The sequence below is a fragment of the Hippocampus bargibanti genome, linkage group LG06 (genome assembly GCF_051943395.1).
Source record: "Hippocampus bargibanti isolate YZ-2025 linkage group LG06, ASM5194339v1, whole genome shotgun sequence".
NCBI classification, from domain to species: Eukaryota; Metazoa; Chordata; class Actinopteri; order Syngnathiformes; family Syngnathidae; genus Hippocampus; species Hippocampus bargibanti.
Genome location: NC_142739.1, coordinates 12,527,226 through 12,649,121, shown reverse-complemented (window position 1 = coordinate 12,649,121; position 121,896 = coordinate 12,527,226). Strand labels below are relative to the sequence as shown.

General features: G+C 41.1%; 7 protein-coding genes and 1 pseudogene across 21 annotated transcripts; 4 read left to right on the top strand and 4 right to left on the bottom strand.

The window, feature by feature from the left end:
• Positions 1 to 15,060: 15,060 nt before the first annotated feature.
• Positions 15,061 to 22,838, top strand: tnxba (tenascin XBa). Of its 2 annotated transcripts, none has more exons than XM_088999536.1 (15): positions 15,061 to 15,149; positions 16,357 to 17,819; positions 17,898 to 18,029; positions 18,127 to 20,175; positions 20,247 to 20,369; positions 20,453 to 20,596; positions 20,676 to 20,795; positions 20,881 to 21,036; positions 21,134 to 21,246; positions 21,325 to 21,457; positions 21,536 to 21,687; positions 21,779 to 21,875; positions 21,980 to 22,141; positions 22,217 to 22,380; positions 22,472 to 22,838. In XM_088999536.1, the coding sequence occupies exons 2-15, from the start codon at positions 16,454 to 16,456 to the stop codon at positions 22,568 to 22,570; spliced, it is 5,010 nt and encodes a 1,669-aa protein (XP_088855662.1). In that variant the 5' UTR covers positions 15,061 to 15,149; positions 16,357 to 16,453; the 3' UTR covers positions 22,571 to 22,838. The 2 variants fall into 2 exon arrangements, with proteins under 2 accessions (XP_088855662.1, XP_088855661.1); XM_088999535.1 differs by having other exon boundaries at positions 18,124 to 20,175.
• Positions 22,839 to 23,002: 164 nt separating this feature from the next.
• On the top strand, positions 23,003 to 30,501 carry cyp21a2 (cytochrome P450 family 21 subfamily A member 2). Its single transcript, XM_088998662.1, has 12 exons — positions 23,003 to 23,206; positions 23,385 to 23,507; positions 23,589 to 23,678; positions 24,135 to 24,289; positions 24,901 to 24,996; positions 25,190 to 25,300; positions 25,387 to 25,473; positions 25,837 to 25,908; positions 26,256 to 26,369; positions 27,826 to 27,992; positions 29,850 to 29,953; positions 30,039 to 30,501. The coding sequence occupies exons 1-12, from the start codon at positions 23,086 to 23,088 to the stop codon at positions 30,284 to 30,286; spliced, it is 1,488 nt and encodes a 495-aa protein (XP_088854788.1). The 5' UTR covers positions 23,003 to 23,085; the 3' UTR covers positions 30,287 to 30,501.
• Positions 30,502 to 33,973: 3,472 nt separating this feature from the next.
• LOC148896527 (allograft inflammatory factor 1-like) lies at positions 33,974 to 35,645 on the top strand (annotated as a pseudogene).
• A 987-nt stretch (positions 35,646 to 36,632) lies between these two features.
• Positions 36,633 to 82,351, bottom strand: LOC148896526 (uncharacterized). Of its 14 annotated transcripts, XM_088999299.1 has the most exons (34): positions 79,016 to 79,165; positions 71,492 to 72,972; positions 71,140 to 71,379; positions 70,938 to 71,042; positions 69,516 to 69,634; positions 65,613 to 65,831; positions 65,433 to 65,520; positions 64,065 to 64,217; positions 63,591 to 63,688; positions 63,132 to 63,304; positions 62,936 to 63,043; positions 62,211 to 62,393; positions 61,941 to 62,075; positions 61,026 to 61,826; positions 60,618 to 60,812; positions 60,316 to 60,534; positions 59,970 to 60,203; positions 59,662 to 59,880; positions 59,395 to 59,574; positions 59,060 to 59,293; positions 58,777 to 58,941; positions 58,445 to 58,642; positions 58,116 to 58,307; positions 57,075 to 57,268; positions 56,798 to 56,863; positions 56,669 to 56,707; positions 56,036 to 56,098; positions 52,868 to 53,041; positions 44,125 to 44,187; positions 43,807 to 44,028; positions 43,280 to 43,399; positions 41,390 to 41,500; positions 41,215 to 41,295; positions 36,633 to 38,476 (listed from the first exon to the last, which is right to left on the bottom strand). In XM_088999299.1, exons 2-34 carry the CDS (start codon positions 72,962 to 72,964, stop codon positions 38,450 to 38,452), a joined length of 6,891 nt encoding a protein of 2,296 aa, XP_088855425.1. In that variant the 5' UTR covers positions 72,965 to 72,972; positions 79,016 to 79,165; the 3' UTR covers positions 36,633 to 38,449. The 14 variants fall into 14 exon arrangements, 13 of the variants coding, with proteins under 13 accessions (XP_088855425.1, XP_088855423.1, XP_088855422.1 ...); XM_088999297.1 differs by lacking the exon at positions 79,016 to 79,165 and adding an exon at positions 82,212 to 82,351 and having other exon boundaries at positions 43,807 to 44,187; XM_088999296.1 differs by having other exon boundaries at positions 43,807 to 44,187.
• A 4,207-nt stretch (positions 82,352 to 86,558) lies between these two features.
• On the top strand, positions 86,559 to 91,462 carry kcnk5b (potassium channel, subfamily K, member 5b). Its single transcript, XM_088999647.1, has 5 exons — positions 86,559 to 86,842; positions 87,671 to 87,782; positions 89,656 to 89,822; positions 89,930 to 90,098; positions 90,176 to 91,462. The coding sequence occupies exons 1-5, from the start codon at positions 86,657 to 86,659 to the stop codon at positions 90,877 to 90,879; spliced, it is 1,338 nt and encodes a 445-aa protein (XP_088855773.1). The 5' UTR covers positions 86,559 to 86,656; the 3' UTR covers positions 90,880 to 91,462.
• Positions 91,463 to 91,481: 19 nt separating this feature from the next.
• LOC148896524 (serum paraoxonase/arylesterase 2-like) lies at positions 91,482 to 94,717 on the bottom strand. Its single transcript, XM_088999649.1, has 9 exons — positions 94,560 to 94,717; positions 94,391 to 94,461; positions 94,218 to 94,273; positions 93,103 to 93,265; positions 92,570 to 92,696; positions 92,266 to 92,469; positions 92,109 to 92,190; positions 91,840 to 91,968; positions 91,482 to 91,676 (listed from the first exon to the last, which is right to left on the bottom strand). The coding sequence occupies exons 1-9, from the start codon at positions 94,634 to 94,636 to the stop codon at positions 91,500 to 91,502; spliced, it is 1,086 nt and encodes a 361-aa protein (XP_088855775.1). The 5' UTR covers positions 94,637 to 94,717; the 3' UTR covers positions 91,482 to 91,499.
• Positions 94,718 to 96,101: 1,384 nt separating this feature from the next.
• Positions 96,102 to 105,890, bottom strand: LOC148896523 (serum paraoxonase/arylesterase 2-like). Its single transcript, XM_088999650.1, has 10 exons — positions 105,789 to 105,890; positions 105,491 to 105,689; positions 105,332 to 105,402; positions 105,194 to 105,249; positions 99,279 to 99,441; positions 98,757 to 98,883; positions 97,762 to 97,965; positions 97,603 to 97,684; positions 97,318 to 97,446; positions 96,102 to 97,196 (listed from the first exon to the last, which is right to left on the bottom strand). Exons 2-10 carry the CDS (start codon positions 105,565 to 105,567, stop codon positions 97,035 to 97,037), a joined length of 1,071 nt encoding a protein of 356 aa, XP_088855776.1. The 5' UTR covers positions 105,568 to 105,689; positions 105,789 to 105,890; the 3' UTR covers positions 96,102 to 97,034.
• A 973-nt stretch (positions 105,891 to 106,863) lies between these two features.
• LOC148896522 (casein kinase II subunit alpha) lies at positions 106,864 to 118,811 on the bottom strand. The gene is made up of 15 exons (XM_088999648.1): positions 118,678 to 118,811; positions 117,843 to 117,934; positions 117,585 to 117,666; positions 117,339 to 117,467; positions 117,158 to 117,269; positions 116,969 to 117,070; positions 110,564 to 110,614; positions 110,423 to 110,482; positions 110,249 to 110,332; positions 110,050 to 110,160; positions 109,855 to 109,956; positions 109,679 to 109,779; positions 108,000 to 108,148; positions 107,784 to 107,873; positions 106,864 to 107,702 (listed from the first exon to the last, which is right to left on the bottom strand). Exons 4-15 carry the CDS (start codon positions 117,437 to 117,439, stop codon positions 107,587 to 107,589), a joined length of 1,179 nt encoding a protein of 392 aa, XP_088855774.1. The 5' UTR covers positions 117,440 to 117,467; positions 117,585 to 117,666; positions 117,843 to 117,934; positions 118,678 to 118,811; the 3' UTR covers positions 106,864 to 107,586.
• Positions 118,812 to 121,896: the final 3,085 nt, after the last annotated feature.

Sequence of the window (121,896 nt, the reverse complement as noted above, 5' to 3'; positions counted from 1 at the left end):
AGGGTGAGACGCACATCAAGGAGATCAAGGAATTGAAAGACAGAAAGGCGCACTTCAAAATCATACACGCGTGTGACGCAACAGGGCTCCCCTCCTGGATCCTAAGTCGGTGAAAGCAATGATGGAAAAAGAAATAAAAACAAAAGTCATTCTGCGACATGGTGAGGCCAGGCAAGATGACGGTCATCGGGCATGGCAGGCGTCGGTGGGGTGGTTGCCGAGGAAGTTTCGTGGTGCCTGAAGTCGTTGTACGGGAGCACGGCAAAGAGTGCTCTACGACTGCCAGTTTGAGTCGATCGATGAGGGATTGTGAGGACGAAGAAGCGTGGGGTTGGTCATGCTGCCAGGCACGGACAGGCCGGTCATCGGCGACGGTGGCGATGATCGCGCTGCCATGGCGCTCTGCAGGACGCTGAGGAAGCACGCTGACGTCGGCGGCCGAGTCGGCCATGAAGCGTCTTCCCGAAGTCCGATCGTGGACATAAGCGATGTCCGACAATGTCCGATCGTGGACATATACGATGTCCGATCGTGGACATAAGCGATGCAGCTAGTTGCAGAGTCGCCAGGCGAATTGGACGATGTTGGCCATCAGGGTGCGGCAGGTTTCACGGTGGGGTCGGGGCGCCCACGGGTAGTGGCGGCCCATCGGGAGCTCGGCTCGAGGGGTCTTGCTGTGAAGATGCCGGGTTCATGGGCGGCTGGGAAATCTGGTACTTTCCATTTGGAGAGTTGATTGGGCTGAGTAGGTGGGAAAAAAATCCTCCTGGATGGCTTGCCAATAAAGAGTTTGATGGTTCTCTTTATTTGTAAGTAGGTTCGTTGTCAGATCACCCAGGCAGGTGACGCGCAGAGCTTGATCGCGGCGTCGAGCAAGTCGTGCCGTGATGTCCGTCTGACGCCCGGCGTGACTCCGAGATGAGTCTGTCAAGCGTATGCTATGCGTCAGGGTGAGACGCACATCAAGGAGATCAAGGAATTGAAAGACATGAAAGGGTTGAAAGGGGCACTTCAATATTCGTACACGCGTGTGACGCAACATATTACCTCAACAGTTATATACAGGTTGTTTGGACGCACAGACTTGCCGTACCTTACGTTTGTAATCTACTGCGCATGTGTGTAAATGTTCACCCTCTCTTCCCCATGTCGGCTGATGCTACAAGTCACGGTCAATACAGTTTACTAATGATAACGCGTGTGTCTGCTTCGTCACATAAAACGCCACAGTTGTGGTGTTACATCTACTGTTGCTTTAACTTGCTCTTCTTGGGTACGGTTGCTCGATTTCACCTTCACATGACATGTTGACTCTGTAGCAAAAATGTAGTTGAAATGTAAATAAATTCTCCTTTTTGTGTAAATATACCTTTAGGCTTAGCCTTTTTAACTGTAAATGTACAGTAGAGTGTCACAAAATACAGGTGTGAATATACTATTTTCAATGTAACTTATAAATCCAAACTTCAATACTTAATAAAACAATTGCAATCAACTAAGTTAATATAGCAAATCACAACGACTTATATAATTATCTCACACACTTGCAATGCAAATATAGACATGAAAACAGTATTTGCAACTTGTGATAATTAAATAAAATTGCTGAATGGTGTTTGCCAGTGCCAATGTAGGGAAACGTCTGCTTCTCTTTTAAGATGGCGGGGTCTTTGCAGGGTTAGAGTTCAGTGGCAGTCCTTGGGCACGCTTGTCGAGACGTTGCTTATTCAACGTGCTCCTTGTTTAGGCTTGCGAAACTGCTCCTCCTTCCCAGCTCAAACGTGTTGAACCCATGGATATCTTCTTTTGCAGGCAAATCCTCTACCTCTAATCCTCTATAGAACTAGGCCAGGTCTTTTCAGCCTTGCTCATTTTTCCCTCGTGGTTACTAATTTAATGTGGTAGTAAGCTTGTTTTACACAGTTACCCTCAGAGAAAACAAACAATGATGGTGTCCAACTACTTGCTGAGCTCATTATCAGGCTGGCTGAACTCCTCAAGGTATATGGGTCAATTATGCTTTGGCGCTGATACAGTATATAAATATATATGATGATATATGCTGCATATGTCTCACTTCTAAGGTAAATGTGCGATGTGTCCATTGATTAAATCACAAGTTTAAGTACCTTCACTATACACTGTATTCTATTCCTCTTTTCCTTTTGGCTTTTCCCCCCTTCAAGGGGTCGCCACAGTGAATCAGTGTCCTCCATCTTCAGAGTTTGATTCGCATGTTTGTTTTGGCCAAGCTTTTACGTCAGATGCCCTTCCTGACACAACCCTCTGTATTTATCCGGGCTTGGGACCGGCACAAGAAGACACTGGCTTATGTCCTCTTGTGGCTCCAGAACAAGCAACTCTATGAACTTAATAAAGATGACGATGCTCAGTAAAAGGCTCACAAACACAAAATGGTCATCGGCACAGCAACATTCAAAAAGCAAAACTGTACTCACCATTTAATGACAATGCTGATCTGATCTTTCTTCTTGTCACATGTTGTTCAAATAATAAATGGAGCATATATGTAAATATATAAATATATATATAAATAAAACAATAAATATTAAAAAAAAATAAACTAAAAGCAGAACATAATTGAGCAACTGACGGTATTCCTACACCATGGTAGAAAAAAAGCAGGAGTGTCAATAACCGAGGAAGCCCTGGAGCTATGTTAACTCATTCACTGCCAGACTTGCAAAAATGTGTCCACTCCAGTGCCAGGGTTTTTGTCATTGTCACTTGAATTCTAGGACCCACAAGATATTGAGTTTTAGGACTGCAGAAACATTCAATGCATGCGTAAGAAACTTTATACTCTCTTCTTTCATCAGAAAAAAAGTTAATTCCTAAATTATATGGGTCTTGACTTATATGAGCTTGAAATGAGGGTTGCTGTCCAAAATACAATGCAATAATAATATTAATAATAATACATTACATTTCAAGCGCCTTTCAAAGCTCTCAAGGACAATTTACAGTCACAGACAAGCATAGGTACTATAATAAACAAAATACAATAACACATAGAATACAATTATAAAATACAATTATAAATAGAAACAAGAGAGAGAGCTCCACATAAAATGCAATTTTAAATAGGTGAGTTTTTAGAGGGGACTTGAAGGTGGGAAGAGAATCGATGTTACGAATGTTGGGAGGAAGTGAGTTCCAGAGTGTGGGGGCAGAGCAGCTGAAGGCTCTGTCACCCATCGTGCTGAGCGGGCAGGAGGGGAGGGAGGGCACACATAAGTGGAGGGACGAGACGGAATAGAAATACATACATGTTGATTTATATCGCCCTTTAACAACAGCTGAAGCTGGAACAAAGCGCTAACATGGAAAAAGGGGAAATGCTTCCACTTTGTTGAAGGTACAAAACATTGCCAGAGGCCATAGCCAGTCCTTTATCAACACACAAACAAGAAAAAAACAAAACTCGAACACATTCTGCAATGGCGCTCTACGTCATATTTTCAATTCCCGAATAAATTCCTGAATGGCAGTGAATGAGTTAAGGTAAATAAATACCTTGTGGTTGATGGCAAATGTGGCCATCTTCATAGCCATGGACATGATATAAACAGTGCTATTGATTAAACTGGGTTCAAGCTCTATGTCCAAATCCACAAACTAATCTTCTGTTGTCGGACTTCTGCTATATTCTATTACGACTAATAATTAGTAATACTACAAACTAAATAGAGTCATAAGATTTAGTAGTGAATGATAGCAATTTTCACACTTTCAAAATAAATATCAATATATTTTATTTTCCCACATGTTTTAAAAGGAAAGTACCCTATCTAACCCTAACCTGAACTCGCGAATTAGCTGACCTGCACATAAAACTAATCTTCACTCGGTGGCGCTGTTTTAAATATTAGTTCTTGAGAGCTCTCTTCCTACTGATTACAACCGAAAGGCTCAGCGTTGCACGAACCTGTAATTAAGGTTTTATGATGGTGAATGTAACCCAGCAGCAGTTTATTTTTGTTACCATAGTGAAAGAATGATGTTCCAATTTAAGAGTTTCACTGGCTGTAAAAGTCAAGAATAGAATGTGGATAGGGAGATCACACTCGCAAGTTTGGTTGTTTGTTTTGAGTTTTCTGATGGGTTTCGAATGAAGAGAATGAGTCACTGTTGCACAAAAAAACTAACGGTGGTCCAAGGCCTTTTGCAGAGACATGCAGATCTCTGAATAGCAGTGCAAACTGTAGTAGCTTTCCTCCTTGCTGCAACCAACGCAAGACTGAGAGCACCGCTCTTTTTCTCTGTGTCGGTATGGAGGGATAATTACATTTTTGATACCTGAAGTCAGATCGAATTCAGATGGGAGGAACGTTGTCTGAGTGTTGTGCCAGTTAACCAGATAATATAGGGCATATAGCGCAAACACTTTTTCTTGTGTGTATTAAAGTATCTGTGAGCAATGGCAATCTCCGAGATCCCACTTCTCGCTGAGTTTGTGACTGAAATGACGGACGTGAAGAGTGAGTGTAGCTCTCCATTCTCAAATAGGAGGAGCCGCTTCAAGTGGAGTCAGTAAAAGCCCTATTCAACTGCAATGTAAACAATGTAAGGAGACGTACGTGATTCCTACGTTGCACCAGGTTACTGAAAACAGGAGGAGTGAACTCCAAGTTAAATACAGCAATCACTTTGAACATTTTACAAATCTGTCACTTTATCTCTATCGAGAGCTCCATGTTGTTTAATTTCACATAGGTGGACGGTTCATGTAACTTGCATTGGGTTAATGAAGTAATACATGGACGTTTAGACAAAAATCAATTGCAAGCTAGGATAACAGACAGGCAAAGTAAACTAGCTTTGACATATATGGGTTCAGCTGAATGGAGAGCACTTAAACAAAAGTAGGATTCAAAAAGCATTGCACTTGGAATTTAAGATCAACAGCAAGAACGAGCTAGGTGTTTAAAATTAAGTCATATGAATATAAACTTCCCAATTGTGAGACAATTAAAGGCATTCTGATTCTGGGCTTTCTGATAAATAAGCCAAATGTAGAAATCCCAATTTTTGCAATACAGGATCCGTTTATGCCATTTCAAATCATAGGATTAAAAAAAGTAAGAAATAAAAGCGACAGTCTCTTCTCCAGGAGTAATTATTATTAGGACATTATTACTTACTGCTGCAGATGTGCAAAATAACACATATTCCCTTGTTACGGATGGAAGACAAGGGCTCGGTAAAATGCAGCCTTTCTTTCGTACCATTTCCCACACATCTGTTTTGGTGCTCTCAAGGAGCAAGAGAATGTCTGCAGTTGACATGAGAATATACGGTAAAATATCAAATATAGTTTCCCTGTTTTGTGGTGAAAAAAACATCCTTTTTGTACTAAAGTCTAGATAAAAGTCAATGCTCAGTATTGTGTAGCAAATCTCAGATGCATTCATGCTACAATGTCCCTCCACGTCAGGTGACTGAGGTTGGTGAGTTGTTTGATTTAGCTTTCCAGGTGCACATATTTATTTTCATTTTTTTCTCCTTCATTCATTGGCCTTGCCATAAAGAAGCTGAGAGAGGTCTCTGTCTTCCACACAGTCATCCTTAAAGTTGTAGACGGCCTGCCTCCATCACATCACAGATGTGATGGAGGAGGGAGAGGAGGTGATTTTCTGGTTGGCACAAAATGTCAGCAAATGTCTACCTTGCTGCTGGTGTAACAGGCAGCAGATTTTGGGTTAAATATTTCTTCTTCAAACCAATGTGATCCAAAATATCATGTTTACCTTTTAAAAATAGTAATGTTGAGAGCGTTCATTTTCACCAAAGACAACAACTAACACAAAGAGCGAGCGAACGATGGAGAAGTGAGGAACAAGCAAAGGCTTATGTGTTGATATTATTCTAATCTCAGGGGCCCAGTCCAATGTAAGCAACATGGGAGGACTTGAGCATCACTTCAATGCGGAGCCATCAATTGCTGCTCTGTTCCATCCTCCGACCATTAGACTTTTCATTACGTTTGAATCTGAAGAGGTTATATGCCAGAACTACGAGCCAAGGCTGAAACATTAGTCATCTGCAAACCAAAGGAGTCAATGGATACCATCTTGGCAAGAAAAAGAGCGAAAGTTTTGTCAAGCTCTCAACGGTCAACAGACGTGAATGTTAAGGTGGTAATTGGATGGATGACGAAGTCTCTTGGATAGGAGGCGAAACGTCCAAAACCTTCACTTTTGTACAGATGACGGCTGAAGAAACCTTCTCATCGACAGTATGGAATGTTAATAATTTTCAAAATCATCGCGCTTCAGCAGACAAAACAAGAAACATTGTTGCAAAAAAACGATTGCATTCATATACAGTACAGTGGGCATGTACATAACACAACAGGGAAACTGCAACGCTTACATCTTACTGTATTATGTATACAATTTAAAAAAGTCATCAATCTTCTTCTGCTTCTCATTTTTACCTTTTAACACAAACACTTCAATCTCGTCTGCTACACACGAGCTAGCGTCTGAAAATGAAAATGGCTCTGCTACACGGGTGCTGGGCACGTACCCAAGTCACCTGACCAAGTCGACCAATGGCGCAACTGATGGCGTGACACGTAACCAAGACACGTGACCAAGTTGACCAATGGCGCGACCGATGGCGTGTCACGTGACAAAGTCACACGGCCAAGTCGACCAATAGCGCGACCGATGGCGGCTCATGTGACCAAGTCGACCAATGGCGCGACCGATGGCGGCTCACGTAACAAGACACGTGACCAAGTTGACCAATGGCGCGACGGATATATCGATATAAACAACAAAAATGGCCGGCGGGGGATGAAAAGGAGCACCGTAATAACCGGATTATCGTAATAACCAGGTATCGTACTAAACGGTACTAATTATACATAAAAAGACTAGAAATGTGCAGGGGAAATGAAAATAGTATCGTAATAAGCGGGTACTATCGATATAACGAGACTTTACTGTATATATATATATATATATATATATATATATATATATATATATATATATATATATATATATATATATATATATATATATATATATATATATATATATATAGTGAGACCTTACGAACCTAATTGGTTCCCAGACAGAGTGTGTAAGGCGAAAAGTATGTATCTCTAAAAAAAAATTCCCATAGGAAACCATTAAAATGGGAATAATCCGTTCCCGGGTTTCCATAAAATATACTTTTCAACTAAATAAGCCTTAAAACTACACACAACATACCTTATTCTATGTATAATAAATGTGCTATTGTATTGTAATGAAAGAAATACACTGCATTGTATCATAAAGTCACTTTATTTACATTTGTGATGGTCATTGATGGCTTGATGGAATGACGTTGGTAGTCCGAGGTCAAAGGGAATTGCTGTTTGGAAAGAGTCACATTCCATAAGGACTGTAATTAAAGAAATAACCTGTGCTGTAAAATAAAGTCGTTTTATTTACCTTTATGGTGGTCATTGATGGCTTGATGGAATAGTGTTGGAGGTCGAAGGTCAAAGGGAATTGCTGTTTGGAAAGAGATGCACATTACATAAGGACTGTAATTAAAGAAATAAACTGTGCTGTAAAATACAGTTTTATTTACCTTTTTGATGGTCGTTGATGACTTATGGAAGGAGAGTCACCTTCCATAAGGACTGTTGGTAACTTAACCTCTGGTGTGGCTTCTCTTCTTTTTTCTTTGGAGACTCCTCATCATTTTTGCTGATTAAAAACCTCTTAATTGACACCTGTTGCTTTCTGACTTGTAAGGTCTTACGAAGCTGAGGCATCACATTATTGTTCATAATGTTGATGATTGTCATAGCCACAGTCTTTTCTGAATGGAACTGTTCGGTAAAAGCCTGCACATCATTCGACTTTGCCAGCATTGCCTTTATGAGCTCACTTGATGCTGCAGCCATCTCCTCCTCAGATGTTCTGTTACTGGCTTTAAAATCCTCAATAAGCGCCGAACTTCCAGGTTGGCGCATGGCGATATTGGCATGAATTAGCCGTGCTTTCTCGCATAAAATAGCTTTACACACACTGTCGCCGGATAGCTGCTTTTCGTTAATCCAAATTAACAGAAGTTATCCAACTTCTTCGATTGCCCGAGACCGTCGCTTTGAGAGCACGGAAACACCTTTTGCAACAGACGCACATTTGATGGCTTCTCTGTTCCGGAGAATGGTAGCAATGGTTGACTTAGCATAGCCGTGCTCGGGCACTAAATAACACAAACGCACACCTCGTTCGTGTTTTTCAATTATCTCCTTCTCAGCGACTTTGTGTCTTCTATGGCTAAACACGAGCCTGTGGTGTTTTTTTCGGTCACATCATAGTAAAATTATCAGCAAAAAGCTCCAAGTAGGCGATCGACATGTGCATTCAATGAGAGGGGGTGTGGAAAGTAGCCCCGGCTGGAGCGCTGTTCGGTCGTGTGCTTCCGCCGAAGATCACTCCGCCAGATCCGTAGGTCGTGTGCTTATTATAAGTTTTTTAAATTTGACTTTCATAAGATGAAAAGTTCGTAAGATAAGGTGTTCGTAAGTTGAGGTATATACTGTATATATATATATATATATATATATATATATACAGTGAGACATATATATACAGTAAAGTCTCGTTATATCGATATCGGATATATCGATAGTCCCGGTTATATCGATACTATTTCTATGCACGCACGGAGAAAATTACATGCAAACAGGGTCGGATATATCGATAGTCCCGGTTATATCGATATTTTTTCGGACTCCCTTGAATATCGATATAACAAGACTTTACTGTATATATATATATATATATATATATATATATATATATAAAATCCGCGTCTCACCCACCATGGGTGGTGTCTGTCCCCCATTTTAGCTCGAGTCAGGAAGCTTATATATATATATATATATATATATATATATATATATATATATATATATATATATATATATATATATATATATATATATATATATATATATATATATATATATATATATATATATATATAGCGGCTGGATAGCTCAGTTGATAAGGCATCGGTTTGGCATATGGGAGACGAGGGTTCGAATCCCACTTGTGGCAGAGAAAATGAGCACAATGACATCATCCAGTGTGGGTCCTTGGGCAAGACCCTTCACGCTAATGCCTACCTCATACAATGATGAGAGACAATAAATGGAATGACATGCCGGCTCAGACGTCGCCCGGCCAAACAAGGTCTGCGTCAGGTGCTGGGGAACCAGAGCACCCTGATGAAAAATGGGCTACTGGAACAAAGCGTAGATGGACGAGATGCGATAACATGGCTCTGTTGGAATGCTACTACTCAAGCAACCCTAGTCAGAGGGGTTACATGCGGAGAATGGGGGCTGAATGGTTACTTCGAAACCCACAGTCACGGTTGACCACGAAACAACTAGTAGCTCAGTTTTCCAATATCCACAAACGGCAATTGCTATCACAACTTGAGATTGATGAGGTACAACACAAATTCCGAGGTGAAGGGCCCCAGGCTGCCACATCACAGGAAGAGGTTCAACCAGAGATTGGGAGGCAAGCCCCAATGAATAATGAGATTGGGAAGCCAGCCCCAATAAATGAAATGCTGAGCGAGGCAGCAAATGACCTGAGAGATAACATCATGGCAAGAATGAAAACTGGGCAACGAAGGCACCGATTACAACGGCTATGTGAAGTACCACCTGAAAGTCTCATGGAAACTGTGAATGCAGCACTGAGAACGATCCCGACCGGAACGATCACGGAAACCAATGAGCTGATATACACCTCAGCATCAGTGATCCTAGACATGCTTGGCTACAAGAGCAACCATGAGAGCCACGAGATTCACTACCCACCATGGAAAAGACGGTTGGAGGCCAAGATCAAGGCGGCTCGGAAAGATGTGAGTCAATTGACGGAGACCCAGAGAGGTGTGAATAAAAGGCCAATACCCAAGAGGTACATGCAGATAACCATACCTGAAGCACTCGAAACTGCCAAACAAAGGCTCCAGGCCTTGGCCAGTCGCCTAAAGAGGTACACGAAAGAGAATGAGGCCAGAAGAATAAACAGGCTGTTCGCAACACAACCTGCGAAAGTGTACGCTCAGTGGCAGGGTTCTAACAGCAGAGCAGACCCTCCAAGGCTGGAAACTGAAAGATACTGGAAAGGCATATGGGAGAAGGAGGTCGCACATAACAGCAGTGCACAATGGCTGGTGACTCTGAAAGAGGAGCACAGCAACCTCCCTGAACAGAACCCAGTTACCATCACAGCGGCAGATATACAAGGAAGAGTCTCAGGTATGAAAAACTGGACGGCACCAGGCCCGGATATGGTCCACACCTACTGGCTAAAGAAACTCACAGCTCTCCACGAGCGCCTAGCAGCACAAATGAACCAGCTGCTGATGGATGGGACTCACCCAGGATGGCTAACCGAAGGGCGAACAATCCTGATCATGAAGGATTCCTCAAAGGGTGCAGTTCCTTCCAACTATCATTCTCTCCACAACATGGAAGCTCATGTCAGGCATCATTGCGGCTAAGATAAGTGGACACATGGATCAATACATGAGCAAAGCACAGAAAGGCATTAGTAGAGATACTAGAGGTGCCAAACATCAGCTGCTGGTTGACAGAACAGTCGCTCAAGACTGCAGGTCCCGACATACCAACCTGTGCACAGCCTGGATTGATTACAAGAAAGCATATGACTCGATGCCACACACATGGATCACTGAATGCTTGGAGTTGTATAAGGTCAACAGGACCCTGAGAGCCTTCGTTGCAAACTCGATGAGGATGTGGAAAACCACACTTGAAGCAAATGGCAAGCCACTAACGCAAGTGTCCATCAAATGTGGCATATACCAAGGTGATGCACTCTCCCCACTGCTGTTCTGCATAGGACTGAACCCCCTCAGCCAGATAATCGCCAAGACAGGCTATGGATACCGCCTCAGAAATGGAGCTACGATCAGTCACCTCCTCGACATGGATGACATCAAGCTGTATGCTAAGAGCGAAAGGGACATAGACTCCCTGATCCACACAACCAGGATCTACAGCAGTGATATCGGAATGTCATTCGGGCTGGAGAAATGTAGTCGGATGGTGACTAAGAGGGGCAAGGTAGTCCACACTGAAGGGGTCTCACTCACTGAAGGAACAATAGCAGACATTGAAAACAGCTACAAGTACCTCGGTATACCACAGGCCAATGGCAACCTCGAATTAGCAACAAGGAAAGCGGCTACGACCAAATACCTCCAGCGGGTGAGGCAAGTCCTCAGAAGCCAGCTCAATGGCAAGAACAAGACCCGGGCAATAAACAGCTATGCCCTGCCAGTGATCAGATTCCCTGCAGGAATAATAAGGTGGCCAAAGGAAGAGATCCAGACCACGGATGTTAAGACCCGAAAACTCCTCACCATGCACGGAGGGTTCCATCCCAAGTCCAGCACCCTGAGACTGTACACAAGCCGTAAGGAAGGAGGCCGGGGACTAGTGAGTGTGAGAGCCACTGTCCAGGATGAAACATCCAAGCTCCATGAATACATCAAAGAGAAGGCTCCAACGGATGATGTACTCAGAGAATGTCTCAGTCAATGGGGAACAGAGGATGAGGTGCTGGAAGAGGGACAATCATGGGAGGAAAAGCCCCTACACGGGATGTACCACCGAACCATAGCAGAAGTGGCTGATCTCAAGAAGTCCTATCAGTGGCTAGAAAGGGCTGGCCTAAAGGACAGCACAGAGGCACTCATCCTGGCTGCCCAAGAGCAGGCCCTGAACACCAGAGCCATAGAGGCAGGGATATACCACACCAGACAAGACCCAAGGTGTAGGTTGTGCAAAGAGGCACCTGAGACAATCCAACACGTAACAGCAGGGTGTAAGATGCTGGCAGGGAAAGCCTACATGGAGCGCCATAACCAGGTGGCTGGCATAGTCTACCGAAACATCTGTGCGGAGTATGGACTGGAAACCCCAAGGTCAAAATGGGAAACACCTCCCAAGGTGGTGGAGAATGACCGAGCAAAAATCCTGTGGGACTTCCAGATACAGACTGACAAGATGGTAATGGCCAACCAACCAGATATCGTGGTCATAGATAAAGGGGAAAGGAAAGCCGTTGTCGTGGATGTAGCGGTCCCGAGTGATGGGAACATCAGAAAGAAGGAACATGAGAAAATCGAGAAATACCAAGGGCTCAGAGAGGAGCTGGAGAGAGCCTGGAAGGTAAAGGTGACAGTCGTGCCTGTGGTGGTCGGAGCACTCGGGGCAGTGACCCCCAAACTCGACGAGTGGTTGCAACAGATCCCGGGAACAACATCGGATATCTCGGTCCAGAAAAGCGCAGTGCTGGGAACAGCACGGATACTGCGCAGAACCCTCAAGCTTCCTGGCCTCTGGTAGAGGACCCGAGCTGAAATGGGGACAGACACCACCCATGGTGGGTGAGATGAGGATTTTTTATTTTTTTTTTAATATATATATATATATACAGTAAAGTCTCGTTATCGATATCGGTTATATCAATAGTACTGCTTATTATGATGAATGCAAGGAGAAAATTTACATGCCGCAGGATCGGATATATCGACAGTCCGGTTATATCGATATTTATATATATATAAATAGCAGTTTGGCATACGGGAGACGAGGCTTCTAATCCCGCTTGGGGCAGAGAAAATGAGCACAAAAACATCATCCAGTGAGTCCTTGGGCAAGACCCTTCACGCTAATGCCTACCTCATACAATGATGAGAGACAATAAATCGAATGGCTACTATATGTATATATACATACTATATGTATATATACATACTGTATGTATATATACATACTGTATGTACATCTGTGTATATGCATATGTGTGTGCGTGCGAGTGTGTGTGTGTGTGTGTGTCTGTGCGTGTGTGTGTGTGTGTGTGTGTGTGTGTGTGTGTGTGTGTGTGTGTGTGTGTGTGTGTGTGTGTGTGTGTGTGTGTGTGTGTGTGTGCTCTGTGGAAATCGAGTCGAAATATATTTTGGAATGTAAAAGGTTCCCTGGGCTAAGACTTTTGGTATCATAGGACACATTACTGTGTCGAAAAAGTTTTGAATTGACTTCTGCTTTAGAATTGGAACAAATGGCAAATGTACAGTCTTGATCACATTTTGAAAATTATACAGGAATAAAAGGTGGGGCACTTTTCCACTCAACTTTATCGAGTTCAGTGATGGTGAGGATGTAAGATATTAATGTGACAGTTTGTGTGAATTCAATCACTCATACAAAAGTTCTTACGGTGCTTCCATGGGGTGTATCCCAGCATCCTTTCGAAATCAAGCATCATTGGAGACTGTAGCCCATTTGTGCGAATGTTATTGTGAGTACATGTACCTGTTGATATGTATCATATGATTGACTGGAAATCAATCTAAGGCAAGCATGTCCTGCTCCAGTCCTGGAGGGCCACTGTCATGCCTTCAAACTTTGTTTTCCAATGCCAAAAAACAAATTCTGGGTTTCATCCAATAAGAATTAAAGTAAATTGGTTCATGTTAGACTCAATAATGACATACGAAATTGGGTGTATTTTCAACACTTCAGACTTATGAAGGAAAGAGCATATTTAAATAGCGTTCAAAAAATTACCAATCTCAATAAATATTTAGTGTGGAGCTAAAACTCCTACTTTACACAAACCTAAAAATCCTACTTTACACAAACGGTTTGCCGCAAGAACTTTAGTGTCAATGACAGTCATTACTTTGTACATTGAGCAACATATGTAATAGTAAATGTGCTTCGGAAGCCAATATGACATGTTTTCTCAGAGCTGTTTATATTTTGTCAGGTGTGAAGTATCGTTGATTAAGGTTGAGCCTTTCCCAAAGGCCAGTGCAGGGTCGGCAGTAAAATGGGGTGCAGCTGTGGTGTGAAGTGGAGTGGTACAGTTTGCAACAAGGAGATTTGAGCAGAAGTGGAAGATGAGGATAAAGAGAGCTCTGTGTATGGAGTATTTCTGACAATCGTGGCCGATGGATACTTGGATAGATAGATTGATTAACTCCGATGAATTTTGAAGCAATATTGACATTCCCTTTTGATGTTGATGCACAGCATTCTTTTTTATGATTAGTTTATACATGTTTTTTTACAAATAGAAGACCACAGGAAACTATTACTTTTCTTTTTTTTTCTTTTGCATGACATAATGTGTTTTCTGTAGGATTTTAAGCATACAATTCACATTTCATGCCCTTTCTTGTGGTTTTTTTGTGATGGGGAAAAATACGTATTAACATTCATTGAACATGCTCTGTGATCAAAATTGTCTTTTTTTATTAATATGCATGCATGTAGCAATGGTTGGAAGTGTTGCCTGAGTTAACTCGTCTTCATGTGGTTTACAAAGGACAGATGGTGGGTGGCCATTTTGGTCTGAGATGCAGGGCGTCCACAGAGCATTCCTTAAAATCTGCTCGATAGTTGGTCTCTTACATAACTGTGGTGTAGTTACCTCTCATCAATTCCAACAGACGTCCAATTCATATAGCAAGAGGCTCCTGTCCCCCCACAGTGGCCACTGAATACCTTCAGTGTTATGTTATGTACAGGTATTGCAGCTGAATCATGATTCTGGCACCAAACATTCATTCAAATATTGGAGATTTATATGCCATGTGTGTTTGTACATGCGTCAGTTATACCTTGTTATGCCTATAGTACAATGTCACTTAACATTAAGTTGACAATTAAAAAAAATCACAATGAACCAAATTTAAAATGAATTGAAGATACATGTAAATTATAATGTATTGAACGTCATTAAACAGTGTGATCTTTAGTGAGATATTGGTAAACAAAAGAAGATCCATGGGAAATCAATGAGCCATAGTCAATGGAAATGTACCCATTTTTTGTCAAGCTCAAATATTTTCAGAGGTGGTTGAGTGAGTGGGATAGCTTAGGGGAGGAGTTAAGGGGGAAGAAAGGATGTGGGGGTCCCTTAAGTAGAAGCAAACTTTATCCCTTGCCACCTTTCTTCTGCTCAACTCACACCCTGCAAGTCTGTGGACAATTTTCCATTCAAATGGAAAGAGGCAAACAGAGATAAGATACAAAACCCATTGATCAGGTAAGTGTCTTTTCTTCCAATGATAAGTTGGGGTGAAGAAATAAATGTAATGGTGTCGATGTCTTTTCACTGTCAAAATATCATGCAAAAAAATAATATGTCTATTGTTTAGATTCTGCATGAAATAGACACATAGTGTATGTAGCGGTAATTAAATACTGCAAACCAAATTTGGGGAGAGTTCCCCTGCAGAGGTTGTTTCAAATATTTGCCAGTACAAATATTTTTGGCTTGCATAACATGTTTATACAGGCCTTTCAATTACTTTGATTCAGCTAATTGATTCAGCTACATGCAAAAGTTAATGAAAATAAACTTGTGATAAGTTACGCCTTCCCTTTTTGAAGTTAAAGTGGTACACTCTTCATTGCCAAACACAAAATGTAGGTCATCGGGTGTTACAATGTGTTGATCCATTGATCACTTAACTTGATATGCTATCAATTACATTCAGCAATACGACACACAGTATTTCTTTAGGTGGGTTTTATTGGCCGTGACTGCAGATGCTTATGTAAGCTTTTACGGGGTGAAAGACAAACAATGTCCCACAGTCCTATACAGTCCCCCACTGTTAGTTCTCCCCTAAGGTTCACCATCAGACTTCTTCCTTCCTGTTAAAAACAATCTAAATGGACCCGGCAAGCAGATGAATGGACTATTAATGGTGTGGGTTGGAACACTGTCACATTATGTCGACTCATACATACCTGTAGTATGGCCCTATTTTGAAACTGCACAGTAAATGCAGGTCTAATTAAATATGAATCAAAGGTCAGCTTTGTTTGTTACAATATGTCCATAAATGTATATTCTTACATGTCTGTTCTGAGTTAATGGAAGAGAGTCGGTATTTACATTTTCACATGAATTTATATATTTTCATTTACTGGTGCAGAAAATCAACAAAAAATGATGGAATGGGTTTTAAGATCATTGCTTGTGGATGACTGCTTAATGAACATTTACCTTTTCAGAACTTCTTATCACTAGGTTTACAAGCGTTCATGACCACACCTTTTTAAATTATTTCAGTTTTTTTTGTAAAAATGTACTGTTTATCAGCATTGCCATGTAACTACTGATCATAAAATTACTTTTGGTTGCCAACACTGACTGAAAGAAAGCCACACATATGATACTCACATTTTTTGAAATTGTTGATTAACTGAAAAGATGCAATTAATAATATTCTTCTCATTTGTAGGTAGAAGCTGGCTAAACTCCACAGAAGAAAAACTTGTTAATTTAAAGAATAATATTCAATTGAGATTCCAAAGTTAATCTCTGGTTACTGCCTCAAAATGCTGTTTATACTTGGAATTCTCCTCCTTCTCACTCCGTTTGCATCACTTCAAACCAGCACCAATCAGAAGAGAGGCTCCGCAGGAAATGCCTTGGCTAAAACAAATATTGCTTTCACTGTTCCAAAACCAAAAACCAGCACCGCTCCTGCCAAACTGACCGGTCGCTCCACCCATAATGTAAATATCAACCAGACAGTTCCACCGACTCTTCTTCCCAATCAAAAACCATCAATACTCAACGTTACGGCAACCACGAGAAGTAAGCCCAAACCGACAGTGAACCGCTCTGCTGAGTCCCCATCAATGAAGGCATCCACAGGTGGTGGAACTGCAGCCAAGAAGGACAAGCTTACAGTATCAGTTAATCAGACAGGTTTAGCTAAATCCACGAGAGCCACCGAAGTGAAGGTTACAAAGGACGGTCATGGACCCACTGGAGTCATTGACGATCAGTCGGCAGCCATAAAGTCAGCAATAGTCAACAACACAAAAACCACTAAAGAAATACTGCAACTTTCTGTCAATCAAACTGCTTTTGATAAATCTCTTTCGGACAGTAATGGGAAGATTGCCAAAGTCATGCCAGGCCCCACAGGAGTTCAAAACGCTCAGTCAGCATCCACAAAGTCAGCCAGTAGCACAAAAACCACCAAAAACAAGCTAATACCCTCTGTCAATCAGACCGTTGTTATGAAATCTCTCGTTACCGGAGGAGTGAAGAACTCGAAAGAAAGTCCTGTCCCCACAGTCCAGACTCCTCTCTTGACTTCAGCAAAACCTTTTTCATCCAGCAGTTCTGCTGATGTCAAGGTGAAGACCATGGGATCTGATAATCACACTACAGGGGTCAAAGATTTAAGGAACTCCAACATTAAACCAACTTCCACAATCCCAATGGCCACACGTGCAAAGGCCACTGCAACTCGTGCCCCAGTAGCAGTAAAACCCCAGACAACAGCCACTGCCGATCCTTCAGTTTTGGCCAAATCTCCCTCTACTGGTGATATCAATAATTTAAAAGACAAACCTGTGATCACAGAACAAAATATAACAGGAGATTCTGGTTCTGTCAAGGGTAAGGCCCAAACCTCTGCACATGAGGCAACTATAAACACAGCTGCCAGTGACACTAAAGTAAAGACTGCCTCTTCACAGCCATTCAAGGTGGTTATTGCTAATGACTGTCAGCCAAGCAACACCAAAGAGCATGAAGTGAGCCTAAAACCTGGTACTCCGCTCGTCATGACACATAAGATCAGTTTGATGCCTAGTGGCTGCACTGGCGGATGTGAGGCAGAGATGGTACAGCTGAAAGCACGCATGGCCAGACTGGAGAGAGAGATATCCTCGCTAAAGGACAAATGTATGCTTCTTAGTTTCCTCCTATATGGCTTGTAGTCTCTGTTTCAATGTAACAAAATTATTTTTGTTTCCCAATCAGTTCCATGTTCTGCAAACTGTCCAAATGAGTGTAGTGATCATGGAGAATGTCAGAAAGGAAAATGCATCTGCCAGGAAGGATTCGCTGGTCCAGACTGCAGTAACTGTGTCCAAAGAGTCCAGTGCAGTAAAAGTAAGTGATATTATCACTGACTCAATAACTAAATGCATGTAACTGGTATGATTCTAAACCCTCTAACAATAATCCCTCTTCTCTGTGATGCCAGAAGAAGCCAAACGGGTGATAATGGCAAGGGCGGACACTGAATCCCAGAAAGAGAATGAAGAAAGAACCACTCTTAAGAAAAAGATAGAGGGCAGAACCAAAGTGTCAGCCCAGGTGCAACTGGAGAAAAAGAACCAGAATAAAGGGACTGAAGCCAAGCTAACTGACATAAACTCAAAGTTTGCCACTACTGCTAAATTAGGTCTTCAAAAAGAACAGATCAAGTTGGATGCTCCTGCAAAGAAAAGTATAATCCATGGTGGTTCCATAAAGACCACAGTCGCAACTGTTGGTCAAATTCTGTTGAAGCATGAAGGACGAAGGCCAGAGGAGGCCCGCAAAGCCAAAACAATGGCCTCAGGCGCTAAAAAAACTCATCTTAAAGTCGTAAAAGAAGGAACCATGTCAAAATCATATTCAAAACCTCATCAACTCAAAGATGAACCCCAGTTTAACATTAACCAGAGTGATGTGATAAATGTAAATAGAACAGCTAAAATGTCAACAATTCTTACAAGGATTGTGGCAACCAACAAAACCTTTGCTGCAAAGGATGCCAAAGAGGAGTCCACACTCCTTGAAAAGAACTCAACTCAAAGTTTAGGATCAAAGCAGATGAAAAAGTTAAAAGTGGATACCGGTGTACAGTCTATTGATGGGAACACTGATAAACAGACACATTTGCCTGCTGTTGAAGACATACACACAGAGCCTACCAAAACCAAACAAGGGACATATTCAGTCACAGTAGCTAAAACTGGACTTATATCTACAACTGATGCTGGCAAGAGCGCAAAGGGTGGTGTAACAGCGCACTCTGTGGACTGCAAGTCCGGAAAGTTGGAAGATACAAAAACGTTGCATTCTGTTGATGGCAAGACTGGACAAGGAAGACATACTACAACTATGCTCTCTCCTGAAAGCAGAAGCCCTGAAGCTAGCAAATCCGGAAGAGGGAGGGAAGCCATAAAATCGGATTCAGTTGGTGCAAAGACTGGACAAGGCAAACATACTGCTGCTGTCCAGGTGGTTGATGACAGAAATGTCGAGGTTAGCCAGAGTGGAAAACGGAAGCCTATTAAATCTTCACACTCAATTGCTGGCAAGATTGAACATGGCAGACACACGCCATCTTTGAACTATGTTGTTCGTAAGGCTGAACAAAACAGACAAACTGTGCACAATATTGACGACAGACACACAGATGCAAGCAAGACAGAAAATGGAAGAGAGTATGTGGCAAAGCATGCTGTTGATGGCAAGACTGGGCAAAACAGAGGGACTGTTACGAGGCACTCCATTGGTGGCAAGATTGGACAAGGCAGCGTCACTGTGCAATCGGCTAACGGTAATACTGCACAAGGCAGCCACATGACAACTGTGCACTCTGTTGACAATAGAAACACAGACAGCCAGGGGAGGAGGACAATAACAGTGCACTCTGAAGATGGCAAAACTGGGAAAAGAAAACCTACTTCAACTGTGCATAGTTCTATTGATTCCACGGATGGAAGCAAGACAGGAAAAGGGAGTGGCACTGCAACAGTTCAAAACATAGTGAATGCCTCTGTTGCAGCCACTTCAGAAAATGCTCGAGTTTCTCAGAGCTTAACAACGACCCATGGTGGCTCCACAAGGACAGGAGGATTAGGTTCTGTGAAAGTTGTAAACATCTCATCCCACAGCTTCATCCTCTCATGGGCAGCACCACATGGAATGTTCAAGAATTTCACAGTGGTCAGAAGGGAACCGCAAAAAGAAGGCGATGAAGATGAGTATGAGGAGTTTGAAGAGGAGGGTTTTGAAGGAGACATTGTTTATTCAGCAAAGAGCAAAATTGAGGTACACGTACATAAAGAGAGCCCTTCCTCTTCAAGTAAAGTTGTTGCAACAAAAAGTAAAACAGAAAGCAAAAGGATCATGCTGGTGGTACCTGGCAGTGTGCGATCAATTGAATTTAGTAACCTTCGTACTAATACGAGGTATGTCCTGCACATATATGGGATGGCGGTGGACCGAAGATCCAAGATTCATAGAGTTATTGCGACCACAGGTAGAACCAAATGCACTACACTGTTCCTTTTGTCAGTGAATGTGTCCAAACTCTAAGTCTTTCTTCTTTAGGTCCAGAGCCTGCCACAGATGTGGTTTTCAGTAACATAACAGAGACATCACTGATGGTTTCCTGGTCTAAACCCAAAACAACTATCACAGGCTACACGATTACCTACACCCACATTGTCACAGGTATGTGTAAACATTTAGAACACTGAAATGCATAATCATAATTACTCCATGAATGTTGCATTAATTATAATTTTTCCTTCAAGGTGAGATACATACTGTGAACTTGGACTCCCAACAGACGTATGTGATTCTTTCCAAGTTATCTTCTGGATCATCCTATATTATCACTGTCACTGCAACACAAGGGAGACGCCATAGCGATGCGCTACTGTCCATCATCACCACAGGTACAACACCTCTGTTCTCTAATTGTGAAAGTTCTTTATATTTACTACAGTGCAATTGTTTTTTTTTTCTCATCCGCAGTGCCTGCCCCACCAAGCCACCTACGAGCCATCAATGTGACAGATACCAGAGCAGTGCTACAATGGACTCCCAGCTTGGGAAAAGTAGACCGCTTCATCATCAGCTACGAGTCATCCAAGAGTGGGTGCTCTAACCATAAACCTCGTGTCTTGATGATACAATATTGGTTATTGCAAAACCAACTAATTAATTGGCCTTTTCACAGCTCCTAATGTGACTGTGACAGTGATGGTATCTGGAAATTCAGTTGAGCACCAGTTGAGAGGCCTTCAGAGAGGGACTATGTACACCATCAAAGTCCTGAGCCAGAAGGACAGTCTTCAGAGCACATCCATTACAACAAGTTTCACCACTGCCAATTGTGAGTAGATGCAAGTTCAGGGTTGAATCAAGCATGTTTGATCAGGGTCTGAAGACAGCGGTACTTACTATTTGGGCATTTATGTATCTTTTATAAGCGGTCAAAGCCAGTGAAGTGGGTGCTCGCTCTGCTCTGATTGTTTGGAGAAGTTCCACTGTGGTTTATCACAGCTACAGACTGACCTACCAAGTGGTTGGAGAGGACTCAATGGTGAGTCCTGGCCCATGGTTATTGTTCCCAAACAATTAAATAAATGTGTATTAATGTGATTATTACTGTTTGTGCTAGGAACTTATCTTAGAGCCCGCCATTACAGAGTATAAACTGACAGGACTGCTACCCATGTCACGCTATAATGTTCTGGTAGAAGGCGAGAGAGATGGACATTACACATCAATTGTAACCAGCGAATTTATTACAGGTAAACCTCGAACCCAATCTCATTATCCACTCCAGTGTTAACACTCATTAACTATTTCCTCTCCAAACTATTTCATAGGTAAGCTGCGTTTCCCCTACCCGACCGAGTGCTCTCAGGAGCTGCTAAATGGAGCTCTTCAGTCAGGAGAGGTAGACATGTACCCCCAGGGAAAGGAGGGACAGGTCTTCCGAGTCTACTGCGACATGGAGACTGATGGAGGCGGTTGGACGGTGAAATGAATGGAATTGTTTGAATGTCTTGTGAAATGACAGAATATGTTCCTCTGGATGGCTCAATTTTTGTTTGTTTATTTTTTTTTAGGTGTTCCAAAGACGAATGAATGGAAAAACAGATTTCTACAGGACCTGGAGTGAATACAAAGACGGCTTTGGAAACCTTAGTGAAGATTTCTGGCTCGGTATAGCAAAAGTTTCTTGAATAGTCACTAAACAAACAACCAAATGTTACTTAATAGTATGATTTGTATGTACATAACATTTTTCCTTCCGCCACAACCAACAGGAAATACAATTTTGCACAACCTGACCAGCATTGGTCCCATGAGCTTGAGGGTAGACCTGCGATCCGGAAATGAAACAGCTCATGCGCACTATGCTAACTTTTCCATTGATTCTGAGGAAAATAATTTTGCCCTCACAGTGTCTGGATACACAGGAACAGCAGGTGACATGTTTTGCTCCATCTTGCAAACTATTAGCAGAACTTCATTGCAATTAATACATTGTCATTCTTGGCCAGGTGACTCAATGAAGTACCACAATGACCGTCCATTCTCAACCCGGGATAAGGACCCTGACTCTATGGGCATCCACTGTTCTCGGGCGTACATGGGAGGCTGGTGGTATAAAAACTGCTACAAAGCCAACCTCAATGGACTTTATGGCATTAATACTAATAATCAGGTACTAAACAGTCAGGAGTTACTGGACTTTCCTTTTCTGTGTTTCTACCCACTTACCAAAGAGAATCAATGTTGTGGTTAATCCAACGCAGGGAGTGGTGTGGATAGACTGGAAAGGTAAAGACTCCTCCGTTCCCTTCACTGAGATGAAGTTCAGACCATCCAGGTTCTCTCCTGCGACACATGGCTAAAGATGATCAAGATAGCAAGAACTCCATATGAAGAAAGGGTCTCGTTGTTGTGTGTCACCATTCAGCTGTTTGTTTTTTGACTGTTCCACTTCAACAGAGCCTAAACTCTGTTGTACCCTGCAGAGATGCTTTCTATTTTGCTGTGTGGCCCATCCAATTCAACAGAGTGTTGTTCACTACAACTGTAAATATGCACTGTCTCGAAATAAATGAGGCTCTGATGTGGCCTGGTTTTACATTAAACACATCCTGTTCGGGTAACATCAAATGTGTCGTCCTTCTTTGCATGAAACAAAAACATTGACAATCAATTTGTCACGTTGCCAAGGGAGTGTAGTCATGTCCTTCGCGTGGACACCAATTTTGACTCAAAAGAAAATATTTAAACATCCTTGATATGAACCGCCAAAGTACCCACACATGCAATCCAGATGAGCGCTGCTTTGGGTTACTATAAATGAGGTGAGAAAATTGATGAAAAACATTTTGAGGATCAGTTTTACAGGAGACATAAGATGCCGACAGAGATGGTGGTATTCACCGTGGCAGCTGCCCTACTAATATTGGTGCTCGCGGTGCTCTTCAAATCTGCACAAAGAAACGACTCTCAGTGTCCCAAAGGAAAAACTCCACCAGGTACAGTATTTAACACTATTTTCCTGATAATGTCCAACAAAAATGATGCATGTCATTATCATTTTTTTTAATGAAAAATACCTGGCAAAATTTCAAGGGATTTCTTTCTTCAATAAAATGACATCTCATTTTTCCATTTTCTTGTTGTTCTTTATTTTATTTATTTTTTAATTCTCAGGCCCTGCAAGCAGTCTCCTGATTGGCAACATGATGGAGTTAACGCACGACCATCTGCCAATTCACTTAACCCAACTAGCACAGCGCTACGGACACATCTACCAACTCCAATGTGGAAACACTTGTAATCACCAGCATTTTTATCGTATTATCTTCCCGTGTACGGTAGACACACACTAAATAAATCTTTCATTCTTTTCTTCAGATATGGTGGTGCTGAATAGCACTGAGGTTATAAGAGAAGCTTTGGTGAAGAAATGGTCTGACTTTGCAGGGAGGCCGTTTTCATTCACAGGTAAATTCTAGAGTGGTTGGCATGTCTGCCTCACAGCCAATAGATCCGAGGTAAAATCTTGCTTGGAGCAATTTTTAAAAATATGCATTCTATTTTGACAGAAGACTCTAAATTGTCCAAAGGTGAAAATGTGAGTAAAAATGGTTGTTTGGATTGGATCAGATTGGAATTACCTTTATTAGTCTCACAGTCGAGAAATGTACATTTCACAGCACCAAAGTTATGAAAGGAAGATAACAGGAATGAAAGAAGTTTTCAAATGAATAAAAGGTGTTTGTCATGATGTTCCCTGCTAGAGAGTGGCAAACTATTGAGGATTTCCCCGTTCCTATTTCTCGAGTCAGTTGGGATTATCACTAGCTCGTCAGGGACTCTCACGAAGGGACGTGCTTTACAAAATAGACAGCTGGATGGTTCAAATTGAATTTGTGACAGCTAACTTACCCTCTTTCCCAGGAGATCTCGTGTCTGGTGGAGGGCGCTCCATTTCTCTGGGAGACTACAACGATGAGTGGCGAGCCCACCGTCGCGTGGTGCACGGCGCTTTGCTGCGATGCTGCCATGATTCTTTGCATGGGGTGATTGAAAAGCAAGCTGTGCATCTCTGCAATGTAGGTCGACACAACATGGTCGGAATTAAAGAGCTTAGAGAAAGTACTTGCTATTCCTGAACGATAAATTTTACAACTATTGAGCTATTTGATAAAGGAAATGAATGCTATAAAACAATACGTCTGTGTGAACTCAAAGTCGTACAGGAGTGATTCATCGATGAAAAGTTTTCTTCAGCCGTCATCTGTACTTCTTTGAAGGTGTCGGACGTTTCGCTTCTTGTCCAAGAAACTTTGTCGGCAAACTAAACTCTTACTGGTAGTTTAGGCCCTATATATATATATCCCTACTGTCCAGACATGGCCAGACTCTGCTATGATAGGTCCCTGCTCTCAGGTTGGGGGGAGCAGATGACTACTCCCTGCGGCTCCACTGATTGTTCCTATTGTTGGGAACAATCAGTGAGAGCAGGGACCTATCATAGGCACCGCCATGTCTGGACAGTAGGGATATATACATAGGGCCTAAACTACCAGTAAGAATTTAGTTTGCTGACGAACTTTCTTGGATAAGAAGCGAAATGTCCGACACCTTCAAAGAAGTACAGATGACAGCTGAAGAAACCTGTTCATCTCTATAAAACAATGTTGATTGTATCTTTCTTTTGCAGGTTCTGAAGGCCTATCAAGGCAGCGCCGTTGATCTCTCTGACGATTTCACAGTGGCAGCCAGTAATGTGATCACCACTTTGAGTTTTGGAAAGGAAGTGAGTTTGTGTCCCATTAAACGGATTAGACAAACTCGAGGGACACACATTTGATTTTTGAAATGAACATTAAAGTCAAGTCACTGATAAATAATGCATACAATTTCAATTAGCATAAATAGATCAATAGTGAGATGAAATGGACATTCCCATTTTGATAATTATTTTTGTTGTTCTTGATCAACTGTTTCAGTATGACAAGAGTTCTGCAGAGCTACAGGAATTAAGCAACTGTCTGAATGAGATTGTCACTCTATGGGGCTCCCGTTGGATTTCCGCCCTGGATTCCTTCCCTTTGCTGAGAGTCAGTTAAATGAATAAAAATTCAAAGGAGGGTAAAGGTTAAGAAGATAAAACATTTAATATAGAATGTAATATATTCTCTCCAAGAAATTACCCAACCCTGTTTTCTCCCATCTCATGCAAGAGGTGACTAAGAGAGACAACATCATATGCAAACACCTCAACGACTACAAGGTCAGTGTTTTGAAAGGGAACATCTTTTGGGGGCAACGAGGGTGAGTCATTTGTCATTTGTCATTTGAGAATTAAAAAAAACAAAAAAAAAAACTTTTTTTTACATCCTTTCTATTTTAGCTCTTATTTTGGGAGATTCTTTCTATAGTTTTGGTGAAAGGCAGGTTTTTGCTTGGCTACTTATACAAAATGAAACAGGGTAAAACCTAAAAACTAAAATCTATCTCAAAGTTTATAATTTTTACTGAGCAGTGTTTACTAAAAGGCAACGTTTGGCTGCGATTATATGGTCACTGCCCTTTGTAGCCCGGGTGGTACACTTAATATCATCTCGTATGATCTCTTGTTTTGTCTCTTGTGCAGTCACAAGACAACAAACCCGAAAGCACCATCACAGGCTACTTCCTCAAGAGACTTGAGACGAAGAATGGAGTGGTAATCACTATTATTTTCAAGCATTCTTACAGTTAAATTCAGAAATTGGTGGAGAGTGTCAGAGACACAATTTCTAGTGTTTGATAACGATCACAAAAAATGCCTTGAGTGTCCTCGTCAGAATAACTCAAACAACACGAAAAATGCAGATATTCGTGATTGGCATGCATGTCAAGTAATGTGCGGAAATATATGAAGTTCACATGGAAATTTGTGATTCTTTGGTGTTTCAAACTCACCCTACAGGGATAAACTATTTCATGTGACAGTTTGATATAAAATCCTTTGTGGTGATGAATGAAATAGACATGGATGTAAGTGTATGTGGTTTCTGTGTTGGCCAACAGCTGCTGACGGACACGCATGTTCACATGGCCATGGTTGATCTGCTCATTGGAGGAACGGAGACCACAGCGGCCTTGCTCAACTGGACGATCGCATTCCTCTTGCACCGACCAGAGGCAGGTCACGCCAACGTTTTCATTCTTCCTTTACTGAATGTACTAACCTTAATTCCACTGAAGTCGGCATGCTGTTCATAAGAATAAATGCTGTTCAGAATATCGTATTTTCCGGTGTATAAGGCGCACCAAAAACCCTTGATTTTCTTCAAAATGGTACCCTGTGCCTTATATGCAGGTGCGCCTTATATGTGAAGTAATATTGAGCCAGAGCAGGTCTTGCAACTACTATCAGCAGCCACCGACTACATTGCCCCTCCCCCCGTAAAAGAAGTCATGCGTAACCCCAGCCTCTACTGTACCACCTTATAATGTGGTGTGCCTTATATTTGTAAAATGTTTTATATATTACATTTCAAAAAAAAATCATTCATTGAAGGTGCGCTTTATAATCCAGTGCGCCTTATATATGGAAAAAGTTTGAAAGTTTGCCTTATACTTCGGAGAATACAGTACTTTCAGGTGTAAATTCATTTTAAGCTACAAGTGAAGGAACTGAAGGGACAAGATATTTAGTCGTTTTTAAACATTATGTTAACTTTCATTTTTTACAAGACTCAATAAACACTTGAGAACCAAGGACACAAATTGCATTAGCTTCTGAGAGCACTCATTTCTGGAGCTTCAAAGGCACAATTCCTTGCCTAGCTTGGTTGATTAAGAATTACAATCAGAATCAGAAAGCCTTTAACAGTCCCTCAATTGGGGCATTTTTACACCTCTAGGAATTTAACGGTCGAGGGGTTTTCATTGTTGTATACCAGTAATTTGTACTTCATAAAAGGCTCCATATTTTCAATGGTTGACAGGTCTGGACTATTAGCGGCACCCGCATACTACTCAGTCTTTTACTAAAAAGAAACACTGATGTCATACAAGTGGCTTGATGAAATAATCAGATGTTGCTTGGATTCATAGATGTGCAAGTTACCTGCAGGGGTACTAACATGTACCATACCATGGCTGATGTTGGGTTTTGAATTTTGCTCAAACAACAATCCAGATGGTCTTTTTGTCTTCAGCCAGGAGGACACAAACTCTATGATTTCAACAAACAATTGGAAATGTGGACTTGTTTGCGTCAGTCCGCTTCATATGAGCTCAGACACAGAGAAGCGAGCGGCATTTTTGGGTGTTCTTGAAATATGGATTAAGCTTTACATGGTCGGGTTTTAACTTGCATTGGTAGATGTAGTTAAAAACTGTGTTGACAGGCAACGGTTTTCTGAAATGCGAAATGAGAATACATCAACAAAAACAACAACGATCATCAGTCTGAAATTTAAATATCTTATCTTTATAGTGTAATAATTGAATACTGCTTGAAAAAACATGTAAATCCTATTATTCTTGATTGATTTAGATTCTACATAACAGCCCAAATTCACTGCAATTGGAATATGACACCGTACCTTTGATATGCATGTCTTACTCACTCCTCTGCTGTGCTCATCAGTTCCAGACTCAAGTGTATGAAGAGCTGTGCAGTGTACCAGAGGGTCACTATCCCAAATATAGTGAGAGACACAAACTTCCTGTCCTAAATGCGCTCATCGATGAAGTGCTCCGACTCAGGCCTGTCGCTCCACTGGCCGTACCACACAGAGCCGTCCGAGACAGCAGGTCAGAAAATTGGAAACATGCAAAGACACAGAAGCGGTTGATGATGACACCATTTTGTCATGATTTTTGTTTTTCAAATTGGATTACTTTTAATTAGGCTTTAGTGTTAGAGTGGGTTTAATTTTAATGTTTTAATTAATTAATTTTTAGTGTATTTTTTAATGTGTACTATTACAGGTTTTATTGCTAATCAATGTTTGTTTTAGTTTTGTAAATGTAATTGTAATATTTTTTAGAATTATATTTTATTTGCAAAACTTTTTTTCTCCAGTTTTAGTTAGTATATTGTATGTTTTTATCTACTATAATAAACCTGCTGGAGCACAATTGTTCTTTTTAGTTCAAGGAATGGCAAATTTAGTGAAAGGAAAAAACATAAAATTAAATAGAATAACAGCATAGCATGAGTCACAAAGCGTCTGTGTCAGCTCTCAGTCGTACAGGAGTGGTCCATCGATGAAAAGGTTGGACGTTTCGTTCCTCATCCAAGAGGCTTCGTCAGCGAACAAAAATTAGCTGGTAGTTTTGGTCATATATATATATATATATATGTCTTCTTCTTTCTTTTCCTTTCGGCTTCTCCCATCAAGCGGTCGCCACAGCAAATCAGTGTCCTCCATCTTTAGAGGTTTGATCCCCATGTTTGTTTTGACCAAGCTTTTACGTCGGATGCCCTTCCTGACACAACCCTCTGTATTTATCCGGGCTTGGGACCGGCACAAGAAGACTTTCTAAATTGTCTTGATTGTCTCGGCACACCTGCACTAAAATTCCAGATCTAAGTTATTTGATAATTTAAAGGACAACCGACGTCTCCGGACAAGTTGTGTCCATAATTTGTAAAATGGCTTCAAATGACTTCTACTGAGCGTATTTTACAAAGATTCCACCGCATATAGCTATAGTTTACGTTTTACGTTTTAAGACTCGCGCTGAATATTCAGGAAGTCTTGTTTTTGAGTTGGTGACGAGTCCGTACGTGACGTCACTAAAGGACCGCCCCTGGCCGTAAAAAAGACGCATACTAGCAGTCCTTCCATCACGTCAATGTATTTTGCTGTACTTGTTTGGTCTGGGGACCTCGTGTTGCACCCAAAAGCCGCCAGAAGGCCAGAAGAGGGCGTCCAAGTGCCATATAAGGAATTTATCAGCCTGTGGAAACGGAGGTGGCCACTGGAGGTCGGCATTTTGTGCTTCTTTTTTGGGTGAGAGATTTTCCCCCAATGTTGCCTCAAAATGGCACAAATAAATTCTTTAATCGATTGCAAACATGTATGCTTTCCTCTTCAGAACTATTTGAATCATATTCATAACTGGATGTGTAACAAGAAAGCATATTCTCCGAATCTGAAGCCATTGTTTTGATTCACAAGCAATGCAAGACGGCTTGGCGTGACGTCACGAACTGGGGGAGAGACTTTCTGAAAATGCTCAATTCGCAGCTCAATTTTTTGCAGATTTTGGACACTCTAAGTCATTTTTATTGGTGTTTTGCATTTGACTAAAAATATCATACTGCGTGTTTTGGGTATTTTTGATTCTGGTGTCAGTTAAAAAAACAAAAACGTGACGTCGGTTGTCCTTTAAGATTATTAAGAGAATTTAGATTGCACAGAGTCCATCTAATTATCACGGGCAGGGCAACTTACACTCGGATATAAAAGAGCATTCACAATAGTGAATGATATAGTCCAGTAATTGTACAGTACATAATTAGTTCAATAAAATAAAGAGGGTCCAGGAGCACGATCTTTTGAGATACGAGCTATTCTGTGACCTTTAATACTGATAAACCAGCTTTGATAAGTTCCTCAACACAAGTTATGTTGACATTAAAGTGAGCCAATTCTTGTGCAGTATTGCAGGTTATTACATCCCTAAGAACACAGTAATCATCCCAAATCTTTTTGGAGCTCATCATGACCCTTCAGTCTGGACTGAGCCATACAGCTTCAAACCAGGTAGAATATACAGTATTAAAAAAAAATGAATCAATTGTTGCATTCTATTTCCTTCTACAACACACGTCACCATTTTGTATTTCAGAGCGTTTCCTGGAGGCAGGAGGACCATCCCCAAGAGCTCTGATTCCCTTTGGAGGGGGGGCTCGTCTCTGTCTAGGGGAGTCAGTTGCCAAAATGGAGCTTTTTCTCTTTACAGCCCATTTGCTGAGAGATTTTCATTTTCTTCCCAGTGGTGACACTCTGCCCGACCTGAGGGGTGTTGCTAGTGTTGTACTCAAGGTCAAGGCATACAAAGTTATTGCATGCCCACACCCTCTTCACGATAATTAAAGTCTTGAACTACAGTGTTTAATTTGTCTAAATTGTGCTATATTTTACATTTTAAGACTCGCGCTGAATATTTCGGAAGTCTTGTTTTTGAGTTGGTGACGAGTCCTCACCCTACGTCACTGAAGGAACGCCCCTGACCGAAAAAAGGACACATTGTAGCAGTCCTTCCATCGCGTCAATGCATTTTGCTGTACTTGTTTGGTCTGAAAACTTCGTGTTGCACAAAAAAGAGGCAGAAGAGGGCGACAAAGCTCAGTGTAAGGAATTAATCAGCCTGTGGAAACGGGCTGATTAATTCCTTACAAGGAGCTTTGTCGCCAACAGTGCCGTGTTGTCACGACGTCACGTTTTTGTTTTTTTAACTGTGTTGTGCAAAACTACACTGTAGTCCCTTTAAAAGAAAAACGGTGGCACGATGTGGGGGAAAGGGAGTACTATATTGTAGTATCGCATTTTCCCCACATAGTGGCACTATTGTTCTCTTTAAAAGTGTAGTTAATACAACAGTGATCTGAGGAACAACCGTATTTGCTTTTGATCCTTATAGTTCCTTTTCATTGGCCATGTCATGACAGTCGCCGAAAAGTGGGGTTCTCATTACGTTCCGCGTTAATACGGAACATTTATGGCTAGCTCATCAGTTAAATAATGCTGACCTGTAGTTCATAATTTCATCAAAAGTTTCTCTCCACATTGTGGCGCTGTTGTTCCTTTTAAAGGTGTTCTCAAAACACGCAAATTATCGGTTCTGTCAGTCGGTCTCTTTGGAGTACATATTAACTACTGTACTTAAATAACATTTTGTTAGTTTTAGTTGTTTTTTATAGGTTTCAAGATTATTTTCTAGTAAAAATTGCAATAAAAGCAAAAGGTCAAATACTTTTGTCATTTTTTGAAAGATTGTATAGCATCAAATATAAGACAACCCCATTCCACTAAAGCAGGGGTCGGGAGCCTTTTTGACGAAGAGAGCCATAAAAGTAAAATATTTAGAAATGTTTTTCAGTGAGAGCCACAATACGCGAGCGCGTGCACACGCGCACAAACACGCACACACACACTGTCATGTTTTGCAAGGTGGTGATGGCGGGTGAGGATCCCAAAAAGCAGGCAGGAGTGAGCAGGAGGTTGTTTGACAAATTGTATTAAAATAAAGGTCAGCAGGAACAAAATGTAAAACATCAAAATCATCTGAACAGAAAAAATACAAAGTATCAAAAGAAGACCAAAAGTAAAAGTCCGCCAAGGTTAAACAAACACATGCACAGCATACAATGCATGCAATTGCAGATAAAGCATGCAACCAACATGCAGCAAACAATGAACCGACACCGGATGGTCGTGCCGGGTGTCCTTTTAAGTGTCAGTGATTAAAACGACCAGCACCTGCGAGGCTGCAGGCAGGGCTGACATCGCTACCCGTTGGTCACCAATCTGATCGAGATGACCAGCACCTGTGCAGGTGCAGGCGGGGCCGACAGCGCCCCCCGTTGGTCGCCAACAAGATCATGACACACGCACGCACACAGACGCACGCGCTCCACTTTTCAACAAAATGTCAGAATTTAATATTTAAAATAACTTTGTGATAGTACTCACCATTAACATGAATGTTTTTCTGTTCCTCATGATTGGTAAAAATCCAGCGGAACAATCGGAATCAAAGTCAACTTGCCGGCTCCATACGCAAAGTTACTGCTAGCTAGCCTGCGCACGGCTCATTAGCTTCCACACTTGCTATGCAACATACTTCTCACAGAAGTATATTGATGCTAACGTTAACATGGGGCTTGTTAAAATGTCACTGACATTCGACTGTTTCATCGATGGTATTGTTTCAATGCAAATTAGAATCAGAACCTTTTCTCTCTGCGAATCCTCGGTGTATTCAAGCTGAAGTGTACTTTGTTTTTACTCCTCGGGCTTATTTAAAGGGGTGTTTACCTGTTTCAACTGACGGTATCAGCAAATCAAAATTACGCTTTCCACCGACCTCGGTCAGTGTCATCCAATCAAAATTGCGCTTTCCGCCAACCTCAGCCCCAACAGAAAATGAACAGAAAAAAGCGAGAATATGTATTTAGATTTATCGTCGAGCAATATACAATCATCAAAAGAGCCATATATGGCTCGCGAGCCATGGGTTCCCGACCCCTGCACTAACAGAAGCCTGCAGCTGAAAAAAAGTATAAAATGTCACCTTCACTCCTCCCCAAGTAGTTTTAATGAACTAAAAACTGACAAAATAAACAAACAAAAATGCTGACCAGGCAGGAATTACAAAATCCACATGTGGACTTTGCGATCACGAGACCCAAGTCACAACAAAAGGAATAGGCCTAAGTAGTTGTGAAAGGAAATGGAGATGGTTTTGAAATTTCAGTCAGAATAACTTTATAAGTTGAAAAAAGATAAAATGAAAATAAACTACTGAGTAATTACCACTATACTCTATACATACATACATACATACATACATACATACATACATACATACATACATACATACATACATACATACATACATACATACATACATACATACATACATACATACATTCATACATACATTTTCCAAACCGCTTTATCCTCATTAGGGTGGAGGATAGTGCTGGAGCTTCTCCCAGCTGTCTTCGGGCAGTAGGCGCGAAACACCCTGAACCTGTTGCTAGCCAAACGCAAGGCGCACAGAAACGAAGATCCATTCACGCTCACACTCACACCTGGGGTCAATTTGGAGGGTTCAATAACCCTGCTATGCATGTTTTTGGAATGTGGGAGGAAACCGGAGGACCTGGAGAAAACCCACACGGAGAACATGCAAATTCCATAAAAGAAGGCCAAAGCTGGAATCCTAGCCAGGACCTCTGCACTGTGATATCGACATGCGAACCACTCACCAACCAGGTCGCCCCACTATACTTTTTTTGTAGTGGTATCGCTCCATGCACCACTCTCTCAAATTATTTGCAAAAAGAAAAAAAAAGCACTTTCACTTATTCTTTGCTGTGTATGTGCTGCCTTTTTCAGATCAATCCTTTTTCCTTCAAGCCTTTTTCAATCTATAAAGTCAGAAAATAAAAAGTAGTTTATTTTTTTCTTCTGGAAAAAGTGCAAATATTCCATGGAGTGTCCACCTATGAAGATACAAAAAGTAACTCAGGGCTCAGACTTGTGAAACACATACACATTTAGAGATTGTAGTATTCTAAATGATGCTAACGTGAATGTACGTACCAGTATATCATTCATTCATGATATGCTAACGCTTTACATTTCATGGTCATAAACAGTAGCAATTGTTTTTATCATTTATTTTACGTGTTGTGAGAAAAAATAAATTGAGGACATCCATTATTCAATTTTCAAAGAATCTTGATCAACACTGTACAGTCTACATACACTGTATTCAAAGGTGTATTACCTCTAATGATATCATTTGAAAAAAGTTATTTTGATAAACATTCTTATACCTTGTGGAAAAAAATGTGATATTCTGATTGCAGCTTTAATACTACGAGATGTTCACTTCCTTTTGGGCCTCATTTTAGGCAAAGCACAAGAGGCTGTGTTTAACTTTCTCTTTTGCATTGTATAAAATGGACAGCAAAATTCAAGGTTTTAATCTATTTTTCTTGTTTGTTTTTTTGCTTGCCATGATTAATTTGTCGAATAATTCAAGCAGTAATGATTTGTTTGTTGGTGGCAGGTGGTAAAGCGTACGCCGTCCCTAAGTCTCACCAAGATGACAAACTCAACGTCATCAATGAGGTAAGACATGATGATGTATTCAAGTCCAGAAACAATGTTGAATTCCTGTCAGAGATATGACAGTCAGACACCGTGGACAGAGACTCGGAACCAGAAAGATTGTCCTCACTGCCGGCAGGAGACGCAGTCATCAAATGACATACGTCTGAATTCTGCGCCCCTCTGTCAAGCTATTTATTGAGAGTATATGTAAATTAAAGTGATACATTATTAAAACATAATTTTCTTGATTATAATGCCACGCCTCTGGGCGTTCTGAGCACCAATAGATGTAAGCAATAAAACATTGTGTTTCCCATGAACTGATAAGTTTGTATCCTGGCTAATGACCTCTTCCTGTGATAAGGAGTTTCCCCAAGTCCCAAATTCTGTCCAAGGCCAGCTCTCGTACATAAAGGTAACAGCCCAACTGGGCTGTGTCTGTTTCACTCTGATTTACTGAGGCCATCTGCGCCTTGACTGTGGGTCTATTGTTTAGTTGTTCAGCAAAGCACAGCACTTTTAAACATGATACATTCTTATTCTCCATCAATTCCTCAGAAAAAAATAAATAAATATAAGTGTTATTTTTTTACCTGATGGGCTTTTCTGTCCGATGACCAGTATAAAGACATGGAAGACCTTTACCTTCAAACTTGACATGTTCAAACGTAACAACTTTTAGACACAGCTACTAATTGCAAATGTTAGTCTCTGTTCGATTTGAAATCAAACATTTCTTTCCTTAACTCCCCAGAGAAAAATACACGGAGTTTGATCTTAACGACAAAGGGGATAGAGGTAATCCTTCCGATAAATTAATTACAATGCCAGAAGCCTTGAGCAATGGCGATGTCATGATTTTGATTTTCTTTGGGGTGGGGATGGGGAGTATTTTAGATATGATGGGCTTAAAGCAGAGAAACTGGGACTGGCCAAGACTCACTTGGGAGTTGAAGAAGATGATGACGGAAGCTGTTGGAGGAGCATCCAAAGAAACAATCAGTTACACTGACTTCCCAGATTTGATGCTGGGAAAAAGGCATGCCATTTTGAAGCTGTTAGTGCATCTTCAGGCCAATTGTTAATCTGAAATTCCCTGCAGAAGGTTGCCATGTGCATTTATGTGATTTCTTTGGTTTCATAATTCTTATGTTTGAAGGGATGAACAAGAATGAGAAGAGATGTGGGGGACCAGCTTCACCCAAAAACTCTGAATTACCCCGAGGGGGTTTTCTTTACGTCTTTCATGATTTTTATATTGAAATATATATGCATAAATGAAACATGCCTCAATTCCTCTTAAAATAAGATATTGAAGAATCAAAGATTCAATATGATGAAATGTCTTACCGTTCAATTGCTACATTTCAACGCAAATCAATCAGCTATTTTTTTGTGTTGAAAAATGACACTAAATTTCAAGCCAATCCTACAAAATGTCTTGCATGGGTAAAGAAACAAATTATTTCTTTCAAGTTTTGTGGAAATCAATTCTGAAGGTGTGTGCTAATCAGTGACGTGCAGTCAGGGGAGGCTGACTGCACGACTGACTGAAGGTAACAATAACAACGTTTTTTTTTTTCATTTTTTTTCTATGCTACAGTTTGTATACAGTATATAAAGAATGCTGACATGACATTTTAAACAAAACACGTTGACTGTTGCCAATCAAATGGTGAATAAGCTACTCTGTGGAGTTCATGTTTGTAAATTTGACTGTGATGACGTCAGTGACTCACCAGCCATGAACCTCACCGCACGTCACTGGTGCTAATATACAAACGGTGACTGGAGTTTTTCTGGAAAAAACAAATTGTAGTAATGTAGTCATGAAACTTTAATAGTTAAAGTTGTAAAAATTCCCAAATTATTAAAAACAAATACCAAATGAAATAAAAAAGAGTTTAGCTGTTCATCACAGTTTTTGATGAATTTGATGAAAAGTTCTGAAGCAAAATAGAGGAAGTCCTTGAATAAAATTCTGCTCTTCCCTTTCATTCGGATTGTCCTACATTTTACAGAGCAAAAAAAATTTAATAATCTTTTCCATGGCAGCCTCACATTTTGGACTGCGCATTTGCCACTGGACCTGGATTACCATCTTGCCCTTCAAGAGATATTTTATAAACGTATTGTCCTTCACAGCTGGTTTTCCCAACCTCAATGTACTTTCAGCATGTAATTGTAATGCCTGCCATTATACGTCAATGTCATGGACAGATGAACAAAGCATTAATTAATGTATGGCAGCGGTGTCAAACTCATTTTTTACCGCATTGTAGTTACGGTTTTCTCTCGAAGGCCGTTATGAATTTGGGGAGACCATTAAAATCACCTCCGCATATTACCTACAGAACGTACAACAAATGAATGAACAACTAGTTTTCAAATCTGAAGTGAAAAATCATGAGTGTTATTGTGATTTACAAATGACAATTTGAAATTTTGGTTCGGACTTTAGCAAGCATCATGGAATTTCACGCAAGTTTGAATTGCTTCACGGTCCGAATAAAACAATGTGGCTGGCCAGACTTGGCACCCGGGCCTTGACTTTGACAAGTCTCCACGTCAAACTTTGCATTAAGAGACAGAATACTGCTTATTTCCATTTTTTAATAAAAGACAAAGAAGAATCACAAAGCAACAATGTTTTCCACCATCTACAATCTATTTTTCCCACGAGAAATTCTAAATTTCTTCTGGGCAGGTTGTTGTTGTTGTAGCTAGCAGGTTTGCGACTGAGACTAAAAAAAAGCAAAAAACAAAAAAAACAAAACCCATGGATTCAAAGGGACGGGTGTGTTTGACAGTATCTATCTTCTACAGAAAAGCACATCAGACAGCAGGTGAGAGCAAATCTACTTGGGCTATGTGGTAAAAGGCTTTCCAAACTTTCTTGGTATAAACTTGGTGACGTCTCTAAATAGAAGCCGCTTTTTCCTTGACATGTCACAGTACATCAAATCACATGAAACATTTGCTACTTTACAAATAAATTACTGGATAGTAGAACGTAAAAAAACAAACAAAAATAAAACAACAATCAAAAACGTGTGCTCCTATGACATGAAAAGCCACATTTACCAGGACAGCTGCCTTTGCCTCCCACTTGCGCTTTTACAAGTGCGTGTTGTCGCAATAGTTTCCTTGGAAATTGTACAAAAGGTTATGTACGATATTTGGTCCCACTTGATTGTTTTCCAAAGACCGTACCCCAAAGACAAACATTATGAATGTAAATGAGAGCTTTGGGTCAAGGGAAAAAGATCTGACGATAAAATGTATTATTATTAAAGGAGAAGCCTTTTGAAGTCACCTCCCTTCTTGCATGCATTCCTCCGAAATTTTAGTGAGAATAGATTTTTCACACGGATGACCATGAATTTAAGTATGGACAGCTCGAAATATATGGATAGTCCTCATATATTCTGTTTGAAGTCTGTGGTCTTGCCAAGTGAATTAAAACCTGAGAGAAACAGACCAAACCTGTCAACGTATATCAACGCGTCCTGGCTGAGGGAAGCACAATGTTTCACCATTGTGAATAAATGGCAGGCTGATTGACAAGATGTTCCGCAAGAGGAATTGAGGAAGAGCAAATCATGGAAGATAGAGACCTTGCCTTTGTCAACGGCAAACTGAAATCAGGGATGCAGGGTATATGGATGATATTACATCTTCAATTTGTACAAACACTATAAAGGCATTACCCCTATAAAATAGATGAATATGTCAAAATAGTTTGAATTCAAACTTTATCAGAACTTTTAGGCTACAGGCTGTTGGCTGGTCATAAAATAAAAAAACGTTGGTTATTTTTTTTCCTGAGCAAAACCAAACAACTGCCCAAATGGGGGCACAGAATTATCTTGTGAATCAATGTGAGCTACATAATTTCATCCAATGTATCTCCTGAAAGTAACGCATGTAAAAATATCAAGTTCCCTTGTGAATACGTCAAGGGAATTAACACGAGAAATTGAACTCGGAAACAGTGCATTTGTAAAATAAACCTTTTTTTATCCAATTGGGAAGCAAACGAGTTTCAGAGTACTCGTATGCTACAATTGAAAAGAGAAAAGCAAACATGTCTGCTACAATTCAAAAGAAAGCAAAATGTGCTTCAAAACAACCAAAGTGGAAGTGAGAAGCTTTCCAGACCCCACGTCAGTGAGGTTTGACCAACGAACACAGTGCAGCCCTCTAACTTTCTATGAACAGCTCAAAACCATAAAGAGAACAAAAACAAACACGATCTACGCAGATTCAGCTACCGGGTGCACATTCAGAGATATGTGTGCGTGCGTGCGTGCGTTAAGTGTCGGTCGGTCATCGCGTGCCGAGTACTGCACTCTGACCAAGGGATGTCGGAGATGGACAGTCAAAGAAGGAGCTGCGTGTGGTGCCCGGTTACAATGCTGATGCGCCATCTTTCTCCTGAAAAAGATACATAACATATAAAATCACTTCAATTCTAATCACTTTGAGAATATTTGAAAAGGACCGTATTTTCCACACAGTAAGGCGCACCTAAAAGCTGACAGGGTGCACTGTAATCTGATATGTATTTATGGTGTTACACAGTCTCTTTGTATTCCCCATTGATTTGTTTCCCCTATTTGGCCTCTCGCAGTGATTATTAGCAGGAACCAATAGTAACCTCAAAGTGTTCTTCCAGTCACTATTTGACACGTGCCTTCGCCAACACATATTTAAAGGACAACCAACGTCACTTTTTTGTTTCTTAACTGACATCAGAAAAACTTTTATAGCATCTAAAATACCCAAAACACGCAGTATGATATTTTTATTCAAATGCAAAACACCAATAAAAATGACTTAAAGTGTCCAAAATCTGCAAAAAATTGAGCTGCGAATTGGGCATTTTCAGAAAGTCCTGCCCCCAGTTCGTGACGTCACGCCAAGACGTCTTGCATTGCTGCAGAATCAAAACAATGGTTTCAGATTCGGATAATATGCTTTCTTGTTACACCTCCAGTAATGAATATGATTCAAATAGTTCTGCAGAGGAAAGCATAAATGTTTGCAATCAATTAAAGAATTTATTCCATGCCATTTTGAGGCAACATTGGGGAGAAACGGATCACCAGAAAAGAGGCACAAAATGGCGACCTCCTGTGGCCACCTCCATTTCTACAGGCTGATAAATTCCTTATATGGAGCTTGGACACCCTCTTCTGGCGGCTTTTGGGTGCAACACAAGGTTTTCAGACCAAACAATACAGCAAAATACATTGACGTGATGGAAGGACTGCTACAATGTGTGTTTTTTTTCGGTGTGGGGCGTTCCTTTAGTGACGTCACGTACGGACTCGTCACCAACTCAAAAACAAGACTTCCTGAATATTCAGCGCGAGTATTAAAACGTAAGAATTAGCTATATGCGGTGGAATCTTTTTAAAATACGCTCAGTAGAAGTCATTTTACAAATTATGGACACAACCTTTCCCGGAGACGTCGGTTGTCCTTTAAGGCGACACTTTGTGAGCTTTGCGCAGTCAATGATGACACAAACACAGTACCAAAAGCAAAAGTGTAGTTATCTCCTGATTAAACGAAGGAACAAGGCGACAAGTAACACTAGGATATTTAGCGTATATTTAGGATAGTCAGCGTAGAGCGCCAATGCGTAAGTGGAACTGTCGCGGATTGGAATTGAAATGGATTTACGTGGGACAGGAGATGTAAGACAATCTCTTTTCATCAAAGGAGGCTACAGCTTGGTGTTTGCTTTCAGCATTTCGCTGTTTTTAGTTTTTGGTTGTTGTATTGACTTCAAGATGGCGCCGCGAGAGGGGCTGCCTTTACAGCAGGTCATGTATTTTGTTTTTCTACTTCTTTCTTTCCTTTCCTCTTACTTTCATTACTTTGCTGCTGGGAAATGTACATTTCTCCACTGCAAGACTGATAAAGGCTAATCCAATCCAATATTTAGCCACTTGAGGACGTGACCCTGTGCACACCGCGGCGCTGACGTGTATACGCATTTGAAGTGCGCCTTTCAACCCTTTGATGTCTTTCAAGTTAGCCTGACGCATTCCCACGCAGGCAAAGGGTGTATAAGTAGCCAGCGCGGCACAGAGAGATCGGGGGAATCACGGGGCAGAATCACTCGGACTCGGACTCAGACACACACGCACGCAGACTGGCAGAGACCCGCACCGCATCGGACCGAGTTCACAGCACAACTTCCTCGACTCCACGCCACGATCCAGCTCTGTGTGTCACTTGCCTGGGAGAGGTCTTGAGAAATTTGACTTTCATTGATTGTTTTGTTATGCCAATTATATTTATATGTTTCATGTCCATGTCGATCATCGGTTCTGCTTTGCTTCGTGCTATGTACTGTACATAAAGCTGTATTGTATTATCTGACCTTTGACATTGCTTTATCTAGTGGATGCATAGTGCAACTGAAGCCATTATTGTGGCTTCTATTCTATGTGCCGTATAATGTAGTGCTGCCTTCATCCAAAAAACATTTTTAATAGGCCAGTCATTGAAGGTGCACCCTATGACCGCAGAAAATACAGTATTTTTCCTGTAGATTCGCACAGCTATTTGGGAGCTATTTGAAGCCAACGTACTGTACACAACCTCTTGCAAGAGGTGGACAATTCCCCCAAAATTTCCCTTAGGTTTCCAGTAGATTTGCCTGGAAGTTAAGATGGGGAATTTGGAACATATTTACTTTTTTGGAAAATGCAGATTGCAGTGGTATGATATTATTGAAGTTGATGTTAATTTAGTTGTCCGGTTGATGATGAATTTTATTTTCTCCAACTACATTTAACTCATTCACTTCCCAAGAAAAAGAGTTAATTCCTAAATTATATGGGTCTGGAGTAGTATGAGGTGTAATTAGGGGCGGCTGTACAAAATGCAAATGCTGGCCTCTCGTGGGAGGGAAAAACTTTGCCAGAGGTCTGACCGGCGCTTTATCGGCACTGCCATTCCCGAGTTAAGTTACATTTAAGTTTTCTGAGCCAACTGTCAGTTTTCTACAATCCTGTTTGATCCCATGGACACTTTCCAAAGTCGAAAATTGTCAAAGTTCTCCACCTCATTGGATGTCATTGATCTTAAAGAGTTTTTGCTTTGTAAAAATGGGCATGTCAGTTTAATGACATTACTGAAGCTCCTATAATCTATACCTCAACCAGGTCAGCGTCGCTTTCAGCAGTGATGACAATTCTTTTCTCCACACGAGTTTCTGATGAGCCACTTTTCACAATCTGCTTTCGGGAATACAGCAAACACATAAATATATGTTACAGATGTGTTAATGACACCAAAATATGAGAGCAGATTGAAAAACCAGCAGCTGACCTTTGAGATGTGTGTAGTGGTGGTAGTAACGGTGGTGCCACTGATGGTTTCTGAGGTCTGAGAGATAGACACCGTGCTTTCTTTGTCCTCTTCCATCCCATCAACTTCACCCTGAGGAAGACAAACCACACAAACAAATCAACACAAATGGTCGTAATCTCATCCAAATTTTGAGAAAACCGTATTTTTGTTAACTCATTCACTGCCAGACGTGCAAAAATGTGTCCACTCCAGTGCCAGGGTTTTTGTCATTGTCACTCGAATTTTAGGACCCACTGAATATTGAGTTTTGGGACTATATAAACATTTAATTCAGTGTAAGAAACCGTAACCTCTCTTCTTTCATCATAAAAAAATGTTAATTCCTAAATGATATGGGTCTGGAGTTATACGAGGGTGGCTGTCCAAAATACAATGCAATACATACATATTGGTTTATACAAGGCTTTACCAACAGCTGAAACTGGAACAAATTGCGGGCATGGAAAAAAGGAGAATGCTGCCCCCTTGTGGAAAGGAAAAATACATTGCTAGAGGCCATGGCCAGTTCTTTATCGGCACCCAAACAAGAAAAAAAAAAAACAAAACCCAAACTAATACACGAATGGCGCTCAACGTCATATTTTCAATTCCCGAATAAATTAGTGAATGGCAGTGAATGTGTTCATTCATTAAATTATTGAGCATTGAGGCATATCAAAATATTCACATCACAAATAGTGGTACTATGAAGTATTTTAATGTCGGTTAACAGAATTGAACAGATGCATTTACTTTCTGCTGTATTTGAGACAAATTCTAAATCCCACCTGCAAACTTTAGTTTCGACCCCCAATGGGGAGTATCACTGTTTGGTTTTGTAAATCTCCAAATAGTTATAAGATAAAAAGAGAGCATCGGGTCCATAAAAATTAACTCATACATACCGCTAAAATTTGTTTTATGGACAATGTACGGTAATCAGACCAAAATGTTATCCGTTTTTCTGTGTCTCTTTGAGTCTTGACCTTCTAACCGTGCAAAACTGTCCACCCTCCTTCTTTGCTCACAAAGAGGAAAAAACGTTTGTAGGAGAAAAACTTCAAAGGAACCGCTTGTTTACTCTATTCTCCAAGCATAATAATGTGTATGCTTAGATGTCCCCTCAAAATAAGAAAAAAAGAAAATACGTTGTGACTGAGGGTGACTTTTTAACTCATTCACTGCCAGATGTGCAAAAATGTGTCCACTCAAGTGCCAGGGTTTTTGTCATTTTCACTCAAATTGCAAGACCCACAGAATGTTGTCTTTTCAGACTACATAAACATTCAATGTAGCGTAAGAAACCTTAGACGCTCTTTGTTAATCAGAAAAAAAGAGTTAATTCCTAAGTTATATGGGTATGGTGTTATCTGAGCTTGAAATGGGGACGACTGTACAAAAGGCAAATGCGGCCCCCTCTTGGAAGAGAAAAACATTTCCAGAGATCTGACCAGCGCGTTATCAACACCCCAGCAAGAAAAACCAAAACCCGAACAAATTTGGGAATGCCTCTCCACGTCATTTTTTTTTTATTTTTTTATTCCCGAATACATTCGGGAATGGCAGTGAATGAGTTAAAATAAGGTAAGGTGTCAATCTTGCCCATTATTAAAGGAGCCCAAACATTTTTTACAAATACAACTGGGAGACTTGGGACCTGTCTTTCTTCACACTATCACAGGCATACAAACAATGACAAATTCATTACATTCCAATGGGAATCGTTATATTATGATTATCAACCAGGTTGGACATGGCGCTCTTTGTTTGGCCTCACTTCTAGCAGAACTACTTACACTTTGATCCTGCTTCTTCCTACTCGATATACACGGAAGAGCAATGGCCGAGGCTAGTTTTTGGAGCCCCTACCTTTGCAGGCTCGTAGGTGATGGTCTTGGTTGGGACGATAGGGACTTCTGTGGTGGAGATGCCAGTGGTTGAGTTAGGGACAGCTCTGATGGTGACTGTATGGGTCTGCACCAGGGGCGGCTGTGAAGGGGAGCATAGCCCCATGAGTGGCTGTTTAACCAGACAGACACCTTGCACCCTACAGCAAACTTTTCACACCATGCAGGCCTGCTGAGGCAATTCCCACAACTGGTTTATTCAAGATGAAATACCCCCCATCTTTGAATCATTCCCTTTCCATCACCAGTGATTACAAAAGGAAAGCAGAAAATAGGAAGCAGGGATCCCAGAAATCAGAACAAAAGATCAAAATAGAGATGGTCAGAGAAAGTCAGATCATTTGTGGCATCGTAGAGAGCACCATCACCATAGCTGAGAGCCCAAAACACCACTGTGCAACAGTGAGAAGCAAGTGTGGCAAACACTGAAAATAGCAAGACTTTTGAAAAGAGACATATAAAATGAGCCTTAAGTAGACAGGAGGCTACCTGGAAACTTCGTATGACCTGCGGACCATCGCTCATGAAATACGAAGCAGGAGAAGATCTAACTATACTGCCAGAGTGCTCCGAAAATATAGGACATGAACCTTCTTTCTGGGTCTCATCTAAAAATGTACAGCAGGGGTCGAGGGGGGGAGGCAACTGCACCATCTCCACCTCAATTGGTGCCATTGGCACGAGGGATGATCCAATCACTTCAGGTGCTTCCTGATCAAACGAATTGTCAGAACGAACTGTGGGAGCTACAGAGCCATGGGAGTGGCTCACAATGGGAGTGGATTTGCTGGAATAGCTCAAACTCACAGCGGTTTCGTTGAGTGCAGCTCTGCTCTCTTTACCTCTGCACAGCGGACTAATGTGCAAGCTCTAAGAGAAGAAAAAAAAGACAAATACCAATATGTGTAAATTATAATATAATATAGACTCTGTCCTTAAGATAGCATCAAAACCTGTCCCGAGATTTGCTGAAAGAGAACTTCGAAGGCCGAGTGATCAGTCTTAAGACTGATTTTGAGTAGGCACCCCATAGCCCGGACCTAAGCCCCCCAGATTTTTACTTTGGGGCTATTTTAAGGACAGTCTACGCAGGGAAACCCAGAACCATCACGGAACTCAAAAAAGAAATCAGGGAGGAGATGAGAGTCATTACCAATTCAGTCTGTAAGAACGTCATGAACCACTTCGTGCTGCGCCTCAAGAAATGCACTGAGCTAAACGGAGGCCATCTAGAACATATTCTGTAGAATGTAGAAAAAAGGCCAAAGACCCTAGTGTTTTGATGTGATGTTTTGATTATAATAAACTAGTTATGACCAAAGTTTCATTTCATTCGGACAAAACACGAAGAAACGGGGCCTAATTAGATTTGGGGCCCGTTTTTTTTGGGGGGGTGGGGGTCACCCTGTAGTACTGCAGGAGTACACTCCTTCGAAAAAAGGCCCTTGCGCTTAAATGACACCCTAAGGCGAGGGTGCCCAAGTTCACTCATCGAGGTCCCGTATCCAGCCCGTTTTAGATTTCTCCCTCCGTCAACACAACTGATTTAAATACACAGCTCATCAGTAAGCTTTGCAGAAGCCCAAGAACGATCCTGATCATTTGTATCCGGTGTGCTGGAGGAGGGAAATACCTAAAACTGGATATGGGGCTCCTGATGAACAGAGTGGGATGTTCCATAAGTGGTACAACATTGAAATGGTTTATTTTATTTTATCAAATGGAACTGTATAGTGCCACTTAGGAATTTTTTGATGATGATACTAGTGCAGCGTGTTCTACCGGAAACAAATTCATTGTGTGTTCTACATACTTGGCAATAAAGATGATTCTGATTCTGATTTAACAAAACATGAATACATAGTGGGTATACAGTATCCCAGCGACAATTTTTAATTAACCAAAGACACTCCAACTGATATGACACCAAACAATACAGTCAGATTTTTTTTTTATGCATATTGGTACAAAGAAGTCATAGTCGTTATTATCTATCCTATATCTGTGTACCGTATTTCCATAAAAACTGGCCAGAGGGGTTCCCCCCAAAGAGCAGTATCAGTTGTTGTGCATGACAAAGTAATGCCCATTGATTGGTGTAATCCAAGGGGGGGATTTCTCTCTTCTACTCATTGAAATCCATTTTGTTGATTGTATTTTCCCTCTCCATGAGTCGTCACCTTACCGTGGTGGAGGGTTTGTGTGTCCCAATGATGCTCTGAGCTAGGTTGTCTGGGGCTTGACGCCCCTGGTAGGGTCACCCATGGCAAACAGGTCCTGGGTGAGGGACCAGACAAAGTACGACTTAGAAGACCCCATATGAAGAAAAACACAAATGGATTTGGTTTTCCCTTGCCCGGACGGGGGTCACCAGGGCTCCTCTCTGGAGCCAGGCCTGGAGATGGGGCTCGTTGGCGAGCGCCTGTGGCCGGGCCTATACCCATGGGGCGTGGTCGGGCTCATCCCGAAGAGGAAACGTGGGTCCCCCTTCTCAAGGGCTCACCACCCATGGGAGGGGCCAGAGGGGTCGGGTGCATCGTGAGCTGGGCGGCAGCCAAAGGCGGGGACCCAGACGGTCCGACCCTGGACTGCCCAGCCCTCTCGAAAGGGGTTGTACTCTCTTCCACTCTGGAGTTGCCCACGGTGACAGGCGTAGAGCAGGTGTCGGCATACTTATCCCCCCCTCCAGCTCGCCGCCTGTATGTTGGGATTCACCCCGGTAGACAAAAGGGTTGCTTCCCTCCGCCTTGGGGTGGGAGGCGGGTTCTGACTGTTGTCTGTGCATATGCACCAAATAGCAGTTCAATGTACCCATCCTTTTTGGAGACCTTAGGGGGTGTGCTGGTGAGCACTCCCCCTGGGGACTCACTTGTTCTGCTAGGCGTTTTCAATGCTCATGTGGGCAATGACAGTGAGACCTGGAGGGGCGTGTTTGGGAGGAACAGCCCCCACGATCAGAACAGGAGTGGTGTGTTGTTATTGGACTTCTGTGGTCGACGCGGATTGTCTATAACAAACACTTTATTCAAACATAAGGGGATCCATATGTGCACGTGGCACCAGGACACCCTTGGTCGCAGTTCGATGATTGACTTTATAGTTGTAGCATCGGATTTGCGGCCTCATGTTTTTGACACTCGAGTGAAGAGAGGGGCGGAGCTGTCAACTGATCACCACCTGGTGGTGAGTAGGCTCCGTTGGTGGGGAAGATGCCAGTCCGACCTGGCAGATCCAAACGAGTTATGAGTGTTTGTTGAGAACGGCTGGCGGAATCCCCTGTCAGAAGGAGTTTCAACTCCAACCTCCGGCAGAACTTTACTCATGTCCCGGGGGAGGTGGGGGACATTGAGTCCGAATGGACCATGTTCCGTGCCTCCCTTGCTGAGGCGGAAAATCGGAGTTGTGGCAGTAAGGTGGTTGGTGCCTGTCGTGGCGTCAACCCCCGTACTCCCTGGTGGACACCAGTAGTAAGGGATGCCGTAAAGCTGAAGAAGGAGTCCTACCGGGCCTATATGGCCTGTGGGACCCCTGAGACAGCTGACAGGTATCGATTAGCCAAGCGGAATGCAGCCTTGGTGGTCGCCGAGGCAAAAACACGGGCAAGGGAAGAGTTCGGTGAGGCCATGGAAGCCGACTTCCGGACCGCTTCAATAAAATTCTGGTCCAACATCCGGTGTCTCAGGAGGGGAAAGCAGTGCACCACTAACACTGTGTACAGTGAGGGCGCTGCTGTCCTCGACTCGAGACGTCGTGAACCGGTGGGCAGAGTACTTTGAAGACCTCCTCAACTCCACCAACACGCCTTCCTCGGAGGAAGCAGTGTCTGGGGACTCCGAGGTGGGCTCGCCGATCTCTGTGGCTGAAGTCACCGAGGTGGTTAAAAAGCTCCTCGGTGGCAAGGCCCCGGGGGTGGATGAGATCCGACCAGAGTTCCTAAAGGCTCTGGATGTTGTGGGGCTGTCCTGTCTGACACGCCTCTGCAACATTGCGTGGTCATCTGGGAGAGTGCCTCTGGATTGGCAGACCGGGGTGGTGGTCCCCCTTTTTAAAAAGGGGGGTGGAGGATGTGTTCCAACGATAGAGGGATCACCCTTGGTCGCAGTTCGATGATTGACGTTATAGTTGTATCATCGGATTTGCGGCCTCGTGTTTCCCTGGAAAGATCTATTCAGGGGTTCTAGAGGGGCAGGACTGTCGGAAAGTCGAGCCTCAGATTGAGGAGGAACAGTGTGGTTTTCGTCCTAGCTCTACACCCTTAGCAGGGTCCGTGAGGGTGCATGGGATTTCGCCCAAAGGGTCTACATGTCCTTTGTGGACTTGGAGAAAGCGTTTGACCGTGTCCCTCGTGGAGTTCTGTGGAGGGTGCTTCGGGAGTATGGGGTACAGGAACACCTGATACGGGCCGTTCGGTCCCTATACGACCAATGTCAGAGTCTGGTTCGCATTGCCGGCAATAAGTCGGAATCGTTTCCAGTGAGGGTTGGGCTCCGCCAAGGCTGCCCTTTGTCACCGATTCTGTTCATAACCTTTATGGACAGAATTTATAGGCGCAGCCGAAGCGTTGAAGGTTTCTGTTTTGGTGGCCTCAGTATAGCATCTCTGCTTTTTGCAGATGATGTGGTACTGTTGGGGCCTTCAAGTGGAGCTCTCCAACTCTCTCTTGAGCGTTTCGCAGCCGAATGTAAAGCGGCTGGGATGAGAATCAGCACCTCCAAATCTGAGACAATGGTTCTCAGTCGGAAAAGGGTGGAGTGCCCTCTCCGGGTCGGGGAGGAGATTGTGCCTCAAGTGGAGGAGTTTAAGTATCTGGCAGTCTTGTTCACAAATGAGGGTGTAAGGGAGCGAGAGGTCGACAGGCGGATCGGTGCGGGGTCTGCTGTGATGCGGACTTTGCACCGATCTGTCGTGGTGAAATAGGAGCTGAGCCAAAATGCAAAGCTCTCAATGTACCGGTCGATCTACGTCCCAACCCTCATCTATGGTCACGAGCTATGGGTTGTGTCCGAAAGAACGAGATCCAGGATGCAAGCGGCCGACATGAGCTTTCTCCGTAGGGTGTCCGGGCTCTCCCTTAGAGATAAGGTGAGAAGCTCGGTCATCCGGGAGGCGCTCAAACTCGAGCCGCTCCTCCTCCACATCGAGAGAAGCCAGATGAGGTGGCTCGGGCATCTGATCAGGATGCCCCCAGGACGCCTCCCTGTGGAGGTGTTCTGAGCATGCCCCACTGGCAGGAGACCCCGGGGATGACCCAGGACACGCTGGAGAGCCTATGTCTCCCAGCTGGCCTGAGAACGCCTCGGGATCCGCCAGGACGAGCTAGAAGAAGTGGCTGGGGAGAAGGAAGTCTGGGCTTCCCTACTGAAGCTGCTGTCCCTGCGACCCGACCCCGGATAAGCGGCAGAAGATGGATGGATGGAGGGATGATTGTATTTTCATTTCCAATTTCAATACTTCTTTATTTATATAGAATTTTCACAATAGCTGCAGTTGGTTTTTTCAATAGAATTTTATTTGGTAGTTTTAAAAATAAAGGAATTTGTGGAGTTTGCATAATCTTCCCGGGCCCCACAAGGATTTTCTTCCGGGTCCTCCGGTTTCCTCCCACATTCCAAAACCATGCGTGGCAGGCTGATTGAACTCTCCAAATTGTCCCTAGATGTGAGTGTAAGTGTAGATGGTTGTTTTTCTCTGTGTGCCCTGCGATTGGCTGGCAACCGATTCAGGGTGTCCCCCGCCTAATGCCCGATGATGACTGGGATAGGCTCCAGCACCCCCCACAAACCTAATGAGGACTAAGCAGTCTAGAAAATGTATGGATGGATGATTTGTATGTACAGTAAAGTCTCGTTATATCGATATTCAAGGGAGTCCGAAAAAATATCGATATAACCGGGACTATCGATATATCCGATCCTGCGCCGAACTGCATTAAACAAAAGCCGCCAAAAGAGGGCAGCCAAGCGCCATATAAGAAACGGAGCTGGCCATTAGCTCCCCTTTTTTTCGGGTGAGAGATGTTCCCCCAATGTTGCCTCAAAATGGCACATATAATTCTTTAATGATTGTAAACATGTATGCTTTAATCTTCAGAACTACAGTGTATTTGAAACATATTCATAACTGGATGTGTAACAAGAAAGCATATTATCCGAATCTGAAGCCATTGTTTGGATTCACAAGCAATGCAAGACGTCTTGGCGTGAAGTCATTTTTATTTGCATTTGAATAAAAAGTGACATCGGCTGTCCTTTAATACACAGTATGGAATGTTAATAATTTTCAAAATCATCGCGCTTCAGCAGACAAAACAAGAAACATTGTTGCAAAAAACGATTGCATTCATATACCGTACAGTGGGCATGTACATAACACAACAGGGAAACTGCAACGCTTACATCTTACTGTATTATGTATACAATTTAAAAAAGTCATCAATCTTCTTCTGCTTCCCATTTATACCTTTTAACACAAACACTTCAATCTCGTCTGCTATACACGAGCTAGCGTCTGAAAATGAAAATGGCTCTGCTACACGGGTGCTGGGCACGTAACCAAGTCACCTGACCAAGTCGACCAATGGCGCGACTGATGGCGTGACACGTAACCAAGACACGTGACCAAGTTGACCAATGGCGCGACCGATGGCGTGTCACGTGACAAAGTCACACGGCCAAGTCGACCAATAGCGCGACCGATGGCAGCTCATGTGACCAAGTCGACCAATGGCGCGACCGATGGCGGCTCACGTAACAAGACACGTGACCAAGTTGACCAATGGCGCAACGGATATATCGATATAAACAACAAAAATGGCCGGCGGAGGATGAAAAGGAGCACTGTAATAACCGGATTATCGTAATAACCGGGTATCGTACTAAACGGTACTAATTATACATAAAAAGACTAGAAATGTGCAAGGGAAATGAAAATAGTATCGTAATAAGCGGTACTATCGATATAACCGATATCGATATCACGAGACTTTACTGTATTTGTATTGTATTTGGGATGTATTTCTGGATAGAATAGTTTAAATGATCTCTAAAGTATTTTGTTACAACCACTGCGGTTTTAAAAGCGCTATATAAATAAAAATGAGTATAATTGTATAGTGCCTCTTTGCAATTGTTTGTATTTTTTTATGATGATACTAGTGCACCGGGTTCCACCGGAGACAAATGCCTTGTGTGTTCTACATACTTGGCAATAAACATGATTCTGATTCTGATGTATTGTACTGTATTGTATTTCCTTTACTGTAGCTTTAGCTAATGCACAGGTGTTAAAGTCAAAGCTCGGGGCTAGATCTGCCCCGTCACATAATTTTATGTGGCCCTTGTATGCATTATCTTGTTGCCTATCACCCCATTACAGACAGTCACTTAAAGAATACTTGAATAAACTGTTATTCTTGACTACTTCATATGTTTGCAGTCATGGTGGTCCTCATAGGGTAAAATGGAAACTAAAATATGGGTCGCAATGAAGATGAATTTGACATCCCTGCTTTAAAATGACATCAGACATCAATGTAGCGTGATGATAAAGCCCAATGTTACTCCACGTTTGGCGGTATGATTTGGATGTTCTGCAATTACCGTATACATAATGTAGCAGAGGGTGGTTTTTATGTTCACTAAGATGGGCATTATTTTTTCATACAAAAAATATCTTGACACATGATCAAATGCACACAAAAATACAGAATGCATGAATACACAACTAATGATGTGTAAATGGAATGAATGTCTTTATTCTTTGGTCATGCATGAAGATTCATGTAGTTGCGATAAAGAAGAAAAGAAAAAAAAGGTTGAGTATTGCAATATAGCTGCCTCATTGATTTTCATCACAGAAATAATGACAAAGATTTTGATAAATGTCTCAGTACACCACAACTATTGGCTGATTTCAATAAATACATATTTCCTTCAAAATGTGAAGAGTTGGTATTAGAGGCAAGAAGATGGTAAACAAAAATCTGAGTCCAACAGCAAGTCACAGAAGATGTAAAACAATGTTGGATTCAATTTCCAGTTCTAATAAGTTGTTTTTGAAATAGTAGCGTGTTACGTAACAAAAAAGGTGACAGTCTTGTTCCACTAAGAGTGGGGGGTGTCTTCTCGAGTGGAGCGGAGGATGAGAAATGAGGAATGCTACAAGTGATGTAAGAGTAGGCGGAGGGACGGAGAAGAAAAAGAGTGGCAAGGTGATAGGGTTCTGTCTCCGCAGATCACACTCACGCCTGTGCGGGACTTCCAGAGTCCAGACGGCCCCTCAGCTGCGTTTGGAGTAGAAGTCGAGCAGGGGGCCGCGCGGGAGGCGGGTGACAAACTGAAGGAGGTAGGGGGAAGCAGGGGGAGAGAGATGAGCGGGAGGAGTTTTGATGGCCATTGAACTTGCAAAACTGCCAAATCGTAAGTTTTCCAAGGGTGGAATTGTTAGCACATGCATTTAAAAATAAATTAACTTTCATGTACAAACTCTACACTAAAATTAATAAAAAGAAAGACATGCTCACTAACTTTCTCACATGTATTATGATAACACCTTACTTAATTACATCCCACACTACATAGCGAAATTCCATGTAATTCTCCTGCTCATAGCGGATCACATTTAGTTGGTTGTGCAGGTTCCACAAGTTCAGACATTATTTGAGCAGTTACGCCAGAAAGTATATTCCACACATCAAAAATGCAACATTGGCGTGATGTTTGAAATCATATCATGGAAAACCCAATGGAAGATTACCATTTATTCTATTTCTGAGCGAGTTAGCTATTTTGATGGTGGCTAAAGGGTCGAAACATTGAGCACAGCTGTGAATCCTTTTCCCTTCAGTAACGCTTAAGGCTTAAAGAAAGCACCAGAAAAAGCAGTGCAGAAACAAAACGTGCAATGCAAAACTGTCATAAAAGCAGAAAAGATATAATAAAGAGAGCAGCAAAGTAAATTGTGTGGTGTGTGAGAACGTGCAAGTCCTCCGGAGGAGCGGTTCATTTCCCACTGTCATGCGTCTTGTTTGTCAGCATGCAACGCGGACATGTCAGAAAATCTGATCCATGTCCGATGAAGCGTATCGGCGGAAACCCAAAAATGCCTCATCCACATGAGACTTGGCTGAGTGACAACATACAAATGCAGTCCCGATACAACCACTCCAGCCACCATTCTTCATCAGATCATGCGTGTGCTGCATCTTTCATGCCATCAGGTATCGGTTTTAACATGCGCACGCAGATGGTTACCATCAAACCATCAACCTGAAGGAGCCTCATCAAATACTCTGCCATTTGAACCAATTGGTCACAGGAAGCACTGATGGGGGACCCATCCAAATTGCACATGGATAATCAAACACACTCTTGTGATGTTTTCCAAACACACATAACATTCTGGATAGTCGGCAAACAATGAGCAGATGTCGGATATCTGATGATACAAAGCATGCTTGTGTATCACGTTTCCTGTATTTGAACCACTGTGTGTGTTTCACCTTTTCAATTCATTTCACACAAAAATGTGTCATTTGGTACGTCACACTTACCCCACCTGCACCGGGCTGACCATTGACACCCAGAGTACGTAATGGTGAGTGTGTGGACAGACGCTTGTCCCATTCACTGGGCCTGGAATCCGGCACAGCTTCCATGAAGTTCCTCTTCAGCTCGCTGATACTGGCGTGATGCCTGAGCAGGTCCTCTTGAGGCTTATCAAACTCCTACAAAGTCAAGGAAGTAAAGGGAAAGATTGATGAATATGGAATATGATAGCAGGGCAGGGGGAAAAAGGTCAAGAGAAGAAAATTAATCAAGGATTATCATTACCTTTGGGTAATTGGTTGATTAAATATGACGAAGCAAAAGCAATGTTAGTAATTCAATTTGGACAAACTGTAAATGAGGCATGTTTCAAATATTATGGATTGTGCGTTTCACATGATGATGATCAATGGATTGAGATTCATTGTGTAATAGAAAGCTTTGCGGCTTGTGCCACGATTTGTCAAACAGAGTTGATTGTGAATCTTTAAATCAGACTGATTTGGTGACTTGCATGATGGGCATGATGGTTGTAAAAATCTGGGAAACATGCTGCCAGTCAGTGAAAGTGAAAACTGCAGCTATGTCAGAGGTCAATGAAGATGAGGCTCCATACACAAAAACAAAATTGGACAAAGTAGCAATAACCCTGAACATTTAGCATCAAGTTGACCGCTATGGATGTGCAATCACACATAATGTAACAAGAGTTTTCGGAAAGAAGTGCCATTTAATCATTACCTGTGGAGCATAGAGAAACCTCATGTCCCAAAATGTAAATATATGCACATAATATGCAGAGGAGCAACAAAGCCGTAAAACAGGGATGATTACATGATTTGTATTCAGTTCTAATTTCTCATAAATTAGAATTCTATTAGTTGATGAACTTTAGTTGCAGACTGCAAAGACTGTCATTGCATGCATTTTAAGCAAATTAGCGAATGAGATGGAAAAAGCATGAGAGAAAGGGCTTAAGCATAATAAGATAATCCTGACGGTCTCTTGTAATATCACTTGTGTGAAAATCTCATCCCAGGTAAGCAAAGTCGCAAGCACACACCACATCTGTATGTCATATTTGGAGGCTCCTTATTGATTAAGAAGAGAAGGCTCTTTTTAACCCTCATATCATGTTGTGGGTCATTTTTACCCATATGTAAAAATTCACACGAAACAGTGAAATAATAGGTGACATCAGCAAACAACTGTTTCTGAGATGTTCTATCCCATTGGGACATATGAGAACTGTTTGGAAGAAAGGAAAAAGGAAGCATAACCAGTTCTTTAGTGAATACAAAAAATGGAAACGGGAAAAATTGACCTGTAACATAATATGAGGGGTAATGACGCTGGCCTCTGTCACCGGTTGACGAATTTTCTGCCACCAAAAGTGGCAATGACTGTATACTACGAGATAAATCACTTTTACATTTGTCGATATAAAACAAAAAACAATACCTGAAAAAAGGCACAATAACAAGAAAATGATCATTGTGAGGACATCACAATGATCACATGACAGCAAAGCATGCTGGATAACAGCTGCTATTCCTTAACACGGCGTGTGAAGCGCTACCATGATACACCAACACAATTTACAAATCCCACAACGCAGCGCAACAGCTGCCATGTTGAACGTTAAGCACCCAGAATCATTCCCAAACTAAGACTGTGTACATACGGATCAAACGATGTATCTTTGCATCACATATCTGCTGTTCTGTGCATTGAAAATTAGCAAATCATTATCGTGATACCTCAGTTTACGAACGCTTTAGCTCACGAAATTTTCGCATTAACATTAAACATTAAATTTGCGAGAATATAATCTGGGCAGACGAACTAGTTTTCGGCGGACGAACCAAACCACACAGCGCCACGGTGGCTGGCGGATTAGTTTTCGGCAGATGAACACCAAACCACATGGTCAAACTGCGCCACTGTGGCTGGCAGACTTGTTTTCGTCACTCTCTTTCTTTGAGTGCAGACATGGTCCATTATTGAGGATACTTTTGCTATTATGGGACCGAAAAAGACCCCACCACAGTCTAGTGTTAAGCCAAAGAGGACAAAAAAAGAAAATTACGGTCGAGCAAAAGAAGATCATCGAAAAACACAAACGAGGTGCGCATTTGTGTGACTTAGCGTCCCAGTACCAGTACGCTAAATGGACCATTGCTACGTGTGGCTAAGGGTGTTTCTGTGTTGTCGAAGCAACGGTCTCAGGCAATAGAAGAGGTTGAAAAACTTCTGTTGATTTGGATTAACAAAAAGCAGCTAGCAGGGGACAGTGTGAGTGAGAGTATTTTCTCCAAGAAAGCACGGCAACTTCACTCAGATTTCATCAAGAGGCAACTACAGAAACGACCATCAAAAAGGTAAATAAAATGACTATTATACAGTACAGTTTATTTCTTCAATTACGATATATTGCACATTTATTATACATAAAATAAGGTATATTTTGTGTAGTTTTAAGGTTTATTTAGGAGAAAATGATATTTTATGGGGACCTGGGAACGGATTATTTTCATTTTTAGTTGTTTCTTATGGGAAATAAATGTTCGACAGACGAACTTTTTGCCTTACACACACTTTCTGGGAACCAATTAAGTCTGTGAACTGAGGTATCACTGTATAAGGTAGTCGTCTTAACGGTACACTTTCTTTCAGATGTATTTTTTTCTGAGGACGCTATGCGTAAAGTAATGCTACCGGAAACAAATTCCTTGTGTGTTCTACATACTTGGCAATAAAGATGATTCTGATTCTGTAAAACATTTGTTTTTAGCCTCTTAAATAAATGTTTACTCTGTTCATCTGAAAACCCAACGTGTTCTCGAGGTTTTGAAATTTAAGAAAAAGTGGTTTTGCTAGCTGCTCCTCATGAGAGGGATCATTTATGGACTGTCAAGTGTAATCAGTACAAGAATAAGAGCATCCATCTTAGCAAAAGGCCTATGCCGTTCAGTAGCACACTCCAGGAACAAGTGGATTAGAATTGGCATCAACACACATTTCTTTAATCTGACTAGCCTATCAGACACGATTAATGCTGATGTGAGTCCAAAATCAAGCCTTCATGCAAGCGTGATATGAAACAGCAGCCAGGGCACCAAAGAGCAAAAAAATAAAGCGAGAGATGTGACATCTCCGGTGGCGATACAAACCTCCAACATTAAAAGGCTATGTCTCATATAAATTGAGTCACCCTCAATTTTCTTAGCCCTTTTCTGTGAAAAATGGACAGAACAAAAAGGGAGGAGTCAGGGTGTCAGTTTCCGATGAAGGTAGCCACACGTCGGAGAAGCATGCTTTGACGTTCACTCAACTGTTAATTAAAAACAAAGAGTCGACATGCAAAACGGCTTGAGGCTTCTCATCAAACCCCTATAGGATTACGTCCTCTAGTTTGATGTTCAAGAAAGAAACAAGCATTTGCGGTAACACAAGTGGCAATACAAAATGGATTCTCATGCCCAATCCTAAATGCACAAAAGATCCATGCAAATGCATTGCAGGTATTGCAACATCATGTGATCAGGATAATAATGTCATTAACGGCGAACATTTGTACAATCTTAAGACACAAGTGCAACTACGAGTGTGTAGTCTATAAGGATTGCAAATCACATTTTATCCATTCTTGCATGCTCTATCCAAGAAACTGCAGATGCCCTGGACATCATATGGCAGAGCTACATGTTTGCATCCGGTATGAGAAGAAAATGGAATAGTTTTGGACGGAACAAATTGTCTGCAGAAATGGAGAAGCGACACACACGGACGACTAAGAATCTGACCTTTCTCAACTGCACCACCTCTCTGCTCGACACCTCAGACTGCGTGGAGAGATGGAGACGTGTTAGCATATCTAACACGTGTTTGTGTTGAATGGAAACATGTCTCTGAGGCTGGGGTTTGAGACTAACCTGAATGTCCCCATTGATGGAAAGTGGCACTGAGGAGTCAGTTCTCTGGTCAGTCCATGCTGCTGACTACAGCAGCAAGAGACATAGTTTAGAGAACCATCCCTGATTGGTCATTTAGCATTTTTATATTTAGTCTTGGAAATATTTGAATTGTAGTCACTATTTTTAAGCAATTTTATGAAAAATTTCATGAGGCAGCAGTTTTTCTAACAGGGAATAAATATACTTTTGAACCAGTAAACACTTGAAAGTGCAAAGGTAAAAATTCAAGAACTACCTTGTCTTCAGTTCTTGATGGCTCAACAACTTCTAATGTGACCTCTAGTTTCCCTTCCTCTTTGATTCCTGTCCTGATTGGAGTGGAGGTCTGTGGTTGCTCCAATGGTGCCAATGGAATTCCAGCCTCTGCCAAAGCCGCTTGGGAGAAAACTGGAGCGCTGACAGGGCGGGTGCTTCTTTGTGTGATTACCACTGGACACAAGAGAGAGCGGAACACAGCTCAATTGAAATTAGGGTTGGGAAAACAGATTACCGGTATGAAAATAAAATAAAAAGTAAGAAATAAATCAAATCAAATACAGTATTTTCCTGTGTATAAGGCGCATCCCCAATGAAGGGCGTATTTTCAAACTTTCTCCATGTATAAGGGGCACCTTCAATAAATGAAAAAAAAGTTTTCCAAATATAATATAAAAGTATAGGAAAGTTTTCCAAATATAAGGTGCACCACATTATAAGGCGCTACATTAGGGGCTGGGGTTACACATGACTTCTTCTACAGGGGAAAAAGGAGTTTGCGGCTGCTGACAGCAGTTACGAGACCTGTTGTGGCTCAACATTACTGCACATATAAGGCGTGCCTGCATGTTGGTGCAGGGTCATCTTTTGAAGAAAATCAAGGCTTTTGGGTGAGCTTTAAACACCGGAAAATATGGTCAAGTAAAACGAATAAATAAAGAAATAAATAAAATAAAATAACACACTCCACACTGCCACGATATTTTCCGCAAGTTTCTAGGGGAAGAGCACACACGTGGGATATTTTACCTTGAATTCTCCTTCATTGATCACCTCAGCAAAGCACACACAAAATACGACCAGGTGGAAAGAATGAGAAGCTGCAATTAGAGTTCTTGTTAGGAAGCAAGGCGCTATTAAGCTCCATGAGAGTGAGAAAATGTGGCTATTTCTTCGCTCTGAATAACTGTCAGACATCCTAAAGCGATGGTCAGCCATCATCCATCTTGATTTGTTGTTAATAAGCAGGGGTTAAAAAGAAAAATCACGTGTGAGTCACACGAAAAAAATGGCAGAATACCTGGCTTTTTGGGGGCAAAGTCAAGGAGAACAAACCAATCATCATGGACATGTGTATATTTGAGAGGCCGTCTTTCTTTCTGGATCCGTTTGTCAAACTGGGGTCTCTCAATATTAGAAATCCTTGTTTTGGTCTTAGAGCTTATCACTCTTGGAACTTCTGCCGGGAATCTGAGTTGCTCAGGGACGGCGGCTAATATCACAGAATGTCATTAAAATACATGAAGGCACAAACATTTACGATGAACTTGAGAAACCACAAGCTATGGTTGAAAAGTCAAATAGCTGTGACAAATGTTTGCAAGAAGGAACTGGTCCTTTCTAAAATACCTGTTTTGCAAGGAACCACATCTAGAAGAGTAAACCAATCATCCACCATCTTTCTCCCCGTTTGAAATGGTTGCTGCTGCAACATCCCTTGCGTCCATGTTTGCACCATTGTAGTGATTCTCTGTAGTGACTTCTGTTCTACGACTGACCAAGCTTTAGATGCAGCTGTATCAGGATATCTTTGGATAGGTTCAGCCACTATTGTAGAATTAAAAAATTAAAAAACAGCAAGATGACGCTTAACCACAAAAGGCGCTTCGTTTAAGCTTCTAAGAATAAAAACAACTGTGCTGAAATATAAATTGAACTGTGCTTCGTCAAAAGAGACATACCTGGTACTTTTATTGCATCTAAAATCACAAACCAGTCATCATCCACCTGTCGGGGTTGTGGTGTAATTTCGACTGACTTTACTGGCAACCCCACTTCTTCTCTGCTGGGTTTTTGTTTTGTTTCTCTAACTGCGGTCACATCCACAAGATTCTCAACCACAGCAGCTGAAAATGTGTACATAACGCACATATGAAATAAAATTTGCAGTCGTGAACATGAATTTTCCTCGTTCATGTGTAGGGTTTAAAAAGTGTTGACGAGGATATGTTTAAAGATGGATACCTGATGATACAAGAGCTGTCTTTTCTAGGAAGATTTGTTGTTGGAACACTTCAAACCAATCGTCATCTTTGTCCCTCCCTGATGTTGGTACAAGTGGCCTCATTTCTGTAATTCGTGTCTCAACAAGCCTGGGGTTGTCACCAGTTACCATCATCTCCCATGTTCCAGTCCCAGTGGTGAACGTGTCAGCCTCAGAGGGCTTCCTCGCAGCTAGAGCAATTTCAACAGGGGCGTCTACCATAAGCAGACAAAGTAAAAAAGAAGGGAGTGTTTTTATTGGCCAATCAAAGGCAAATATGCTTTGTTTTCGGTGAGCGCAAACACAAATGAGATACCTGCTAGTCGTATAACCGCCTTATCGCGAACTGCATCAAATGCCACAAACCAGTCATCTTCTTTCTCTGGCTGTGGTTGTGATGGGCATTCTCTCATTTGGTCCAAACCAACCCGTAGCAATGTCGGCTCTATGACTTTCGCTTCAATCACAGGCCCAGTATCTGGATAGATCTTAGCTGCTATTCGTAGGGTAAGTATACAAGAAAATTGGATTGCTTCAGGTTACTGACGTGCGTGTGAAAAGCACAAACGAAGAATGTGGGTACCTGGGGGCACAATGGCCCTTTCTCTGGGAATAACATCCAGCAGCAGAAACCAGTCGTCATCTCTGTTTATGACTATCGGAAATCTTTTCAGCTCTGGATACATTTTTTTAGAAGCCTCTTGTACTAGCACCATTTCTTCTACTACAACCTCTACTCTTTCTTCAACCACAGTAGAAATGTATTTTTCAGCACAAGTCTGAGCGTACCCGGCCTGGGTCACTTGAGAGAAATAAAGATGTGAATAAAGATATGAAATCAGCAAAGGCCCCAGTGAAGTTTTAAAGGGGTATGTGGGTTGGTGGAAATACCTGGTGGTACAAATTGGAGCTCTCTGGTGGGAACGTCCAGCAGTAAAAACCAATCGTCATCTATTTCCCTTAAACTTTGTGACAGCATTGTGACTTCATTTTGGCTCAGGTCCTCTTTTATTTCTGTCTCTTTAATTAATACATCCACAGGGTCTTCCCTGATTTCAACTAACATGTCAGTCACAGAGGCATTTTCTTGAGCAGACACATCAACAGCAGCTCCAAAATATAAACCTGTAGAGCCAACATGTTGGAGAAGTGATTTAAGATCAAAAAAGGCAGCAAAGCTTAAAACATGTTTTGTCAGAGTGAAGTTGTGAAGCAATGCGAGGGGCTGTCACAATACCTGGAGCTACACAAGCGCTTTCTTTGTAAACAACATCCAGCAACACAAACCAGTCATCATCTCGTTCTTTCACCGGTTGCTCGTGGTTGTCTTGAAGATATGTTGGTGCCTCTGTCCTCATCTCTGCCTGTTCAAGTTTCACCTCCCTAAAGTCCTCATGCTTTTCAACCAGACAGACCAAACTTTTTGCCCTCATCTGGCCAGTTTCCTTCAAGGTCACTGATATGAGCAAAATATACAAGCATGAGAACAAGGCACAAAATACTTGTTTTGCAAAGCAGCACGAGGCAGAATAGCAATACCTGGTTTGACAAAACTGGGAACACAATCCAGCAACACAAACCAGTCATCTGCTCTTTCTAAAAAGGTCTGTGGTTGGAGAATATCTACTCTTGGCCCTTCTCCTAGTCGGACCCCTTTATCCTCAAATGCTGTAACTTGAGATTTCGAGGTCAGAAAATCCCTGTCATCCAATGCACCGTGCTTCACTGATGTAACTGAACAAGGTGAAAAAAAAGAAATTCTTGGACTCAAGTGCTCAAAAAGAGGCAATGTTTGTTGACATGTATAGGAAGCCGCGTGAATTTTGTTTACAAGTGCAAACTGGTTGAAAACCCATCAATAAATGTAGAAAGCATCATCAATTTGTTTTATGGTTACAATCTACAAGTAGAACACATTCTCTAGATTTCAAATGCTCAATGTTGTACCTGGAGGTTTGATAATAGGTGCGTATCGTTGACGGTCAAAAAGCAGGGACCACATATCCTTGTCGTTGTCTACTGAAGATCCACTTTGAAGCTCCTTGACTTCTCTCTCTGCGCTCTCATCCAATATATCTGTCTTCAGTCCAATCTCACCATCTTTTGACAATTTTTCCGAGATTATCTTTAGTAGCCTATCTTCCATAGCATCAATCGTCTGTGGCCTCTCATCCGCAAAAGCGACTCTCTTCTTAGTGCTTACCACCCTTGTATAAACTGCCTGAGAAGAAGTATTGACAGGTGGATTGCTTAACTTCTCCTCCACTTCATCTTTCCATTCTTCTTCGATTTGGCGCAGCTTCTCTCTCAGACTATAATCAAATAAATGTTCATCTTTTTTTTCATCTTCCTCAGGCAAAAGGCCCTTTAGGAACACCTGTTTTATTTCCTCCTCTAATTCATCGTGTTCATCGCCCTCATTCGTGTTCCTCACCATCCTCACAGAATTTTGCAGCACCATCCGAGTTATGGCTTTACTTTCCTTCTGTAGTTCCTCGTCCTCTAGTTTGGCAACTTCTTGTTCCCCTAACTCCTCTTCAATCACTTCTTGAATCCGATCTGACATTTCTTCGACTTCTTGTAGCCTCTCTTCTAAATCTCTAACTTTCCTCAGCTTTCTCTCCAAAGCCTCCATCTCTTCTAGCTTTTCCACAATCATCACCATCTCCTCTAGTCTCTCAATGGCCTCCTCCTCTGTCAATTCTTGTCCTGTGAAATATCCAGTCTCATCCTTCAACTGGAGCTGGGCTGCATGAAAGAAAAGCAGGAACAGAAAACAAAATGGGATGCAAACATAGGGTTATATCTTATTGACCGTAGAATATGTCCACTTGCAAATCACACCATCACACGGTGACTCACGCTGAGGTTTATCAACATGCTTATAATTGGGCAGGCTGGAACTTTGATCAAAGTAGAGGAACCAATCATGGTGTCGTTCCTGTGCTGGTTGCAACAGCCTGTCAATAAAACTCATGCTCCCCAGGCTAATGTTAGCTGACAATTTGAGATGAAAAATAGACCAAGTAAGCAAAAAGACAGAGGAAGAAAAGTGTTGAATAAATGCACATTGAGCACACCTGTGAATGGAAAAATGTTCCTGAAGCTAGCAGACATTAGAAATGCTCATACCTGGCCCTCTTACAAACTCAAAAGATGGGGAAAGGGGAAAAGGAGGATCGCGTTCAACCAGGGTAGACCAGTCATCTTCTTTTTTCATCTGCACCGCTGCATCATATGGAAGCTCCCACCACGGCCGACTGCCGGCCTGACTATTCCAGGATTGAATAATTGTCGGTTCAGACTCACCTCTGGCTGTGAAGACATGACGGGGTGATGCCATTATGTGATAATGCTTCCTGGTGTTTCAAGTTTTATGAAAAGCATCTAAGCAAGGTGTCGGTGAGCCCAGTAAGCAGCCGTTAGTTATAAAGCTCAACGTATGTGTTTTTAACATGGCCATTAAGCAGAAATGTTGTCCCCAAAAAGGGCAATGCTGTTTCAAGAAGTCATTGAAGCGATGATGGTTGACAAAGAGGGGAGCCATGTTAAGAAGATATGCACAAAGCTGCTGACCGCATAGCATAAGATGAAGCTGTGACTTCTGAGCAACATGCAAAACCAATGTCAAGCCTGAGTCAGTCTGCATATTCTGCAGTGTCCAAAGATATGCTTGGATCATGCCAAAGAGCAAGACAAAGTGGATGGCTGAACAGTTATATTTGAATGGTCTTTTTTTGGTCAGCGGATTAAACATGGCAAAGAAATGATCCATTTGTAAATGAAATGAAAACGTATTGCCTTTAGGAAGCGTAATGAAAGTAGCCAAGTGCAATGCTCCACACAATTCGGGGTACCTGCAAATTCAAGGAAAGGGTGGGGCTTTTCAGAAATAAGCATCGATGACCAGTCATCAACCTCACACCTGGTTGATGCTGTAACGCTCTGGAGAGTCTTTTCTCCAGCTGTTGGGCCGAAAGAAGAGTATATTTCTCCGTTTGTGTTTAATGGTGAAATCTTTGTGCACCACAAAGGTTGGGCTCACAAACCTACCTCCATCTAAATTGCGGGAAAGGCGTTTGCTTGCGGAGCGCGTGAAGCGAGGGGCAGGGCGGTCGATCATGGAGCTGGCTTGACGAGTCTGTGCCTGTGTGCGCCCGCTGTACCTGAACTTAGAGCCCAGGACGAGGAAGCGACGCGACGAGGGAGGCTCAGTTGTTGATGTTCTGAGGAACAGAAAAGGGTCTTCTTCAATTTGCGTTGACCACCGAAGCAGCAAGCCTACAGGACGACTGTAGATGGTTTCGAAATCCCAAATTGGTGGTGTTGCGTAACTTGGTAAGCAACAACTTTGACACTTCGATGGGTCATTCTGAGGTCAGGACGAGTGCAGTGTTACAGCGAGCCAATTTCACAGATTAGGCTGCAGTGAGCCAATTATGCAGAGGACGGGCTTGTGTATGGTAAGAAGGGGCATGACATTCAAACTGGTCAAAATCAACCTGTTCATACCTGAAGAAGGTGTGATGTTCAACGCAAACTTTCCACAACTTCTTTGAGGCTTTGTAGTTTGGTAGTTTGAAGCCGATTGTGCTTTCATATTGCTCTTGCTGTGTGGGAAGAAAACAAAACCATTAAGGCAGAGTCAAAAGGGGTCACATTGGGTTGATCACAAGTCTGACACGTAGCATGAAATTTACCCCGGAGCAAGGTCGCATGAGTACAGTATAATTCCCGTGCAGGCGGACAGACTGTTATGTTCAATTACAGTAATTTAAAATATTACGGCTATACTTAATTTGGGTTGAATTCAGAGAGCAAGACCACTACAGTAATTATAATGCAGAGCCCTCAAAAAAGTGCATTTTTTAAAATTATATTTTTTTAACTGATTCTGTTTGTAGAGAAGACATGATACACATTGCAAAACAAACAACATCTGTAGCTCCACAGTGGAACGTAGAGAAAATGTAGATTGTGATTGACCTCAGATGGACGGATCTTAATGAAGAAGCTGCTGCGCTTGTAGGAGATCTTGAGAACCTTTGGCCAAGGGAACCGGTTGATTCTCAACTTGTCCTTATAAACCATCAAGCCACCAGAGCAAACTCCAAGTGTGATGTCAACACCTTCAAGATCCTGAAAACGCACAAAAAGAGAGGTCACGGTGACACAGGCCGTTGCAAAGTTGTGTGTACCATTTAGTCCACAAGAGGGCAGACTTCAAACATTATCAGGTCATTGTGGTTGAAAAACACGTTTACAGCTTACATCAATTTCATCCATCCATTTTCGGATCTGATTAACCTCACAAAGGTTGCACGATGTGTCGCACGACCTTTGAGACGATCCCAACTGTCTTTGGGCAGTCAGCTAGTTGCCCGCCAGGGCACACAGTGCAGACAAAGGCCATCCGCGCATGCTAACCGCTGGTTCGCCAAGCCGCCGACATCAATTTGATTTTGTTAAAATCTGGATGTTACTCATGTGAATTACAAGATGTCACAATCGATGAAAAGGTTTTGGTCAGCGGATTAAACATGGCAAAGAAATGATCCATTTGTAAATGAAATGAAAACTATATATATATATATATATATATATATATATATATATATATATATATATATATATATATATATATATATATATATATATATATATATATATATATAGGGCCTATACTACCAGTCAGACTCTAGTTCGCTGAAGAAGCATCTTGGATAAGAAGCGAAACGTCCGACACCTTCAAAGAAGTACAGACGACGGCTGAAGAAACCTTTTCATCGATGGACCACTCCTGTACGACTGAGAGCTTACACAGATGTAAAGAAGCTGTCACAATGTTTAATTGTGTTATCATGGGCCATGATTTTTCACAGATATGGTGTAACAAGTCAAACTATGTCTCATATTCAAAATATTTCGATTATGGTTTTATTGTTCTGGTGTTTATTGTTCTTTTAATTGTAAAGTGTCCTGGGGTGCTTTGAAAGGCGATTGTAAATTAAATGTATTATTATTTTTATTTCATTATTATTACTATTATTACTATTATTATAACTGTGGTCGTGTGTTGTTTTCACACATTTGCGGCAACAGTTAAATTACTGCAGCTTTTGGTGGCCATGAATATGATGGACTCTGTTACGATGTTTGTGTAATTAATTATAATAAGAAGTTCTAATGAGCAGAGACAGCCTTTTGAAGAATGAGCTTGTTGCGAAAGCGTGGATGTTATTCCATACGATTCAACAAAAGTTTCCACAGACTGGATTTAATTACAGAATGCGATAGATGTGTCCCGCATGCTGGGAAATAGGATAACAGGTAATTGTTGGAACAAGATATCACCTTGGCTTGGTGAAGGTCCACACCATACATTGCAAGTTTCTTGGCATTTTCCAGGAACAGCATGTCGGCTTGGGCTGGAGTCATTGACCTTCCACATAAAAAAAAGAAAAGATGGGTTCTGAATGAAACATTGAAAAGAAATTTAGAGTCTTCAAATGTGAATACATTGTGGAGGCTTACCGGTATGTTCGATGTAACTCCATCACCTTTTCCTCCAGCTCTTTGCTTTGTCCAGGAGCAAGACTAAGATCTTTCACATAGTCGGCTCCATGGACTTCCGGATCATATTCGCCAAGCTCTGACTGTGATGTATAAGAGCCCAGCAGGGAGAGGGTGACAAAGGAACATGGAAGAACCCCACTCATGATGTCCTTCCTCAGCTGGAGACACAGATAGTACCTGCAAAAGAGAACAGCATCTAATGTATCATAGATTTGTTTGTATTTTCTTGTATACTTAAAGGGGAACCGACGTCACTTTTTTTCTTTTTTAACTGACATCAGAAAAACGTTTTATAGCATCTAAAATACCCAAAACACGCAGTATGATATTTTTATTCAAATGCAAAACACCAATAAAAATGACTTAAAGTGTCCAAAATCTGCAAAAACTTGAGCTGCGAATTGGGCATTTTCAGAAAGTCCCGCCCCCAGTTCGTGACGTCACGCCAAGACGTCTTGCATTGCTGGAGAATCCAAACAATGGCTTCAGATTCGGAGAATATGCTTTCTTGTTACACATCCAGTTATGAATATGATTCAAATAGTTCTGAAGAGGAAAGCATACATGTTTGCAATCGATTAAAGAAGTCCTTCCGTGTCATTTTGAGGCATCTGGACTGCAATGTAGCGTCCCACAAAAGAGGCAAAAAAATGGCAACCAGCTCCTATGAGGAATGAATCACAGGCTGATAAATTCCTTTCATGGATCTTGGACTCCCTCTTCTGGCGGCTTTTGGGTGCAGCACAAGGTTTTCAAACAAAACAGTACAGCAAAATACATTGACCTGATGGAAGGACGCTACAATGCGTCTTTTTTTGCGGTCGGGGGAGAGGGGGGGGTCCTTTCATGACGTCACGTACGGACTCGTCACCAACTCAAAAACAAGACTTCCTGAATGTTCAGCGCAAGTCTTAAAACGTAAAATATAGCTTTATGCGGTGGAATCTTATTAAAATACGCCCAGTAGAAGTCATTTGAAGCCATTTTACAAATTATGGACGCAACTTGTCCGGAGACGGTTGTCCTTTACAGGACAACCGACATTACTTTTTTGTTTCCTAACTGACATCATCTAAAATACCCAAAACACGCAGTATGATATTTTTAGTCAGATGCAAAACACCAATGAAAATGAACCCGGAAGTGGCCAGTTTCAGAAGGTCCCGCCCCCTTCTTTGTGGTGTCACCCCAAGACGTCTTGCCTTGCTGGAGAATCAAAACAATGGCTTCAGATTCGGAGAATATGCTTTCTTGTTACTCATCCTGTTATGAATATGATTAAATTGTTCTGAAGAGGAAAGCATACATGTTTGCAATCGATTAAAGAATTTATTCCGTGCCATTTTGAGGCAATATGTGGGGAAATGTATCACCAAAAAAGAGGCAGAAAATGGTGACAAAGCTCCGTGTAAGGAATTAATCAGCCCGTTTCCACAGGCTGATTAATTCCTTACAAGGAGCTTTGTCGCCCTCTTCTGCCTCTTTTTGGTGCAACACGAAGTTTTCAGACCATACAAGTGCAGCAAAATGCATTGACGTGATGGAAGGACTGCTACAATGTGTCCTTTTTTTGGTCAGGGGCGTTCCTTCAGTACGTAGGGTGAGGACTCGTCACCAACTCAAACACTAGACTTCCGGAATATTCAGCGCGAGTGTTAAAATGTAAAATATAGCTATATGCGGTGTATCTTTGTAAAATACGCTCAGTAGAAGTCATTTGAATCAATTTTACAAATAATGGACACAACTTGTCCGGAGGCGTTGGTTGTCCTGTAAAGGATAACCAACGCCAAAATTTGTAAAATCGCTTCAAATATCAGTTGTCCTTTAAAGCAGGGATCCCCAACCCCCGGGCCGCGGACCGGTACCGGTCCGTGGGTCATTTGGTGCCGGGCCGCGCAGAAAGAATAAATAATTTACATAATTTCCGTTTATTTTTATTTATCATCTGAGTCCAAATTATGTTTTATTTTGAAAAATGAAAAGTCACCGCTTGCAGCGCATTTCCGTGACGAGCAATGGGTCGCAAAGCTCGCTTACCACAACTGCTGGAGTTAGCAAATGATGGCGGACTTAAAAGTATGTTTGAGACAACAACTATGCCAGTGTTTTGGATTAAAGTGATGGCAGAATACCCCGAGATCGCCACAACAGCACTGAAAACCCTGTTGCAGTTTCCGACATCTCATTTGTGTGAAGCGGGATTTTCTCCAGTGACAGCAACCAAAACAAAACAAAACTACGGAGTAGACTGGACACAAGCAAGACACTTCGGGTGTCATTGTCTCCCATTATCCAGAGATGGGACCGTCTCGTTGCAGAGAAACAAGCTCCGGGGTCCCACTGATTCATTTGTAGTGAGTTGTATTTTTCATGCATTTTGTACTTGTTTTTGTGGTGTATCTTATTTTGAAGGCACGTTCAAACATTACCATGGTGACCATAGATCGTTAAGGGGAAGAGACGATGTAACATATGTTGTTGTTGGCGCGATGTTACCAGGACTCTGCTAATAAAGTTGTATAAAAATACACAATGGATTCACGTTTATTATTATATTTAAAAGAAAGAAAAAACAGTTTCCATGCCTGTCGTATCATCTTATTTTGTTGTATTTATCCGCCGGTCTGTGAAAATATTGTCTGACATTAAACCGGTCCGGTAGTCGAGTGGTTAGCTGTGTGGAGTTTGCATGTTCTCCCCGGACCCGCGTGGGTTTTCTCCGGGTCCTCCGGTTTCCTCCCACACTCCAAAAACATGCATGGCAGGCAGATTGACTATTCCAAATTGTCCCTAGGTGTGAGTGTGAGAGTGACTGTTGTATGTCTTTTTATTCAGGGTGTCCCCCGCCTCGTGCCCGAAGGCAGCTGAGATAGGCTCCAGCGACCCTAATGAGGAATAAGCGGTACGGAAAATGAGATGAGATTAAACCGGTCCATGTCGCAAAAAAGGTTGGGGACCACTGCTTTAAACACCATTTTTTTGTTTCCTAACAGACATCAGAAAAACGTTTTATAGCATCTAAAATACTCAAAACACGCAGGCTGATATTTTTAGTCAAATGCAAAAGACCAATAAAAATGAGTTAAAGTCTCCAAAATCTGCCACAAAGCTCGAAACTGGGGATTTTCAGAAAGTCCCGACCCCAGTTCGTGACGTCACGCCAAGTCGTCTTGCCTTGCTCAAGAAACAAAACAATGGGCTTACGGATTTCAGATTCGGAGAATATGCTTTCTTGTTACTCATCCAGTTATGGTATATGATTCAAATAGTTCTGAAGAGGAAAGCATAATTGTTTGCAATCGATTAAAGGAGTCCTCCCATATCAATTTGAGCCGTCAATGACAGCAATGTAGTGTCCCAGAAAATGCAAAAGATGGCGCCCGAGCTCTGTTGGAAATGGGCTGATTTGTCTGCTGGGAATTTGTGTCAGCGAATATCAAATAGTAGTTTTGGTGCAACACACAACGATTCACCATCGCATTATTTACGTGTTTTCCTCCTAATTTAGCCATCAACACGGATCAACACGTTTTCAGGCCAAACAAAGTACCGCAAAATGCATTGTGTGGCTTTCTCAGGCATTCAGGGGCGTTCCAAATGTGACGTTACGTAGGGGATGGTCATTAACTCGAAAACAAGACTTCCTGAATATTCAGTATATAGCTATATGCGGTGGAATCTTTGTAAAGTATGCTCAGTAGAAGTCATTTGAAGTGATTTTACAAATTATGGAGACAACTTGCTCGCGTCGGTTGACCTTTAATTATTCATTAGCAGAATTATATACACACTTCTAATTATGATGCCAGAGTTAAGAGGCCACCTAACAAAAAGCATAAACACCAAAATGAAATTCACCTTGTGAGGTCTTCAGTGAGCTGTGCCGGATCAGGAGGATAGAACTTAATGTTGAAAGTAAACTCGTAGACAGCTCCTGGCACCTGTTTTCGGATTTCCTTGGCGGGTTCCAGCCATGTCTGATGGAGGAAAAAGTACATGTTCAACATTTTATGATGCAATTAAATTGTTCTCAGATTTACCACATCTGATTTTGAGGAAACTAAAACCTGGGATTTGTTTTAAACTCGCTTAGTAAATCTACAATTTTTTTCCGGTGTATAAGTTGCACCAAAAATATTAAATTTTCTTCAAAAGGTGACCCTGTGCCTTACACGCGAGTTCACCTTATGTGAGGTAATATTGAGCTACTGTCAGCAGCAGACTACATTTCAAACCCTTGTAAGAAGTAATGTGTAACCCCAACCTCTATTGTAACACCTTGTAATGTGATTTGCCTTATATTTGAAAAAATGTTTAATCTATTTAATAATAATAATAATAATAATAATAATAATAATAATAATAATAATAATAATAATAATAATAAATGCCATTTATAAGCGCCTTTCAAAACTCACAAGGACACTTTACAGTCACAGGATATTTTATATTTCCTTGAAGTTTGAAAATACTTCATTGGGGGTGCGCCTTATATGCCGCTGCACCTTATATACTGGAAAATGCTGTACTTTTGTAGATTTACTACTTTGTAGATCTGATAAGATTTGATTTATGTAAATAAAATTTGTGGGCTTTCAGGGAATATTGAGAAATTAGAAATCATAAAACAACAGTGATTTGGACAGAGAATGTAGGGCAGGACACTACAGTCTAATAATAAAGTATATAATTTCTTAAAAAAAATCTGATTTCCATTCTTGACGTTTTCTTCACTTTTTCAAAAATGACAATGCCATGGAAGGTTTTGTATTATGTTCGTTTTCCTTTCTGGGATTTATCTTGTTTTTAATTTTTTTCCCCAGACATTTAACTATTAAATTGCACGAAAACAATAGCAATATTGTTCCTGCCACAAATAGCGTGAAGCATTTTCATTGACAAAATCTGTATGTCATAAAGTAACATGTTCAACAACTTATCAACATAATAAATGAGCAACTTATTCGCACCAAACTCCACTCAAGAAACTTTAAGTAGATTAACTGAGGTGTGTTGTCTCAGTCACATGTGGCTGTATGTTGAATTTCAGGTTGCCCTCGTGGTGGCAACTGTAATATTTGACAGTGATCATGACCAGCTTCTCTGCTCACAACCACCTAAGTCTACAGGGTACATTTCAGTGGCAACCTGATTTGAATAAATAAATAAATAAATAAAAATCATCTTGATAAGGACAGCAAATGAACTGATAAAATCATTGTCCAGCTGCACACAAACAAAATCCAATCCATACTAATGAATATTGACTTGAAAGCTGACCTTGCTGCTTGGTGTTTCCCAGTGAGCAAGGCCGAAGTAATCTTTCTCCAGCAGATTGAGGTTCTCACACACTTTTGTGATGAGCTCCTGTCCTTTCGCATGTTTCTAAAAGACAAGATGCAATCAGAAAGACAACCCCAAACAGTTGTAAATTAAATGTATTATTATTATTAACGTCCCGTTATTTGTTGAGATGACTTACTTCTAGCTGACACTCATACTGAGTGTCATCCAGCAAAGTGACTTTGCACTGGATTGTTTTCAGACGTTTGGAGCCTTTGGCATCGTCAGCCTTCTTCTCTTTTTTGAGCTGCTCATCTCCCATTGCTCCCTTTTCTTCTGCTTCGGCTTCCGCCTCTTTTTCGTGTGTATCTGCCTCATCTTCCGCTACATTGGTCTCCTCCTCGATTGCATCTTCTTTCTTGGGGTCCTCCGAAGCTGGCTGAAAGAGATGAATGCATAGACACGTGTGAAGGAAGGGTTGAGCTCAGTAAACACAAATTACCCCAATACATTTTTAGACAAAGGCTCATCATGGCGGTTTTTCCTCTGACCTGCATCTCGGCGCTGCTGAGTGAGTGCTGATCAGGAGCGTGTTCCATTTCTGGCTCAGTTTTAAGTTCGGGTTCTGGGGCAGCAATTGGTGCTTTCACCCGCGCCTCACTTGATCCCTTTTGCTCCTGCTGCTTCCCTTTTTTCCCTTTTTCTTTTTTCTTCCCTTTGTCTTCTTCCTGTTTCTCCTCTGCCTTTTTTCCTTTCTCCCCTTCTTTCTTTTTGGGCTCCTTTGATTTGTCCTCGTCTTTCTTTTTGACCTGTTTTGATTTCTCCTCCTTTTTGGCCTCTTTCAGTGCTTCCTCTTCCTTCTTTTTGTCCTCCTTTAATTTTTCCTCCTCTTTCTTTTTGTCCTCCTTCAGTTTTTCCTCCTCTTTCTTTTTGGCCTCCTTCAATTTTTCCTCCTCTTTCTTTTTGTCCTCCTTCAATTTTTCCTCCTCTTTCCTTTTGGCCTCCTTCAATTTTTCCTCCTCTTTCTTTTTTAACTTCTCCTCCTTAACCTTCTCCCCCTCTTCCTTCTTTTTCACCTTTTCCTCCTCCTTTTTCTTGACTTTTTCAGCCTCTTTTGCCTTCTCCTCCTCTCTCTTCTTTTCTTTCTCTTCCTCCTTTTTCTTTGCCTTTTCTTCTTCTTCTGCTTTTTTCTTTGCTTTTTCCTCTTCCTTTTTCTTCACCCTATCCTCTTTTTCTTTTTTCTTTGCCAACCTTTTGTCAACTTTTTCTTCCTCTTTAGTGGCCTTTTCAGGCTCAGTTTCGGTGCATTTATCTTCTGTCCTTTTCACCTCTTTTGTCTTGACTCTTTCTTCTTTTTGTTCGACAGTTTCCTCAACCTTGGCCTCTTCTTTTTGCTCCTCTTTCTTCTCCTCTTCTTTTTTTTGGTCTGGCTCTTCTTTTTTCTCCTCTGTGGCTTTCACCGTTTCTGCATCCTTCTCCTCTGTTTTCTTCTTGGCGTCTTTCTTTTTCTTTTTACTACCCTTCTTCTCTATTTTATCCGGCTCTGTCTTTTTTTCCTCTTTTTGTTGGGTCTCTTCACTTGGTTTTACCTCCTTTGAATCTGATGTCTCCTCTTGTAGAGCATCCTTCTCTTCACTTTTCTCTTTCTCTACTTTTTCTACTTCCACTTTACCAGATTGTTCCTCTTTGTCCTCCTTTTCCTCCCTTGCTTTTTCTGCCTCAAAACCCTCTCCTTCTGAGCACTCCGAGCGGCGCTTAAGGAAAGTGGAAAAGAGGCGTGAGAGGCCTTTGCCAGCAGAGGTTCTGGTGCGAGGCTTCAGCTGCTCTTCTTCTGGTGAGGATGCTGCATCAGCGGAGGCAGGCTCAGCGGCCTGTCCCTGTGCCTTCTTGCACGCCTGCTCACCCTCTGGCTCTGATGCTGTTGGCTCTGGACTCTGTTTGTTCTCGGGTTCGGGTTCAGCGGCGCTAGCCTTCTGCTTCCCTTCAGTGTCCGCCTCGCTTACGGCGCTTGCCTCTGTCGTCATGGTAGCCACTGGAATGGAGAAGAAGAAGCCAGTCAGAAATGGCGACAGGTCACATCGCTTTTCAGAATGTGACAGGGCACAACACTGCTACACTCGCAACACAACAAACAAGATTAGGATCAATGAACTATAATCTTGTGTGTCGTAAACAAGCGTAATTCTGTTTGGCAAACATATGCAATAAATGGCAACCGGCTTGTATATACACCTAACACCGCTAGTAGCAAAGAAACCAAAACATTTTGCTTCAGTTAGTCTTCAAAATAATTGAAACATGCTTCTCAGGTTTCATAGCTTATAATAGTCCAAGAATAAACAGTTCCTGTTTTGCCTTTTCAGAACATTCATCTACTGAGTTACTGTCAACAATCATGCAATCCGTTGTTGTTTTATGTTGTTTCTTTCCACTTTCAGTGGCAATTACCCAACCATCAGCCACAGCCTACATTGGCAATACGCATTCATGCATAGACATCCCACCATGCACGCACATGCACAGAATTCCACAATAGCTGTTCTTTTTGGATAGAGTGTCCACTATCACAACCTCGTCTGTTCCAGACTCATTAAATCTTATGGGCACAAGGGAGGCATTCTATGTTGTGTAGGTGCCCGTGAGCTTAGTTTGTATCATCTGTGTCAACACTGCACACCAACTGATGTAGTTTTACCCTCTGAAATAAAAGAATAGCTTCTTCTTTTCCTTTTGGCCTTTCCCTTCAAGGGGTCGCCACAGCAAATCAGTGTCCTCCATCTTCAGAGGTTTAATCCGCATGTTTGTTTTGGCCAAGCTTTTACGTCGGATGCCCTTCCTGGCACAACCCTCTGTATTTATCCAGGCTTGGGACCGGCAAGGGAAGACTTATGTCCCTTTGTGGCTACAGAACAAGCAACTCGCTCAGTTAAAGGCTCCCAAACACAAAATGGTCATCGGCACAGCAACATTCAAAAAAGCAAAAACAGCTTGATGGTAGAAAAAAACACAATCCCAGTATTCAAATCCGTAATGCTAGTCCGTCTTGCTTCGCAAATATATTTTATGCTCAAGTGAATAAATACTTTCATTTTTTGTGACCAAATACACTCAAATTGAAACTGTCACATCAAAGCCACAGCGGCTCTCTGAAGATGTTGACTGTAGACAAGAGCAAGTGTTTGGATCATAACCTGTTCAGTGACGTGTTTAACACATAGAAGACATTGCAATATTTCAAAATAAAAGCTCAAAATAGGCATATTGTAATTGTACATTTGATGGTTTCAGGAGAGCAACCTTGTAGTTTAATGAACATGGCTTTGTTGAGGTTTCGCAGAGGACACATCTCACATATTGAGAAAGGTCTTACTTGCCGATTAAAGCCGTTGACTGGCTGAAATAAACCGCCAGCATTATGTAACCATGCAACCTCTACTGGCCGAGAAAGCTCCCTGACAGTAGCGATACAACTCGTCTGAACTACATCTTGCCTAATTGTTCACTAAAGTTGAGGTGTTAATGTGACATATGAGTTGAAGCCCCCCGAAATCACCCCGCCATGAATGAACTCGGGGGAGGGGAGATGCTCGCCAGGCAGACAGCAGGGCAGGCCATTTGTCCCACTGCACATGGCCGCCCTAAAGGATACAAGCTTTGGTACACTATGACATGGATGCACCTCCCATTGGAACTGTAGGAGAGAAGGGGGAACTGCACACTGGCACACACACAACACACACATACACCCAATAAAATCCTCTTTCGCCCTCCCATTGTTTGTGTCCAGTGACCAATAACTACACTGCACTCTATAACTAATCCTGACCTCCCTTCCCCCCAATGAGACCCCCCATAGGCCTTTTCCCGAGGTCACCAAACATACACCATGTCACAAGCGCGCACGCACACACACACACACACACACACACACACACACACACACACACGCACACACACGTGCGCACACACACATATATGCAGCTATGCATCAGTGCTTCCAGCTTCCACCGGGTCTTTTAATGCTCTGTCATCTCAATTCTGATTGTCAGGAAGCAGACATGCTCCTAATGGACCAGCTGAGCTTGTGCCTGCTGCCTCCTCCATTTTGAGTTGCCTATCTAACATTTAGCTTTAGGCCAGCTGAGCAGGGGGATACCCCATCAATTGACTGATAGTGATAACAGGAGTGACCTTGCTCGATGATGTGCATCTTTTATTTTAATCACGAAGCCAATAATATAAATACCACTGCACTATCAAGAAAAGGGATGCCGTCGATAATACCTAATTACTCTTTCGAATGGGGTAAATTATAGATGAATTGGGCCACCCTCTAGCTAGAGCGAGTTGAATGAATCCCCCTGCAGCGCCAGTATCTCAACTCAAGGCAATAACATATTTTTTGTGGCCCATAAACGGTCAGTTTCACATTCCAGTATTTTTAGCTTCTAATCCCTCCATAAAATCTGTTGTTCTGGACAGTTTAAAATATTAGGTGATCTTCCATTTACAGACAAATGTCGGTTTTCAAACATCTCGATCCTCGACCAATTTGGTTTTCGACCTAAATTTCTCAGTTTTATGCCTCGGTTTACAACCAAAAATCGGGTCACAACCAAACTGAGCGTACCTGAATGCACCACTCGACCCCACCTCCGCCTCCTTATATGTCACTTCCTCGTGTCGCGTCTGATTGTGACCGACACATTATCCTTGTGTAGCATTCCATTGAGTAGGCGTGTTTGTATTGTTCAATCACGATTAAAAAAGCAGACATTGATTCATTGATTGAAACCGAGGTTTGACTGTACATGGGTATTAGTCAGCACAGCATTCAAAGGGACATCATAACTACAAAGTAGCGTGTGACAAAAAATTAGTTTGGCACGCCAGCCCTATAGAATTAGTGTGAAGGAAACATGCTGTGTTGACTGAATTACTGTGCATGAACTGTAAATTCATCTCTTTATTTCCTTGACTTTACTTTATATTGGATGATTGCCATGTCATCCCAATTCAGCAAATTTGTCTACCTCCTCTGCAAAAAAAAACTTCCATTTCAAATTGTAACTCATATCATGTATGAGTGATGCTCTGACATGGTGTGCAAATATGAGATGAAGTGATAGACAAGAGCTGAATGAGGAAGAGGAGGTATGGTATATAAATAGCTGTTTGTGCTAAGGATTCTTACACTCATTAGTTAGCCTTTACTGACGAGCTCACATCTATTTATATTCACAGCATTCTGCAACACATGGCACGCATATGCACATGTACAAAAAAAATGCATCCACATTTGCAACCACATACATTTATTTTGAGTATTGGGGGTTAATGTTGCAAAAATGTATACAATACAAGAATGGGAATGCCATTAACAGGGTTTGAACACAATTTCAAATAAGGAAAGCATTTTACCTTGCTACCAGGACTAGGCTTAAGTAATTAGCAGGAGTTTAGACTTAAGTAGGCCCAAATTATCGAGTGAGATTATCTCTATGTACCTGACTTCAATGGCCATCTCACCATCTCCATCGGAAATACAAATGTTTTTTTTTCCTCCCGGGGTTAATACGAATTAGTTAGCAGTCAAATATGCTGAATTTTCAATAAAAATGTCAAAAAATGGTAATCACATGAAAAGACCATGGACCTCACAGCATCATTAGTGTGTCTTAAAAAGCTAAACAAAAATGTAAACTATAGCTGCCCATTAATTTTATTCTAAATAAAGTTTGCCTATCCAAAGGTTTTATATTAAACTTTCATATATCTTAAAAAAAACAAAAACATTAAAATAAAATGTAGAGATGACCCATCGGGCAGCAGCATCTCTTGTATAGTCAACCGAAATTTTAAATGAATAGGTCCCTGAAGTCAAAACAGTTTTAAATTGATCTTATATCGGCCTTCATTAAAAAAAATTAAAGAGAAATATATTTTAAAAGGCAATACTGAATTTGCCAAACATTTGCCGTGACAACCTGTCCCAAACAATAATTGGTCTATCCCTCGTCTATGTGCACTTAGATTCACTGCCAGTATGGATTGGAGTCGTTCACTGGAGAAGAGCTGGTGAAGACAGGGAAACAATTAGCTCTGCTATGCTCATTCATAATGTGACACAGAGCCATTAGTGATAAAACAAACAAACAAATAAAAAATAATGGGATGATAGGGGAAGTTAAAATGTAGGATATTTTCCCTCATGTCATATATATATATAGTTTCTCTTCATACATGGTATTATAATTGTTAGTAAACACATACATAGTACATACACGCTGACTTAGATGTCACCCAATGCTTTTTCGCACAGGCCAAAACGTTTACTTAATGCAGCCATTAGTCATTGTTTTTTTTATTTTATCAATCTGCAATTAAAAAAAGTAACAAACTCAACAAGGTCTGCAGAGTAATTAATGTGTGCAGACAATTAAATGGAAAAGGTACACTATTCATTCAAATTCATTCAAAGACATTGGATTGGATTTGCCTTTATTAGTCTCACAGTGGAGAAATTTACATTTCACAGCAGCAAAGTGATGAAAGACATTGATGTCTTGTTATGTTGGGTGCACAGTTACAGGGTTATTTCAGTGTTCACTTATCCAAAACACAGTTCCCCATGAATCAATAGACACAGAAGCCAAGTGCTCCTGATGGTGTAACATGAACCAACGAATGAAGCAGCCTGATTGATTTTGTATGGCCACCCTCTAAGTGTGTTTTCAGCATCAGATCAGCCAAAGCCCAGTTGCAAGAATGGTGTGCACTGGAGCGCACAGAGAAAGAAGGATACTAGATATTTAACATTTTGTCAAGATCTTTGCATTTATCGGGCCAACTAAATATCACATGAAACATACAATCCACCCCATGCAACACAGAGCGTATCAATTTAGAATAAAATGTTGAAACATGATTAGATTCTTCTGTCATTGACAAGCAAAGAACTGTGCATGTGGAGTTTATTTAGCATATAACAATCGTAGTCTAACTGCTCAAATACATAATAACTCCCAAAAGAGGATTAACAGCAACAAGCTCAGATGGGACCTCAATAACCTAACTCTCGCACGGCAGACACAAACATTCTTTTGCATCACTTACATGCTCTCATCACTATACTGATCACCCTGGGAAATCGTAGTGCCACCATTGTCTTTTTTATAACCTCATCATTTCCTCCAGCAACTGGGTGCACCGCATGAACTCTGACTGGCTTTCGGTCATCCTCCCCACGTGATATTTGCAGCTTCATGAAAGATTATCTGACTATATTTACCCAGCAGTATCATCAATGGAGAGTCTTATTGGACGATGGTCGCTTAAGTGTTAGGCAACTATTTTTATTATGTGCCAAGTGAGTGTGGTTGTTTTAACACATCTGCCTTCTTGGGGTGAAAGCAAGTCAAGCAGAAAATTCAACTAAATAGCAGAAGCATCTGAAAGACAGCGTTACGAGCAATTGGATGTCAACTAAGGGTGTTGTGGAATAACCACGACGTCAGAGGGAGATCTAGAAGGGCAAATTTGACATCAAAGCAAGCCTGAATATCAATTGTATTTTGGATATTGTGCTGTTAACTGGGAAAAATAAACCCATATTAAATTGTGCATATAAATGCACTAGCGCTTTAAGTATGGCGTTCGGCGCATTAACTAATGCTAAATAAAAGACACCTGACAAATTCAAACGCAATTGCGTGCGTGTTTTAGCATAGTGAAAACATGCGCCCCCAGCCATGTTCACCCACATAACTCACATGCAGAGATAGTGAGCATTTTTGATTCATGGGATTCCCGACAGTGGCAGTTTCACTCAGGAAAATACACCATTCGTTTCTGCATTATTCATCCAAAAATACGAAACAATTTCATAAACAACATGGATCCGATGTGGTTTGGAACTTTTAGCGCAAATGAAAAGCGCAGACGAGCGGTTTGCGCCGCACCATCGCGCGGCGGCGATTTAAACTATCCGAATACGAAAATGGCCCCGAATGTGCGGCAAACCAAAATAAACAACAAACGCACTCTATCATCGTTATCGGTGCATTCGTACTCACCAACTGCGGATTGAGCATCAATGGGCAAGAGCAAAAAATAAGTCCAAAAAAGGACAGAATTCCGTCGTCGGCACGTTCAGATGAGGAGAACAATGTTGCGGTGCCACACATGCTTTGTTGTGCTGGAGGTGTCCGACGCTCGTAAGGGGGCGGAGCTTGCTCCAAGGCTAGGACCCGACTCCGCATCCAGCACGCACGATTCGACCGCAAATACAATGTGCTCACCAACTTATTATATTCTATTTCATAAAGATGCTTATTAACACAACGGAATCAAAATTGAACATGTAATTTAATTTCCCACTAAGATTTAAAGACAGCTGTCCACCTCCCCACTTACGTTTTTTTTCATGAACCGCTGGGAAAGGTCAGATGAGGGTGCTCAACAAAATACTAAATGCTTTTATACAAGCTTTACTACATTAAAATGCTTTTTTGACTTGGATATATTTCACAAAATGTGTATATCCAACTACACCACTTACTATATTCTCTATATAGATGGAGGATACTGATTCGCTGTGGCGACCCCTGAAAGGAAAAGCCGAAAGGAAAAGAAGAAGACCACTTTTTTCTTGGACGCCCACTTCTGGCTCTTTATGGTGCAACACGAGATTTTCAGACCCAACAAGCATTGACGTGATGGAAGGACTGCTACAATGTGTCCTTTTTTTTTCGGTCAGGGGCGTTCCTTCAGTGACGTCACGTACGGACTCGTCACCAACTCAAAAACAAGACTTCCGGAATATTCAGCACATGTCTTAAAACGTAAAATATAGCTATATGCGGTGGAATCTTTGTAAAATACGCTCATTAGAAGTCATTTGAAGCCATTTTACAAATTATGGACACAACTTGTCCGGAGACGTTGGTTGCCCTTTAACATGTTTTTCTAAGTGGTCATGTGGTGAAAAGATGATGTGAATGTTTCATTTATTATTGCAAAATTTGGAAAGACTTTATTGAAGTTTAAATTTGCTAATTACTGACATAATTAAATTCATTACATTTGTTAAAAGTAAAGAATTCAATTCAGAAAGGGAAATATAATGATATGAGCAAATCGTATTTGCATGTTCAACTAGTGATGCCTGGCTATAGACCGAAGGAGCATGTTATTGCAAGGCAAGGCAAGGCAGTCTGATGAGAGCCTACGAGAGCCACACATGTCAATTGCTTTCTCCCTCCAACCAACACAGCCGTCCTAATAAAGAACCTCAACTCTATCCAGAAGCTGTATCATTTACCGAACCCGCTTACACAAAACAACACACATAATTCCATGTTGAAGATAGCTTTCATGAGCCTGTGCTATGGTAGCCCAGAATTGATTTTAAAAAAATAACCTAAATCAACCAACGCCAAACATACAAACAAGTGAGGGCAACGACAAACCAAAAACATGGGGGACAGATGCTGGAGTCCAGTTGTGGGCCACATATTAATCAGAGAGCCACAAATGTTGATCAGGCCAGGAATTTGAAACCCCTGAGTTTGAGTCATTAGTGGCATATCAGACATGTTTTTTAAGGTGTGAGGGTGCCACATTTTCTTTTTATCTGTACCTAAGGTTGTCCGTTATCATTTTGTGTCTTTGCTCACTGCCTGTGAATCACGTGCTTTGGAGTGTCATGTTCTTATATTTAGTTTTAACTTACAAAATATGAGTTATTACACTAGCAAGGGCTTTACAAACAATCACAAAGGCAATACCATATTAATCATTTGAATATTCTGATTCTTAAAGGACAACCGACACCTCCGGACAAGTTCCGTCCATAATTTGTAAAATCACTTCAAATGACTTCTACTGACCGCATTTTACAAAGATTGCACCGCGTTAATGACGATCCTGTAGTGACGTCACGGAGGGAACGCCCCTGCCCGAGACAGCGACACACAATGCATTTTGGGTACTTTGTTTCGTCTGAAAAGACTGTGTTCATCGCGAAATTAGAAGGAAAACGACATAAATAATGTGATGGTGAATCGTGTGGCAGCCAATTGCGGTAACACGCATAAAGAAGGTGTACGTTTACACAAATTCCCAGCGGACAAGCAATGCAGCATTTTCAACGCAGCAGAGCAGTATAGCGCCAGCCGAGGAGCTCCCCGGAGTGCGCGAACCCCACTTAGATAACCGCTGTCATCCTGTCAGCCTGACAATGGGTAGAAAGTTGCTTCCAGTGGTGAAAGAGAGCAATCGTCAAAATAGTGGAGCAAACCTATCGGACAAACATTCAGCTGCTAGAACGAGGAGCTAACCGGAGTTAGCGATGGATAACCGCTGTCATTCATACGTAAGTTCGTAACTCTTCATCTTGAAGGTTTAAGCAACGTTTTGCATGCACGACCAGTAAACAATCTGAATTGATGTTGACATCTTGTAGCTTCTTATTTGTTATTCATGTCCTTATATGCTACATATCATGCAATTGATGCTATATTGCTTATTCACGGAGCTTCATGTGTGCTTCATATGTCATGTCCTTCACCAATTTCGTTGCTTACGGCTCGAATTGATACGGAAGGACTTCTTTAATCGGTCGCAAACACTTATGCTTTCCTCTTCAGAGCTATTTGAATCATACTCTTAACTGGATGAGTAACAAGAAAGGATCTTTTTCCGAATCTGAACTCTCTGAAGCCATTGTTTTGTTTCTGGAGCAAGGCAGTTTGTGAAGGAGTTTCCTGATGTGATGTCACGAACTGGGGCCGGGACTTTCTGAATCTCTCCAGTTTTGAGCTCATTAGTGACAGTTTTGGGCAACGTTAAGTCCTTTTTATTGGTGTTTTGCGTTTGACTAAAAATATCAGCCTGCATGTTTTGGGTATTTTAGATGATATAAAACGTTTTTCTGATGTCAGTTAGGAAACAAAAAAATTGTGTTGGTTGTCCTTTAAGGCACTAATTAGCAGTCAGTTATACCTTGAACTGGCATAAAGTGTGTGGTTTAACCCATCAATCTGTATTTTAAAAACAACAACATGCATACTTGTATGCACACATTCAAGCCGTTTTCATGGAGCTCACCCATCTGCCTGACCCCATTAGGGACATATGCTTGATAGGCAGCGGGCGGGTAGGAAGGGGGTCAGTGAACGGGTTCATTATTCCCTCTCAGACACCATCACCTTTGTTTCACAGACACAAATTCATGTAGTATGCCTGACAGTTAGCGATTCAAGATCTTACCAGCGAATAGATGATTCTGTTAATCCAATTAATCCAAAATCGCTGGTCGGCAGATAATATTAAAACAATATACTTCCAGCATTGAAAAGGGCACTTTTTTCCCTTGTAGACTTTAGTCACAGAGCAAAGTGACGCCCCATCAGGGTGTTCAAATTGCTGTTAAACATTTACTAACACATTCCCGGAAGAGACCCGACTAGTACTTAGTTTTTTTTTTTTGTTTGTTTGTTTCGTTCATCTCGCTTAGATGTGTCCAGGTCTGAGAGAGAAAAAACAAAGGGCACATGAAGGAGTGGTGCTGGAGCCCAGTTGCTTAGGAGACTGTTGTGTGCCAGTGCAAGAAGCAGGTGTTGTGCTGGACCCAAGAGAGCAACGGGAGACAGAACCAGGAGGGGAGGAGCGCCACTCACAGACCTCACAGATCCCTTGAGACAACGCCAGACTGAAACCACAGACTAACTGATGAGCTCCCACTCACACTCTGGACACACCCTAGAAAGTGACATGTCCTCAAAAAAGTAGGAAAGAACAGCCATATGCACTGCTCATGTATGATGATGCAGAGCACCATTCAGTCACTCTGCTCCAGCAGTCACAGTGATGGGGGGTGGGGAGAGGACTATGTTTGTTTGGAACATCTTTATCCCTCTCTGGCTCAGTCACTCGATGATTACATAATAAAGTCCTCCCTACGCCCAAATCATCTCCCTTTGACTTTCAGCGCTGCATCTGGTCGCATGTTACACATTATACAGCAGTCATCTTATGTAAAGCTACACGCCGTCAGGAACATACTGCAAAATATGAATCTTGCGTGCAGGCACGGAAGCACAGTCGCCGTGGTTTTTGTTTGTGCTCCCGCCCTGAGCTCTCAAAAGCACTAATGGGATGGCAACGGCACATCAATATTCACGAGGCACTGTTATATCATGAAGAATTCATCAAGCAGGAAATAATGTTTTTGCCCCTGTCTACACGCAGACATCTTTGGTCTGTCTGATGTCTATGAACTTGGATCAAGCCACAGTTTAAAGAAATAATATGTACATTAAGGTTCAGTCAGCCATCAAATTAACTAATTTTAACAAAACTCTTCATTTTTCATGTAAAATAAATAAATTGGTTGAAAAAATTACTGTAAACATACCTAAAACCATAAAGAGATGGTTTGAAATGTATCATAAAATATAAGCTACATGGTAAAGTACACGGTTATTATTTTTCTGCTCAGCATTTGAATCAACCACTAGGAAAACACGGTACTGGTCAAACAGTGATGGCTTTTGGGCAGGGCGTGGAGGCTGGGGGGGCTTCTGAGTGTATTTCCGTGTTTTAATTATACTTGCTTTTAGTAGTGTGTGCTGCCACCTAGTGCAGAAAGAAATTACCACACTTATCAAACCTTGGTCAACCACTGAAATGTTTTTGGTATTTACACACAAAATCATGGTCAAAAATTGATATTTTAAATAAGCAAAATTTAAAAATTCCTAAGCATGGTGGACCTTTGTTCAGCACATCTGCCTCACAATTCGGAAGTACAGGCTCTAAACTCTGCAGGTTCTCCTCATACATTTAGAAAACATACATTGGATTTGTTGACTACTCAAAATTGTCAATAGATGTGAATATCAGTATGAACAGTTTTTTTTTTGTGTACATGATGTACTGTGTACATGCGTTCTGTGACTGACTGGTGACCCATCTCAGGTGCACCTGCCTCTCACCAGCAGTCTGCCAGTCATTGCTGAGGACAAATATTACAAAATACTGCAAGACTAATTTATTTTATTTACTACTATATGTGAGAAATCTCAAGTGCAACTCTTTTTCGTGAGATGTGTGGCAGCCATTTTGAATCACAGCCTGTTCTCTCTCACTATAAAAGAGGACATTAACAGACATCTTTCTTTCAACACCATCTATGAAACAATTCACAATATAACAGGCTCAAAATAAATCTCTACGACCATTCTTATGCCAGGAGATTTTAAGTCCCTGGTAGCATGCTGAACTGTGACAAACATTCTGTTTTCCTACATCTATTAAGATAATGAATGCAAATATGTTGGTTTGTGTACACTGCATTGATTTGATTAGTTTTTCCTGGATTACGTTTTTCACAGGATTGTGGTTTGTGTGGCCCTGCAAATTGCAGCAGTAGTTGAGTGTCCATGACAAATTTCCTTTTGGGGACAAAAAAAGTCCATGATATAAAACGATAAATGAAGATGTGTAAAGTCTCATAGCAAGAGTGGAGGAATCCCTTGCGGTTTCCTGGTAGCCTTAACACAGATCTAGCATTTCAAGAGCATATGTTCTCAGAAGATAAAGATGTGTTTGCGCGCAAATGCTTCACGGTGACTAGGTGACCGCACCCCTCCCTCCAAAAGAAGTGAAGAAATTCCATAATGCAGCCAATGCAAAAAAATACAATGAACTTGTTTAAAGCGCAGTGTTACATGTGTGACACACAAGCAGCATCCACATCACAATAAATCATATCATATCATGTCATTTATAAGGTTAACAGTTAATGGATACTCACATATTCATGTCAACGCCGTGTGTCCACATGAAAAAACAAGGAACAAGAATGTCAAATGAGCAAAAATCAAAAGGCTTTGTAACAATATATAGTGGATAGACTGCATTAACAAAGAACAAAACAATGTCACCTATAATTGTAAATATTGAATTCATTTCGATGATAGCTGAATATGTTGCAAGAACAAAACAATGCTGTTACCTGAAGTTGTAAATATTTAATTCTTTGCAATAATAGCTGAAACAGAAAATATGTATATACTCTTTAAAACACTCACGACAGTGTTTTGCAGTATTTGTATCATATTATTAATTTGAGTCTTATCTCGGGAGTACAAACAGGTTAGCGTTTTAGCGTGCTTAGCGTTTATACGAAGCCTTCTCCAATAGCTCGGAAGAAAATATTAGTTGAAAACATTTTTATATTAAGGCTTTACAAAATAAAAAGGTTTCTTACCTGAACGACGACATTTTTGGGGGATGTTGGCGCCATCTTTAGTGAGAAACCATTAGTTCCGGTGTTTCCCCCTCAAGAAGAGTCAAACGGGTTTTCACGGAGGCGGTGACGTAGGATAGTGACCAAGCAAAACAGTCGACCTCTAAAGGGTGGAGTTATGTTCTGTAATTTACGCATTAAGTCTAACTGATGTTTTTGTCCATTTATGCGCCTTGTGGGGTTGCATGAGAGCCACAACTCACCATGCACATACTATGCCATGTTACCATGAGATTAATAACATTACAATCCGTGATTGCGTGGCGTTATTGCGCAAGGTACTGCGTGTGCGCAATTGAAGGAAGCCCCTAAAAACGAAACGAAACTCAACTTTAATTAAATCTAATTTAATTAAAACACTATACAGCACTCACCAAGCAGTACATAACAGGAAAGATTAGTTTATTAGAATTACATTCATTTATTTTACATTCATGGGTATTTTCCGATCGAAAAAGTATTCCATAATGAGAATATCATTTGGGCACAGATAGTTGCATTGACACTGACTTGAGCGTCAAGTACAGTACAGTATGTATTATCATTCATTGCAGTGTGTCTCCACCCCACTTCGATTCAAGTTTTACATAAACGCATGCACAATTTCTGCGTCGTTGCAAATGAAGATAAGAGTAACTGTCACTTGCATGGTTGATACAGTTTACTGTTTGTAAACTGTTGTATTTGTATAAAGCTCACCTTGTATATTAAAATAAACTACAGTAGTAACCCTTTCGCCTTGGGAAAGAAAAAAAATCCTGAAGCTATCTCTGCTAATGACCCTTTCTGATGCTATTAACGAGGATCAATAAATGTTATGTGATGCGTGACTCTCATAAAAATTGGAACAAAAGACTGCTTAACTAGAAATTCTAATTGAAATGTGAAATTAACTGGTCGATTTATGTCTTAAACACCTCATATAAATTAAACTCCAAGTTTACAACAGCAAGTATTGCATAAACACAGAAATACAGTGCGTGTTTGGAGAACGTGAAATTATGTTCACTTTGCAGGTTGTAGTGTATTTTAAGTTCATCTTGATATCATGTTTCTCATTTCACTGTGTGTATAGACTTGCCGTGTGTCTTCGATGAATATTTACTCAAATGAACCAGCCTTCATTACGACCTTAGATAACAATTTTCTGCAAACAATTAAAGCACACACTTTTTGTATTGTTGTTTTTTTCTAACTGCAAAGCGTTTTCACCTGTAGCACCAGCCAGGTACGTACATGATAATTACGTAACTCGGGTGACTAAACATTGGAGAGACTCGCGCGTTTCTGTGCGCACGCGCGCTTTGTGTGTGAATCAACCCGGCCTTTTATTTAGTTCCGGGAGAAAGCTGAAACGGTATGAGAGCCGCGGCCGAATGGGGCATAAAGTTATTTCTTGAATATGACTGACCAGGGGCCCCTTTTAACATCGTGTGTTATTTTTTACTTGTCGATTGGGGCTGCGATTTTTCAAATTCTTGAGGAACCAAACTGGGAATTGGCAAGGAGCAAATATGTTCATCAAAAAGAACAGATTTTGGAGAGGTACCCCTGCCTTCGGAAAGAGGATCTGGAAGAAATTCTTGAGGTATGGATTTAACTATCACACAAGTCGACATTCGTGTCACACTTCGAGTACAGTAGTCAGTTCCGATTTGTAATCAAACAGGAAAATTCACCTCATGTACGAGTAAGATTAAGGAGGACGCAGCATTTCACTTTATTTATTTGTCTCGGAAATATTCTTCCCTGTTGGGTCAGAAAGTACAAAAAATATCCACAACAAAAAGCTAATTTTGTCATACTATTGTTTCGACGAGGAAAACGCGTGGCGGTATTTAAAACGCTCTCCAGGGCAACAAGCATGAACCTACACGTCTTATTCAAATGTTGGAATGTTGACACAAGGCGTGTCTGGTCTTCAATGGCTTGACAAGTGTTTTTATTAAGTTGCAAAACGTAACAGTGTCGATGTTTTTATTCGCGTATTTTATTCATTTAAACGTGCACATCTAATGGATTCCAATGGAACACCCGTCATCAAAAATAAATAGGCATTTACAAAAACGTTGAAACTCCTGAATTAAATTCACACTGATTGTTGTAGAAGTTTGCAATGCCCAGTGTCAGTGTTTGTATGTACCAGCCAGGTCCATCGACGAAAACATCATTCTCACAGCTCTTAAATTTATGGTGACAACCTGTACCTGCTTCATATTTGTCATTCCTGTGACTGTTAAGCTTTTGGCTTCCTCGAATCTATCCACAGTGATTGTAAAAGTATAATTTGTCTACCTTTTCCTTGTAATCGGGTGGCAAACAGTCCAAGATGCAACAAGGTGAAGCATTATACTAGAAAAAAATATGAATATGTGATGTTTTTATGAATAAATGCATTCTATACAACATTTTCCAGGTAGCATCACAGGCTGCAGGTCAAGGTGTGATCATCACTGGGGACAAACATCACAACATGTGGGACTGGGGTAATTCTGTCATCTTTGCAGCGACTGTTGTCACAACAATAGGTGTGTGTATGTTATTTCAACTAAAATACCTGTGCGTATACGAATTAAAGGACAACCGATGTCACTTTTTTGTTTTTTAACTAACATCAGAAAAACGTTTTATAGCATCTAAAATACCCAAACACGCAGTATATTTTTATTCAAATGCAAAACACCAATAAAAATGACTTAAAGTGTCCAAAATCTGCAGAAAAATTAGCTGCGAATTGGGCGTTTTCAGAAAGGCCCGCCCCCAGTTCGTGATGTCACGCCAATACGTCTTGCATTGCTGGAGAATAAAAACAATGGCTTCAGATTAGGATAATATGCTTTCTTGTTACACATCCAGTTATGAATATGACTCAAATAGTTATGAAGAGGAAAGCATAGATGTTTGCAATCGATTAAAGAATATATTCCGTGTCATTTTGAGGCAAACGGTCAGGGGGGAATGTCGCACCCAAAAATGGCCACCAGCTCGCGTGAGGAATCAATCAGCCCGTTTCCACGGGCTGATAGATTCCTTTCAAGGAGCTCGGACTCCCTCTGCTGGCGGCTTTTGGATGTAACATCAAGGTTTTCAGATAAACAGTACAGCAAAATACATTGATGTGATGAAGGACTGCTACAATGTGTCTTTTTGTCGGTCGGGTCAGTGACGTGCAGTCAGTGGAGGCAGGTGAGGCAGTGCCTCACCTGTCATCATGGAAAGCTGTCATGGAAATATCAAATGAAAAAATAAATTAAACAGTTAGATGTATTTAGTGATTTGTACTTTAAAGTTCTTGTCCATTTAACTTCACCGTTTTAGGATTTTTTTCAAAATCGCTGAATTTTCACATTTACCGTTCAAATACTAAGTAGAGACGAGCGGTGACGTCATTGATGACGTCAGTGCCCCACTAGCAATGAACCTCACCGCACGTCACTGCGTGAGGACTCGTCACCAACACAAAAACAAGACTTCCTGAATGTTCAGCGCGAGTCTTAAAACTTAAAATATAGCTTTGTAAAATACACTCAGTAGAAGTCATTTGAAGCCATTTTACAAATTATGGACACAGCTTGTCTGGAGACGTCGGTTGTCCTTTAAATAAATCAAACATTGATTTTGTATGCATGGAAGATGGAACACTTCTTCTTAGTCAGTTATAAAGATACATGCATATTAAAGTGTCACACTAAAAGTAAGACTTGCGTGTCAAACTACACAGTTTTCATCTGCAAGTGAGATTTTTTGCACCACCGTGTAAAGCCGTTGTATCATTGGAGGTGGGTGCAAAACTGCACCCTCCCATAAAACGTGTGTAGACAGACAGACAGATGGAAAGAGAGACTGGTTGTCGAGTACAAGTAATTAGCACGCCCACTTCACAGTACAGAGGTCACGACCCGGTCCGGCCTTCCTATGTGGAGTTTGCATGTTCTCCTCGGGCCCGTGTTGGTTTTCTCCGACATTTTTCTCTCACATTCCAAAAACATGCCTGGCAAGCTGATTGAACACTGCAAATTGTCCTTACGTGTGAGTGTGGGAGTGACTGATTGTTTGTCTCTGTGTGCCCTGCGATTGGCTAGCAACCAATTCAGAGTGTTCCCCGCCTAGTGCCCGCAGATGGCTGGGAGACGCTCCACTACCAGACGTGACCTGAATGGGGATAAAGTGGTTTGGAAAATAGATGGATTGATAGATAGGTAGATCGGTCAAGATATATATTTTTTTTTGTGTTGGCTACTTTCCGATAATTAAAGTATCTAAGCCTCATTGCATTGTAATTTGGGTTCCTTACATAGCACTTTAGAACCAACAGTAATGAATACTAAATATATCAATTTGGATAGTTGAACTTGCTCCATACCTTCCACAAAAAATAATTTGTGTTGTTGTATTCTACAGGTTATGGTAATGTCGCCCCAAAGACGAGCGGAGGTCGAATCTTTTGCATCTTGTATGGTCTGTGCGGGATCCCGCTGTGTCTGGTATGGTTAAGTAAGCTGGGTTCATTTTTTGGAGACCGAGCAAAACGTCTGTCCCAGATCCTGATCCGCAAAAACGTGCCAGTGGTAAGATTTAACTTGTACATTTTGGAAACCATTTAAAATTACTCCAAAAAGAGAAAAATAATACAGTACAAAAACAATTATCCTGTTTTTTTTCTCTTTTTAATCAGAAACGTGTTCAACTTATCTGCACTGCTATATTCCTGTTATGGGGGCTCTTCGTGCACTTGGTTTTCCCCCCACTTGTTTTCATGTCCCTGGAAGGATGGAGCTATTTGGAAGGCCTCTACTTTTCTTTCATCACCCTCACAACTGTCGGTTTTGGGGATTACGTGGCAGGTTGACGTCAGATCGTTGTCCAGTCTTCTCTTTTGTACATTACATTCTTGTATTTACCACATGCACATTCATTTCAGGTGTGAATCCAAATATCGAATACCCCAGGCTGTACAAAGTTTTTGCGGAGATATGGATCTACATGGGCCTCGCGTGGCTGTCTCTGTTTTTCAGCTGGAATGTAAACATGGTTGTGGAGGCTCACAAAGTATTGAAGAAAAGACGACAAAAACGCAGACCCTTCCATGATGAAGAAACAAAGCCGGAAGAGGTCACGCCCAGGTCAGATGTGGCCAAACTGTCTGTCATTGATATATTTAGCTTTTTATCGGACAAAGAGGAAGACTACAGCACTGTGATCAAGGAAATTGGAATGACCACAAAACCAAATTCCATCGATGTTTTCAATCGCTCCAAGAGCTGCAGTGACATTGTCACCACCAACATTGAGATGTTGGATCACTCCCCACGACACAAATGTCCGATGAGCATCAGTGAAGTATTTATGAACCCCAAGGATGACAAGTGCCAAGGCAAAGAGAGTCAGTGGTGTCTACAAGAAAATTCTACCACGACAGAACCAGCAGACGGCACGAGAACCAATGACGTACTCAACAAAGTCAGTGGGACAAACGATTCACCAAACGATGGCATTATATTTACAGTGCCAGCCTCAGGAAGCGCACAGGAAGAAATAGCACAGCCAAGTGATGCTGTGACTCGGTTTACGATTTCTAAAGTACTAGATGAAGATGTTTTAGTTAATAAGGATGATAATGGGTAATGTTTAACTCATTCACTGCCAAACTTGGAAAAATGTGTCCACTCCAGTGCCAGGGTTTTTGTCATTTTCACTCAAATTCCAGGATCCACAAAATATTGAGTTTTAGGACTACCTCAACATTCAATGCAGCGTGAGAAACTTTAGACTCTTCTTTCATGGGTGGTTGGACAAACGGTAAATGCTGCCCCCTCGTGGAAGGGAAAAACATTGTCTGACCAGCGCTTTATCGGCACCTCCCGCAAGAAAAAAACAAAAGCCGAACAAATTCGTGAATGGCGCTCCACGTCATTCGGGAATGGCAGTGAATGATTTAATATAATAATGCACTACATGGACAACAATATTGTGATTATTTTTCTACATCACGTTAATGTGTGGTGGTATTGGAATGATAAACCTGCCAGGTTATCTTCTGTTACATTTCATTGCCAAGTGATACTCAGGACTTTATTTGCATTATGTTTCACAATTTCTGTAATTTATTAGTTTTGTCTTCATTTGCTCCACGTGTGGTTGAATCTCAGGTTTATCAGGTCCACCAACATGTCTCTTTACAGGCCCCAAATTAAATTGTTCAAATTTCTATTTCCTTCTTTGTTAAGTTTTCTTTTTTTCTGAAATCACACTTTCATTTCTAAATCTAAATCACAACATAAGGCCTTGTGGAACACGGAGCCGATGAGCAGTTTGCCTTCATAGATTGTCGCGACAGATGAGCCCATAATCACATGACCGTCATCGGCATACACTTGAGTCACCACTGGCTTTTCCGAAAGAATGTTTTGAATGCGGATAACCTGGAAAGTAGAAATGTGGAAAAAGCAAATTGGGTTGAAGTGACCGCACGTTACCATAACATTACAATACAATATGATGCATATTGATTTATTTAGCGCTTTAACAACAGCTGAATCTGCAACAAAACACATTGACAAATAAAACAAGGTTGTCGAGACAAACCTCTGATCCAGGTGGATTTTTGGCATCAAATTGGAAAAGTCTCATGAGGTTGATGTGACAGCCTAACCAAAGGTCACCTGTTTTTGGCTCGACTTCAATGTTGTCACAGAGTGAACCCAAGGCCACGGACTGGTGAAAATGTAGAAGACAAAAATGGATAGAAACATTGTATTTGTTGTTTTTTCAACAAAGGGCATTCCCTAATTTCCTTTCTGGTAACAATGATTGCTCAGGATATATGCATATGAGTATTTTTATATTTATTTTACCTTGACAAAAGTCAATGCATTATCTTCTTTTCGCTCCAACACATGCACATTATGGGCAAGGATATCAGCCACATATATATGCCTGTTCATATCATTAAAAACAAAAACACATACAACATGTCAACATCTGTCTCTCAATTATGAAGAGCACACCAACCTTCTGTCAGGTGAAATGTTGATGCCATTTGCAGAGTAATAGCCCTCAGAGACCACTTTGACTAACTCTGCACTGTAATAGACAACATTACTCAAAGGTTGAGCCAGAAGAGGCTCCACAAAACTTTTCAGCACTACATCTGAAAAATAATGATCGTTGGTGGCATAGAATTGATCCACTCCCAAAGCCACAACATCATTCACACTAGGAGGGAAAACAGAGAAAAATGTTCCTGACTGTGAGTGAAATAACGAACATGATTGAGTTTTGTCGAATGAAGCGAAAAAAATAAATAAATGTATACCTGTAAAGAAGTTTATGTTTGAAGGTTTTCAGATGTGTCAAGGATAATCCCTTCTCAACAAATTCAAACAACTCGACTTGGCTTTCGTGATGAGGATGATTAACAACAAACAGGTAGACTGTGCCATCTGAGAAGGGGAGAAAGAATGTCTTGTGTACACTGTACATTTGTGGATATCTAACAACTGCAAGGGACAGCGGTGTCTACAGTGGACAGTTTATCGTGTTATTAGGTTACAGGTTGCAAGAAAGGTTTAAAAAAAGGATAGTTGAGGGGTGAAAACAGCAGCTGAAGATCACAAAGATACACATAGTGGTAAATTGAACAGGTTGACACTCTTCATTAGTACTGGAAAGGTTGTAAGACTATTGACTGGTCCAATAGACAACTTTCTTTGAATAGTTTGTCCATATGTTGGTATTCAACAAGGCTGCATGTTTGGTTTAAAAAAACAATCATGAATCATCAATTGTTGCATTTCTTCAAGGTTTTGCAAAACACCAAGAACTATGATTTAAAGCAGAACTGCTCACTGGTTGGCTCTGTGTAGACACTGATGCCATGAGGGTTGAAGGTCACTAGGTCAAAGTTCCTTGATATGGGCATCTCCACAGGTTCCATGTCAGGCTTCTTCAGATTGAGAAGGAAGATCTTACCAGGAACATCGGAGGATGGCAAAGAAAAGTACTTTAAACCCTGTGAATATTGAGAAAATACAGGGAGGCATCATGAATTTACCTCATCTCTACTGTGTTGTATTCACTCTGGAGCACAAATTAATCGAATTTTGTGAAGAATTTAAAAAGGAATGAGTGCATAGATAAATGCATGACCAATATTGTGTTCTGTAGTTACATTAAACCAGTGCAAAAGTTACAGTTTCTAAGGGTTAGATTGTAGTTAATATGTACATTAGCGGGCACGAGGACCAGGCATCTCATCCAGCAGGTGCACGGGAGGGGGCGGGTTTATGTGACATATGTATTTCACTGCATTTTCTGTTTGAGTTAGATCCACTTGTTAGCCGTTGGAATAAACACGTCTCTACATTCAGTTCTGTGTGCTCTTTCCTCAACGGCTACACACTCCCCATACAAGATTTATTGGTTCAAAGGAGAAGGTCCAGTAATAATAGGCAGATGGTGAGAAAAGGACGTAGCTCCAAAATGCATGTGGTTATCCTTATGAGTGTGGTGTGCTATGCTGGTTAACCCGAGTACCACACACACTAAAAGAACAGTAATTACACAGATGCCATTCTTTTTCTTCTGTGTAGATTAAAAAAAATACCCAAGGTTTACTGTCTGATAGAGACGTTTTGTTGAAAACTGCAGCTGTTCCTCCCACCTGATCAAAAATGTCACCATCTAACCGTGACCCCGAGCTCCCTTGCAATACGCAGGTTTAAGTTTATATACTGTATATCGGATATTCAGTTGATATCGGCAAGCAATTGCGCTTATATCAACATGGCTTGCCACGTGTAATGGTTAAAATAAGGACACTGACTTGCAGTACAATTTAGACTGGGGTCACTGGGGCAGTGCCGTTCAATCATTAAAAGAATAGTTGGTCTAAAAAGCAAATGACACATATGCTGTTCAGGACATGACGAGAGAGACATGAACATTAAACCAGTGCCACTTACAGTGCTGATAAAAGCGAATCCGTCCCCAAAGACAGTTATATCCTCTGAACCATCATCTAAAATAAATAAATAAATAAATAAATAAATAAATAAATAAATAAATAAATAAATAAATAAATAAATAAATAAATGTTCACAGAATACACAGATGTGTCGTGCTCACGTGAGCTTACTCAGATTCTTCAGCACTGTACAATTAGGGAGGTGATTGTTGACAGATTCTCGAGACGCAAGATACATTTCCCTGCAAAGTTTGTGAAGAAGTTACGGTGAAAAACTGTAAAAAAATAAAATCGTAAAATAGGCTCGAGCTGATTGATGTCCAAAGTGAACGTCGCTTACCTCACCTTGACGATCCTGCCGCCAAGCAGCATATAAAACAGTGTTACAGCCACTGAGACCAAGCCGAGTGTCTCCATATTTAAATCACGGAGCACAATGTGAAGTAAAAGTCACCTAATTCTCGAATCCTCAGTGGAATAAATAGGACTGAGCTCACCCGAGCAAATCTGAACAAGAGAGAGAGTAAATAAACTGGGGAATGAATGACCTCTGGTTTATCTGATGACTGGCAGGAGGGCTTTTATAAATCTGTTTATCTTTCAATGGTTACAAAAAAAATAACTATAATCACTTTACACAGGCCCAACACATTGTAAATCGATAGCTCATCGTCAGAGGATATCACGGGATCGAAGTTATGCTATTTACAATGCACTATGTGCATCATACACACAGGACATTGCTTAAAAAAGATATTCAATAGCTGATATCAAAGGTAGCTTTAAAAGCAGTTTCTTGTTTCGGCGTCCTCCAGTCATGACAGACAAATACTTTTGATTTTGTTTTAATATGCCAGTTGTTGTAAGTGTAGCGGACTGCAATTAAGTTTAACAATGTGGACGAAAAGGGCAAACAACAACAAATATGGAACAAAACAACAACAATAAAAAGAAAGACAAACACCCATGCAAACAAAAGACTAAACAACAGCAAAACAAAAACACTGTAAAAAATGGAGGATTGATGTAAAAACAAACCAAACACATGAATGCTAGTAAGACCATCAAGGCAATAAAGAAATGCCACAGTCACGCCAACGAGGTGGAAGCAAATATTATTAACCACATTAAAAAAACGCGACAGAAATCCAACAAACGTTTCAAAAACTAAAAAAAAAAAAAAAAAACAACGACGCAACTTTACGCCACAAAACGCAAGTTTGCCTGGCCATGAGCGGGCATTTCAGTACAGTGCTTTTGTGAGACCAACCAGCTGCTCTGGAAACACGAGGGGGATTTTCAGATGAATAGGTACATACTGTAATTGGCTATTTAGGGGAGAAAATAAAAAAGGCACGTTTCTTTCATGTCTTTTTCAAATACAAGCACGTTTTCAAACATTTTCATTTATATATATTTTAGATATTAATGAAATAAATGATGGTGCTGAATCAAACTCTTATTGTGAAAGTTTCATTGCTTAAACAATCCACTCCCAAACATGCAATATCATTGACTTTGGGGAAATTTTTGCTCCAAATTTATGTCGATGATAAAGGACTACTTGTATCGCTTTTGAGACTGCCTGTACCTGTCGGTTTGGACTTTGATCCCATCAGATTTGAAAGTCTCCACATCAGTTTGTTGATAGGGGCAGCTCAACAGGTTCCATGTCCCATTTTTTCAGTTCAAGTAAGATATTTCCAGGATCATTTGAGGATGGCATTCCAAGGTACTTCAAACCCTGGGAATGTTTAAAATCTACATTTAAAAACAATGCTGATGAATGATTGTAAACAGACTGGATACCAGTACCGGAATGAAAATTCCAGTGCTCGCTTTCAGTGTGATGAGCTCACGGGCAATCATGACACTCCACAAATACTGGGTGGGATTTGATACAAAGCATATATTTTGTCCAAAAAAAAAGCACATCATATTATACTGTGCTACAGTAGAGGCTGCGGTTACACACTACTCCTTCTACAGACGGAAATGGAGTCGGTGGCTCCTGACAGTAGTTGCGAGATCATCTTTTGAAGAAAATGAAGGCTTCTGGGTGTGCATTAAACACCGGAAAATATGGTACATACATTTACCAAAAAAAAAACAAAGTAGTGTCTTCATAACAAAAATGACATTTTAGTAAAGCATAAAAAGAAAGTACTATGTCCATGTGTTCAAAGTACTGTATATAAAAATTGCATGTGTGCTGGAAGACAATTTCCTTCAGTGGCCCCGCCCCCCTCCATCCCTCACAGTCTCCCTACAGGAAACGCATGCAATTTTTGCCTTGCTTATTTTCACAACTCCCATCTGGAATTTATTCGAATATCATAAGCAATAGTGCTGCACCAAATTTCATTTTAAAATGTTTATTTCAGCACATTCTGGTTTTATGTGTGGCTGCTGCTGCTCACCCGCAGAAAAAAAATCCTGTGACTGTAAAGTGTCCTTGAGAGTTTTGAAAGGCGCTTATAAATGAAATGTATTATTATTATTATTATTATTATTATTATGGCTAAATATATGAACAAATGTGTTTAGTGTTAGAAGTGCCAATAATATCTACTGGAAAAAAATGATCACGTTTCTATTGCATTTGCGGGAGGAGAATTTAGGCGAGATGGGTGAGTCACCAAATGCACAGCGGCACACATTCAAAATGAATATACAGTAACATTTTGCCTGACTGGACTCCAACACATATTTACAAAGCAAGACAAGGGCGATATTGGGAGAAGAACGGTGCCAAAGACTTGCTTGACTTTCAATGAGTGTTTGCAGTAGTTTTGGGGGATGTATACATCATCTTTTAGTCCAAATCACAGCATAAGGCCTTATGAAACATTGATCCGATGAGCAGTTTCCCTCCATATGTCATCGCTACAGAGGAGCCGATAATCTTGTGACCATCATCGGCAAACACCTGCGTCACCAGTGGCTCTTCCGAATGAATGTTCTTAATGTGGATGACCTGGATGACACAGCATCATAGCGGATATGATGAATGACAAAACTAGATCAAAAATGAATAAATTGCATTGCGAGATTTGGATGTTGGAGTGGTTCGAATTGAAGATTTTGTTTTCGCAAACCTCTGATCCAGGTGGATCCTGAAGGTCATAGTTGAAAACTTTCCATCCGTTGGGGTGGCAGCCTAACCACAGGTCGCCCGTTTTGGGGTCGATTTCGATGTTGTCACAGAGTGAACCCACATCAACGACCTGGTGACATCGTAAGACATTATCATTCAGTTTGTCTACATGGTTCCACTCAAGTATTTGACTCATATACTGTATAACATATTTATCAAAAGTTAGAACGAATCTTCAATATAACAAATGAGATGTGTATTACTTCTCTATCTTCAAATGATTTACCTTGACAAATTCCAACGCGTAGTCTTCTTTCATTTCCAACACATGCACTTTATGGTCAAGTATATCCATCACATATACATACCTATTCATGACAATGAAATGATATTTAACCCATGAAATGAGGCTGAGGGGCAATTCTTTACACAAACAAAAGCCAACCTTTTGTCCGGTGAGATGTTGATGCCATTTGCAAAGTAATACCCCTCAGAGACAATTTTGACTGTCCCTGCACTGTAATACACAACATTAGTCCAAGGTTGACACAAGACAGTCTCCACAATCGTTTTGAGGAGTTCATGTGAAAAATAGTGATCGTTGGTGGCATAGAAACGATCCACTCCCAAAGCCACAATATCATTCACACTAGAAAAGCACAGAAGAAAAACAATTATTCATAATCTCAGCAATACATATATATATATTATTTATGAGATGTAAATATCCAAGTTGTAGGTGGAATCAATAGGGTTCATGTAGAAAAACAAACAATCCGTGTAAATCCGAACAAGGGAAATCATTTCACGAATTTAAAAAATGTGATACGTTTGTGATGCACTCCTGCCTGTCATTGGTTCTGCCTGTCATTTTTTTATCACTGGCATAGATAGATGAACAAAGATTTTGTTGTAGTCAAATAATTTTGAGAACAATTAAATGCAACTGGATAATTTCGGCATGTTGGTTTGGAGATCATCAATTTATAAGGTGCCATCCATCCATTTTCTGATGCACATTATCCTCACAAGGGTCGCAGGGCAAGATGTGAGGGACACCCAGAACCGGTTGCCAGCTAATCGCAGGGCACACAAAGGCCAATAACCATCCTCGCTCACACTTATATCTAGGTGAAATTTAGATTGTTCATTCACACTCCCATGCGTTTTTGGAATGTGGGAGGAAACCGGAGCAACCAGAGACAATCTACGCAGAACCGCTGAGAACATGCAAATCCCACACTGGAAAGTTGGAGCTGGGATTGAACCTACGACCTCTGCCCTGTGAGGTCGACACCTGACCACCGGGCCAAAATTACGTAAGAGGAAATTAATTAGGGGACGAACTGACATAAGAGAGCTTGGCTTGACTGTAGAAGGTCAACAGAAACAGAAGTACAAAATGAATACATTAAAAGGAAATTGTTTTGAGAGGCGCACCTGTGAAGAAGTTCATGTTTGAAGGTCTTAAGATGCATCAGCGACAATTCCTCCTCAACAAATTTAAACAACTCGACTTGGCTTTTGTGGTGAGGATGACTGACAACAAAAAGGTACACTGTGTCATCTGAAAAACAACGAGACCAACAAAGTATTGTGTTGAAGAGAACTGGTAGCGACATTTTTGTGTGTAAAAGAGGGAGGACGGAAGCTGCTTCAATGGCCTTCTTCAAGCGTTAGGTGTTTGTACTTTGGGGACAATTCTTCAAATGAATTAACAGTACACTATTGTATTTTGATATTGTACCAGAATGCGGATTCAAATGCCAATTAGTTCATGGAACAGACACCCTGCGTAATGTTTTCCAAATGCTTGAACAGGTTTGTATGCATGCTTAGCGCATTGAATCTCATACCAATGTTTTGAAAAATAAAAAAAAAACAAGAAAAAAAGCCTCAACTGTTATTGCATTCAATGTAAATATTTTTAACTTCCTGAACTCAACGTTAGATAGCTCATACCATTTGGGTCTGTGTAGACACTGATGCCATGAGGGGTGAACGTCTCCAGGTCAAAGTTTCTCGTCATGCGCAGCTCAATCGGCCTCATCCGGGGGTCTTTCATATCAAGGAAGAAGATCTTCCCTGGAGCATCGGAAGAGTAAATTCCAGGGTACTTTAGACCCTGTGGACAGAAAAATTGCAGACAAAAATGATGTTCAACTTGCTAATATGATCTAAAACATACGTCAACACACATTGTACTTTTAACAAACATGCGTAGGCATTGTCATTGATTAAATTAATATGTGATTGCACATATTTGTTAGATTGTGTTTTGAATTGATATTTGATGCATCCAGTCCTGAAGAAATTTGGGCAAATTGTATTTGAGCTGAGGTGCAATAGATTTGACCTCAACAAGGTCCCTCTCTAAAGGAGTATAGGCACATATCGCTAAATTGACTCATTTTAAAAACGTCACTAAAGGGTGTACACGCATGTGACCATGTGGCCTTTTTTCAAAAGGATCAAAACCACATCGCTCACCTTCGACGACACAGATTGCCTGCAAAATTTTCTTAGCTTATTCACGGTTTATATCTTGATTTATAAGGCATGGTAGGTGTGCTCACAAACATACCCAAAGATACTTGTTTTGCTGTTGGTACTTTTGAGTCATTTTTTGTGTCAAGCAAGCATTATAGAAAACGAGGCGACCCTTGGTGGTATTGCTTGCATTTCCTTTAATGGGGCATTTTTCAAGCAATTCTTGTAGAGTAAAATATCCATCAACTGTTGTCTCTCCCTCGTTGTTGTATGTTATGCACCATAGTATTTAATAGATCACTCCTGCCTTTCCAGCAGCTCCTGTGTTTTGCTTTTCTACTTTCATTTCTTTCATAACTTTGCTGCTGTGAAATGTAAATTTCTCCACTGCTAGACTAATAAAGGCAAATCCAATCCAATCCAATCCAACTCCATTGTTATATACAATCTCGCTCAACAGAAACTAACATGCTGAAATCTCAAAGCTGTGTACAGGTTAGCAGAATACACAAAACGTATAATGTTGGCCGTATCACAGCTCCAGTCTCTTCTCACTGTTGCCATTTGTAACATTTATTATTGCAGTGCTTCGATAATTAGACACCACAATTGTGCTAGCTTTAAAAACGTTTAGCTAATTGTTGTGTCCGGAGGAATGAGGGAAGAGTTGCTTTGTCAACGTCTTTATTGTGCCACCATGTTAGTCTACATGCGGTCAATGTTTTTATTCTGAAAGTATCTCAAAAGGCTCCCTCCCCTGTTCACTCTCTCAAGGTCTTATATCTCTCATTCCAAAACCAAAAAAAGACACATCATCTCTTGAAAACTGGCGCCCTATCTGCCTACTAAATACAGACTATAAAGTTTTAGCCTCCATCCTTGCAAACCGAATTAGAAAATCCTTACCGCATATAATTAGTGAAACACAGTCAGGCTTCTTGAGTAAAAGACACATTGCCAATAATGTTCGTCTTGTATTGGAAATGCTTGTTTATCAGGAACTTCTTAACCACAATAGTTTTATTTTATTTCTCGATTTTTACAAAGCTTTTGACACTTTGGAACACCATTTTATTTTTCAATCACTTAATAAGTTTGGTTTTGGAAACTACTTTACTCAGGCTGTTAAGACACTGTGTACACCAACTGCAACTCCTCAATACTGCTTAAATATGGTACGTCGCCTCGCTTCAACGTCTCCCATGGCATCCGTCAAGATTGTCCTATTTCTCCCTATTTATTCTTACTTTCAGCACAAATCTTATCACTGTTGGTCACTGAAAGCGAGGTCCGAGGTATTGAAGTAGCGGGCAAGCAAGTTGCGATTAGCCAGGTGGCAGATGACACCACACTCTTCCTGAAAAATTCTGAGCAAATTCCAAAGGGCATAGCTCTGGTTAAAGAGTTTTCCAAAGTGTCAGGTCTCTCGCTTAATATAAATAAATGTGAGTTGTTAGCTGTGAAGTCATGTAATGAGTCTATGCTATACAACATACCTGTTAAAAATCAAGTGACATACCTAGGTGTTGTCATAGCCAAAGAAGACGAAGAGCGTTGTCATCTGAACCTCAATCCAATAATTGATAAAACCAAGAAGCGCTTTAATCACTGGTTACAAAGGGATCTATCACTAAACGGAAGAATAGTGCTAGCAAAGAGGGAGGGAATCTCTCGGTTTGTATATCCCACAATGGTTTTAAATGTGGATCCAAGTACATGTAAGACAATGGACAAAATAATGTATAACTTTGTATGGAAAAATAAAACTCATTATATACGAAACTCTGTCATATCCAGCATGCTAAAGGAGGTCGGCCTAAATTTTTTTGGACTTTACTTCTCTAAACTATACGTTTAAGATTAACTGGCTGCGTAATTATCTGTGTAGCCCTGATGCAATCTGGAATTTCATACCAAAATCCATGTTTTCCAGACTTGGTGGTCTGTCTTTCTTGCTGAAATGTAATTATAAGGTTGAAAAATTGCCTGTTAACCTATCAAAATTCCATAAACAAGTTTTATTAGCCTGGTGCCTAATGTATAACCATTCTTTCTCTCCACATTCATGTATGATCTGGAATAACTGTCATATTTTGTACAAAAACAAATCACTGTTTTTGTCGAGATGGATTGACTTGGGTATCATTTATGTAAAGCAACTTTTTAACACAAACAATGATTTGATGAACTATGCTGAGTTTCTCAATACGCATCAAATCCCTGTGACCCCTAAGGACTTTGCCATCGTTATGGATGCCATCCCAAGTGGTATCATAAGCCTGTTCAAGGGTCACTACGCTACCCCTGACAGACCACCGCCAATTTCAGTGACAGAAACCGCCCTGGGGAAACTCTGTTTCTCATAAATTGCTCGAAATCGGAACCGTGCAATTAGACATTTGTTTCAAAAATCTTTTGTGACAGTTCCCTACATTGTTCAGCACTGGAGAACGTATGTCCCAAATATCCCATGGGAAAAGGTTTGGACCCTCCCATATAAATTTTTCATCACAAACAAACAAAGAGAAATAACCTACAAACCTTTGCACCGTTGCTATCCTGTTAAACATAAGATACAGTCCTTACAGAATATATATTGTACATTTTGTGAAGCTGAACCTGAAACTGCAACTCACCTCTTCTGGGCTTGTCCCGAAACTACTCGCTTCTGGAAACACTTTGTCAAATATGTTCAATGTAAAATCACTTCTCCGTTCATATTTCATTATAAAGACATGCTGATTGGATATTACAACGATAAATATTTTATTATTAATTTATTCGTTTTTCTTGCCAACCATCATATTCATAAATCTAAATTTTGTGGGAGGAAACCCCTATTTGTAATATTTCAAAATGAATTGAAACTATATCAGAAAATGATTCAACCATCTGCCGACCCAAACGCTATCAAAACACATGATTTGTTGATGAAATATGGCATAGATGATGATGTGCCTGACGAATCATCTGGTGTTCCCCCCCTCTCTTTTTTGTCAATTTCACTATGTTGTGCAGACTCAATGAAATGTTAAAACCCCTGGCACTTCCCCCGCTCTTTCTCTCTCTCTCTTCTTTCTTCTATTTTTTACCCCTCTCTTCTTTTTCCTTTTTTGTATAATGATTATCTGTCAGGAACTGTTATTTCCTGTGCGATCACGTACTGTCTCTTACGCGATTATGTCACCTAATGTATGTTACTGCCTCTTACGCGATTATGTCACCTAATGTATGTTGCCAACTGTTTCCAAAATGTTAAGTATGCAGAATGATTTGTTGAGACACACCTCTGATTTACTTCTAGATTCTAGAACAGGCATGGGCAAACTACGGCCCGCGGGCCACATACGGCCCGTTAGGCTTTTCAATCCGGCCCGCCGAACTTGCCCAAATTATAGTACAAACAGTGTCTAAAACTCATGACGAAAAGCTAGCGAACAACAGGGCAGATAACTGAAAAGTTGCCTGGCCCATTTTTCCCAACTTGAAGCAAAATGAGACCAATCCCATTAAGAAACATTGTCACAAAGTATAAAGTTTTTTTTTAAATCAAGAATGCACCAACTACAAATGCTACCTTGCTTAATTTACGGCAAATGCGCATGGCTGTAAATTTTGCTACAGTAGTCGATTGTCATTGTGGTGCACAATGCAACGTTTGCATTGATTCCTACGAGCCACTAAGCCCTTTCATAAGTCTCACGTACACTTTACAGTCACGGTTTAATGTAAATTTACGTTTTGTAGCGTCACATATGTTGTTAGCTTCTTTTGAATCTTTCTTCTAGTTTGAGGTTCTGTGCATCTATTTTGGAAAATGACATGCAATTGCACGACTTTGTAACGCTTGCGAAAGTCCGGAAGAAAGAAGCAGGCTTCTGATTGGCTGCCGAGCCGAGTATGCAAATTTCAACTGCAGGTAGTCTATGTTTGTGTGCTCGGCGACGGTACACGTGTTTTGTTAGCGCGTGAAGGCGAGAGCGTCAGTGAGGAGTTTGTTGAGCGCGCGGTCAGGACAAACCATCTATGATTTGGCGGAATTTAACACAAGTAGGTATTATTGAGCTTGAATATTTCGTTGTGTAATAATATGTTTTGAATGTTGAAAGTGATTCCATTTTTCAATAAATGTTGATTTCTTTGCCCCTTCGATGGAAACTTAAAAACAGACGCAATCTTGATAAATCACAGTGCATATGTTATTTTAATCTATTTCCATTTCCTCCTCCAAGTATCTGCGAAATAGTTTGTAAATGCCATATCTTGCATATTCCTTGAGACAAATTTATTAACTGATCAGGGATATTTTTCACATTTGAAAGACAGTTAATAAATTGGGTTGTAGTGTTTTTACTGTGCTATGAGGTTTGTACATACTACATTTAAAGGACAACCGGCACCATTTTTTGTTTTTGTTTCCCACTGACATCAGAAAAACGTTTTATAGCATCTAAAATACCCAAATCAGGCAGGCTGATATTTTTAGTTAAATGAAAAACACCAATAAAAATGACTTCAAAATGAATCCGGAAATGGCCAGTTTCAGAAGGTTGCTCGAGAATCAAAACAATGGCTTCAGATTCGGAGAAGATGTTTTCTTGTTCTTGTTCTTCTGAAGAGGAAAGCATAAATGTTTGCAATTGATTCTAGGAGTCCTCCCATATCAATTCGAGCCGTCAATGACAGCAATGTAGCACCCAGAAAAAGCAGAAGATTGCGCCCAAGCTCCGTTGGAAATGGGCTGATTTGTCAGCTGGGAATTTGTGTCAGCGAATATCAAATAGTTGTCTTGGTGCAACACACAACGATTCACCATGGCGTTATGTATGTGTTTTCCTTCTAATTTCGCCATCAACACGGATTAACACGAAGTTTTCAGACTAAACAAAGTACCCAAAATGCATTGTATGTCGCTTTCTCGGTCAGGGCGGTCCAAACGTGACGTCACATGGGGATCGTCATCAACTCGAAAACAAGACTTCATATATTCAGCGTAAACTATAGCTATATGCTGTGGAATCTTTGTAAAATACGCTCAGTCGAAGTCATTTGAAGTGATTTTATAAATTATGGACATAACTTGTTCGGAGTATTTCCGGCCCAAACACTCCCTCCAAATGCTCCTGGCCCGGCCCCTCTGTCAAATTTTAGAACCCAATGCGGCCCGCGAGTCAAAAAGTTTGCCCACCCCTGTTCTAGAATCTAGAAGCTCCACGAGCTATTCAAAACCAGTGGTTTTGTTTACTTTTGTTGTGTTTTGTTTGCAGTGTTGTTTGTTTGTTCGCATGCCATTTGAATAAAAAAAACATTCTGTAGCAGTGTGACATATGCTACACTAATTAAAATACATGTAATCCTAAACTCATACTACCGGTTCAAACACTTACAGTGCTAACAAAAGCAAGCCCATCCCCAAAGACAGCGATGTCCTCTGAACCGTCATCTGCAAGAGCATATTTATAACATTCACAATTTATTTGTGCATTTCTTGTGGAATGATATAATGTTAAGGGGAGTCTGCTTACTCAAATTCTTCAGTGGAACACAATTGGGGAGGTGATTGTTGACCTGTTCTCGTGAAGCGAGGGTTCTTTTCCTTTTAATTCCGAGCGAAAAGTTAGAAAAGACCACATGACAAATATATGTAACTGATTGGAATTGCACGGGAAACAGATATATTTTACCTTAAATTGACAATCCTCTCCCCAAGTAGCACAGATATTGCCGCGACAACAAGTGCGACGAGACCACATTTGCCCATGTTTGAGAGCCCGCAGTTTTAGCCAAGTGCTTCAAATTCAGAAAACTTTTCGACGCAGCACAAGCAGGTGGGGCGTCCCGCCTCTGCCGGCGGGACGGACGAGAAATCGCCCTTTTCGCCTTCTTCGGGACATACATGTACGCAGCAAAATAAAAAAAATGGAATGCTCAATACTATTTCATATTTATAAACACGTGCGCATTTAGTATGGATTGCTGTACCTGGCCACCCAGTGTCAGCACGAGTCGGTTGTCTATGTTCTTCGTGAGTGGTTTTATAATTTCCTACGTGTTTTGAGTACATGAACACAGCATAATCTCGAAGAGGAAACCGGAAACTCAAAATTTACTCGTCTCATTTTATTTTAGATCAATTGAAAAAAACGTATTGCTTTTTGCGTGACTGCAACTGATAACGAACACATTTCCCTGTAAATTAATTGAAATTAAGGCAGGGATATGGATCTTACCTTTTAAATCAAGACAGAAAATCGAGAAAAAACTACGAGTAGCGAAATACTGTACTGATATAAATCCTGTTTACGACAGTCTCAACACTCCAAACACCACGCGCAAAAATGACTGCCGGATACAATATTCCTAGCTTTTATTTAATTGATTTAATAATTCTTCAAATACTATAAATACACACTTTTGTTTCGAAAGAACAGTCCAGCTACAGCGTGTGCGTAAACGATTTATATACTATATCCTATTACGTTCTACCGTTTTGCGTTTCACCGACGTGTTGCGAATATTAAGTACTGTACTGGGCTGTTAAACCGTCGCAATTCAATGACCAGCTGGCTCGTTGAGTTTTGATTGTTGTCCAGCATTTTCTATTTTGAAGAAAAGCTATATTTTCACGTTAGATTGCAATTTGGAAACCCCCCGAATACTGTCGGCGGTAATGCCTATGACAAGAAAAATAAGATTCTGCGGGATCAAGTTTGGGCTTAGAGTTTAAGAGATCAAGGGCTTGAAAGACATCAAAACCGCGGTGCGCACCGGTAAAGCCACAGACTCACCTGCTGCGATTGAATGTCTATTTGACCATCAGTTATCTTAAAAAGTTGACTTCCTGTTTTGGTTTCCAACTACTTATACTAGGGTGCTGACATCTTTTCCTTTCGGCTTTTCCCTTCAAGGGGTCGCCGCAGCGAATCGGTGTCCTCCATCTTCAGATGTTTTATTCGCATTTGCTTGGGTGCTGAAATAAATGGCAATAATGACCAGATCTCTGAAATATTGAAGCACTATTACGGGTGTTAAATTCAAAAGACGTTGCCTGCAAATCCCTGTTTAAACTGTTTATTTTTTGAAGTTGTTTTCCGAAGGTGATGACTCTTCCCAGCATAAAACCAAAAGTTACAAAATTGTCTATGTCATCAAAATCATTTGTAAGAGACTTCATAAAAAAACAAACATGAACACATACATACACGTACAGAAGTGAACGGAACATGTAATTGGCAAACTATTGACCCTGTGATATTCAGCATGGGTGCATGCAACCTGACAGTTACTGTAGAATATCTACAAAAGTCCAATTCTTGAATAATAGCAACTAACAACTTCAAAAGACCGACAAGTCCTGCACATGTCGATGTGTTTTGTGTGCACAGCACTGAGCACACCAGAGTCCTGACTGTCGCGTGAAGTCGTGGGGAGGTTTCACAGTGTCGTACAGCAGGTTCCCGCATCAAAACAGTTTCAAGCAAGACTGTATATTTGGAACATACAAAATAAATTTTATTTTCCATTCTCTTCATGTCTACATCTTATTAGAATTGTCAACACACCCAAATTAATCCTAATAATCTTGACAGGTGTAACAATACATGTTCTGTCAAGGTCCAGGTGTCAAAATATAAATGAATGTGAAAAGCAATTTAAATCATCTTTGTTATTGTCGACATAAAAAGGGGAACTGTGGCGCGGGGGCCACAGTGAGAACTAGGCAGGATGTGGCCATGAGCATACACAAACACGGGACAAGGGGATACAAGGAGGGGGTCCCTCAGGGCTGGGCCCCAGTGGCTGTAGGGACTTGTGTGGCCAAAGTATTGGGGGCGGAGATGACTGGTGATCCAGCGATGTTCGCCAGCGGCTGTGAGGAGGTCATTGAGCTGATGCCTGGGACACACAAAGAAATTTGCTTACTTGTAGGGTCTCTGACCATGGGATCTATTCCGTATTGAGAATATTGCAACCTACCAGCCATCATACTTGAGGAGCTGACTGGTGCTGAGCTGGCCGCCATCCCTCCAGGAGTGGCCCCCCTTCCCTGATCTCTGACGATGGGATCTAGAACAAAGATGGAGTTCATGTCACAAGATGCAGCTCATACACGTATATTCTGATTAGGCCAGCTGGCTGATCCAAGTGGTGCAGAACAGTACAAAAAAAAACAGTGGGTGGAGGAACACTAACAGAAGTATGGATGATCCATGGCCTCTTTGGCTGTCAGCCGGGCTTGATGGTCATAGCGCAGCAGTTTGTCCAGGAAGTCCAGAGCCTCTGTGCTTACCAGGTGCTGATTCTCACTGTGTACAAACCTCTCCCACCTTTTACGAGAGTGTCTGAAGAAGGGAAGGAAGTACAAAAAAATGGGAAGGAAATACAAAAAAGGGTCATGTGATACCAAAGGCACAATCGGCACTCCAAATGCCACATTTGGCCGCCGACTGGTAAACCCCAAACTGTTACGGCTCTGCCACACTTCTGCCAAATATCACAATTGATACAAACATGGTGGACAATTCCACCTCCAAATTTTTGTTGGTAAAACTAGTTGGGAATAATTAGATTCGTGATTGAAATGAACATTAGTACATAGCTGTTTATTTGAATAAAAACCACAGGTTTAAAAGAGATGAAAATTATTTCCAACTTCAAGTACAGTATCTCAAATGGGTGGTGCATCCCTCAGGGGGGCTTTTTAAGGTGTCTACATAAAACATCTTGCAGAATGCACAAGCACTCAGTACGTTGCAATAATGCAATAGCGTATACAGTGTTGACAATTGGTAAGGTTCTTTTTTTTTTCTTTTAAGGTATTTTTATTTTTTCAAATGTATGCTTTGACTTAAAATAATGTTCAAGGGATCAGCGTTTAAAGGACAACCGATGCCTCCAGACCAGTTGTGTCCATAATTTGTAAAATCGTTTCAAATGACTTCTACTGAGGGTATTTTACAAAGATTCCACCGCATATAGCTATATTTTACGTTTTAAGACTCACGGAAGTCTTGTTTTTGAGTTGGTGACGAGTCCTCACGTCACGTCACTGAAGGAACGCCCCTCACCGAGAAAGGACACACTGTACCAGTCCTTTAATCACGTCAATGCATTTTGTGGTACTTTGTTTGGTCTGAAAACTTCGTATTGATCCGTGTTGATGGCGAAATTAGAAGGAAAACACATAAATAACACAATGGTGAATCCTTGTGTATTGTGACAAAAAGTTTGAGTCAATTTCCACACAGAGCTTTGTCGCCATCTTCTGCCTTTTTGGGTGCGGCGTCCCCCCCCCCCCCTGTTGCCTCAAAATGAAACGGGATAAATTCTTTAATCGATTGCAAACATTTATGCTTTCCTCTTCAGAACTATTTGAATCTTATTCATAACTGAATGTGTAACAAGAAAGCATATTCTCTGAATGTGAAGCCATTGTTTCGATTCTTGAGCAAGGCAAGACGTCTTGGCGTGACACCACGAACAAGGGGGTGGGACCTTCTGAAACTGGCAAATTCCGTTTCAGCACACTTTAAGTCATTTTTATTGGCGTTTTGCATTTGAATAAAAATATCATACTGCATGTTTTGGGTATATTAGATGCTATAAAACGTTTTTCTGATGTCAGTTAGGAAACAAAAAAAGTGATGTCGGTTGTCCTTTAAGGGTATTGGAAACATTTTAAGGATCTGTGGGAACACTGGAAATACTTAACTGTACTTCACATTTACCCCACCCCCGCAAAATTATCGTGGAAAAACCCTGACATAAAATGACAGGTAAATATTTACTACAAATGCATGGTTCTGTAATCAGTTTCTGCACTCTCATTGATGGGAATGAGATGGTAAAAATATTTAAAGCCACACTCTTACCTTCCCAAAATGTCATTGAACCGCGGATCCAATTCAATATTGTATTTGTCAATGTAGTCATAGAGGTCCTCCGTTCCTAGGACTTTTGCAATTCGCACAAGCTGCAAATAAATAGACAGGTCATTAACTACACTTATGAAAAGTGCTTCGAATGGTAAGGCCGGCTGGAGTCTAACTTGATCGTAGTTGTCGTGACCGTGAAAGAAAGGTTCCTTTCGGAAGATCATGCTGGCCAACATGCAACCCAAACTCCACATGTCAAGACTGTAATCGTACATCTGCATAGAACAATAGAAGGTTCATGATTTTCAATAATTCTCCCCCCCCTCGCCCCCAAAAAAAACACTCAAGACCATTATGGTATTCCTCACCTGGTAATCTACCAGTAGTTCCGGTCCTTTGAAGTACCTGGAGGCCACTCGCACATTGTATTCCTGGTTCGGGTGGTAGAACTCAGCCAATCCCCAGTCGATTAAACGGAGCTACACATTAGCAACAAAACATATCAGAAATTAATTGAACAAATATCAGTGACCTAAGAAGAACTTTTTCGTCAAAGTGAGCTAGTACCTTTCTGTGTTCATGGTCGATCATTACATTGTGTGGCTTCACATCTCTGTGCATAATGCCCATACTATGGCAATAATCCAGAGCCTTAAAAACAGTAATGTAATATTACCTCACAAACATCACAACAGAGTGCTAAAAACTCAATAACCCCACCACCGTGCAAATGTTACTTACCTTTAAGATTTCATACATGTAAAACCGTATGTCAAAGTCAGACAGGGTTTGATACAATTGCTGTAAAAAAATACAAACAAAAAATATTTAGTATCAGGTGATTGTTGTGCTTTTAAATAAGAAAAGCCAGAGAATCCATACCTTGAAGTCCGTGTTGTTCACATGTTCAAAAACCAGAGCAGGGGTACGGGACTGGGGGGGAGGAGACATTGCAAAGTGAATACATGTGTGTCATGAATTTTCTAAGCATATATGCATATTAATATGATTATTGAATGAAATAAGAGTTATTTTGGTGGTTATTTTATTTTTCCAACCCGGAAGCAAGACAGGTGGCACACACGAAAGTAACTTTCCAAAATACTCGTTAGGCATCCCGCTGGGTCCTCGAGAAAGTGGTCGCGTGTTTAGTCAGCAGGCGCACTACTGGAATGGCGCACTCCATCTTGTTCGTATAAGATTGAGGACCCAATTGTTTTTTTAGGAGTGAGCTGGTGCTTTGTGAGCAGGAATGCTCAGAGCTGAGTGACTGGAGGAAAACACCTTTTGAGTAATTAGCATTTTAGCATAACTCAAAAGCTCAAAAAAAGTTGACTTTGCATCATCGATCATTTAAAGCAGAGGTACTCAACCCCCGGGCCGCGGACCGGTACCGGTCCGTGGGTCACTTGGTGCCGGGCCACGCAAAGAATAAATAATTTACGTAATTTCAGTTTTATTTATTATCTGAGACCGAACTATGCTTTATTTTGAAAAATGAAAAGTCACCGCTTGCAGCGCATTTGCGTGACGAGGAATGGGTGGCAAAGTTCGCTTACTTGTGCGACATAATCAACCTGCTCAATGAACTCAATCTGTCACTTCAGGGGAAAATGACAACTGTCTTCAAGTTGGCTGATAAAGTAGCTGCATTTAAAGCCAAACAGGATTAGCGGGGATGCCGCGTGAATAGCAGTGTATTTGACATGTTTCAAACATTGGCGGGGTTTTTGGAAGAGACTGAGCCCGAGCCTTCATTTCCCCCAGCTGATTCACGAGCACCCGTCTTTGCTTTTAAAATAATTCAAGGGCTACTTCCGAGCCACAAAAGACCCACAAACTGCCAAGGAATGGATCCGCCACCCATTTGTCAACAAACCAGGTGAATCCAGCATGCCTGTGCAAGAGGAAGAACAACTGCTGGAGTTCGCAAATGCTGGCGGACTTAAAAGTATGCTTGAGACAACAACTCTGCCGGTGTTCTGGATTAAAGTGATGGCAGAATACCCTGAGATCGCCACAACAGCACTGAAAACCCTGTTGCAGTTTCAGAGATCTTATTTGAGTGAAGCGGGGTTTTCTGCAGTGACAGCAACAAAAACAAAACTACGGAGTAGACTGGAAATAAGCAAGACACTTCGGGTGTCATTGGCTCCTATTATCCCTAGATGGGGCCGTCTCGTTGCAGAGAAACATGCTCGGGGGTCCCAGTGGTTCAGTTGTAGTGAGTTGTATTTTTCATGCACTTTGTTCTTGTTTTTGTGGTGTTATTTTGAAGGTACGTTTAAACATTACCATGGTGACCATAGAGTGTTAAGGCGCAGTTACATATGTTTTTGTTTGCACGATGTTACCAGGACTCTGCTAATAAAGTTGTATAAAAATACACAATGGATTCACGTTTTTTATTACATTTAAAGGACAACCGACGTCACTTTTTTGTTTCTTAACTGACATCAGAAAAACGTTTTATAGCATCTAAAATACCCAAAACGCGCAGTATGATATTTTTATTCAAATGCAAAACACCAATAAAATGACTTAGTGTCCAATATCTGCAAAAAATTGAGCTGCGAATTGGTCATTTTCAGAAAGTCCCGTCCCCAGTACGTGACGTCACGCCAAGACGTCTTGCATTGCCAGTGAATCAAAACAATGGCTTCAAATTCGGAGAATATGCTTTCTTGTTACACATCCAGTTATGAATATGATTCAAATAGTTCTGAAGAGGAAAGCATAAATGTTTGCAATTGATTAAAGAAGTCCTTCCGTGTCATTTTGAGGCATCTGGACTGCAATGTAGCGTCCCATAAAAGAGGCAGAAAATGGCGACCAAGCTCCCTGTGAGGAATTAATCAGCCCGTTTCCATAGGCTGATAAATTCCTTATATGGAGCTTGGTCGCCCTCTTTTGGCTCTTTTTGGTGCAACATGACGTTTTCAGACCAAACAAGCACAGCAAAATGTATTGACGTGATGGAAGGACTACTACAATGTGTCCTTTTTTTCGGTCAGGGGCGTTCCTTCAGTGACATCACGTACGGACTCGTCACCAACTCAAAAACAAGACTTCCGGAATATTCAGCGCGAGTCTTAAAACGTAAAATATCGCTATATGCGGTGGAATCTTTGTAAAATACGCTCAGTAGAAGTCATTTGAAGCCATTTTACAAATTATGGACACAACTTGTCCGGAGACGTCGGTTGTCCTTTAAAAGAAAGAAAAAAACAGTTTCCATGCCTGTCGTATCATTTTATTTTGTTGTATTTATCCGCCGGTCCGTGAAAACATTGTCTGACATTAAAACGGTCCGTGGCGCAAAAAAGGTTGGGGACCACTGATTTAAAGTACCTAATTTAAACCAGCAGCAAACTACACACTCTCTGAGTGCTTTCAGTTTCCCAGTTGTGACACTTTCTAATGTAAAGATTGATCAAGAGAACATTATCTAGTGTAGTTAAGGGGAGTAGGCAGAGCTGTCTCGATCAGCATATGCCAGAAGTAAAAATCGAGCCAAATTTGATCAATTTCCCCACCAAGTAATCAAAGACCACAATGGTCAGATTCTCAGACATTTTAGAAAGATAATAATGAGGGATGATCTTGTGATGCTGTGTGTGTCAAACTGGCAGTTTCTCCTTGATCTTCACAGAAAACGGTTGAGGTCAATAATAGTTAATGTGAAAATGTTCAATTATTATAAGTATTTATGTGTGCTGGATCCAGTCAATTGAGGCACATACTCAATTACAAAATCGTGAAATGAAATGACGGCTAATTACAGTGTCTGAAACTCATGACAAAAAGTTAGTGGACAACCGGGCAGACAACTGATGCAAATTGCCAAACGAACGTTTGTTTGTCAATTTGCATACTCGGCACCGGCAGCCATTCAGAAGCCTGCTTCGGACTACACCCTGACTGAAAAGTGTGCTTCAGTTTCGAAAGCCGCTGAGAAAGTGGAGTCCACATGGCTCGTAGCATTTTGTTTGTGGCTTTTGGTTTATTGAACAAAACAAACGTTTGATTTGAAAAAATATCGCTTTTTTTTCTTGAAGGAGTTGTCGGCCATCTGGGCCGAGACGTTTTGAAAGTTGCACGGCCGATGTAAAAGTTGTACGCCCCGGGCCACCGGGCAGACGCTATTTCAAACACTGCTAATTACCAAGAATGAAAGCTCACACTGCTGCCGTACACAAACAGCTGAGCAACTTGTGTTGTTTGTTGAACATGTTAGGCGACGGTAAAAATGATGAGTAGTCAACGAACCTGAAAAATTAGCATGGGTCAAGTGAGAAGTTATTCTATTTATTTATTACATTTTTTGTTTTCTTTATTCCAGCGATGTATAGCAGCCATGGTTTGCTGTTTGGGTTATAAACGTGCCTGCGCTGATGGACTGCAACAGCTGTCTCAGACGTGTGTCGCCCACGTAAAGTAAAAGGCTTGTCTTCCATTTATGTCTCCGATGTTTGGGCACACAATAATACGCCAGCGTGCATGACACGTAAGCCATGACTAATCAAAGCGCATCCCCCTGATTTCAAAATGGCGGCAGCCTGTAAAGTTGTCAATGGTCACATTGAGGGTAAATTTGTCTAAAAATTGCCAGGTGTTGCATCATCCAATGTCATGAATGATACAGAGGACGAAATGGCGTGGCAACTCATTTAATTGATGATGATGCTTCCAATTTTTTGAAATTGGACAATTGTACTGGTACTGGTAACTTGAATAAAAACTAAATTTATACAAAGGCATAGGAAGAACTATTTCACATCATGTATAAACTTAACTTCTACCGCCACATGTGTGAAGTTAATGACTTGAGATTGGGTAAGTGTAATTTCTATTTATGTACATTTTATTTATCTATCAGTGTCGGTACTAAGTGTTTAAGAAGTCCAGTGCATGTTTACATCTTAAAAAAAGTAGTTCATGAACCATTGTGACGATGATGATATAACCTTTATTTGTCTCACATTGGAGAAATTACTAAATTGGATATGTTGAAGTGGTAAAGCTACATTGCAGTTTTCTGGGGGCAGGTTGGGGCAATGAGGTGGCCGAGGGGGTATTAATAAATATGAATAGCTGACTCTACGGGTTTCAAGCCTTGTTTATGCAGGGGTCCGCTGTACATAATTCTGTTTACGACACTTATGTGGCAGAATTATGTTGTTGTGGAGAATATTAATTGCGGTCCAGCATGATTTTATTCGGCACGGGAAGACAGGCCTTTCTGCACCGACGGCAAACAAAGGCATGTGACGAAGTCGGGATACCCGCACGAATGGTTGAGAGGGAGGTTTCCCAAAACTTGCAGCATTCTCACTGTTAGCCCTGCACCGACTGCGGGGACCCAGGCACATTGCCAACCAACGCCCAATGCCAGCACCAGAAAGTCTCCTCCACCACATTCAACCAAAGAATGTTAGGAAGTGCGAGCATGGCTCAATATACTTCAGTCTCGCTTGCTTCCAAAACCGGAAATATATTTTAGCAGGACTGAAAGCCTGCACAAGTGGGTGACATCATTACATTGGTGTGCATGCACTGCTGTACCCATGTGTTCCATGGAAAACTGCATTGAAAATGCAACTATTCCACTCCCGCACAAATACAACTTTTACAAAGACGCACTTCACAACCCAGACATGGTACCATTTAAATTCATGTGAATCGGTGCAGACCTCAAAAATTAATATCTTTGGTACATCTGCCCCTATTTCTGTGTCCTATAATGTAAAATATATCTTACATTTTTTTAAAGCCTAAACAGTTCACTGAATACATTGAAAACATCCATCCATTTTCCGTACCGCTTATTCCTCATTAGGGTTGCTGGAGGCTATCTCAGCTGTCTTCGGGCACGAGGCGGGGGACACCCTGAATTGGTTGCCAGCCAATCGCATACCCCAAACAATTACCCCATATTAAATTGATAGTGAGGAAACAAATGTCCACTAGAATACTTTCTAAATCGTTATGTCCTCGTGTGGTTTACGATGGTCCTGACATTCAAAGTTTTGAGGTTCGAAACAATGTGCAATGGAAAAATTACTCACCAAGTCAAGTGACCAAACAACAGAGGAAGGCATGGTTAGTTTCCACCACACTTCAAGGTCTTTATATGAATGTTTTATATTTGTGGCGTACTTGCGTTTTTCATTCATTTCATTCAGTCACGGACAGTTAGGACGGCGGAAAAAATCATTGGCACCGCCCTACCCACTCTCGAGGACTTGCACACTGCAAGAATCCAAACTAGGGCGCGGAAAATCCTACTGGACCCTCCGCACCCTGCCCACCACCTTTTCCAGCTACTCCCCTTGGGCAGGCGCTACCGATCCACGCGCACCAAATCCAGCAGACATCTAAACAGCTTCTTCCCCCAAGCCATTAACTCTTTGAACTCTTTCAACAGTAGCCAAAATGGAACTGTATAGTGCCACTTAGCAGTTTTTTTGACGACGATACTAGTGCAGCGTGTTCTACCGGAAACAAATTCCTTGTGTGTTCTACATACTTGGCAATAAAGATGATTCTGATTCTTACATTCACTAGCATTGTTTAGAAACAGACTATAGCACAGGCCGACTTCAGCACAAATTCTGATGACATTGTCATCATGGGAACGATACTTCATCATACACCCACGTATACCTCAAACAGAAAAAGCAAGTATACCCCTCTGCAAGTGTATCATTGTTAGCTTCTTGCACTAGACACCATATGGTTATCACTTGTGTTCATGTGATAAGGACGATGAGCGAGAGTAATGTTTGAACCATTGCATTAGCGGGTGACGATGTGAATATACAGTAAAGTCTCGTTATATCGATATCGGATATATCGATATTCCCGGTTATATCGATACTATTTCTATGCCCGCATGGAGAAAATTACATGCAAACAGGGTCGGATATATCGATAGTCCCGGTTATATCGATATTTTTTCGGACTCCCTTGAATATCGATATAACGAGACTTTACTGTATTGAGATGAACAGAGTACATTAGGAATGCAGTACAGTAATAAATCCCTTCATCCTTTGCCATTGATGTTAGGTATATTTGCCATAATTTCATAGTTAACTTTTGTATTCAATTGAGTTAATCGTGTTACAATATTATTCATCTTCAGCCTGGCAAATAAAGGTGCGATAATACCAAAAGTTTGGACCAAGTGTAAATTTCAGTGGGAAGTTTTGTTTTGGAAGTTGACCAAATTGAAAGTTTCACAACACAGATGCGGACAGTATTGAGATTAGAGCAAATACATACCACGGGATCCTTGACAATATCTAACAGTGAGATGATATTTGGACCACCCCGGAGGTTCTCCAGAATCTTAATTTCTCTCTTGATTTTCTTTTTTTTCACCGGCTTTGAAAAGAGGAGAATGATAGAATTTTAAAACATTCCCAACAGATTTTGCTTCAGTATTCGTCCAGAAGTTGATGCCGGTTATACCTTTAGTATTTTGACAACCACTTTTTCATTGTTTGTGATGTTTATAGCTTCAAAAACCTCACTATATTTGCCTCGACCGAGTTTTCTGACGAGTTGATAGTCGTCCTGGTTTCTGTTAGATGACAATGTAGAAATTATTCAACAAACAAGAACATATTTCAGTGTGCACATTTTGCCTTACCCCCACTCAACAACATGGGACTCATAATCCCAGTATTCCCGAGGTCTCTGTGTGTTTACATCGGGGTAAACTCGGGAGCGGCTTGGAACAGGGCCAGACATATTCTACAGAGAATCTTCTCTAACTGTCCTAAAATAAGACAAACAGCAACATGATCCGAGATGTGTACACTCCCTCAACAAGTATATTACAAGATGGCATCTGCGTATTTGAAATATTTTCTCGCTGAGTAAAAGAGGAAAATACCTGGGAGGTTTTCTCCAGGAAGGTGGTGACAGATGAATCTTAACAAAATTCGTTGAGAGGCCTCTAAAGTGTGAGAGTTACGCTGACAAGCACATATGACAAAACATTTTAAAAGCATGGACAACACAGTGAAACCAATAATGTACACATAACAAGGTGTGACAAAAGAAGTTGGGCTACATATTCTTCTGTTATTGCAAATACATTATAAGACCAGAGCATTGTAAATGGCTGTGCAGTACTGTAAAGTAAATTCACCTGGCTGTTAAATGGGGGCATCCAACCAGTTTAATCGGGACGTGCGCGGTTCAATACAGTCATCACTGGGGGCAATAACCACACAATACCTCCTGTGGAGAGGGGGGGTAAAGTAGGTTGATTCCAATCAAAGCTGTCAATAAGTCAAACTAAGCTAACGCACGCCTAGCATGATGGCTAATACGACTAAATATATTTGATATAGCCAAGCAATCAATCCGCCCGAATGGTGTGATCGGGTGTCAAAGAGCTTCGTTGGGATGTGGCCAATTTGCCCGCTTCAAGCTTTAACGAACGCGGCGGGTGCACGCCGGAACCCCTTCTTCAAGGGCCTGCACAAGTGCAATGCAGCGAACAAGCTAACGTTAGCTTAGCTCAACTCAGCTTCGCGGGGCAAGCCGGTGAGCTGACATGGCTACGAACAAGTTAGCATTAGCTCGTCAAGTGGAGAGGCTAAAGCCGGTTGCAAGTCACACTTAACAGAACATGCCAACGACAGAAGGACGCGAGCTAACGACAAATTCCCTCTTTGGCACCAGGGGAGACGGATCGACGATTTCTAGATAATCGCTTATGTTTAGCCGAGCCACAAGTTTCGAAAAATGTATTTTCTAGAGCTAAAAAGTGCTAAGCTAACAGGCTCATGGGGGGAGTGAATAGCCTGTTTGGATGGCGAGGCGACTGGCTGACAACGCCTTAAAAACACACCCCGCAAAAACAACTGTAGCTACAGATAGATACCCAGACTGCGCTTCGTGGTCCTGGCCGCCCCCTGACCGTGAAACGGTCAACGGCAGTTACAAACCAACGACGATTCGTGGCTAAAAACGATTACCTCTCAGCGGTGCTGGCACATCAATATGGCGATGGTGGGCTCAGGAGCTTAGCTCGGGCACCGTTGGCGGCAGAGGGCGCTCTCCCTTTTCTTTTCCCCGCGACATTTTAGGGGACGCATCGGCGTAAAACAGGTCACATTGAAGGTGACCATATTTCCTCTTACCTGCATAATTATACTTTTTTTTTTACAATGGATAACACACAACGTCATGTAACCAGTATTCCCCAAACCTTGCTGAGGTAAAGTACATATAAAAAGGCGACCAAAAGTTTAAATGGTGAAATAATGGTTGGCTCCTCTCAATTTCTTCATAAATTTCAGGTGAAATTTGGACCTGTGCAGGTGATTACAGAGCTGATGTACTCACAAGACTCCCTGACTTATCTTTGATGACAACACCCACAGATACCCGATACTTTCTGCCAACTAATGGTATAGACTTTTCCTCTCATGACACTGGCACAATTAAATGAACAAAGATATATTGACGGTGGCGGGCACTAGGACTCGGCATCTCACCCAGCAGGTGCACAGCGGGGGCGTGTTTAGGATGAGAATATTTGACTGCATTTTTCTATGTTCATGTTAGATCCACTTGTTAGCAGTTGGAATAAAGACGTACTTCAGTCAATCGTGTGTTCTCCTTCCTCAACTGCTACAATAGTGAACTAATAATAATTTTGGGGCAAATAAAAATCCCACAACATTCTTGATCTTTCACAACACTTTGGTGTGGAATAATAATAATAATAATAATAATAATAATAATAATAATAATAATAATAATAATAATAATTAAGGCAAATCCAATCCTATAATAATAATAATAATAATAATAATAATAATAATACATTGTATTTTAAGCACCTTGCAAAGCTCTCAAGGACACTTTACAGTCACAGACAAGCATAGGTACTATAATAAATAAAATACAATCACAAATAGAATACAATAAATAAAATACAATTATAAATAGACACAAGAGAAAGAGCTACACAGAAAATACAATTTTAAATAGGTGGGTTTTGAGATGGGAAGAGAATCGATGTTTCGAATGTTGGGAGGAAGTGAGTTCCAAAGTTTGGGGGCAGAACAGCTGAAGGCTCTGTCACCCATTGTGCTGAGACGGCAGGGGCGGCACACAGAAGGGAGGAAGAGGATCTGAAAGACCGAGAGGGAATAGAAATTTGAAGAAGGTCAGATAGATATGGGGGGGCAAGGTTATGGAAAGCTTTAAATGTATAAAGAAGAATTTTAGAGTTGATTCTATATCATCATCATCGCATTAAACCATTGCAATTGGTCATATAACATCACTATCTCAGCGGTGGCAAAACGACTCACAAGCCATTAAGTGCAAATAAACATTTAAAAAAAAGGGGGAAAAAACACAGGTGAACGAACCAAAACGGCTCCAAATCCTTTACTTAAAGGACAACCGACACCATTTTTTTGTTTCCTAACTGACATCAGAAAAACATTTTATAGCATCTAAAATACCCAAAATATGCAGGCTGATATTTTTAGTCAAATGCAAAACACCAATAAAAATTACTTAAAGGACAACCGACGTCTTCGGACAAGTTGTGTCCATAATTTGTAAAATGGCTTCAAATGACTTCTACTGAGCATATTTTACAAAGATTCCACCGCATAAAGCTATATTTTACTTTTTAAGACTCGCGCTGAATATTCAGGAAGCCTTGCTTTTGAGTTGGTGATGAGTCCGTACGTGACGTCACTAAAGGGCCACCGTTGACCGTAAAAAAGACGCATTGTAGCGGTCCTTCCATCACGTCAATGTATTTTGCTGTAGTACTTGTTTGGTCTGGGGACCTCATGTTGCACCGAAAAGCCGCCAGAAGGCCAGAAGAGGGCGTCCAAGCGCCATATAAGGAATTTATCAACCTGTGTAAACGGAGGTGGCCATAGGAGGTTGCCATATTGTGCCTCTTTTTTTGGGTGAGAGAATTTCCCCCAATGTTGCCTCAAAATGGCACAAATAAATAATTTAATCGATTGCAAACATGTATGCTTTCCTCTTCAGAACTATTTGAATCATATTCATAACTGGATGTGTAACAAGAAAGCATATTCTCCGAATCTGAAGCCATTGTTTTGATTCACTAGCAATGCAAGACGTATTGGCGTGACGTCACGAACTGGGGGCGGGACTCTCTGAAAATGTCCAATTCGCAGCTCAATTTTTTGCAGATTTTGGACACTTTAAGTCATTTTTATTGGTGTTTTGCATTTGACTAAAAATATCATACTGCGTGTTTTGGGTATTTTAGATGCTATAAAACGTTTTTCTGGTGTCAATTAAAAAACAAAAAAGTGACGTCGGTTGTCCTTTAAAGTGTGCTAAAACTGCAAAAAAATTGAGCTCAGAATTGGGCATTTTCAGAAAGTCCCGCTCCCAGTTCGTGACGTCACGCCAAGACGTCTTGCCTTGCTCGAGAATCAAAACAATGGCTTCAGATTCGGAGAAGATGCTTTCTTGTTACTCATCATGAATATGATTCAAATAGTTCTGAAGAGGAAAGCATAAATGTTTGCAATCGATTAAAGAAGTTCTTCTGGGTCATTTTGAGGCATCAGGACTGATGTGTAGCGTCCCAGAAAATGCAGAAGATGGCGCCCAAGCTTCGTTGGAAATGGGCTGATTTGTCTGAGTAGTAGTTGTCTTGGTGCAACACACAACGATTCACCATCACGTTATTCATGTGTTTTCCTTCTAATTTCGCTATCAACACGACGTTTTCAGACCAAACAAAGTACCGCAAAATGCATTGTGTGTCGCTTTCTCGGTCAAGGGCGGTCCCTCCGTGACGTGATGTCAGGAATCATCACCAACTCAAAAACAAGACTTCCTGAATATTCAGCGCGAGTCTTAAAACGTAAAATATAGCTATATGCGGTGGAATCTTTGTAAAATACGCTCCATAGAAGTCATTTGAAGTGATTTTAGAAATTATGGACACAACTTGTCCTGAGGCGTTGGTTGTCCTTTAAGTAACAGTGAAGAAGTACAAACTATGAATTGTACTTAAAGGACAACCGACGTCTCCGGACAAGTTGTGTCCATAATTTGTAAAATGGCTTCAAATGACTTCTACTGAGCGTATTTTACAAAGATTCCACCGCATATAGCTATATTTTACGTTTTAAGACTCGTGCTGAATATTCCGAATGTCTTGTTTTTGAGTTGGTGAT

Excerpts from the sequence above, each read along its gene's own strand:
- LOC148896524 (XM_088999649.1), bottom strand. The coding sequence starts at position 94,636 with ATGGAGACACTCGGCTTGGTCTCAGTGGCTGTAACACTGTTTTATATG. Across the intron at positions 92,191-92,265 it reads AACATTTCACCTGACAGAAG|GCATATATATGTGGCTGATA; the intron begins GTTGGTGTGCTC and ends TGATATGAACAG. Across the intron at positions 91,969-92,108 it reads ATGCATTGACTTTTGTCAAG|TCCGTGGCCTTGGGTTCACT; the intron begins GTAAAATAAATA and ends CATTTTCACCAG.
- LOC148896523 (XM_088999650.1), bottom strand. The coding sequence starts at position 105,567 with ATGGGCAAATGTGGTCTCGTCGCACTTGTTGTCGCGGCAATATCTGTG. Across the intron at positions 98,884-99,278 it reads TGTCTACACAGACCCAAATG|ATGACACAGTGTACCTTTTT; the intron begins GTATGAGCTATC and ends GTTGTTTTTCAG. Across the intron at positions 97,685-97,761 it reads AACATCTCACCGGACAAAAG|GTATGTATATGTGATGGATA; the intron begins GTTGGCTTTTGT and ends TGTCATGAATAG.
- kcnk5b (XM_088999647.1), top strand. The coding sequence starts at position 86,657 with ATGACTGACCAGGGGCCCCTTTTAACATCGTGTGTTATTTTTTACTTG. Across the intron at positions 89,823-89,929 it reads TCCGCAAAAACGTGCCAGTG|AAACGTGTTCAACTTATCTG; the intron begins GTAAGATTTAAC and ends CTTTTTAATCAG. Across the intron at positions 90,099-90,175 it reads TTTTGGGGATTACGTGGCAG|GTGTGAATCCAAATATCGAA; the intron begins GTTGACGTCAGA and ends CATTCATTTCAG.
- LOC148896522 (XM_088999648.1), bottom strand. The coding sequence starts at position 117,439 with ATGTCTGGCCCTGTTCCAAGCCGCTCCCGAGTTTACCCCGATGTAAAC. Across the intron at positions 110,615-116,968 it reads ATATTGTCAAGGATCCCGTG|TCCCGTACCCCTGCTCTGGT; the intron begins GTATGTATTTGC and ends CCTCCCCCCCAG. Across the intron at positions 110,483-110,563 it reads TGAACAACACGGACTTCAAG|CAATTGTATCAAACCCTGTC; the intron begins GTATGGATTCTC and ends ATTTTTTTACAG.
- LOC148896526 (XM_088999297.1), bottom strand. The coding sequence starts at position 72,964 with ATGACGACAGAGGCAAGCGCCGTAAGCGAGGCGGACACTGAAGGGAAG. Across the intron at positions 71,380-71,491 it reads TCAGCAGCGCCGAGATGCAG|CCAGCTTCGGAGGACCCCAA; the intron begins GTCAGAGGAAAA and ends CATCTCTTTCAG. Across the intron at positions 63,044-63,131 it reads TTCCCGCAATTTAGATGGAG|CTGGAGAAAAGACTCTCCAG; the intron begins GTAGGTTTGTGA and ends TCGGCCCAACAG.
- tnxba (XM_088999535.1), top strand. The coding sequence starts at position 16,454 with ATGCTGTTTATACTTGGAATTCTCCTCCTTCTCACTCCGTTTGCATCA. Across the intron at positions 20,176-20,246 it reads TAGAGTTATTGCGACCACAG|GTCCAGAGCCTGCCACAGAT; the intron begins GTAGAACCAAAT and ends TTTCTTCTTTAG. Across the intron at positions 21,688-21,778 it reads CTGATGGAGGCGGTTGGACG|GTGTTCCAAAGACGAATGAA; the intron begins GTGAAATGAATG and ends ATTTTTTTTTAG.
- cyp21a2 (XM_088998662.1), top strand. The coding sequence starts at position 23,086 with ATGCCGACAGAGATGGTGGTATTCACCGTGGCAGCTGCCCTACTAATA. Across the intron at positions 25,909-26,255 it reads TTGAGACGAAGAATGGAGTG|CTGCTGACGGACACGCATGT; the intron begins GTAATCACTATT and ends GTTGGCCAACAG. Across the intron at positions 29,954-30,038 it reads GCCATACAGCTTCAAACCAG|AGCGTTTCCTGGAGGCAGGA; the intron begins GTAGAATATACA and ends TTTGTATTTCAG.